Below are 108,468 nucleotides of genomic sequence, written 5' to 3'. Positions count from 1 at the left end.
CAGGCTGGTCTGTCTAGTCTGAGAGATCAGGCTGGTCTGTCTAGTCTGAGAGATCGGGCTGGTCTGTCTAGTCTGAGAGATCGGGCTGGTCTGTCTAGTCTGAGAGATCAGGCTGGTCTGTCTAGTCTGAGAGATCAGGCTGGTCTGTCTAGTCTGAGAGACCAGGCTGGTCTGTCTAGTCTGAGACATCAGGCTGGTCTGTCTAGTCTGAGAGATCGGGCTGGTCTGTCTAGTCTGAGAGATCAGGCTGGTCTGTCTAGTCTGAGAGATCGGGCTGGTCTGTCTAGTCTGAGAGATCAGGCTGGTCTGTCTAGTCTGAGAGATCAGGCTGGTCTGTCTAGTCTGAGAGATCAGGCTGGTCTGTCTAGTCTGAGAGATCAGGCTGGTCTGTCTAGTCTGAGAGATCGGGCTGGTCTGTCTAGTCTGAGAGATCAGGCTGGTCTGTCTAGTCTGAGAGATCGGGCTGGTCTGTCTAGTCTGAGAGATCAGGCTGGTCTGTCTAGTCTGAGAGATCAGGCTGGTCTGTCTAGTCTGAGAGACCAGGCTGGTCTGTCTAGTCTGAGACATCAGGCTGGTCTGTCTAGTCTGAGAGATCGGGCTGGTCTGTTTAGTCTGAGAGATCAGGCTGGTCTGTCTAGTCTGAGAGATCGGGCTGGTCTGTCTAGTCTGAGAGATCAGGCTGGTCTGTCTAGTCTGAGAGATCAGGCTGGTCTGTCTAGTCTGAGAGATCAGGCTGGTCTGTCTAGTCTGAGAGATCAGGCTGGTCTGTCTAGTCTAAGAGACCAGGCTGGTCTGTCTAGTCTGAGAGATCAGGCTGGTCTGTCTAGTCTGGGAGATCAGGCTGGTCTGTCTAGTCTGAGAGATCAGGCTGGTCTGTCTAGTCTGAGAGATCAGGCTGGTCTGTCTAGTCTGAGAGATCAGGCTGGTCTGTCTAGTCTGAGAGACCAGAAAGGTCTGTCTAGTCTATAGACGTTTATAAGCGTGAATATCGACTCATCCACTTGAGCATGCTTTTGTGTCAGAGTCGATGGCGCGCTGGGCTTCCCTTTGAGGGTTCCTTCTGCCCCAAAGTCAAAGCATACGTTGTAAACCAGTTTATAATACCAATAAGGCACCACCGGGGTTTGTGAAATATGGCCAATATACAGTGCCTTGCAAAAGTATTCGGCCCCCTTGAACTTTGTGACCTTTTGCCACATTTCAGGCTTCAAACATAAAGATATAAAACTGTATTTTTTTGTGAAGAATCAACAACAAGTGGGACACAATCATGAAGTGGAACGACATTTATTGGATATTTCAAACTTTTTTAACAAATCAAAAACTGAAAAATTGGGCGTGCAAAATTATTCAGCCCCCTTAAGTTAATACTTTGTAGCGCCACCTTTTGCTGCGATTACAGCTGTAAGTCGCTTGGGGTATGTCTCTATCAGTTTTGCACATCGAGAGCCTGAAATTTTTTCCCATTCCTCCTTGCAAAACAGCTCGAGCTCAGTGAGGTTGGAGGGAGAGCATTTGTTTCTTTCCACAGATTCTCGATTGGATTCAGGTCTGGACTTTGACTTGGCCATTCTAACACCTGGATATGTTTATTTTTGAACCATTCCATTGTAGATTTTGCTTTATGTTTTGGATCATTGTCTTGTTGGAAGACAAATCTCCGTCCCAGTCTCAGGTCTTTTGCAGACTCCATCAGGTTTTCTTCCAGAATGGTCCTGTATTTGGCTCCATCCATCTTCCCATCAATTTTAGCCATCTTCCCTGTCCCTGCTGAAGAAAAGCAGGCCCAAACCATGATGCTGCCACCACCATGTTTGACAGTGGGGATGGTGTGTTCAGCTGTGTTGCTTTTACGCCAAACATAACATTTTGCATTGTTGCCAAAAAGTTCAATTTTGGTTTCATCTGACCAGAGCACCTTCTTCCACATGTTTGGTGTGTCTCCCAGGTGGCTTGTGGCAAACTTTAAACAACACTTTTTATGGATATCTTTAAGAAATGGCTTTCTTCTTGCCACTCTTCCATAAAGGCCAGATTTGTGCAATATACAGGGATTGTTGTCCTATGGACAGAGTCTCCCACCTCAGCTGTAGATCTCTGCAGTTCATCCAGAGTGATCATGGGCCTCTTGGCTGCATCTCTGATCAGTCTTCTCCTTGTATGAGCTGAAAGTTTAGAGGGACGGCCAGGTCTTGGTAGATTTGCAGTGGTCTGATACTCCTTCCATTTCAATATTATCGCTTGCACAGTGCTCCTTGGGATGTTTAAAGCTTGGGAAATCTTTTTGTATCCAAATCCGGCTTTAAACTTCTTCACAACAGTATCTCGGACCTGCCTGGTGTGTTCCTTGTTCTTCATGATGCTCTCTGCGCTTTTAACGGACCTCTGAGACTATCACAGTGCAGGTGCATTTATACGGAGACTTGATTACACACAGGTGGATTGTATTTATCATCATTAGTCATTTAGGTCAACATTGGATCATTCAGAGATCCTCACTGAACTTCTGGAGAGAGTTTGCTGCACTGAAAGTAAAGGGGCTGAATAATTTTGCACGCCCAATTTTTCAGTTTTTGATTTGTTAAAAAAGTTTGAAATATCCAATAAATGTCGTTCCACTTCATGATTGTGTCCCACTTGTTGTTGATTCTTCACAAAAAAATACAGTTTTATATCTTTATGTTTGAAGCCTGAAATGTGGCAAAAGGTCGCAAAGTTCAAGGGGGCCGAATACTTTCGCAAGGCACTGTACCATGGCTAAGGGCTGTATCCAGGCATTCCACATTACGCGAAGGTAGCCGTGTTATATTGGCCTTATACCACACCTCCTTAGGCCTTATTGCTTCATTATAAACCAGGTAGTTTGGATCCTGAATGCTGATTTGTATTTATTATGGATCCCCATTAGTTCCTGCCAAGGCAGAAGCTACTCTTCCTGGGGTTTATTATGGATCCCCATTAGTTCCTGCCAAGGCAGCAGCTACTCTTCCTGGGGTTTATTATGGATCCCCATTAGTTCCTGCCAAGGCAGCAGCTACTCTTCCTGGGGTTTATTATGGATCCCCATTAGTTCCTGCCAAGGCAGCAGCTACTCTTCCTGGGGTTTATTATGGATCCCCATTAGTTCCTGCCAAGGCAGCAGCTACTCTTCCTGGGGTTTATTATGGATCCCCATTAGTTCCTGCCAAGGCAGAAGCTACTCTTCCTAGGGTTTATTATGGATCCCCATTAGTTCCTGCAGCAGCTACTCTTCCTGGGGTTTATTATGGATCCCCATTAGTTCCTGCCAAGGCAGAAGCTACTCTTCCTGGGGTTTATTATGGATCCCCATTAGTTCCTGCCAAAGCAGCAGCTACTCTTCCTGTTTTTTTTTATGGATCCCCATTAGTTCCTGTCAAGGCAGCAGCTACTCTTCCTGGGGTTTATTATGGATCCCCATTAGTTCCTGCCAAGGCAGCAGCTACTCTTCCTGGGGTTTATTATGGATCCCCATTAGTTCCTGCCAAGGCAGCAGCTACTCTTCCTAGGGTTTATTATGGATCCCCATTAGTTCCTGCCAAGGCAGCAGCTACTCTTCCTGGGGTTTATTATGGATCCCCATTAGTTCCTGCCAAGGCAGCAGCTACTCTTCCTGGGGTTTATTATGGATCCCCATTAGTTCCTGCCAAGGCAGCAGCTACTCTTCCTGGGGTTTATTATGGATCCCCATTAGTTCCTGCCAAGGCAGCAACTACTCTTCATGGGGTTTATTATGGATCCTCATTAGTTCCTGCCAAGGCAGCAGCTACTCTTCCTGGGGTTTATTATGGATCCCCATTAGTTCCTGTCAAGGCAGCAGCTACTCTTCCTGGGGTTTGTTATGGATCCCCATTAGTTCCTGCCAAGGCAGCAGCTACTCTTCCTGGGGTTTATTATGGATCCCCATTAGTTCCTGCCAAGGCAGCAGCTACTCTTCCTGGGGTTTATTATTAGTTCCTGTCAAGGCAGCAGCTACTCTTCCTGGGGTTTATTATGGATCCCCATTAGTTCCTGCCAAGGCAGCAGCTACTCTTCCTGGGGTTTATTATGGATCCCCATTAGTTCCTGCCAAGGCAGCAGCTACTCTTCCTGGGGTTTATTATGGATCCCCATTAGTTCCTGCCAAGGCAGCAGCTACTCTTCCTGGGGTTTATTATTAGTTCCAGCCATGGCAGCAGCTACTCTTCCTGGGGTTTGTTATGGATCCCCATTAGTTCCTGTCAAGGAAGCAGCTACTCTTCCTGGGGTTTATTATGAATCCTTCTCCCTGCCTGCTTTCACCTGATGGCGTGATGGGTCTTTACTTCAGCCTCATCGAATCTGCCCATTATAAACCGGGTAGTTTGGCTCCTGGATGCTGATTGGCTGAAAGCCGTGGTATACCACAGGTATGACAAAACATTTATTTTTACTGCTCTAATTACGTTGATAAACTCGGTCTCAACCTTTAAGTCTTTACTGAAGACTCATCTCTTCAGTGGGTCATATGATTGAGTGTAGTCTGGCCCAGGAGTGTGAAGGTGAACGGAAAGGCTCTGGAGCAACGAACCGCCCTTGCTGTCTCTGCCTGGCCGGTTCCCCTCTTTCCACTGGGATTCTCTGCCTCTAACCCTATTACAGGGGCTGAGTCACTGGCTTACTGGTGCTCTTCCATGCCGTCCCTGGGAGGGGTGCGTCACTTGAGTGGGTTGAGTCACTGATGTGATCTTCCTGTCTGGGTTGGCACCCCCCCTTGGGTTGTGCCGTGGCGGAGGTCTTTGTGGGCTATACTCGGCCTTGTCTCAGGATGATAAGTTGGTGGTTGAAGATATCCCTCTAGTGTTGTGGGGGCTGTGGGAACCACACATGCAGAGATCATCCGTTCACCTACTCTACGTCTCACAAAGACAAAGCGGTTGGAACCAAAAATCTCCAACTAGCCTACCTGGTAAAATAAAGGTAAAGTGGGTGGGGTTATATCCTTCCTGTTTGGCCCTGTCCGGGGGTGTCATCGGATGGGGCCACAGTGTCTCCTGACCCCTCCTGTCTCAGCCGCCAGTATTTATGCTGCAGTAGTTTATGTGTCGGGGGGCTAGGGTCAGTTTGTTATATCTGGAGTACTTCTCCTGTCCTATTCGGTGTCCTGTGTGAATTTAAGTATGCTCTCTCTAATTCTCTCTTTCTTTCTCTCTCTCGGAGGACCTGAGCCCTAGGACCATGCCTCAGGACTACCTTGGCATGATGACTCCTTGCTGTCCCCAGTCCACCTGGCCGTGCTGCTGCTCCAGTTTCAACTGTTCTGCCTGTGATTATTATTATTTGACCATGCTGGTCATTTATGAACATTTGAACATCTTGGCCATGTTCTGTTATAATCTCCACCCGGCACAGCCAGAAGAGGACTGGCCACCCCACATAACCTGGTTCCTCTCTAGGTTTCTTCCTAGGTTTTGGGCTTTCTAGGGAGTTTTTCCTAGCCACCGTGCTTCTACACCTGCATTGCTTACTGTTTGGGGTTTTAGGCTGGGTTTCTGTATAGCACTTTGAGATATCAGCTGATGTACGAAGGGCTATATAAATACATTTGATTTGATAAACAGTTTATAAAAGCAATAAGGCACGAGGTGGTGTGATATATGGCCAATATACCACGGCTAAGGCTCTGTGTGCCTAAGGACAACCCTTAGTTGTGGTATATTGGCCATATATCACACCACCTCGTGCCTTATTGCTTAAATATAAGACTGGTCTAGTGAACCATAAGAGCAGTATTACATGGTTGGGGCAATCATGAGCACTCTTAATTTACAGGATTCATTAGCTAGTTGAAATTCAATCCCTGTGTTCTCCCCCATTAATGGAAATGGAATGGGAAAAATCCCTCTGAAATAAAAATAACCGATTTCACTCCTGGAACCCAAAATCCACCTGTTTTCAGCCCTTTGAAATACTACAATCAGCTCTCTGACTCATTCAGAAATACTGACTCAGTTACAATCAGCTCTCTGACTCATTCAGAAATACTGACTCAGTTACAATCAGCTCTCTGACTCATTCAGAAATACTGACTCAGTTACAATCAGCTCTCTGACTCATTCAGAAATACTAACTCAGTTACAATCAGCTCTCTGACTCATTCAGAAATACTGACTCAGTTACAATCAGCTCTCTGACTCATTCAGAAATACTAACTCAGTTACAATCAGCTCTCTGACTCATTCAGAAATACTAACTCAGTTACAATCAGCTCTCTGACTCATTCAGAAATACTAACTCAGTTACAATCACCTCTCTGACTCATTCAGAAATACTGACTCAGTTACAATCAGCTCTCTGACTCATTCAGAAATACTGACTCAGTTACAATCAGCTCTCTGACTCATTCAGAAATACTGACTCAGTTACAATCAGCTCTCTGACTCATTCAGAAATACTAACTGTTACAATCAGCTCTCTGACTCATTCAGAAATACTAACTCAGTTACAATCAGCTCTCTGACTCATTCAGAAATACTGACTCAGTTACAATCAGCTCTCTGACTCATTCAGAAATACTGACTCAGTTACAATCAGCTCTCTGACTCATTCAGAAATACTGACTCAGTTACAATCAGCTCTCTGACTCATTCAGAAATACTAACTGTTACAATCAGCTCTCTGACTCATTCAGAAATACTAACTCAGTTACAATCAGCTCTGACTCATTCAGAAATACTGACTCAGTTACAATCAGCTCTCTGACTCATTCAGAAATACTAACTGTTACAATCAGCTCTCTGACTCATTCAGAAATACTGACTCAGTTACAATCAGCTCTCTGACTCATTCAGAACAACTTCAGTGGCCAGTGTTGTCAGCAGGGTGTGGAGTCCAGTCCAATCAGGAACTAGTAAGAAATAATTCAACTGACTAACAACGTACGTAAACACACACGATTTATTGCTATCCATGCAAACTGAATATTAAATGAATGTGAGGAGAATAAACAGAGTAGAAACATTACATAGTATAGTTATTACAGAAGTTCTTATATTTACAGTCCAATGACAGCTGCTGTCATGACACATCTATAGTCATGTCCTCCTCCTCCTCTTCCTCCTCCTCCTCTTCATCCTCATCGAAGTACTTCTCCTCTGCATCTCTGTTGACGATGTCCAGGTTGTCGTAGTCGGGGTTCCCGTCCACTTCACTACAACACAAACAGCTCGTAAAGTAGTTCAGTCTGTCCACTTCACTACACACAGCTAGTACAATCTGTCCACTACAACACACACAGCTAGTACAGTAGTTCAGTCTGTCCACTACAACACACACAGCTAGTACAGTAGTTCAGTCTGTCCACTACAACACACAGCTAGTACAGTAGTTCAGTCTGTCCACTACACTACACTACACTACAACACACACAGCTAGTACAGTAGTTCAGTCTGTCCACTACAACACACACAGCTAGTACAGTAGTTCAGTCTGTCCACTACACTACACTACACTACAACACACACAGCTAGTACAGTAGTTCAGTCTGTCCACTACACTACAACACACACAGCTAGTACAGTAGTTCAGTCTGTCCACTACACTACAACACACACAGCTAGTACAGTAGTTCAGTCTGTCCACTACACTACACTACACTACAACACACACAGCTAGTACAGTAGTTCAGTCTGTCCACTTAGTTGGTCAGCCCGGTTAGTCTCCCCGGTTAGTCTGCCCAGTTAGTCAGCCCGGTTAGTCTCCCCAGTTGGTCAGCCCGGTTAGTCTCCCCGGTTAGTCTCCCCAGTTAGTCAGCCTGGTTAGTCTCCCCAGTTGGTCAGCCCGGTTAGTCTCCCCAGTTGGTCAGCCCGGTTAGTCTCCCCAGTTGGTCAGCCCGGTTAGTCTCCCCAGTTGGTCAGCTCGGTTAGTCTCCCCAGTTGGCCAGCCCGGTTAGTCTCCCCAGTTGGTCAGCCAGCTACTAACCTGTAGTTAAAGTCTTTGTCGTGTCCGTCCAGGAAGCGTTGGTACATCCGAGTGATGAACTCGTCCCTGAGCAGAGCTTTCTCCTGGGGTGTTGGCTCATAGCCCTCTGCCCCCAACCCTCCACCTGGAGGCACCACACACACAGTACCGTGAGACACACACACACACACACAGTACCGTGAGAAACACACACAGTACCGTGAGACGTTGCTATTCTAACTACATAGCCACATTACATTACGTTGCTATTCTAACTACATGGCCACATTACGTTGCTATTCTAACTACATGGCCACATTACATTACGTTGCTATTCTAACTACATGGCCACATTACGTTGCTATTCTAACTACATAGCCACATTACATTACGTTGCTATTCTAACTACATGGCCACATTACATTACGTTGCTATTCTAACTACATGGCCACATTACGTTGCTATTCTAACTACATGGCCACATTACGTTGCTATTCTAACTACATGGCCACATTACATTACGTTGCTATTCTAACTACATGGCCACATTACATTACGTTGCTATTCTAACTACATGGCCACATTACATTACGGTGCTATTCTAACTACATGGCCACATTACATTACGGTGCTATTCTAACTACATGGCCACATTACGTTGCTATTCTAACTACATGGCCACATTACATTATGTTGCTATTCTAACTACATGGCCACATTACATTACGTTGCTATTCTAACTACATGGCCACATTACATTACGATTCTAACTACACGGCCACATTACATTATGTTGCTATTCTAACTACATGGCCACATTACGTTGCTATTCTAACTACATGGCCACATTACATTACGTTGCTATTCTAACTACATGGCCACATTACATTACGTTGCTATTCTAACTACATGGCCACATTACATTACGTTGCTATTCTAACTACATGGCCACATTACATTACGGTGCTATTCTAACTACATGGCCACATTACGTTGCTATTCTAACTACATGGCCACATTACATTATGTTGCTATTCTAACTACATGGCCACATTACATTACGTTGCTATTCTAACTACATGGCCACATTACATTACGATTCTAACTACACGGCCACATTACATTATGTTGCTATTCTAACTACATGGCCACATTACATTATGTTGCTATTCTAACTACATGGCCACATTACATTACGATTCTAACTACACGGCCACATTACATTATGTTGCTATTCTAACTACATGGCCACATTACATTATGTTGCTATTCTAACTACATGGCCACATTACATTACGATTCTAACTACACGGCCACATTACATTATGTTGCTATTCTAACTACATGGCCACATTACATTATGTTGCTATTCTAACTACATGGCCACATTACATTATGTTGCTATTCTAACTACATGGCCACATTACATTATGTTGCTATTCTAACTACATGGCCACATTACATTATGTTGCTATTCTAACTACATGGCCACATTACATTACGATTCTAACTACACGGCTACATTACATTACGTTGTTATTCTAACTACATGGCCACATTACATTACGTTGCTATTCTAACTACATAGCCACATTACATTACGTTGCTATTCTAACTACATGGCCACATTACATTACGTTGCTATTCTAACTACATGGCCACATTACATTACGTTGCTATTCTAACTACACAGCCACATTATGTTGCTATTCTAACTACATGGCCACATTACATTACGTTGCTATTCTAACTACACGGCCACATTACGTTGCTATTCTAACTACATGGCCACATTACATTGCTATTCTAACTACATGGCCACATTACGTTGCTATTCTAACTACATGGCCACATTACATTACGTTGCTATTCTAACTACACGGCCACATTATGTTGCTATTCTAACTACATGGCCACATTACATTACGTTGCTATTCTAACTACACAGCCACATTATGTTGCTATTCTAACTACATGGCCACATTACATTACGTTGCTATTCTAACTACACGGCCACATTACGTTGCTATTCTAACTACATGGCCACATTACATTGCTATTCTAACTACATGGCCACATTACGTTGCTATTCTAACTACATGGCCACATTACATTACGTTGCTATTCTAACTACACAGCCACATTATGTTGTTATTCTAACTACATGGCCACATTACATTACGTTGCTATTCTAACTACATGGCCACATTACATTATGATTCTAACTACATGGCCACATTACATTATGTTGCTATTCTAACTACACAGCCACATTATGTTGTTATTCTAACTACATGGCCACATTACATTACGTTGCTATTCTAACTACATGGCCACATTACATTACGTTGCTATTCTAACTACACGGCCACATCGTACAGACTACCTTCTCAAACTGTTAGTCAACTGTAGTGAATGTTGGCAAACTATTTCCCTTGTTGAACGCACGTCTGGTGATGCTGTGTCTTACCCTCCTCCCCCTCCTCCTCCTCCAGTGCGTTCTCCTCCCTGTCCTGCTCCTCCTGCAGCCGGCTCTGGATCAGTCTCTCCTGGTAGGAGGTGAGGAGGAGATGGGCCAGCCCCCCCTCTGCTCCCCCCGGCCCCCGCTCCTCCCCTGCTCCTCCCTGCATGGCCTCGAGGGAGCGATGTAGCAGCTCCTCCTCTGTCAGGTATTGGCCGATGTATTGCTCATACAGTAGGGGCTCCCGGCTTCTCATCTGGTCCTCACTGAAGTACTGGCCCTCTGGGGGGGTTAGAGACATGTTGAAGTACTGGCCCTCTGGGGGGGGGAGGGGTTAGAGACATGTTGAAGTACTGGCCCTCTGGGGGGGTTAGAGACATGTTGAAGTACTGGCCCTCTGGGGGGGGGGTTAGAGACATGTTGAAGTACTGGCCCTCTGGGGGGGTTAGAGACATGTTGAAGTACTGGCCCTCTGGGGGGGGGGGGGAGGGGTTAGAGACATGTTGAAGTACTGGCCCTCTGGGGGGGTTAGAGACATGTTGAAGTACTGGCCCTCTGGGGGGGGGGTTAGAGACATGTTGAAGTACTGGCCCTCTGGGGGGGTTAGAGACATGTTGAAGTACTGGCCCTCTGGGGGGGTTAGAGACATGTTGAAGTACTGACCCTCTGGGGGGGAGGGGTTAGAGACATGTTGAAGTACTGGCCCTCTGGGGGGGTTAGAGACATGTTGAAGTACTGGCCCTCTGGGGGGGGGGGGGGTTAGAGACATGTTGAAGTACTGGCCCTCTGGGGGGGTTAGAGACATGTTGAAGTACTGGCCCTCTGGGGGGGGGGGGGGGGTTAGAGACATGTTGAAGTACTGGCCCTCTGGGGGGGTTAGAGACATGTTGAAGTACTGACCCTCTGGGGGGGGGGGGGTTAGAGACATGTTGAAGTACTGGCCCTCTGGGGGGGTTAGAGACATGTTGAAGTACTGACCCTCTGGGGGGGTTAGAGACATGTTGAAGTACTGGCCCTCTGGGGGGGTTAGAGACATGTTGAAGTACTGGCCCTCTGGGGGGGAGGGGTTAGAGACATCCCTGGGGGGGGGGGGGGGGACAGAGAACATCCCTGGTCATCCCTACTGCCTCTGATCTGGAGGACTCACTAAACAGAGAACATCCCTGGTCATCCCTACTGCCTCTGATCTGGAGGACTCACTAAACACACGTTTCGTTTGTAAATGATGTCTGAGTGTTGGCGTGGGCCCCTGGTGCCGTCTGGTTTGTAAATGATGTCTGAGTGTTGGCGTGGGCCCCTGGTGCCGTCTGGTTTGTAAATGATGTCTGAGTGTTGGCGTGGGCCCATGGTGCCGTCTGGTTTGTAAATTATGTCTGAGTGTTGGCGTGGGCCCTTGGTGCCATCTGGTTTGCTTCATAAGGAATTTGAAATTATTTATACTTTAACTTTTTTATACTTAAATATATTTTAGCAATTGCATTTACTTTTGATACTTAAGTCTATTTAAAACCAAACACTTTCAGACTTTTACTCAAGTAGTATTTTACTGTGTGACTTTCACTTGAGTCATTTTCTATTAAGATATCTTTACTTTTACTCAAGTATGAGAATTGGGTACTTTTTCCACCGCTGATTACCAGTAGCTTTGCAACCCTGGACCTGGGTGAGCATCAGTGTTTGAGTACCAGGGTCTGTGATTGGTGCTGAAGACTGAGTACCAGGGTCTGTGATTGGTGCTGAAGACTGAGTACCAGGGTCTCTGATTGCTTGCTAGGCTCACCCCTCTGCAGCTCTCTGAGGGCAGCGTAGCGTTGGTTGCGTACCCGGGTCCTGTTGGTCCGTCCCGCTGCTCTCCGCCTCACCTCCCGGCAGTAGTACTGCGCCCGGGGGTCAGAAGTCAGATGGCAGAATACTGACAGGTGCTGTGGCTTCAGGTGGGCCTGTGGGAGAGGGTTAGAGGTCAGAGGTGATGGGACAGAGGGTTAGAGGTCAGAGGTGATGGGGGAGCAGGGGTTGGTCATATGTCAGTTTCTATATAATACCAAGTTGTACTCAGGCCAGTTTCAGATACAGAGATACTGTATGAATACAGTAAGTGAATGAGATGGCAAAGCATTTGTGTCTCAAAAACAATAAGTGTAAAGAATTTGTCTAAAAATATGGATTTCTAAGCTTTAATTTAATCAGTGGAGCCCAACTGAGACCAGGGTCTCATCTTCAGAGACCCAACTGAGACCAGGGTCTCATCTTCAGAGACCCAACTGAGACCAGGGTCTCATCTTCAGAGACCCAACTGAGACCAGGGTCTCATCTTCAGAGACCCAACTGAGACCAGGGTCTCATCTTCAGAGACCCAATTGAGACCAGGGTCTCATCTTCAGAGACCCAACTGAGACCAGGGTCTCATCTTCAGAGACCCAATTGAGACCAGGGTCTCATCTTCAATGGTGCCCTGAGACCATAAGTAAAAGAAAGACCAGCCCAGTTCTGGTTGTCAGGGTTCGAGAAAAGAGGTACCTGGTATCTCTCCAGGAACACCAGGGGCTTGGTCCGGTACTGTCCCAGCAGCTCCTCTCTCCGCTGGGCTACGGTCAGTTCGCCCTCACCTACCTGCTGGCTCTTCACCTGAATACCACTCACAGCCACCACCTCCACCATAGCACACACACCGATGGGATCCGCCTGGGAAAACACACACACACACACACACACACACACACACACACACACACACGCACTTGTCTTCGCCAATTCCTTGTCATTCGCCGGTTGGTAGCTAGCTAGTTCACACATTAACATCACAGATGAAAGGGGCGTAGTCATCAATATTTTTGGTAACATCTGGTTTCTACGTCACTATCTCCCTCCTTGTTGCTGTTTCTCACCTGGTTGTCCTGCGGCTCGTCCTCCTCGGTGTGGGCGGTTTCAGAGCAGCTAGAAGCTGGTCCGGTTCCCCTGGGGTCGGGCTGTGGTCGCCGGGGGTCGGGCTGTCTGCAGGCCACTGGTTCAACGCTGACAGGCGGACTGGGCTCGGGAACAGGGTCGATCTCCCCCCACATGGCTGTGAGCACAATGACGACACCTCTATGGTCTAACTTAACTTACTAGTAATGTTAGCGCGGACGGAAGGTCCCTCTTTCTTGCGAAACGAGACTAATCTGATAAATATTGGTTGAATGCAATTTTAGAATTCGCACTGCATTTCAAAGTTTATAAACCTTTTGCATTTCTTGCTATTTCGAAAATGTCGCTTCCTGGTCCGTCGTTGTTGTCAGTCCCCTGATTACCAAGGTACATCGCTCAAGGTTCCTACGTACGGTTCATTATTTTTTTCTTATTTTTTTCTTCTTGAACTTTTCCATTTATACAAACATATACGGGAGTTAAATGATTCATTTAAAATGCATATTTAACAAAGAACATAACCAAACACACAGGTTGAAGAATATATATTTGAACAAACGTCAGATCTTATACTGTATACAAAACATTAAATTATACATGTCATATCAGCAATGAGATTCAGGACATGTTTGTTTTTAACAAATGTCTATGTGTAGTGTATGTTAAGGCGTTTGTCATGAACCCTCCATTATGATTTGCACCAGTTCTTCTCCAGAATAAAGACAAGTTGGAACTCAACTTTATTTTCAATTTAGTTTCTTTAATAGAATCTTATTTACACAGTATTTTGTCATTAATGTTTAGTAGCCAGGAAGTTACAATACTCTGCTTCCATCTTTACACAACGAACAACCTCTCCACTGTTACCAACACACTCATACTGCAGTACTGGGAGCCGTGGTCCTGTAGCCCACTGAGCTAAAGGCATCAGGTCTCAGGTCAGAGATCACTCATACTGCAGTACTGGGAGCCGTGGTCCTGTAGCCCACTGAGCTAAAGGCATCAGGTCTCAGGTCAGAGATCACTCATACTGCAGTACTGGGAGCCGTGGTCCTGTAGCCCACTGAGCTAAAGGCATCAGGTCTCAGGTCAGAGATCACTCATACTGCAGTACTGGGAGCCGCGGTCCTGTAGCCCACTGAGCTAAAGGCATCAGGTCTCAGGTCAGAGATCACTCATACTGCAGTACTGGGAGCCGCGGTCCTGTAGCCCACTGAGCTAAAGCCTCAAGGCATCAGGTCTCAGGTCAGAGGTCACTCATCATGCGAGTGCAGTCATCTGTTATGTTCCACCAACGTCCAGTCTTCATCATATTTGACCTTCAACATTTAGTTTGATTTAATTTGTTTCTATGGAGGTTTAACGACGGTTGGGATTCACTCATTCAGGGAGAAAAATAAACAGAAAAGTAACCATAGTAACCAATCCCCAACCTTATATCTGTGTTCAGGAGAGGGGGAGGGAGGGAGATGGTGGGAGGGACACAGATGTAGAGATGTGAAGTTTGGAGAGAGAGAGGGATGGAGGTAGGGAGGGACACAGATGGAGAGAGAGAGGGATGGAGGTAGGGAGGGACACAGAGATGTGGAGAGAGAGAGGGATGGAGGTAGGGAGAGACAGGTGGAGAGAGAGAGGGATGGAGGTAGGGAGGGACACAGAGATGTGGAGAGAGAGGGATGGAGGTAGGGAGAGACAGGTGGAGAGAGAGGGATGGAGGTAGGGAGGGACACAGGTGGAGAGAGAGGGGGATGGAGGTAGGGAGGGACACAGAGATGTGGAGAGAGAGGGATGGAGGTAGGGGAGGGACACAGAGATGGAGAGAGAGAGGGATGGAGGTAGGGAGGGACACAGAGATGTGGAGAGAGGGGGATGGAGGTAGGGGAGGGACACAGAGATGGAGAGAGAGAGGGATGGAGGTAGGGAGGGACACATAGATGTGGAGAGAGGGGGATGGAGGTAGGAAGAGACACAGAGATGTGGAGAGAGGGGGATGGAGGTAGGGAGGGACACAGAGATGTGGAGAGAGGGGGATGGAGGTAGGGAGGGACACAGAGATGTGGAGAGAGAGGGATGGAGGTAGGGGAGGGACACAGAGATGGAGAGAGAGGGATGGAGGTAGGGGAGGGACACAGAGATGGAGAGAGAGGGGGATGGAGGTAGGGGAGGGACACAGAGATGGAGAGAGAGAGGGATGGAGGTAGGGGAGGGACACAGAGATGGAGAGAGAGGGGGATGGAGGTAGGGGAGGGACACAGAGATGGAGAGAGCGGTGAAGTTTGGGGGTTTATTGCATATTTCAGACAGGTGTGGGGATGAGACAGGCTGGGGAGTGAGGCAGGTTAGATTATTGTGGAGCTCACAGCCAGTCTGTTTTTCAGATCCAGATGAACCCTAACAAGGATGAGGGAGGATGAGAGGAGAGAAGGAGAGAGGGTTAACCTAGGGTTAATAAGGGGTCTGAAGAGGAGTGGAGGAGGGATGAGAGGAGAGAGGGATGAGAGGAGGAGAGAGGGAGGGAGGGAGGGATGAGAGAGGGTTAATGGCTGTGAGTGGAGGAGAGGCAGAGAGGGATGAGAGGAGAGAGGGAGGAGAGGACAGAATGAGGGATGAGAGGAGAGAAGGAGGGATGAGAGGACAGAATGAGGGATGTGAGGAGAGGAGAGAAGGAGGAGGAGAGAAGGAGGAGGAGAGAGAAGGAGGAGGAGAGAGAAGGAGGAGGAGAGAGGGAGGAGAGGAGAGAAGGAGGGATGAGAGGAGAGAGGGATGAGAGGGAGGGAGGAGAGGACAGAATGAGGGATGTGAGGAGAGAAGGAGGGATGAGAGGAGAGAAGGAGGGATGAGAGGACAGAATGAGGGATGTGAGGAGAGGAGAGAAGGAGGAGGAGAGAGAAGGAGGAGGAGAGAGAAGGAGGAGAGGAGAGAAGGAGGAGGAGAGAGGGAGGAGAGGAGAGAAGGAGGGAGGAGAGGAGAGAAGGAGGGATGAGAGGAGAGAGAGGGAGGAGAGGAGAGAAGGAGGGATGAGAGGAGAGAGGGAGGAGAGGAGAGAAGGAGGAGGAGAGAGGGAGGAGAGGAGAGAAGGAGGGATGAGAGGAGAGAGGGATGAGAGGAGGGATGAGAGGAGAGAAGGAAAGATGAGAGGAGAGGGAGGAGAAGTGGAGAGATGAGAGGAGGGGGATGAGGAGAGAGGAAGACAAAAGAAGGAGGGATGAGAGGAGGGGTTAGGGGGTCCGTCTCTGTAGAGTAGCAGCAGGTCAGTATCATCATCATCACAGTAAATAAATAAAATAATAATCAGAGAGACATACAGGCTTAATACCATTATACAGAGGACCAGGTGCTATGCACACACACACACACACACACACACACACACACACACACACACACACACACACACACACACACACACACACACACAACAGTGGTTAAACATGAAGCATGAACATTAATCAATCTGCTTTCTGATTGGAGGATTTCAGCTCAGATCGTCTCTGATTGGCTTATTCTGTACAGAGACTGCGTGTGATTGGAGACAGAATCAAAGTCATTGGTTGTTCTGAAGAGTGACATCATAGCTCGATAAAACTGAAGGATAAAAATGTTTCTTCAAAATCTGAAAAACCTCTAAAATACAGGAACCGATGATATCCCCGGATCATGCAACCATGGTAACAAACCCGGCCGTGACCCATGATGACAGTTCCCCTGGAGATCAGTCTGGTCGGGATGGGAGAGGCTAGGTGGTATTGTCCTGTGATTGGTCAATAGTAGTTCTGTAGGGGCGGGGGGTTATTGCAGGGTGACGTGTGTGTGTGTGTTTCACTCCACAGCGAAGCCGCAAGTTTCCTCCACGGCCGTCAGCAGTTTCTCATAAAGTTTCTCGTACGACTCGTAGGGAGGGATATCTATTCTGTTAAAACTAAAGGAGGAGAAGGAGAGAGTGAGATCGGGAAAGGGGGAGGGAGGGAGGGAGGGAGGGAGGAAGAGAGAGATTAATATCCAGACAGTGATGTTCAGTGCCTTCAGAATGTATTCACACCCCTCAACTTTTTCCACATTTTCTGTTACAGCCTGAATTTAAAATGGATCCATTTTAGATGTTGTTTAGGCCAGTGACACACAAATACCCCATAATGTCAAAAGTGGAATTATGTTTTTAGAAATGTGTACAAATCAATAAAAAATGAAAAGCTGAGATGTCTTGAGTCAATAACTATTCAACCCCTTTGGTCAGTCTAAATACGTTCAGGAGTGAAAATCTACTTAACACATTAGTCCCATAGTCAGGTTATACCTGTTAGTGGCGCTAGCGGAGTCCCATAGTCAGGTTATACCTGTTAGTGGCGCTAGCGGAGTCCCATAGTCAGGTTATACCTGTTAGTGGCGCTAGCGGAGTCCCACGGTCAGGTTATACCTGTTAGTGGCGCTAGCGGAGTCCCATAGTCAGGTTATACCTGTTAGTGGCGCTAGCGGAGTCACATAGTCAGGTTATACCTGTTAGTGGCGCTAGCGGAGTCCCATAGTCAGGTTATACCTGTTAGTGGCGCTAGCGGAGTCCCATAGTCAGGTTATACCTGTTAGTGGCGCTAGCGGAGTCCCATGGACTCACTCTGGTTATACCTGTTAGTGGGGCTAGCGGAGTCCCATGGTCAAGTTATACCTGTTAGTGGCGCTAGCGGAGTCCCATAGTCAGGTTATACCTGTTAGTGGCGCTAGCGGAGTCCCATAGTCAGGTTATACCTGTTAGTGGCGCTAGCGGAGTCCCATAGTCAGGTTATACCTGTTAGTGGAGATAGCGGAGTCCCATAGTCAGGTTATACCTGTTGGTGGCGCTAGCGGAGTCCCATGGACTCACTCAGGTTATACCTGTTAGTGACGCTAGCGGAGTCCCATAATCAGGTTATACCTGTTAGTGGCGCTAGCGGAGTCCCATTGTCAGGTTATACCTGTTAGTGGTGCTAGCGGAGTCCCATAGTCAGGTTATACCTGTTAGTGGCGCTAGCGGAGTCACATGGACTCACTCAGGTTATACCTGTTAGTGGCGCTAGCGGAGTCCCATGGACTCAATCAGGTTAAACCTGTTAGTGGCGCTAGCGGAGTCCCATAGTCAGGTTATACCTGTTAGTGGCGCTAGCGGAGTCCCATAGTCAGGTTATATCTGTTAGTGGCGCTAGCGGAGTCCCATGGACTCACTCAGGTTATACCTGTTAGTGGCGCTAGCGGAGTCCCATGGACTCACTCAGGTTAAACCTGTTAGTGGCGCTAGCGGAGTCCCATAGTCAGGTTATACCTGTTAGTGGCGCTAGCGGAGTCCCATAGTCAGGTTATACCTGTTAGTGGAGCTAGCGGAGTCCCATGGACTCACTCAGGTTATACCTGTTAGTGGCGCTAGCGGAGTCCCATGGACTCACTCAGGTTATACCTGTTAGTGGCGCTAGCGGAGTCCCATGGTCAGGTTATACCTGTTAGTGGCGCTAGCGGAGTCCCATGGACTCACTCTGGTTATACCTGTTAGTGGCGCTAGCGGAGTCCCATGGACTCACTCAGGTTATACCTGTTAGTGGCGCTAGCGGAGTCCCATGGACTCACTCAGGTTAAATCTGTTGGTGGCGCTAGCGGAGTCCCATGGACTCACTCAGGTTATACCTGTTAGTGGCGCTAGCGGAGTCCCATAGTCAGGTTATACCTGTTAGTGGAGCTAGCAGAGTCCCATGGACTCACTCAGGTTATACCTGTTAGTGGCGCTAGCGGAGTCCCGTCCCATAGTCAGGTTATACCTGTTAGTGGCGCTTGCGGAGTCCCATAGTCAGGTTATACCTGTTAGTGGAGCTAGCGGAGTCCCATGGACTCACTCAGGATATACCTGTTAGTGGCGCTAGCGGAGTCCCATGGACTCACTCTGGTTATACCTGTTAGTGGCGCTAGCGGAGTCCCATGGACTCACTCAGGTTATACCTGTTAGTGGCGCTAGCGGAGTCCCATAGTCAGGTTATACCTGTTAGTGGCGCTAGCGGAGTCCCATAGTCAGGTTATATCTGTTAGTGGCGCTAGCGGAGTCCCATGGACTCACTCAGGTTATACCTGTTAGTGGCGCTAGCGGAGTCCCATGGACTCACTCAGGTTAAACCTGTTAGTGGCGCTAGCGGAGTCCCATAGTCAGGTTATACATGTTAGTGGCGCTAGCGGAGTCCCATGGACTCACTCAGGTTATACCTGTTAGTGGCGCTAGCGGAGTCCCATAGTCAGGTTATACCTGTTAGTGGCGCTAGCGGAGTCCCATGGACTCACTCAGGTTATACCTGTTAGTGGCGCTAGCGGAGTCCCATAGTCAGGTTATACCTGTTAGTGGCGCTAGCGGAGTCCCATGGACTCACTCTGGTTATACCTGTTAGTGGCGCTAGCGGAGTCCCATGGACTCACTCAGGTTATACCTGTTAGTGGCGCTAGCGGAGTCCCATGGACTCACTCAGGTTATACCTGTTAGTGGCGCTAGCGGAGTCCTATAGTCAGGTTATACCTGTTAGTGGAGCTAGCGGAGTCCCATGGACTCACTCAGGTTATACCTGTTAGTGGCGCTAGCGGAGTCCCATGGTCAGGTTATACCTGTTAGTGGCGCTAGCGGAGTCCCATAGTCAGGTTATACCTGTTAGTGGCGCTAGCGGAGTCCCATGGACTCACTCTGGTTATACCTGTTAGTGGCGCTAGCGGAGTCCCATGGACTCACTCAGGTTATACCTGTTAGTGGCGCTAGCGGAGTCCCATGGACTCACTCAGGTTATGGAGTCCCATAGTCAGGTTATACCTGTTAGTGGAGCTAGCGGAGTCCCATAGTCAGGTTATACCTGTTAGTGGCGCTAGCGGAGTCACATAGTCAGGTTATACATGTTAGTGGCGCTAGCGGAGTCCCATAGTCAGGTTATACCTGTTAGTGGCACTAGCGGAGTCCCATAGTCAGGTTATACCTGTTAGTGGCGCTAGCGGAGTCCCATAGTCAGGTTATACCTGTTAGTGGCGCTAGCGGAGTCCCATAGTCAGGTTATACCTGTTAGTGGTGCTAGCGGAGTCCCATGGACTCACTCTGGTTATACCTGTTAGTGGCGCTAGCGGAGTCCCATGGTCAGGTTATACCTGTTAGTGGCGCTAGCGGAGTCCCATAGTCAGGTTATACCTGTTAGTGGCGCTAGCGGAGTCACATAGTCAGGTTATACATGTTAGTGGCGCTAGCGGAGTCCCATGGTCAGGTTATACCTGTTAGTGGCGCTAGCGGAGTCCCATGGACTCACTCAGGTTATACCTGTTAGTGGTGCTAGCGGAGTCCCATGGACTCACTCAGGTTATACCTGTTAGTGGCGCTAGCGGAGTCCCATGGACTCACTCAGGTTATACCTGTTAGTGGTGCTAGCGGAGTCCCATGGACTCACTCAGGTTATACCTGTTAGTGGAGCTAGCGGAGTCCCATAGTCAGGTTATACCTGTTAGTGGCGCTAGCGGAGTCCCATAGTCAGGTTATACCTGTTAGTGGCGCTAGCGGAGTCCCATGGACTCACTCTGTGTGCAAAAATAATGTATATATATAGTGTTTTACAATGACTACCTCATCTCTGTACCCCACACATACAATTATCTGTAAGGTCCCTCCGGTTGAGCAGTGAATTTCAAACAAAGAATCAAACCTTTGATCATGGTGAAGTTATTAATTACACTTCGGATGGTGTATCAATACACCCAGTCACTACAATGATAATGCTCCTAACTCAGTTGCCAGAGAGGATGGAAACCGCTCAGGGATTTCATTATGAAGCCAATGGTGATTTTAAAACAGTTACAGAGTTTAATTGGCTGTGAGACGAGGGAACTGAGGATCAAATCAAAGTGTATTTGTCACGTGACCCGAATACAACAGGTGTTTACAGTGAAATGTAAACAATAGATAAGTAAAGAAATAAAAAACTGTAAAATAACAGTGAAAATAACAGTAGCTTTATACAGGGGGTACCGGTACAGAGTCAATGTGGAGGCTATATACAGGGGGTACCGGTACAGAGTCAATGTGGAGGCAATATACAGGGGTTACCGGTACAGAGTCAATGTGCAGGCTATATACAGTGGGTACAGAGTCCATGTGGAGGCTATATACAGGGGGTACCAGTACAGAGTCCATGTGGAGGCTATATACAGGGGGTACAGAGTCAATGTGGAGGCTATATACAGGGGGTACAGAGTCAATGTGGAGACTATATACAGGGGGTACCGGTACAGAGTCAATGTGGAGGCTATATACAGGGGGTACCAGTACAGAGTCCATGTGGAGGCTATATACAGGGGGTACCGGTACAGAGTCAATGTGGAGACTATATACAGGGTATTACGGTACAGAGTCAATGTGGAGGCTATATACAGGGGGTACCGGTACAGAGTCAATGTGCAGGCTATATACAGGGGGTACCAGTACAGAGTCAATGTGGAGACTATATACAGGGTATTACGGTACAGAGTCAATGTGCAGGCTAATTGAGGTAATATGTACATCTAGGTAGAGTTAAAGTGACTATGTATTGATGATAATCAGAAAGTAGCAGCAGTATAACAGAGGGGGTAGGATGGATCAACAACATTGTAGTTAGTCCACAATACTAACCCAAATGACAGCGTGAAAAGGAAGCCTGTACAGAACAACATATTCCACAACATGAAGTTCTTATGGCTAGGGGTTCCGCTAGCGCCACTAACAGGTTAATTATGGCTAGGGGTTCCGCTAACAGGTTAAGGCACTAAATTAAAACTTCAAAAATGTGGCAAAGAAATTAACTTTATGTCCTGAATACAAAGTGTTATTTTTGGGGCAAATCCAACACATCACTGAGTACCACTCTTCATAATTTCAAGCATGGTGGTGGCTGCATCATGTAATGGGTATGCTTGTCATCGGCAAGGACTAGGGAGTTTTTTAAGGATAGAAATAAACTGAAGCACAGACAAAATCCCAGAGGAAAACCTGGTTCAGTCTGCTTCCCAACAGATACTGGGAGACAAATTCACCTTTCAGCAGGACAATAACCTACAACTCAAGGCCAAATATACACTGGAGTTGTTTACCAAGACGACATTGAATGTTCCTGAGTGGCCGAGTTACAGTTTGGACTTACATCGGCATGAAAATCTATTGCAACATTTGAAAATGGCTGTCTAGCAATGATCAACAACCAACTTGACAGAACTTGGAGTTTAAAAAATAATACATGTGCAAATATTGTACAATCCAGGTGTGTAAAGCTCTTAGAGACTTACCCAGAAAGCTTACCCAGAATGCTTACCCAGAAAGCTTAGCCAGAAAGACTCACAGCTGTAATCGCTGCCAAAGATGATTCTAACATCTTAGATTCTAACTCAGGGGTGTGAATACTTCTGTAAATGAGATATTTCTGTATTTTATGTTCAATACATTTGAAAGGGGTACTGCGTGTAGATGGGTGATGATAACGTATATTTTAATCCATTTTGAATTCAGGCTGTAACACAACAAAATGTGGAATAAGTCAAGGGGTGTCAATACTTTCTGAAGATACTGTCAGAGTTACATGTTAAAGCAGGGGGGTGTCAATACTTTCTGAAGATACTGTCAGAGTTACATGTTAAAGCAGGGGGGTGTCAATACTTTCTGAAGATACTGTCAGAGTTACATGTTAAAGCAGGGGGGTGTCAATACTTTCTGAAGATACTGTCAGAGTTACATGTTAAAGCAGGGGGGTGTCAATACTTTCTGAAGATACTGTCAGAGTTACATGTTAAAGCAGGGGGGTGTCAATACTTTCTGAAGATACTGTCAGAGTTACATGTTAAAGCAGGGGGGTGTCAATACTTTCTGAAGATACTGTCAGAGTTACATGTTAAAGCAGGGGGGTGTCAATACTTTCTGAAGATAGTGTATATCCATATGTCAGAGTGTGGATGGCTGTTAGCAAGCTGGGAAGAGTAAAGAGACCAGGGTTGGCGTCATGGGTGGACGTTAGGGGGCCTGGTCTGCTCTACCGTACCTCCTTGCCAGTCCAAATAAAATATTTATCATTTATTCGACCGAGACGCACGGCGACAGAAAGATGCATCCATTTCAGATAAAGCATGCGAGGGTTAGGGGTTGGGGTTAGGGGTTAGGGTTAGGGTTAGGGGTTAGGGGTTAGACCATGTATCTGATGCTGTCTCAGTATGTGGAGACCATGTATCTGATGCTGTCTCAGTATGTGGAGACCATGTATCTGATGCTGTCTCAGTATGTGGAGACCATGTATCTGATGCTGTCTCAGTATGTGGAGACCATGTATCTGATGCTGTCTCAGTATGTGGAGACCATGTATCTGATGCTGTCTCAGTATGTGGAGACCATGTATCTGATGCTGTCTCAGTATGTGGAGACCATGTATCTGATGCTGTCTCAGTATGTGGAGACCATGTATCTGATGCTGTCTCAGTATGTGGAGACCATGTATCTGATGCTGTCTCAGTATGTGGAGACCATGTATCTGATGCTGTCTCACTATGTGGAGACCATGTATCTGATGCTGTCTCAGTATGTGGAGACCATGTATCTGATGCTGTCTCAGTATGTGGAGACCATGTATCTGATGCTGTCTGGGCATAAAGAGTATTGCATGTCATACTCTTTCTCTGGTGAGATAGTTTCAGCAAAGAGGAAGAGGAGAAGCCGTGGGCAGTGTGTTTGACACCCCGGTGTTAAAGGCATGGTTCTTTGAAAGTGTGTGTGTTCTTACCATGTGTGTGCCTTGGGTAGGTTGTCTGTGTTGGCCTCTATCAGATGGATGGTGAACAGCCTTGGGCCTGCTGAACCTGTAGAACCTTACACACACACATTCTAGTTATCACTGTTCTAGAACACCAACATTACTGATGTACAACACATTCTAGTTATCACTGTTCTAGAACACATTCTACTTATCACTGTTCTAGAACAAACATTACTGATGCACAACACATTCTAGTTATCACTGTTCTAGAACACATTCTAGTTATCACTGTTCTAGAACACCAACATTACTGATGCAACACATTCTAGTTATCACTGTTCTAAAACACCAACATTACTGATGTACAACACATTCTAGTTATCACTGTTCTAGAACACCAACATTACTGATGTACAACACATTCGAGTTATCACTGTTCTAGAACACCAACATTACTGATGCACAACACATTCTAGTTATCACTGTTCTAGAACACCAACATTACTGATGTACAACACATTCTAGTTATCACTGTTCTAGAACACATTCTACTTATCACTGTTCTAGAACAAACATTACTGATGCACAACACATTCTAGTTATCACTGTTCTAGAACACATTCTAGTTATCACTGTTCTAGAACACCAACATTACTGATGGTGCAGTACAGAGACAAAGTAGAATCTCAATTCAACGGCTCAGACACAAGAGGCATGTGGCAGGGTCTACAGTCAATCACGGACTACAGGAAGAAATCCAGCCCAGTCACGGACCAGGATGTCTTGCTCCCAGGCAGTCTAAATAACTTTTTTGCCCGCTTTGAGGACAATACAGTGCCACTGACACGGCCTGCAACGAAAACATGCGGTCTCTCCTTCACTGCTGCCGAGGTGAGTAAGACATTTAAACGTGTTAACCCTCGCAAGGCTGCAGGCCCAGACGGCATCCCCAGCCGCGCCCTCAGAGCATGCGCAGACCAGCTGGCCGGTGTGTTTACGGACATATTCAATCAATCCCTATACCAGTCTGCTGTTCCCACATGCTTCAAGAGGGCCACCATTGTTCCTGTTCCCAAGAAAGCTAAGGTAACTGAGCTAAACGACTACCGCCCCGTAGCACTCACATCCGTCATCATGAAGTGCTTTGAGAGACTAGTCAAGGACCATATCACCTCCACCCTACCTGACACCCTAGACCCACTCCAATTTGCTTACCGCCCAAATAGGTCCACAGACGATGCAATCTCAACCACACTGCACACTGCCCTAACCCATCTGGACAAGAGGAATACCTATGTGAGAATGCTGTTCATCGACTACAGCTCGGCATTCAACACCATAGTACCCTCCAAGCTCGTCATCAAGCTCGAGACCCTGGGTCTCAACCCCGCCCTGTGCAACTGGGTACTGGACTTCCTGACGGGCCGCCCCCAGGTGGTGAGGGTAGGCAACAACATCTCCTCCCCGCTGATCCTCAACACTGGGGCCCCACAAGGGTGCGTTCTGAGCCCTCTCCTGTACTCCCTGTTCACCCACGACTGCGTGGCCACGCACGCCTCCAACTCAATCATCAAGTTTGCGGACGACACAACAGTGGTAGGCTTGATTACCAACAACGACGAGACGGCCTACAGGGAGGAGGTGAGGGCCCTCGGAGTGTGGTGTCAGGAAAATAACCTCACACTCAACGTCAACAAAACTAAGGAGATGATTGTGGACTTCAGGAAACAGCAGAGGGAACACCCCCCTATCCACATCGATGGAACAGTAGTGGAGAGGGTAGCAAGTTTTAAGTTCCTCGGCATACACATCACAGACAAACTGAATTGGTCCACTCACACAGACAGCATCGTGAAGAAGGCGCAGCAGCGCCTCTTCAACCTCAGGAGGCTGAAGAAATTCGGCTTGTCACCAAAAGCACTCACAAACTTCTACAGATGCACAATCGAGAGCATCCTGGCGGGCTGTATCACCGCCTGGTATGGCAACTGCACCGCCCTCAACCGTAAGGCTCTCCAGAGGGTAGTGAGGTCTGCACAACGCATCACCGGGGGCAAACTACCTGCCCTCCAGGACACCTACACCACCCGATGTCACAGGAAGGCCATAAAGATCATCAAGGACATCAACCACCCGAGCCACTGCCTGTTCACCCCGCTATCATCCAGAAGGCGAGGTCAGTACAGGTGCGTCAAAGCTGGGACCGAGAGACTGAAAAACAGCTTCTATCTCAAGGCCATCAGACTGTTAAACAGCCACCACTAACACTGAGTGGCTGCTGCCAACACACTGACTCAACTCCAGCCACTTTAATAATGGGAATTGATGGGAAATGATGTAAATATATCACTAGCCACTTTAAACAATGCTACCTTATATAAATGTTACTTACCCTACATTATTCATCTCATATGCATACGTATATACTGTACTCTATATCATCGACGGTATCCTTATGTAATACATGTATCACTAGCCACTTTATACTATGCCACTTTGTTTACATACTCATCTCATTTGTACATACTGTACTCGATACCATCTACTGTATCTTGCCTATGCTGCTCTGTACCATCACTCATTCATATATCCTTATGTACATATTCTTTATCCCCTTACACTGTGTACAAGACAGTAGTTTTGGAATTGTTAGTTAGATTACTTGTTATTACTGCATTGTCGGAACTAGAAGCACAAGCATTTCGCTACACTCGCATTAACATCTGCTAACCATGTGTATGTGACAAATACATTGGATTTGATGATTTGATTTGATTTGCAACACATTCTAGTTATCACTGTTCTAAAACACCAACATTACTGATGTACAACACATTCTAGTTATCACTGTTCTAGAACACCAACATTACTGATGTACAACACATTCTAGTTATCACTGTTCTAGAACACACACACATTCTAGTTATCACTGTTCTAGAACACCAACATTACTGATATACAACACATTCTAGTTATCACTGTTCTAGAACACCAACATTACTGATGTACAACACATTCTAGTTATCACTGTTCTAGTACACCAACATTACTGATGCACAACACATTCTAGTTATCACTGTTCTAGAACACACACACATTCTAGTTATCACTGTTCTAGAACGCCAACATTACTGATATACAACACATTCTAGTTATCACTGTTCTAGAACACCAACATTGCTGATGTACAACACATTCTAGTTATCACTGTTCTAGAACACACACACACATTCTAGTTATCACTGTTCTAGAACACCAATCTTACTGATGTTCAACACATTCTAGTTATCACTGTTCTAGAACACCAACATTACTGATGTACAACACATTCTAGTTATCACTGTTCTAGAACCCATTCTAGTTATCACTGTTCTAGAACACCACCATCACTGTTCTAGAACACATTCTAGTTATCACTGTTCTAGAACACCAACATTGCTGATGTACAACACATTCTAGTTATCACTGTTCTAGAACACCAACATTACTGATGTACAACACATTCTAGTTATCACTGTTCTAGAACACCAACATTATTGATGTACAACACATTCTAGTTATCACTGTTCTAGAACACCAACATTACTGATGTACAACACATTCTAGTTATCACTGTTTTGGAACACACACACATTCTAGTTATCACTGTTCTAGAACACCAACATTACTGATGTACAACCCATTCTAGTTATCACTGTTCTAGAACCCATTCTAGTTATCACTGTTCTAGAACACCACCATCACTGTTCTAGAACACATTCTAGTTATCACTGTTCTAGAACACCAACATTGCTGATGTACAACACATTCTAGTTATCATGTGGTCTAGAACAGTGATAACTAGAATGTGTTGTACATCAGTAATGTTTGTTCTAGAACAGTGATAACTAGAATGTGTTCTAGAACAAACATTACTGATGTACAACACATTCTAGTTATCACTGTTCTAGACCACATTCTAGTTATCACTGTTCTTGAACACATTCTAGTTATCACTGTTCTAGAACACGTTCTAGTTATCACTGTTCTAGAACACCAACATCAACTGTTCTAGTTATAGCTGTTCTTTGTTAATAGTGATGTGGGGTGTGCGTGCGACCCACCCTGTAGTGCCTTGAATCCCTGTAGTGGAACTCTGGTAGAACCGGTAACAAACTGCAGTAGTCGTCCTCTCCTCTCCTCAGTGAAGCTCTCTACAGCCTCCCAGAACCAGCAAACCACATTACTGTCTACAGAACAGTGCTTCAAACGGGTGTTAGACTTCCAATCTGCTAGGTCTATCTTCCCCAGGCCTCCGATTATCAACTAGGGAGAGACAGGGAGACAGGCCTCCGATTATACACGAGGGAGGGACAGGGAGACAGGCCTCCGATTATCAACTAGAGAGAGACAGGGAGACAGGCCTCAGATTATACACTAGAGAGACAGGCCTCCGATTATCAACTAGAGAGAGACAGGGAGACAGGCCTACGATTATACACTAGAGAGAGACAGGCCTCGATTATCAACTAGAGAGACAGGGAGACAGGCCTCCGATTATACACTAGAGAGAGACAGGCCTCCGATTATCAACTAGAGAGAGACAGGGAGACAGGCCTCCGATTATACACTAGATAGAGACAGGGAGACATGCCTCCGATTATACACTAGAGAGACAGGGAGACAGGCCTCTGATTATACACTCGAGAGCGACAGGGAGACAGGCCTCCGATTATACACTAGAGAGAGACAGGCCTCCGATTATCAACTAGAGAGAGACAGGGAGACATGCCTCCGATTATACACTAGAGAGACAGGGAGACAGGCCTCCGATTATACACTAGATAGAGACAGGGAGACATGCCTCCGATTATACACTAGAGAGACAGGGAGACAGGCCTCCGATTATACACTCGAGAGCGACAGGGAGACAGGCCTCCGATTATACACTAGGGAGAGACAGGGAGACAGGTCTCAGATTATCAACTAGAGAGAGACAGGGAGACAGGTCTCAGATTATAAACTAGAGAGAGAGACAGGGAGAGAGAGTTAGACAGGCCTCAGATTATCAACTAGAGAGAGACAGGGAGAGAGAGTTAGACAGGCCTCAGATTATCAACTAGAGGGAGAGAGACAGGGAGAGAGAGTTAGACAGGCCTCAGATTATCAACTAGAGAGAAAGAGACAGGGAGAGAGAGTTAGACAGGCCTCAGATTATCAACTAGAGCGAGAGACAGGTACAACAGCCAGCCAGCCAGCCAGAAAGGCAGAAACAGACAGACAGGTATACAGTTGAAGTCAGAAGTTTACATACACTTAGGTTGGATTCATTAAAACGTATTTTTCAACCACTCCACACATTTCTTGTTAACAAAGGTAGACAGCCAGACAGGTATAACAGACAGGTATAACAAACAGACAGGTATAACAGACAGGTATAACAGACAGGTATAACAGACAGACAGACAGGTATAACAGACATGTATAACAGACAGGTATAACAGACAGGTATAACAGACAGGTATAACAGACAGGTATAACAGACAGACAGGTATAACAGACAGACAGGTATAACAGACAGACAGGTATAACAGACAGGTACAACAGACAGGTATAACAGACAGACAGACAGACAGGTATAACAGAGACAGGTATAACAGACAGACAGGTATAACAGACAGGTACAACAGACAGGTATAACAGACAGACAGGTATAACAGACAGGTATAACAGACAGACAGGTATAACAGACAGACAGGTATAACAGACAGACAGGTATAACAGACAGACAGGTATAACAGACAGACAGGTACAACAGACAGGTACAACAGACAGACAGGTATAACAGACAGACAGGTATAACAGACAGACAGGTACAACAGACAGACAGGTACAACAGACAGACAGGTACAACAGACAGACAGGTACAACAGACAGACAGGTACAACAGACAGGTACAACAGACAGACAGGTACAACAGACAGACAGGTACAACAGACAGACAGGTACAACAGACAGGTACAACAGACAGGTACAACAGACAGGTACCTCCAGCTCCTTGTGGTCAAATGGTTTGAGGAGGTGTTGAGGAATCAGTTGGCTGAATCCTTTCTGCAGAGCTAAGAACTGAGCCTCGATCCCCCTCATAAACCTCCAGGTGACATAAAGCTTCACGTACTCCTTCTTGTTGTCCTCGGTTACCGGGAGGTTCTGACCGTTGGGTTTCAGCTCATGTTGAAGGAACTTCCCGAAGGCACTGTGTTCCACGCAGAACGTATGATCTAGAACCGACGAGATGTCATTCTCCCTACACACACACACACACACACACACACACACACACACACACACACACACACACACACACACACACACACACACACACACACACACACACACACACACACACACACACACACACACACACACACACACAGATAACATTGTAATACCCAGAAACGAAGAGACACTGCTGGCACGAAGCTAGTGTAATACTAGTGTGTGGTACTCACAGTATCCAGACCAGACTCGTGTCTAGTCCAGGGTCAGTAAAGCTAGTGTAATTACTAGTGTGTGGTACTCACGGTATCCAGACTTGTGTAGTTCAGGATCAGTAAAGCTAGTGTAATTACTAGTGTGTGGTACTCACGGTATCCAGACCAGACTCTTGTCTAGTCCAGGGTCAGTAAAGCTAGTGTAATTACTAGTGTGTGGTACTCACAGTATCCAGACCAGACTCTTGTGAAGTTCAGGATCAGTGGTCTCCAGGTCTTGTAGCATAATAGGTTTCCCCAGCAGCTGCTTGTAGAAGGGCAGGGTGAAGCCTCCGTTGATATAGTGACTATGGAACACTGCCAGGCCCATCACACGACCCACAAAGTGGAAATACGACAGGTGGTCCTATACACACACCATCATCATCATCAGTACTCACAGGGTTGATCTGTAGTGTGTGTACTCACAGGGTTGATCTGTAATGTGTGTGTACTCACAGGGTTGATCTGTAGTGTGTGTGTACTCACAGGGTTGATCTGTAGTGCGTGTGTGTACTCACAGGGTTGATCTGTAGTGCGTGTGTGTACTCACAGGGTTGATCTGTAGTGCGTGTGTACTCACAGGGTTGATCTGTAGTGTGTGTGTACTCACAGGGTTGATCTGTAGTGCGTGTGTGTACTCACAGGGTTGATCTGTAGTGCGTGTGTGTACTCACAGGGTTGATCTGTAGTGCGTGTGTGTACTCACAGGGTTGATCTGTAGTGCGTGTGTGTACTCACAGGGTTGATCTGTAGTGCGTGTGTCTACTCACAGGGTTGATCTGTAGTGCGTGTGTGTACTCACAGGGTTGATAGAGTCAGGGTTGATCTGTAGTGTGTGTACTCACAGGGTTGATAGAGGAGTCAGAGTTAATCTGTAGTGTGTGTACTCACAGGGTTGATAGAGGAGTCAGAGTTGATCTGTAATGTGTGTACTCACAGGGTTGATCTGTAGTGTGTGTACTCACGGGGTTGATAGAGGAGTCAGAGTTGATCTGTAATGTGTGTGTACTCACAGGGTTGATCTGTAGTGTGTGTCTACTCACATGGTTGATCTGTAATGTGTGTGTGTACTCACAGGGTTGATCTGTAGTGTGTGTACTCACAAGGTTGATCTGTAATGTGTGTGTACTCACAGGGTTGATCTGTAGTGCGTGTGTGTACTCACAGGGTTGATCTGTAGTGCGTGTGTGTACTCACAGGGTTGATCTGTAGTGCGTGTGTGTACTCACAGGGTTGATCTGTAGTGCGTGTGTGTACTCACAGGGTTGATCTGTAGTGCGTGTGTGTACTCACAGGGTTGATCTGTAGTGCGTGTGTGTACTCACAGGGTTGATCTGTAGTGTGTGTGTGTACTCACAGGGTTGATAGAGGAGTCAGAGTTGATCTGTAATGTGTGTACTCACAGGGTTGATAGAGGAGTCAGAGTTGATCTGTAATGTGTGTACTCACAGGGTTGATCTGTAGTGTGTGTACTCACAGGGTTGATAGAGGAGTCAGAGTTGATCTGTAATGTGTGTACTCACAGTGTTGATCTGTAGTGTGTGTACTCACAGGGTTGATAGAGGAGTCAGAGTTGATCTGTAATGTGTGTACTCACAGGGTTGATCTGTAATGTGTGTACTCACAGGGTTGATCTGTAGTGTGTGTACTCACAGGGTTGATCTGTAGTGCGTGTGTGTACTCACAGGGTTGATAGAGGAGTCAGAGTTGATCTGTAATGTGTGTACTCACAGGGTTGATCTGTAATGTGTGTACTCACAGGGTTGATCTGTAGTGTGTGTACTCACAGGGTTGATCTGTAGTGCGTGTGTGTACTCACAGGGTTGATCTGTAGTGCGTGTGTGTACTCACAGGGTTGATCTGTAGTGCGTGTGTGTACTCACAGGGTTCATCTGTAGTGTGTGTGTGTACTCACAGGGTTGATAGAGTCAGGGTTGATCTGTAGTGTGTGTACTCACAGGGTTGATAGAGGAGTCAGAGTTGATCTGTAATGTGTGTACTCACAGGGTTGATCTGTAGTGTGTGTACTCACAGGGTTGATAGAGGAGTCAGAGTTGATCTGTAATGTGTGTACTCACAGGGTTGATCTGTAATGTGTGTACTCACAGGGTTGATCTGTAGTGTGTGTACTCACAGGGTTGATCTGTAGTGTGTGTACTCACAGGGTTGATAGAGGAGTCAGGGTTGATCTGTAATGTGTGTACTCACAGGGTTGATCTGTAGTGTGTGTACTCACAGGGTTTATAGAGGAGTCAGGGTTGATCTGTAGTGTGTGTACTCACAGGGTTGATCTGTAAAAGGTGTACTCACAGGGTTTATAGAGGAGTCAGGGTTGATCTGTAGAGTGTAAATGTTGTCTGTTGAGTACTGGAACAGGCCGTAGTACGGGTTCAACATCTCATGGCACAGCAGGTACAGCCACTCCCTGTAAAACCAAAATACAACATTATTACAACGTTACCACAGCAGGTACAGCCACTCCCTGTATAACCATAATACAATGTTACCACAGCAGGTACAGTCACTCCCTGTATAACCATAATACAATGTTACCACAGCAGGTACAGCCACTCCCTGTATAACCTTAATACAATGTTACCACAGCAGGTACAACCACTCCCTGTATAACCTTAATACAATGTTACCACAGCAGGTACAGCCACTCCCTGTATAACCATAATACAATGTTACTACAGCAGGTACAGCCACTCCCTGTATAACCTTAATACAATGTTATTACAATGTTACCACAGCAAGTACAGCCACTCCCTGTATAACCTTAATACAACATTATTACAATGTTATCTCAGCAGGTACAGCCACTCCCTGTATAACCATAATACAATGTTATTACAACGTTACCACATCAGGTACAGCCACTCCCTGTATAACCATAATACAATGTTACCACAGCAGGTACAGCCACTCCCTGTATAACCATAATACAATGTTACCACAGCAGGTACAGCCACTCCCTGTATAACCATAATACAATGTTACCACAGCAGGTACAGCCACTCCCTGTATAACCATAATACAATGTTACTACAGCAGGTACAGCCACTCCCTGTATAACCATAATACAATGTTACCACAGCAGGTACAGCCACTCCCTGTATAACCATAATACAATTTTACCACAGCAGGTACAGCCACTCCCTGTATAACCATAATACAATGTTACCACAGCAGGTACAGTCACTCCCTGTATAACCTTAATACAACGTTATTACAATGTTACCACAGCAGGTACAGCCACTCCCTGTATAACCACAATACAATGTTATTACAATGTTACCACAGCAGGTACAGCCACTCCCTGTATAACCACAATACAACGTTATTACAATGTTACCACAGCAGGTACAGCCAGCCACTCCCTGTATAACCATAATACAATGTTACCACAGCAGGTACAGCCACTCCCTGTATAACCATAATACAACGTTATTACAACGTTACCACATCAGGTACAGCCACTCCCTGTATAACCATATTACAATGTTAGCACAGCAGGTACAGCCACTCCCTGTATAACCATAATACAATGTTACCACAGCAGGTACAGCCACTCCCTGTATAACCATAATACAATGTTATTACAATGTTACCACAGCAGGTACAGCCACTCCCTGTATAACCATAATGCAATGTTACCACAGCAGGGACAGCCACTCTCTGTATAACCATAATACAATGTTACCACAGCAGGTACAGCCACTCCCTGTATAACCATAATGCAATGTTACCACAGCAGGGACAGCCACTCTCTGTATAACCATAATACAATGTTACCACAGCAGGTACAGCCACTCCCTGTATAACCATAATGCAATGTTACCACAGCAGGGACAGCCACTCTCTGTATAATCATAATACAATGTTACCACAGCAGGTACAGCCACTCCCTGTATAACCTTAATACAATGTTACCACAGCAGGTACAGCCACTCCCTGCATAACCATAATACAATGTTACCACAATGTTACCACAGCAGGTACAGCCACTCCCTGTATAACCATAATACAATGTTACCACAGCAGGTACAGCCACTCCCTGTATAACCATAATACAATGTTACCACAATGTTACCACAGCAGGTACAGCCACTCCCTGTATAACCATAATACAACGTTATTACAATGTTACCACAGCAGGTACAGCCACTCCCTGTATAACCATAATACAATGTTACCACAGCAGGTACAGCCACTCCCTGTTTAACCATAATACATTGTTATTACAATGTTACCACAGCAGGTACAGCCACTCCCTGTATAACCATAATACAATGTTACCACAGCAGGTACAGCCACTCCCTGTATAACCATAATACAATGTTACCACAGCAGGTACAGCCACGCCCTGTATAACCATAATACAATGTTACTACAGCAGGTACAGCCACTCCCTGTATAACCATAATACAATGTTACCACAGCAGGTACAGCCACTCCCTGTATAACCATAATACAATGTTACCACAGCAGGTACAGCCACTCCCTGTATAACCATAATGCAATGTTACCACAGCAGGGACAGCCACTCTCTGTATAATCATAATACAATGTTACCACAGCAGGTACAGCCACTCCCTGTATAACCTTAATACAATGTTACCACAGCAGGTACAGCCACTCCCTGCATAACCATAATACAATGTTACCACAATGTTACCACAGCAGGTACAGCCACTCCCTGTATAACCATAATACAATGTTACCACAGCAGGTACAGCCACTCCCTGTATAACCATAATACAATGTTACCACAGCAGGTACAGCCACTCCCTGTATAACCATAATACAATGTTACCACAGCAGGTACAGCCACTCCCTGTATAACCATAATGCAATGTTACCACAGCAGGGACAGCCACTCTCTGTATAATCATAATACAATGTTACCACAGCAGGTACAGCCACTCCCTGTATAACCTTAATACAATGTTACCACAGCAGGTACAGCCACTCCCTGCATAACCATAATACAATGTTACCACAATGTTACCACAGCAGGTACAGCCACTCCCTGTATAACCATAATACAATGTTACCACAGCAGGTACAGCCACTCCCTGTATAACCATAATACAATGTTACCACAATGTTACCACAGCAGGTACAGCCACTCCCTGTATAACCATAATACAACGTTATTACAATGTTACCACAGCAGGTACAGCCACTCCCTGTATAACCATAATACAATGTTACCACAGCAGGTACAGCCACTCCCTGTTTAACCATAATACATTGTTATTACAATGTTACCACAGCAGGTACAGCCACTCCCTGTATAACCATAATACAATGTTACCATAGCAGGTACAGCCACTCCCTGTATAACCATAATACAATGTTACCACAGCAGGTACAGCCACTCCCTGTATAACCATAATACAATGTTACCACAGCAGGTACAGCCACGCCCTGTATAACCATAATACAATGTTACTACAGCAGGTACAGCCACTCCCTGTATAACCATAATACAATGTTACCACAGCAGGTACAGTCACTCCCTGTATAACCATAATACAACGTTATTACAATGTTATCTCAGCAGGTACAGTCACTCCCTGTATAAACATGTTTGACTAGCTGTGTTTCTGCACCAATCAAGAGACTGGTGTTTCTGCACCTAGCAAGAGACTGGTGTTTCTGCACCTAGCAAGAGACTGGTGTTTCTGCACCTAGCAAGAGACTGGTGTTTCTGCACCAATCAAGAGACTGGCGTTTGACTAGCCGTGTTTCTGCACCAATCAAGAGACTGGTGTTTGACTAGCCGTGTTTCTACACCAATCAAGAGACTGGTGTTTGACTAGTGGTGTTTCTACACCTAGCAAGAGACTGGTGTTTCTGCACCAATCAAGAGACTGGCGTTTGACTAGCCGTGTTTCTACACCAATCAAGAGACGGGTGTTTGACTAGCCGTGTTTCTGCACCAATCAAGAGACTGGTGTTTCTGCACCAATCAAGAGACTGGTGTTTGACTAGCCATGTTTCTGCACCTAGCAAGATACTGGTGTTTGACTAGTGGTGTTTCTGCACCTAGCAAGAGACTGGTGTTTGACTAGTGGTGTTTCTGCACCTAGCAAGAGACTGGTGTTTGACTAGCCGTGTTTCTGCACCTAGCAAGAGACTGGTGTTTGACTAGCCGTGTTTCTGCACCTAGCAAGAGACTGGTGTTTGACTAGCCGTGTTTCTACACCAATCAAGAGACTGGTGTTTGACTAGCCGTGTTTCTGCACCTAGCAAGAGACTGGCTAAACAACGTGGTAGACAGGGATTCCCATGCCCAGCTAAACAACGTGGTAGACAGGGATTCCCATGCCCAGCTAAACAATGTGGTAGACGGGGATTCCCCAGCTAACTGGCTAAACAACGTGGTAGATGGGGATTCCCCAGCTAACTGGCTAAACAATGTGGTAGATGGGGATTCCCATGCCCAGCTAAACAACGTGGCAGACAGGGATTCCCATGCCCAGCTAAACAACGTGGTAGACAGGGATTCCCATGGACAGCTAAACAACGAGGTAGACAGGGAACCCATGCCCAGCTAACTGGCTAAACAATGTGGTAGACAGGGATTCCCATGCCCAGCTAAACAACGTGGTAGACAGGAATTCCCATGCCAGCTAAACAACGTGGTAGACATGGATTCCCATGCCCAGCTAACTGGCTAAACAACGTGGTAGACATGGATTCCCATGCCCAGCTAACTGGCTAAACAACGTGGTAGACAGGGATTCCCATGCCCAGCTAAACAACGTGGTAGACAGGGATTCCCATGCCCAGCTAACTGGCTAAACAACGTGGTAGACGGGAATTCCCATGCCCAGCTAACTGGCTAAACAACGTGGTAGACAGGGATTCTCATGCCCAGCTAAACAACGTGGTAGACAGGGCTTCCCATGCCCAGCTAAACAACGTGGTAGACAGGGACTCCCATGCCCAGCTAACGGGCTAAACAACGTGGTAGACAGGGATTCCCATGCCTAGCTAACTGGCTAAACAACGTGGTAGACAGGGATTCCCATGCCCAGCTAAACAACGTGGTAGACAGGGACTCCCATGCCCAGCTAACTGGCTAAACAACGTGGTCGACAGGGATTCCCATGCCCAGCTAAACAACGTGGTAGACAGGGCCTCCCATGACCAGCTAAACAATGTGGTAGACAGGGATTCCATGCCCAGCTAACTGGCTAAACAATGTGGTAGACAGGGACTCTCATGCCCAGCTAACTGGTTAAACAATGTGGTAAACAGGGATTCCCATGCCCAGCTAACTGGCTAAACAACGTGGTAGACAGGTACTCCCATGCCCAGCTAACTGGTTAAACAACGTGGTAGACAGGGACTCCCATGCCCAGCTAACTGGCTAAACAACGTGGTAGACAGGGATTCCCATGCCCAGCTAAACAACGTGGTAGACAGGGACTTCCATGCCCAGCAAAACAACGTGGTAGACAGGAACTCCCATGCCCAGCTAACTGGCTAAACATATTGGTAGACAGGGATTCTCATGCCCAGCTAAACAACGTGGTAGACAGGGCCTCCCATGACCAGCTAATTGGCTAAACAATGTGGTAGACAGGGATTCCCATGCCCAGCTAACTGGCTAAACAACGTGGTAGACAGGGATTTCCATGACCAGCTAACTGGCTAAACAAGGTGGTAGACAGGGATTCCCATGCCCAGCTAACTGGTTAAACAATGTGGTAGACAGGGACTCTCATGCCCAGCTAACTGGCTAAACAACGTGGTAGACAGGGATTCCCATGCCCAGCTAACTGGCTAAACAACGTGGTAGACAGGGATTCCCATGCCCAGCTAACTGGCTAAACAACGTGGTAGACAGGGATTCCCAGCTAACTGGCTAAACAACGTGGTAGACAGGGATTCCCATGCCCAGCTAAACAACGTGGTCGACAGGGATTCCCATGCCCAGCTAAACAACGTGGTCGACAGGGATTCCCATGCCCAGCTAAACAACGTGGTCGACAGGGATTCCCATGCCCAGCTAAACAATGTGGTCGACATGGATTCCCATGCCCAGCTAACGGGCTAAACAACGTGGTAGACAGGGATTCCCATGCCTAGCTAACTGGCTAAACAACGTGGTAGACAGGTACTCCCATGCCCAGCTAAACAACGTGGTAGACAGGGACTCCCATGCCCAGCTAACTGGCTAAACAACGTGGTCGACAGGGATTCCCATGCCCAGCTAAACAACGTGGTAGACAGGGCCTCCCATGACCAGCTAAACAATGTGGTAGACAGGGATTCCATGCCCAGCTAACTGGCTAAACAACGTGGTAGACAGGGACTCTCATGCCCAGCTAACTGGTTAAACAATGTGGTAAACAGGGATTCCCATGCCCAGCTAACTGGCTAAACAACGTGGTAGACAGGTACTCCCATGCCCAGCTAACTGGTTAAACAACGTGGTAGACAGGGACTCCCATGCCCAGCTAACTGGCTAAACAACGTGGTAGACAGGTACTCCCATGCCCAGCTAAACAACGTGGTAGACAGGGACTTCCATGCCCAGCAAAACAACGTGGTAGACAGGAACTCCCATGCCCAGCTAACTGGCTAAACATATTGGTAGACAGGGATTCCCATGCCCAGCTAAACAACGTGGTAGACAGGGCCTCCCATGACCAGCTAATTGGCTAAACAACGTGGTAGACAGGGACTCCCATGCCCAGCTAACTGGCTAAACAACGTGGTAGACAGGGATTCCCATGCCCAGCTAAACAACGTGGTAGACAGGGACTTCCATGCCCAGCAAAACAACGTGGTAGACAGGAACTCCCATGCCCAGCTAACTGGCTAAACATATTGGTAGACAGGGATTCCCATGCCCAGCTAAACAACGTGGTAGACAGGGCCTCCCATGACCAGCTAATTGGCTAAACAATGTGGTAGACAGGGATTCCCATGCCCAGCTAACTGGCTAAACAACGTGGTAGACAGGGATTCCCATGCCCAGCTAACTGGCTAAACAACGTGGTAGACAGGGATTCCCATGCCCAGCTAAACAATGTGGTAGACAGGGATTCCCATGCCCAGCTAAACAACGTGGTAGACAGGGATTCCCATGCCCAGCTAAACAACGTGGTAGACAGGGATTCCCATGCCCAGCTAAACAACGTGGTAGACAGGGACTTCCATGCCCAGCTAAACAACGTGGTAGACAGGGATTCCCATGCCCAGCTAACTGGTTAAACAACGTGGTAGACAGGGATTCCCTTGCCCAGCTAAACAACGTGGTAGACAGGGACTTCCATGCCCAGCTAAACAACGTGGTAGACAGGGACTTCCATGCCCAGCTAAACAACGTGGTAGACAGGGACTTCCATGCCCAGCTAAACAACGTGGTAGACAGGGACTTCCATGCCCAGCTAAACAACGTGGTAGACAGGGACTTCCATGCCCAGCTAAACAACGTGGTAGACAGGGATTCCCTTGCCCAGCTAAACAACGTGGTAGACAGGGATTCCCATGCCCAGCTAACTGACTAAACAACGTGGTAGACAGGGATTCCCTTGCCCAGCTAAACAACGTGGTAGACAGGGACTTCCATGCCGTGACTTCTTCAGAAAGTTGCAGGAAATACAAATCACTGATTCACCTTTTATATTCTTTAGGGAAACATGTGGCTTTGGATCAAAATGATACAAAATGTTCCCGAATGCCAACGTGGCTGGTGGAAGACATTCTGACCCGCCAATGCCTTCTGGGTGGTGGTTTTAATTTCCCACCCTGCACACAGCAGATATGGCCACCCGCCACGACCAGAAAACAACGTCATCACAATGTAACCACAACGTCATCACAACGTCATCACAACGTAACCACAACGTCATCACAACATAACCACAATCCAACGTTAGTACAACAGACCTTGCCACTCCTCCGTAGTCCAGTCCTTCCTCTCCTCTAAACTTCACCATCAGTCGTTTCTTCAGATCCTTGGGTCTCATCTTCATGATCTGACGATAAGACTCCTACACACACACACACACACACACGCACGGACACACACGCACACACGCGCACGGACACACACACGCACGCACACGGACACACACACACACACACACACACAATTAAAGAAAATATAACCTGAAGAAAAATCCATCTTGTATTGTGGAGGCCTATAAAAGTAAAGGTGGGTGGGTATGTGTGAGTCTCTCTGTGTGTGTGTGTGTGTGAGTCTCTCTGTGTGTGTGTGTGAGAGTCTCTCTGTGTGTGTGTGTGTGAGTCTCTCTGTGTGTGTGTGTGTGTGAGTCTCTCTGTGTGTGTGTGTGTGAGTCTCTGTGTGTGTGTGTGTGTGTGTGTGTGTGAGAGTCTCTCTGTGTGTGTGTGTGTGAGTCTCTCTGTGTGTGTGTGTGTGTGTGAGTCTCTCTGTGTGTGTGTGTGTGTGAGTCTCTCTGTGTGTGTGTGTGAGAGTCTCTCTGTGTGTGTGTGTGTGTGTGAGTCTCTCTGTGTGTGTGTGTGTGTGTGTGTGTGTGTGTGTGTGTGTGTGTGTGTGTGTGTGTGTGTGTGTGAGAGAGTCTCTCTGTGTGTGTGTGAGAGTCTCTGTGTGTGTGTGTGTGTGTGTGAGAGAGAGTCTCTGTGTGTGTGTGTGTGTGAGTCTCTCTGTGTGTGTGTGAGTCTCTCTGTGTGTGTGCGTGTGTGTGTGTGTGTATATATATATATGTATGTACATACCTCAAAGATCTCGTCTCGTGAGACCTCTATGCGACAGTGTCCGGCCTGTGGTTGCTGTAGTGACAGCTCGTGTCGGAGCAGCTTCAGTTTGTGGACCAGGTCTCTCTCATAACGCAGTGTCACTTCCCCTTCTCCTCCCTCCTCCCCCCCCACCTCCATCTCTCTCCCGCCTCCCCCACCCAGCGGCTGAGACGAGTCCTTCACCTGGGAGTGTTGGCTGGAGAAACACAGTGGATTTGTCCCCTTTCTGATTTTTACATATCTTTGATACTGAATGTTATCAGATATTCAACCAAAACCTAATATTAGATAAAGAGAACCTGAGTTTACAAATAACAAAAACATGTATTTATTTATTTAATTAACCAAGTTATGTAACACCAAATTCCTGTTTCAAAAAAGTGTTGCCCCCCTACACCCAATAACTGGATGAGCTAAAAGAATGTTCTATAGACAGATGAGCTAAAATAATGTTCTATAGACAGATGAGCTAAAAGAATGTTCTATAGACAGATGAGTTAAAAGAATGTTCTATAGACAGATGAGCTAAAAGAATGTTCTATAGATAGATGAGTTAAAATAATGTTCTATAGACAGATGAGCTAAAATAATGTTGAGATGTTGGAACTGAGATGTTGGAATGGCCTAGTCAAAATCCAAACCTAATCCCAATGGAGATGTTGGAATGGTCTAGTCAAAGTCCAAACCTAATCCCAACTGAGATGTTGGAATGGCCTAGTCAAAGTCCAAACCTAATCCCAACTGAGATGTTGGAATGGCCTAGTCAAAGTCCAAACCTAATCCCAATGGAGATGTTGGAATGGCCTAGTCAAAGTCCAAACCTAATCCCAACTGAGATTTTATTTTATTTTTATTTCACCTTTATTTAACCAGGTAGACTAGTTGAGAACAAGTTCTCATTTACAACTGCGACCTGGCCAAGATAAAGCATAGCAGTGTGAACAGACAACACAGAGTTACACATGGAGTAAACAATTAACAAGTCAATAACACAGTAGAAAAAAAAGAGGGGAAAAAAAGAGTCTATATACATTGTGTGCAAAAGGCATCAGGAGGTAGGCAAATAATTACAATTTTGCATGTGCAGGTAGAGATACTGGTGTGCAAAAGAGCAGAAAAGTAAATAAATATAAACAGTATGGGGATGAGGTAGGTAAATTGGGTGGGCTATTTACCGATAGACTATGTACAGCTGCAGCGATTGGTTAGCTGCTCAGATAGCAGATGTTTGAAGTTGGTGAGGGAGATAAAAGTCTCCAACTTCAGCGATTTTTGCAATTCGTTCCAGTCACAGGCAGCAGAGAACTGGAAGGAAAGGCGGCCAAATGAGGTGTTGGCTTTAGGAATGATCAGTGAGATACACCTGCTGGAGCACGTGCTACGGGTGGGTGTTGCCATCGTGACCAGTGAACTGAGATAAGGCGGAGCTTTACCTAGCATGGACTTGTAGATGACCTGGAGCCAGTGGGTCTGGCGACAAATATGTAGCGAGGGCCAGCCGACTAGAGCATACAGGTCGCAGTGGTGGGTGGTATAAGGTGCTTTAGTAACTAAACGGATGGCACTGTGATAGACTGCATCCAGTTTGCTGAGTAGAGTATTGGAAGCTATTTTGTAGATGACATCGCCAAAGTCGAGGATCGGTAGGATAGTCAGTTTTACTAGGGTAAGTTTGGCGGCGTGAGTGAAGGAGCCTTTGTTGCGGAATAGAAAGCCGACTCTAGATTTGATTTTAGATTGGAGATGTTTGATATGAGTCTGGAAGGAGAGTTTACAGTCTAGCCAGACACCTAGGTGATGTTGGAATGGCCTAGTCAAAGTCCAAACCTAATCCCAATGGAGATGTTGGAATGGCCTAGTCAAAGTCCAAACCTAATCCCAATGGAGATGTTGGAATGGCCCAGTCAAAGTCCAAACCTAATCCCAACTGAGATGTTGGAATGGCCTAGTCAAAGTACAAACCTAATCCCAATGGAGATGTTGGAATGGCCTAGTCAAAGTCCAAACCTAATCCCAATGGAGATGTTGGAATGGCCTAGTCAAAGTCCAAACCTAATCCCAATGGAGATGTTGGAATGGCCCAGTCAAAGTTCAAACCTAATCCCAACTGAGATGTTGGAATGGCTTAGTCAAAGTACAAACCTAATCATAAATGGAGATGTTGGAATGGCCTAGTCAAAGTCCAAACCTAATCCCAATGGAGATGTTGGAATGGCCTAGTCAAAGTCCAAACCTAATCCCAATGGAGATGTTGGAATGGCCTAGTCAAAGTCCAAACCTAATCCCAACTGAGATGTTGGAATGGCCTAGTCAAAGTCCAAACCTAATCCCAATGGAGATGTTAGAATGGCCTAGTCAAAGTCCAAACCTAATCCCAATGGAGATGTTGTGGGAGGATCTGGGCCAAAATTCCTCCACAGCGACGTGAGAGACAACTACAGGAAGTGTTTGGTTGGAGTCGTTGCAGCTAAAGGTGGACTGATCAACTACAGGAAGTGTTTGGTTGGAGTCATGGCAGCTAAAGGTGGACTGATCAACTACAGGAAGTGTTTGGTTGGAGTCGTTGCAGCTAAAGGTGGACTGATCAACTACAGGAAGTGTTTGGTGGGAGTCATGGCAGCTAAAGGTGGACTGATCAACAACTACAGGAAGTGTTTGGTTGGAGTCGTTGCAGCTAAAGGTGGACTGATCAACTACAGGAAGTGTTTGGTGGGAGTCATGGCAGCTAAAGGTGGACTGATCAACAACTACAGGAAGTGTTTGGTTGGAGTCATGGCAGCTAAAGGTGGACTGATCAACAGCTACAGGAAGTGTTTGGTTGGAGTCATGGCAGATAAAGGGGGACTGATCAACAGCTACAGGAAGTGTTTGGTTGGAGTCGTGGCAGCTAAAGGTGGACTGATCAACAACTACAGGAAGTGTTTGGTTGGAGTCGTTGCAGCTAAAGGTGGACTGATCAACAACTACAGGAAGTGTTTGGTTGGAGTCATTGCAGCTAAAGGTGGACTGATCAACAACTACAGGAAGTGTTTGGTTGGAGTCATGGCAGATAAAGGGGGACTGATCAACAACTACAGGAAGTGTTTGGTTGGATACGTGGCAGCTAAAGGGGGACTGATCAACAACTACAGGAAGTGTTTGGTTGGAGTCGTGGCAGCTAAAGGGGGACTGATCAACAACTACAGGAAGTGTTTGGTTGGAGTCGTGGCAGCTAAAGGGGGACTGATCAACAACTACAGGAAGTGTTTGGTTGGAGTCGTGGCAGCTAAAGGGGGACTGATCAACAACTACAGGAAGTGTTTGGTTGGAGTCGTGGCAGCTAAAGGGGGACTGATCAACTACAGGAAGTGTTTGGTTGGAGTCGTGGCAGCTAAAGGTGGCATAACCAGTTATTGAGTGTAAGGGGGCGATAACTTTTCACACAGGGGCATTGGGTGTTGCATAACCATGTTTATGAAATAAATTAAATAACTGTGTGTGTGTGTGTGTGTGTGTGTGTGTGTGTGTGTGTACAAGTGTACCTGATGATGGTGTGTAGCCGGGGGTCAGTGAACTGCGTTGTTCGGTTGTTGTGATCCACAAAGTAGATCCGTCCCGACACCGTGCTCCTCACCTCCCAACCGGCCGGCAGCGGACCCAACTCCTCACAGCTCACACTGGCCAGGTCCCTGGACCAATCACAACACACCTTACTATCAGGTCCCTGGACCAATCACAACACACCTTACTATCAGGTGCCTGGAACAATCACAATACACCTTTCTGAGCTCTACACCAATCACAACACACCTTACTGAGCTCTACACCAATCAAAACACACCTTACTGAGCTCTACACCAATCCAAACACACCTAACTGAGCTCTAAACCAATCACAACACACCTTACTGAGCTCTAAAACAATCACAACACACCTTACTGAGCTCTAAACCAATCACAACACACCTTACTGAGCTCTAGGCCTTCCAACGGGATGCGTTCCAATTCAGGTAAGGTGGTAAGGGAGGAGGTAGTAAGGGTAGAGGGTAGTATAGTAAGGGTAGAGGGTAAGATAGTAAAGGTAGAGGGTAGGATAGTGAGGGTAGGAGAGTAAGGGTAGAGGGTAGGATAGTGAGGGTAGGATAGTAAGGGTAGAGGGTAGTATAGTAAGGGTAGATGGTAGGATAGTAAGGGTAGAGGGTAGTATAGTAAGGGTAGGGTAGTAAGGGTATAGGGTAGTATAGAAAGGGTAGAGGGTAGGATAGTAAGTGTAGGGTAGAGGGTAGTATAGTAAGGGTAGAGGGTAGAGGGTAGGATAGTAAGGGTAGAAGGTAGGATAGTAAGGGTAGAGGGTAGGATAGTAAGGGTAGAGGGTAGGATAGTAAGGGTAGAGGGTAGTATAGTAAGGGTAGAGGGTAGTATAGTAAGGGTAGAGGGTAGGATAGTAAAGGTAGAGGGTAGGATAGTGAGGGTAGGAGAGTAAGGGTAGAGGGTAGGATAGTGAGGGTAGGATAGTAAGGGTAGAGGGTAGGATAGTAAGGGTAGGAAAGAGGGTAGTATAGTAAGGGTAGAGGGTAGGGTAGTAAGGGTAGAGGGTAGGATAGTAAGGGTAGAGGGTAGGATAGTAAGGGTAGAGGGTAGGATAGTAAGGGTAGAGGGTAGTATAGTAAGGGTAGAGGGTAGGATAGTAAATGTAGAGGGTAGGATAGTGAGGTTAGGAGAGTAAGGGTAGAGGGTAGGATAGTGAGGGTAGGATAGTAAGGGTAGAGGGTAGGATAGTAAGGGTAGAGGGTAGGATAGTAAGGGTAGAGGGTAGTATAGTAAGGATAGAGGGTAGGATAGTAAGGGTAGAGGGTAGGATAGTAAGGGTAGAGGGTAGGATAGTAAGGGTAGAGGGTAGGATAGTGAGGGTAGGATAGTAAGGGTAGAGGGTAGTATAGTAAGGGTAGATGGTAGTATAGTAAGGGTAGATGGTAGGATAGTAAGGGTAGAGGGTAGTATAGTAAGGGTAGGGTAGTAAGGGTATAGGGTAGTATAGAAAGGGTAGAGGGTAGGATAGTAAGGGTAGGGTAGTGAGGGTAGTATAGTAAGGGTAGAGGGTAGGGTAGTAAGGGTAGAGGGTAGGATAGTAAGGGTAGAGGGTAGGATAGTAAGGGTAGAGGGTAGGATAGTAAGGGTAGAGGGTAGTATAGTAAGGGTAGAGGGTAGGATAGTAAAGGTAGAGGGTAGGATAGTGAGGGTAGGAGAGTAAGGGTAGAGGGTAGGATAGTGAGGGTAGGAGAGTAAGGGTAGAGGGTAGGATAGTGAGGGTAGGAGAGTAAGGGTAGAGGGTAGGATAGTGAGGGTAGGATAGTAAGGTTAGAGGGTAGGATAGTAAAGGTAGAGGGTTGGATAGTGAGGGTAGAGGGTTGTATAGTAAGGGTAGAGGGTAGGATAGTAAGAGTAGAGGGTAGGATAGGAAGGGTAGAGGGTAGGATAGGAAGGGTAGAGGGTAGGATAGAAAGGGTAGAGGGTAGGATAGGAAGGGTAGAGGGTAGGTTAGGAAGGGTAGAGGGTAGGATAGAAAGGGTAGAGGGTAGGTAGTAAGGGTAGAGGGTAGTAGGTAGACGGCTGGCTGTATGGTGGGCGTGTATTACCTGGGTATGCGTGGGTCATGCCAGGTGCTGACTCCCGTCTGTGTGTGAAGAAAATACACCTGGCCCTGCACCGTGGTGCGCTGCTCTGTAACACACACACATTATACAGAAAGGTCACACACACACGTTGGACGCAAACACACACTAGGGATAATAGTATCCGGAACACATGTGGTTTTTAACATGAGAAGTGCTGCGTGAGAGAGTCTCTACTGCTGCAGCTGTTGAGATGGGAGCAGAGCGACAGCGATATGTCAACTCAGCTACAGCCAAGACCAGCTAACCTGTAAACAGCCAAGACCAGCTAACCTGTAAACAGCCAAGACCAGCTAACCTGTAAACAGCCAAGACCAGCTAACCTGTAAACAGCCAAAACCAGCTAACCTGTAAACAGCCAAGACCAGCTAACCTGTAAACAGCCAAGACCAGCTAACCTGTAAACAGCCAAGACCAGCTAACCTGTAAACAGCCAAGACCAGCTAACCTGTAAACAGCCAAGACCAGCTAACCTGTAAACAGCCAAGACCAGCTAACCTGTAAACAGCCAAGACCAGCTAACCTGTAGCAGCCAAGACCAGCTAACCTGTAAACAGCCAAGACCAGCTAACCTGTAAACAGCCAAGACCAGCTAACCTGTAGCAGCCAAGACCAGCTAACCTGTAGCAGCCAAGACCAGCTAACCTGTAAACAGCCAAGACCAGCTAACCTGTAAACAGCCAAGACCAGCTAACCTGTAAACAGCCAAGACCAGCTAACCTGTAAACAGCCAAGACCAGCTAACCTGTAAACAGCCAAGACCAGCTAACCTGTAAACAGCCAAGACCAGCTAACCTGTAGCAGCCAAGACCAGCTAACCTGTAGCAGCCAAGACCAGCTAACCTGTAAACAGCCAAGACCAGCTAACCTGTAAACAGCCAAGACCAGCTAACCTGTAAACAGCCAAGACCAGCTAACCTGTAAACAGCCAAGACCAGCTAACCTGTAGCAGCCAAGACCAGCTAACCTGTAAACAGCCAAGACCAGCTAACCTGTAGCAGCCAAGACCAGCTAACCTGTAAACAGCCAAGACCAGCTAACCCGTAGCATCCAAGACCAGCTAACCTGTAGCAGCCAAGACCAGCTAACCTGTAGCAGCCAAGACCAGCTAACCTGTAGCAGCCAAGACCAGCTAACCTGTAGCAGCCAAGACCAGCTAACCTGTAGCAGTCAAGACCAGCTAACCCGTAGCATCCAAGACCAGCTAACCTGTAGCAGCCAAGACCAGCTAACCTGTAAACAGCCAAGACCAGCTAACCCGTAGCATCCAAGACCAGCTAACCCGTAGCAGCCAAGACCAGCTAACCTGTAGCAGCCAAGACCAGCTAACCTGTAGCAGCCAAGACCAGCTAACCTGTAGCAGCCAAGACCAGCTAACCTGTAGCAGTCAAGACCAGCTAACCCGTAGCATCCAAGACCAGCTAACCTGTAGCAGCCAAGACCAGTTAACCCGTAGCATCCAAGACCAGCTAACCTGTAAGCAGCCAATACCAGCCAACCTGTAGCAGCCAATACCAGCTAACCTGTAGCAGCCAAGACCAGCTAACCCGTCGCATCCAAGACCAGCTAACCTGTAGCAGCCAAGACCAGCTAACCTGTAGCAGCCAAGACCAGCTAACCTGTAGCAGCCAAGACCAGCTAACCTGTAGCAGCCAAGACCAGCTAACCTGTAGCAGCCAAGACCAGCTAACCCGTAGCAGCCAAGACCAGCTAACCCGTAGCAGCCAAGACCAGCTAACCTGTAGCAGCCAAGACCAGCTAACCTGTAGCAGCCAAGACCAGCTAACCTGTAAGCAGCCAATACCAGCTAACCTGTAAGCAGCCAATACCAGCTAACCTGTAGCAGCCAATACCAGCTAACCTGTAGCAGCCAAGACCAGCTAACCCGTAGCATCCAAGACCAGCTAACCTGTAGCAGCCAAGACCAGCTAACCTGTAGCAGCCAATACCAGCTAACCTGTAGCAGCCAAGACCAGCTAACCCGTAGCAGCCACAATGTAGTTCACCATCCACATAACAGTATCTGTCTTGACTGGAGCAGCCTAGAGAAGCTAGCCAGGCTAATTGAGGCCACATGTTGTGCTTTCTCCACAACCCCATTCAGATTAAACAGCCTCCCTGTTGGTCAATAACACACACCTGGTAAATAACACACACCTGGTCAATAACACACACCTGGTCAATAACACACACCTGGCCCTGGTCAATAACACACACCTGGTCAATAACACACACCTGGCCCTGGTCAAGAACACACACCTGGTCAATAACACACACCTGCTCAATAACATACACCTGGCCCTGGTCAATAACACACACCTGGTCAATAACACACACCTGCTCAATAACATACACCTGGTCAATAACACACACCTGGTCAATAACACACACCTGGTCAATAACACACACCTGGCCCTGGTCAATAACACACACCTGGCCCTGGTCAATAACACACACCTGGTCAATAACACACACCTGGCCCTGGTCAATAACACACACCTGGTCAATAACACACACCTGGCCCTGGTCAATAACATACACCTGGCCCTGGTCAATAACACACACCTTGGTCAATAACACACACCTGGCCCTGGTCAATAACACACACCTGGTCAATAACACACACTTGGCCCTGGTCAATAACACACACCTGGCCCTGGTCAATAACACACACCTGGTCAATAACACACACCTGGCCCTGGTCAATAACACACACCTGGTCAATAACACACACCTGCTCAATAACATACACCTGGCCCTGGTCAATAACACACACCTGGTCAATAACACACACCTGGTCAATAACACACACCTGGTCAATAACACACACCTGGCCCTGGTCAATAACACACACCTGGTCAATAACAAACACCTGGCCCTGGTCAATAACACACACCTGGTCAATAACACACACCTGGCCCTGGTCAAGAACACACCTGGTCAATAACACACACCTGCTCAATAACACACACCTGGCCCTGGTCAATAACACACACCTGGTCAATAACACACACCTGGCTCTGGTCAATAACACACACCTGCTCAATAACATACACCTGGCCCTGGTCAATAACACACACCTGGTCAATAACACACACCTGGCCCTGGTCAATAACACACACTTGGCCCTGGTCAATAACACACACCTGGCCCTGGTCAATAACACACACCTGGTCAATAACACACACCTGGTCAATAACACACACCTGGTCAATAACACACACCTGGGTTGTACTATTTGTCAATAACACAAACTCTCTCCGTCTCTCTCACCGTATCCCTCAGGCAGATCAGGTGATTGGTTGCCATGCGGTCGGTTCTGAGGGGTGTGGGTGTGTCTTTGGGAATCCTGGCCTCTGATTCGCTGAGCCTGGAGCCGGTTCTCCTGGTTGGGTGAATCCGGTGGACAGGTCCCGCCCCCAGCGGCGCCCGTGGGGTCTGAGTACGGTAGCGGCTCCTCACTGAAACAGTTCTCAAACACAGGCCTACACACACACACACACACACACACACACACGCACGCACACACACGTTACACACACGTTACACACAAACACACCTGTTACACACATAGACACTTGTTACACACACACCTGTTACACACACACACCTGTTACACACACACACCTGTTACACACACACACCTGTTACACACACACACACCTGTTACACACACACACACCTGTTACACACACACACACCTGTTACGTACACACGCACCTGTTACGTACACATGCACCTGTTGCGCACACGCACACACGCGCGCACACACACGCTCTCTCCACTCTCAGTCACACACACACAGTGAGAGAGCCCTCCAACACACACAGTGAGAGAGCCCTCCAACACACACAGTGAGAGAGCCCTCCAACACACACAGTGAGAGCCCTCCAACACACACAGTAAGAGCCCTCCAACACACACAACCACAGAAGGATCCTCACCCGTCATTCTCTAACAGTCCTCTACAGTCGACCACGGGTCCTCCGCTGCCCAAACCATCTCTGGTCTGGAGGCTCACTGGAAAACACAGTTAACACACAGTCTAGTACAGCTAACCGGGTGGGGACACACAATTCAGCCCCAATCAAAATCCTATTTCCTTAACCCGTACACTTACCCTAAACTTAACATAAACCTTAACCCGTACTCTTACCCTAACCTTAACATAAACCCTAACCCGTACTCTTACCCTAACCTTAACATAAACCTTAACCCGTACTCTTACCCTAACCTTAACATAAACCCTAACCTGTACTCTTACCCTAACCCGTACTCTTACCCTAACCCGTACTCTTACCCTAACCTTAACATAAACCCAAACCCGTACTCTTACCCTAACCTTAACATAAACCCAAACCCGTAGTCTTACCCTAACCTTAACATAAACCCTAACCCGTACCCTTACCTTAACATAAACCCTAACCCGTACTCTTACCCTAACCTTAACATAAACCCTAACCCGTACTCTTACCCTAACCTTAACATAAACCCTAACCCGTACTCTTACCCTAAACTTAACATAAACCCAAACCCGTAGTCTTACCCTAAACTTAACATAAACCCTAACCCGTACTCTTACCCTAACCTTAACATAAACCCTAACCCGTACTCTTACCCTAACCTTAACATAAACCCTAACCCGTACCCTTACCCTAACCTTAACATAAACCCTAACCCGTACTCTTACCCTAACCTTAACTTTAACCCTAACCCGTACTCTTACCCTAACCCGTACTCTTACCCTAACCTTAACTTTAACCCTAACCCGTACTCTTACCCTAACCCGTACTCTAACCCTAACCTTAACATAAACCCTAACCCGTACCCTTACCTAAACATAAACCCTAACCCGTACTCTTACCCTAACCTTAACATAAACCCTAACCCGTACTCTTACCCTAACCTTAACATAAGCCCTAACCCGTACTCTTAACCTGTCTTGGTCAGGGGGCGGTATTTTCACCTCCGGATGAAAAGCGTGCCCAAATTAAACTGCCTGCTACTCAGGCCCATAAGCTAGGGTATGCATATAATTAGTAGATTTGGATAGAAAACACTGTAAAGTTTCCAAAACGGTTAAAATAATGTCTGAGTATAACAGAACTGATATGGCAGGCGAAAACCCGAGGAAAATCCAACCAGGAAGTACTATTATTTTGAAAGGCTGTTTTTCCATTGAAAGCCTATCCACCATACAAAGACTTAGGACCCAGTTCACAAGCTCTATGGCTTCCTCAACATGTGACCAGTCTTTAGGCATTGTTTCAGGCTTTTACTCTGAAAAATGAGGGAGATACACCGCTTTCAATCCGATGACAGTGGAAACTTCCAGACATGAACGAAGCACGTGATCAGGAGTGCGCATTTACCTTTTCTATTGACAAAGTTTTTGTCCGGTTTAAATATTATTTATTATTTATGACAAAAACACCCTGAGGATTGATTTTAAACATCGTTTGACACGTTTCTACGATCTTTTATTGTACTTTTTTTTACTTTTCGTCTTGAGAGCTCGCATTGTGCCTTTGGATTTCTGAACAAAACGCACCAACAAAACGAAGGTATTTGGACATAAAGATCAACTTTATCGAACAAAACAAACATTTATTGTCTAACATGGAGACCTGTGAGTGCCACCAGATGAAGATCATCAAAGGTAAGGGATTATTTTTAACGTTATTTCTGACTTTTGTGACACCTCACCTTGGTTGGAAAATGGCTGTATGGGTTTCTGTGTCTAGGCGCTGACCTAACATAATCGCAAAGTGTGCTTTCGCCTTAAAGCCTTTTTGAAATCTGACACAGCGGTTGCATTAAGGAGAAGTTTATCTGTATTCGTATGTTCAACACTTGTATCTTTTATCAATGTTTATGATGAGTATTTCTGTTGTTTGATGTGGCTCTCTGCACTTTCACCGGATGTTTGTTTGAGACAATGCATTTCTGAACATAACACACCCATTTCAAATGAGGTTTTTGGACATAAAGATTAACTTTATCGAACAAAACACACATTTATTGTGTAACATGAAGTCCTGTGAGTGCCATCTGATGAAGATCAAAGGTTAGTGATGAATTTAATTGCTATTTCTGACTTTTTAAATGAAAATGGCGTGTTAAAACAGTTTTGATGGCCATGCTTAAAAAAAGAGCTACTATTTTTATTTTCCAAATGGTAATTGATGAGCGCCTCCCATTCACTATTCAAGTGTACAGGCAACTGTAGGCAGGCTATTACGGAAACGTGTAGGCAATTATTTTATAAAGTCTTCCTAATAGGCCATTGAAACCAGCATTTCTCTCCTGTTTAATTGTTTTTCATTTCAACTTTCTTTCACTGTCCAGAAGCCAATGGCACAATCCTAGTCACTTCTCTTTTCAGTTCGCTGCAGCTAGCGACTGGAACGAGCTGCAACAAACACTCAAACTGGATAGTTTTATCTCCATCTCTTCATTCAAAGACTCAATCATGGACACTCTTACTGGCAGTTGTGGCTGCTTAGCGTGATGTATTGTTGTGATGTATTGTTGTCTCTACCTTGTTGCCCGTTGTGCTGTTGTCTGTGCCCAATAATGTTTGTACTAGGGATGCACGATATATCGGTAAACATATCGGAATCGGTCGATATTAGCTAAAATGTCAACATCGGTATCGACCCGAAGTCTAGTTTAAAGCCGATGTCAAAGCTGACGTGCATACCTATATAACGTAGGTAGATGACCTACATACCTATATAACGTAGGTAGATGACGTGCCATACCTATATAACGTAGGTAGATGACGTGCCATACCTATATAACGTAGGTAGATGACGTGCATACCTATATAACGTACCTACATACCTATATAACGTAGGTAATGACCTACATACCTATATAACGTAGGTAGATGACGTGCCATACCTATATAACGTAGGTAGATGACGTGCCATACCTATATAACGTAGGTAGATGACGTGCATACCTATATAACGTACCTACATACCTATATAACGTAGGTAGATGACCTACATACCTATATAACGTAGGTAGATGACGTGCCATACCTATATAACGTAGGTACACAGCGTAATGACGCCATGTAAAATGTTGCACTACACGTGCAACACAGCGTTCCTAACCTAGCCCACAATGTCTGCTGTGTGGATCGAGCAGTCAACAAGTCAAACAGTCATTTGAAAGAGTAAGAACATTTCAGGTTTCTGTACAGCACTTTGAGATATCAGCTGATGTAAGAAGGGCTTTATAAATAAATTAGATTTGATTTTCAGTGAGACAACTCAAAGGTGAAATCCATAACACCAAGTTAATGGGATTCATTGACAATCAACCGTTCTCTGTCGTGGATGATGTTGACAATCAACCGTTCTCTGTCGTGGAGGATGTTGACAATCAACCATTCTCTGTCGTGGAGGATGTTGACAATCAACCGTTCTCTGTCGTGGATGATGTTGACAATCAACCGTTCTCTGTCGTGGATGATGTTGACAATCAACCGTTCTCTGTCGTGGAGGATGTTGACAATCAACCGTTCTCTGTCGTGGAGGATGTTGACAATCAACCGTTCTCTGTCGTGGATGATGTTGACAATCAACCGTTCTCTGTCGTGGAGGATGTTGACAATCAACCGTTCTCTGTCGTGGAGGATGTTGACAATCAACCTCTCTCTGTCGTGGATGATGTTGACAATCAACCGTTCTCTGTCGTGGAGGATGTTGACAATCAACCGTTCTCTGTCGTGGAGGATGTTGACAATCAACCGCTCTCTGTCGTGGAGGATGTTGACAATCAACCGTTCTCTGTCGTGGAGGATGTTGACAATCAACCGTTCTCTGTCGTGGATGATGTTGACAATCAACCGTTCTCTGTCGTGGAGGATGTTGACAATCAACCGTTCTCTGTCGTGGAGGATGTTGACAATCAACCGTTCTCTGTCGTGGAGGATGTTGACAATCAACCGTTCTCTGTCGTGGAGGATGTTGACAATCAACCATTCTCTGTCGTGGAGGATGTTGACAATCAACCGTTCTCTGTCGTGGAGGATGTTGACAATCAACCGTTCTCTGTCGTGGAGGATGTTGACAATCAACCGTTCTCTGTCGTGGAGGATGTTGACAATCAACCGTTCTCTGTCGTGGATGATGTTGACAATCAACCGTTCTCTGTCGTGGATGATGTTGACTTTGGCGACTGATCGAGCACCGATTCTGGGTTGTGCATCAGTGGTGCATCATGTTCTCGTGTACAGTCGTGGCCAAAAGTTTTGAGAATGACACAAATATTAATTTCCACAAAGTTTGCTGCTTCAGTGTCTTTAGATATTTTTGTCAGATGTTACGATGGAATACTGAAGAATAATTACAAGCATTTCATAAGCGGCAAAGGCTTTTATTGACAATTACATGAAGTTGATGCAAAGAGTCAATATTTGCAGTGTTGACCCTTCTTTTTCAAGCCCTCTGCAATCCGCCCTGACATTTTGTCAATTAACTTCTGGGCCACATCCTGACTGATGGCAGCCCATTCTTCCATAATCAAAGCTTGGAGTTTCTCAGCATTTGTGGGGTTTTGTTTGTCCACCCGCCTCTTGAGGATTGACCACAAGTTCTCAATGGGAGTTGAGTTCCTGGCCATGGGCCCAAAATATGGATGTTTTGTTCCCCGAGCTACTTAGTTATCACTTTTGCCTTATGGCACGGTGCTCCATCATGCTTGGAAAATACATTGTTCGTCACCAAACTGTTCCTGGATGATTGGGAGAAGTTGCCCTCGGAGGATGTGTTGGTACCATTCTTTATTCATGGCTGTGTTCTTAGGCAACATTGTGAGTGAGCCCACTCCCTTGGCTGAGAAGCAACCCCACACATGAATGGTCTCAGGATGCTTTAATGTTGGCATGACACAGGACTGATGGTAGCGCTCACCTTGTCTTCTCCGAACAAGTCTTTTTCCGGATGCTCCAAAAAATCGGAAAGGGGATTCATCAGAGAAAATGACTTTAGCCCAGTCCTCAGCAGTCCAATCCCTGTACCTTTTGTAGAATATCAGTCTGTCCTTGATGTTTTGCTGGACTTTCTTGGGCGCCCTGAAGCCAACAACATAACATTCTGGAGTATATGCAAATTGCCATCATACAAACTGATGCAGCAGACTGTGAAAATTAATATTTGTGTCATTCTCAAAACTTTTGGCCACGATTCTTGTTGGGGATTAATCAGAATTAGTTGGGTAACATAGATAAGATGTTTTATTTTCATTTTATGCTTGTGAGTTACTTCTCATCAGAATGTATCTTGTTGTACTATAGTGTTGGCCATTTTCAGTTATCTGTTCTCTGTCAGGGTTCAGTTACTTGGGCTGCAGAGAGGGGAGAGGTCAAGCTTGTCTTCATGTGTAAACGTATATTTTAAACCATGTGAAGGGATGATTGATGGGGAACCAATTATCTCTTGGCTCCACAATGTCTGTGTGCCAGTCACTCCCTACTTTTCCCATCGGGGAGAGGAGGATGGCAGTGTCTGGAACCATTCTATGTTCCCTCTCTCGTTGCCCTTATCTTGACCTAGAGGCTCACTTTCCTCTTCGTGAGCTTGTCCAGAATTGGTTGTATTTGGGATGGGAGTGTCTAAAATTACAATTGATATATATCATTGGGTGGGGGTAATGTCTTAGTACCATTTTGTACCAAGAACGAGATAAGAGCTTTGTTTAGGAGACCAAACTGAACGATAATTTATAGCCAATGCTATCTGGCTAGGGGATACTTCTCTCTGAAGTAAAGTCTTTTTGTGTAAGTTCCTAAGACCTGTGGTTTGTCATGTCGTCTAGGGGGGGGTGGATCTTTGCTATAAAAGATCCCAGTTGCCATTATGTTGACCACTCTCAACTTTTCATTAGAGATACTGAAATGTTGAAAGTCAAAATGCTATTGCAAAAGCTTAATTATTATTAAAAGGTGAAGATTAAGCATTACTCTGACTGGTGTGTGATTTGCTCTCTCATCATTTGGTAATTAAGGAAATTTCCACGACACTCTACACACTACCAAGTGCGCTATTTTTCAGATGTTGCCCTACCGGAGTTACACAGTAATAGTGTCACTGCTATTAGCTTCACGACATACTATGGATTGCCATTTGGGTCTTTACGTGTCAGAAAAGATACGTCAAATAAACACTATTTTATAATAACACAATTTGCCGCGTTAAATAAGCTTTTAATTTGACACGTCAAATAACACAGTTCTATTATAGAATGTCGTGTGTTCTGAATCTGCACGTTCAAAGCCAAGCAACACCACTACTATCAGCACTGTCAAAGCTGTACAGGAAAAGTCTGCAAACAAGCAAACACTGGCCACGAACGATGTGTTTACAATACCGCGTTGGGTAATAAAGCATTATTTGTTAGAACGCAACTTCTGGGGTAGCTAGCGTTAGCTTGGTACCTATCTAGCACCAATACAACCAGCCTGAAAACAATGACCAGTAGAAACTGCAGTCATTTTCATTATTCTTAGCAATGATTTAGGAATCCTTGAGTAAGTATTAGCTAGGTTGCCACTTGTTGTTCGGCTATTGAAATTGAACTTCAGTTCATGAAAATAAATAGCTAGCCAGCTACTTAACCCTGTTGCCCAAAGCTAACGTTATAAGCAGCCAGCTAGCTTCATCTGGCTAGTGAGGCTCGACCGGACCGGGTTATGTGTTGTGAAGCTAGCCACAATAAGGATTAGGCACAATAGTGGAATTTGCGAATTGCCTTCAAAATAAAAGTACTTATTTGAAAGTGATGCAGAAGGTTACAATTGGTGGAATCCTGCCATATTTAGACTAGATAATGTTAAACAAGGTTGGAATGTGAAGCAATGAAATGGGGTATCAGTCCCCTCGGTGACGCCCGCAGAACACAACCGTGAAAAGTTTACGCAAATATTAACGTTGTAGCTCTTATCGCGGGACTGTGACTGTGTAAAATCACCTCCCCAGTCAGTCTATTGTGTGTTTTGACATTCATATTGCACTCTACCGCTTTACCTAAGGATTGAGAATCAATGATATGATGTAACAGTCTACTCAATCCCCAAGATATTTTTTTCCAACATCCTCCTCAGAGTTTTCAGACTCCAAAACATCCACGCAGTATTGTTTTTCCTCAGGAATAGTGTTCAATACAAACAGGTTGACAATAAATGTGGCTCAATTCACAGTTGTTTCAGAGTCCCGCAATAAGAGCTATGATGCTAATGTTCTCAGGGTGTCACGGAGTAGACTGATACCCCATGTCATTGACCCACAATCCATAGGTAAGGCTGTACAGTGAAATAAGGATGCCCCCAATGCAACTCTAAAGTATAATACATCCAGTGTGATTTCAACAGATTTTTGTCAAATTAACAAATCATTGTCCTTTGTTGATTTCATATAACAACATTCCAACCTCGTTTAGCATGATCTATTCAATTATGGCATAATTATACTATTTGTATTCATTTGCATCACTGTCAATTACATACTTTTATTTTGAAGTCCACTATTGTGGCTAATCCTTATTGTGGTTAGCTTAACATAGATGGGTCCGACCACCATTAATCAATTAATCTCTTTCTTTCTCTCTCTCGGAGGACCTGATGCCCCAGGACTACCTGACATGATGACTCCTTGTTGTCCCCAGTCCACCTGGCCGTGCTGCTGCTCCAGTTTAAACTGTTCTGCCTTATTATTATTCGACCATGCTGGTCATTTATGAACATTTGAACATCTTGGCCATGTTCTGTTATAATCTCCACCCGGCACAGCCAGAAGAGGACTGGCCATCCCACATATGCTCTCTCTAATTCTCTCTTTCTTTCTCTCTCTCGGAGGACCTGAGCCCTAGGACCATGCCCCAGGAATACCTGACACGATGACTCCTTGCTGTCCCCAGTCCACCTGGCCGTGCTGCTGCTCCAGTTTCAACTGTTCTGCCTTATTATTATTCGACCATGCTGGTCATTTATGAACATTTGAACATCTTGGCCATGTTCTGTTATAATCTCCACCCGGCACAGCCAGAAGAGGACTGGCCACCCCACATAGCCTGGTTCCTCTCTAGGTTTCTTCCTAGGTTTTGGCCTTTCTAGGGAGTTTTTCCTAGCCACCGTGCTTCTACACCTGCATTGCTTGCTGTTTGGGGTTTTAGGCTGGGTTTCTGTACAGCACTTTGAGATATCAGCTGATGTACGAAGGGCTATATAAATAAATTTGATTTGATTTGAAATAAGAACTGTCTTATAAATTAGGGTTATTTTAGATGATGACACCTAGCCTTATAGTTAGCTAGCTAACTATAGCTACTGAAACAGATGTTAGCTAGCTAACTACAGCTACTGAAACAGATGTTAGCTAGCTAACTACAGCTACTGAAACAGATGTTAGCTAGCTAACTACAGCTACTGAAACAGATGTTAGCTAGCTAACTACAGCTACTGAAACAGATGTTAGCTAGCTAACTACAGCTACTGAAACAGATGTTAGCTAGCTAACTACAGCTACTGAAACAGATGTTAGCTAGCTAACTACAGCTACTGAAACAGATGTTAGCTAGCTAACTATAGCTACTGAAACAGATGTTAGCTAGCTAACTACAGCTACTGAAACAGATGTTAGCTAGCTAACTACAGCTACTGAAACAGATGTTAGCTAGCTAACTATAGCTACTGAAACAGATGTTAGCTAGCTAACTACAGCTACTGAAACAGATGTTAGCTAGCTAACTACAGCTACTGAAACAGATGTTAGCTAGCTAACTACAGCTACTGAAACAGATGTTAGCTAGCTAACTACAGCTACTGAAACAGATGTTAGCTAGCTAACTACAGCTACTGAAACAGATGTTAGCTAGCTAACTACAGCTACTGAAACAGATGTTAGCTAGCTAACTACAGCTACTGAAACAGATTGTTGTCTTGCTATGTTTTTGGGGAATAACATTGTTTGCATCCATGAGCTAGCTGGCTTTTTTATATGACCAGCACTGTAGGTGCGCGAGATAATTTTACCAGCATCATAGCATACGTATCGATGAATCGCTGTGACATATGAAATAGGAGTGATCGTGTAATCAATGTGTAATAACCACATAAAACAATGTATGAACGTGTTAAATGATTATGTGAAGGGCAGTCATATTCAGGTCCTGATTGGTCAACAAGCTTTTAGTCCACATCAAGTAACTGATGCAGCATTAGAATCAGATTTAAAAACAGGTTAAAGTACACCTTATAGAACAACACTAACTGTGAAGAGACACACAAAAGGTACAGACACACGCACACACATGATAAGACACGCACTCTACACATGTACACTGTAATATTGTTGCATAGTGGTTTTATACATGTTGTATTGTAGATATGTAGTGGTGTAATAATGTTATGCAATGTACTGTTTTATCTTTAGTTTTATATGTAATGTAAGTGCCAAAATGGGTTCCCGAGTGGCGCAGCGGTCTAAGACACTGTATCTCAGTGCAAGAAGCGTCACTACAGTCCCTGGTTCGAATCCAGGCTGTATCACATCCGGCGGCGCACAATTGACCCAGCGTCGTCCAGGTTTAGCCGTCATTGTAATTAAGAATTTGTCCTTAACCGACTTGCCTCGTTTAAATAAAGAATACAAATAAATGTGTTTGGACCCCTAATAAATTAATATGGGCAAATTAAAATCTGTCATGTTGTCCAGCACCACATTTTCCTAACGGAAACCCTGTGTTCAGTCAGTCTTACCTACGATCTGTCCCCGTACTGCATCACTGTCTGATGGATTCAGCTTACACAGATCCAACCGCTGGTCTGGAGAGAGAGAGAGAGCGAGAGAGAGCGCGAGAGAGCGCGAGAGAGAGAGAGAGACAGAGAGACAGAGAGAGAGAGAGACAGAGAGACAGAGAGAGAGAGAGAGACAGAGAGACAGAGAGACATATAGAGAGAGAGAGAGAGAGAGAGAGAGAGAGTGGAGTTTGTAGTGTACCCGTGTGCTACAGATCCATGCCAGAACATGTCAATCTGCTAACATAACTAAAGCCCCCCCGTTGTAACTGCCGTCGGCAGTAAAGGTCTGAACATGTTTTGGACACTTTTGGTACCTAATAAAACTGATATTTGTCAGTCCCCTTCACTTTCCCAAATGTGGTTACATTACAGCCTTATTCTAAAATAAAGTATTTCCCTCATCAAGCTACACACAATACCCCATAATGACATCACAATACCCCATAATGACATCACAATACCCCATAATGACATCACAATACCCCATAATGACATCACAATACCCCATAATGACATCACAATACCCCATAATGACATCACAATACCCCATATTGGCAAAACAAAAAGTTTTTTTAAAACATTTTTGCAAATGTATAAAAAAATTCTGAACAGAAATACCTTATTTACATAAGTATTCAGACCATTTTCTATGAGACTCAAAACTGAGCTCAGGTGCATCCTGTTTATTATGGATCCCCATTAGTTCCTGCCAAGGCAGCAGCTACTCTTCCTGGGGTTTATTATGGATCCCCATTAGTTCCTGCCAAGGCAGCAGCTACTCTTCCTGGGGTTTATTATGGATCCCCATTAGCTGCAAGGCTACAGCTACTCTTCCTGGGGTTTATTATGGATCCCCATTAGTTCCTGCCAAGGCAGCAGCTACTCTTCCTGGGGTTTATTATGGATCCCCATTAGTTCCTGCCAAGGCAGCAGCTACTCTTCCTGGGGTTTATTATGGATCCCCATTAGCTGCAAGGCTACAGCTACTCTTCCTGGGGTTTATTATGGATCCCCATTAGTTCCTGCCAAAGCAGCAGCTACTCTTCCTGGGGTTTATTATGGATCCCCATTAGTTCCTGCCAAGGCAGCAGCTACTCTTCCTGGGGTCCAGCAAAATTAAGGCAGTTATACAATTTTAGAAGTGAAACCATGCACCTGAACAAAGATAGCGCAGACGTGCGAATGCCTTTTGAATCATAGTTATACAATTGGAAAAACATTACAATACATTTCACAACATATTCAGTGTGTGCCCTCAGGCCACTACTCCACTACCACATATCTACAACACTAAATCCATGTGTGTGTGTTTGTATAGTAGTGAGTATGTTATTGTGTGTGTGTGTCTGTATAGTAGTGAGTATGTTATTGTGTGTGTGTGTGTGTATAGTAGTGAGTATGTTATTGTGTGTGTGTCTGTATAGTAGTGAGTATGTTATTGTGTGTGTGTCTGTATAGTAGTGAGTATGTTATTGTGTGTGTGTGTATATAGTAGTGAGTATGTTATTGTGTGTGTGTCTGTATAGTAGTGAGTATGTTATTGTGTGTGTGTGTATAGTAGTGAGTATGTTATTGTGTGTGTGTGTGTATAGTAGTGAGTATGTTATTGTGTGTGTGTCTGTATAGTAGTGAGTATGTTATTGTGTGTGTGTGTATAGTAGTGTGTATGTTATTGTGTGTGTGTATAGTAGTGAGTATGTTATTGTGTGTGTGTCTGTATAGTAGTGAGTATGTTATTGTGTGTGTGTGTGTCTGTATAGTAGTGTGTATGTTATTGTGTGTGTCTGTATAGTAGTGAGTATGTTATTGTGTGTGTGTGTGTCTGTATAGTAGTGAGTATGTTATTGTGTGTGTGTGTGTCTGTATAGTAGTGAGTATGTTATTGTGTGTGTGTGTGTCTGTATAGTAGTGAGTATGTTATTGTGTGTGTGTGTGTCTGTATAGTAGTGAGTATGTTATTGTGTGTGTGTGTGTCTGTATAGTAGTGAGTATGTTATTGTGTGTGTGTGTGTCTGTATAGTAGTGAGTATGTTATTGTGTGTGTGTGTGTTTGTATAGTAGTGAGTATGTTATTGTGTGTGTGTGTGTCTGTATAGTAGTGAGTATGTTATTGTGTGTGTGTGTGTATAGTAGTGAGTATGTTATTGTGTGTGTGTGTGTGTATAGTAGTGCGTATGTTATTGTGTGTGTGTCTGTATAGTAGTGAGTATGTTATTGTGTGTGTGTCTATATAGTAGTGAGTATGTTATTGTGTGTGTGTGTGTGTATAGTAGTGAGTATGTTATTGTGTGTGTGTCTGTATAGTAGTGAGTATGTTATTGTGTGTGTGTCTATATAGTAGTGAGTATGTTATTGTGTGTGTGTGTGTCTGTATAGTAGTGAGTATGTTATTGTGTGTGTGTCTGTATAGTAGTGTGTATGTTATTGTGTGTGTCTGTATAGTAGTGAGTATGTTATTGTGTGTGTGTGTGTCTGTATAGTAGTGAGTATGTTATTGTGTGTGTGTGTGTCTGTATAGTAGTGAGTATGTTATTGTGTGTGTGTGTGTCTGTATAGTAGTGAGTATGTTATTGTGTGTGTGTCTGTATAGTAGTGAGTATGTTATTGTGTGTGTGTCTGTATAGTAGTGAGTATGTTATTGTGTGTGTGTCTGTATAGTAGTGAGTATGTTATTGTGTGTGTGTGTGTCTGTATAGTAGTGAGTATGTTATTGTGTGTGTGTCTGTATAGTAGTGAGTATGTTATTGTGTGTGTGTGTGTCTGTATAGTAGTGAGTATGTTATTGTGTGTGTGTGTGTCTGTATAGTAGTGCGTATGTTATTGTGTGTGTGTGTGTCTGTATAGTAGTGAGTATGTTATTGTGTGTGTGTGTGTCTGTATAGTAGTGCGTATGTTATTGTGTGTATAGTAGTGAGTATGTTATTGTGTGTGTGTGTATAGTAGTGAGTATGTTATTGTGTGTGTCTGTATAGTAGTGAGTATGTTATTGTGTGTGTGTCTGTATAGTAGTGAGTATGTTATTGTGTGTGTGTGTATAGTAGTGAGTATGTTATTGTGTGTGTGTGTATAGTAGTGAGTATGTTATTGTGTGTGTCTGTATAGTAGTGAGTATGTTATTGTGTGTGTGTGTGTCTGTATAGTAGTGAGTATGTTATTGTGTGTGTGTGTGTCTGTATAGTAGTGAGTATGTTATTGTGTGTGTGTGTGTCTGTATAGTAGTGAGTATGTTATTGTGTGTGTGTATAGTAGTGAGTATGTTATTGTGTGTGTATATAGTAGTGAGTATGTTATTGTGTGTGTGTGTGTCTGTATAGTAGTGAGTATGTTATTGTCTGTGTGTGTGTCTGTATAGTAGTGAGTATGTTATTGTGTGTGTGTCTGTATAGTAGTGTGTATGTTATTGTGTGTGTGTCTGTATAGTAGTGAGTATGTTATTGTGTGTGTGTGTGTCTGTATAGTAGTGTGTATGTTATTGTGTGTGTGTGTGTCTGTATAGTAGTGAGTATGTTATTGTGTGTGTGTGTGTCTGTATAGTAGTGAGTATGTTATTGTGTGTGTGTCTGTATAGTAGTGAGTATGTTATTGTGTGTGTGTCTGTATAGTAGTGTGTATGTTATTGTGTGTGTGTCTGTATAGCAGTGAGTATGTTATTGTGTGTGTGTCTGTATAGTAGTGTGTATGTTATTGTGTGTGTGTCTGTATAGTAGTGAGTATGTTATTGTGTGTGTGTCTGTATAGTAGTGAGTATGTTATTGTGTGTGTGTCTGTATAGTAGTGAGTATGTTATTGTGTGTGTGTCTGTATAGTAGTGAGTATGTTATTGTGTGTGTGTGTGTCTGTATAGTAGTGAGTATGTTATTGTGTGTGTGTATAGTAGTGAGTATGTTATTGTGTGTGTATATAGTAGTGAGTATGTTATTGTGTGTGTGTGTGTCTGTATAGTAGTGAGTATGTTATTGTGTGTGTGTGTGTCTGTATAGTAGTGAGTATGTTATTGTGTGTGTGTGTGTGTCTGTATAGTAGTGAGTATTGTAACGGTTTTGACTTGAGGTTATTTTTTTATAGGGGTGCCAGGTAGGTTGTGCCTACCAGAGAAAACATTGGTTTCTCCTTTTGTTGTTTGGGAGGGAATGAGTCCCATCTGGTCCGTCAAGTCTACACCATACAAAGGACTTATGTAAACGTCAGAAGGGAAATCAACTTTTCATAAACCCTTAAAACATTGAAAGAACTTCAAAAACAACTATTCTTTTGCGTGGGTTGTATTAGCAACATCAATGGATTACACACACATAATAATATAACACAATGAGTTCTGGTTCCTCCAGAAATGTCCTGTACCTCGGGCCTAAAAAGAGTCCCGCCCGGTAAGGAGTTCAGTGAACTCAAGTGACTTGTCACGCAATGTTGGTCCGTTCATTCCGTGTAGCGTAAACCCAGTATTAAATCATACAATCAATATAACCATTTTACCACAGAACTTTAAAGCGTATCTGCTCTTACTAATTCCTCAACTACATCTAACTACATAAATCATCACCGTATACATCATATCAAAACAAATGAAATACCGTATACAAAAAAGGTGGTAGTCAGTCGGTCAGTCAGACAATCCAATCCGCCACCAGATCTCCAGCGGAGAAAGGCCACGAAGAATAGAGAGGAGTAGTCCACGGACGCAAAGAGTGGATCCGATCCTGGGTAAACTCTCAGGCTACAAAACACACGTTTAACAGCAACAAAACAACCGGAATAGAGAAGCTTCAGGAACACATCCTCAGTCACGTCTCCATCACAAAACGCCACTTTTGCGCAGCTGATGCTGGCTATTTAATTGGGAATTAAAGGGAAAGCACCCTATTGGAAGGAGAAGCCCTGAGACGGCTCAAAATAATTCAGGGCCGTCACACACCCCCTCCCCTGGAAAAAGCCGACCATTGCCCTGGAAGGCACATCTTGGTCGGGGTAACCGAGAAAGGTCTCCTCATCACTTTCCTCTACAAAAATTCTCATGACTTTTTGGAGCTCACGCTCCTCAGCTGAGGGGTCACAGGCCTTAAGGTGTGAGACTTCTGGGTCTGGGAATCCGAGAAAAGTCTCCTCACTTTCCTCTTCAAAGATATCCAAGATCTTGCGGCGCTCAATCGCCTCCAATTCCTCAGCCGAGGGGTAACAGGCCTTAAGGCGTGAGACATGGACAACGCGCATATCTTCACCTGTGTCCTCTTTCACCACTCGGTAGTTCAAAGGGCCCATCTGCTCCACAATCCTATATGGTCCTTGCCATTTAGGAGCGAGCTTGGCAGAGAAGAATTGTTCAGCTTTCGAGTAAGGATGAGAGCAAAGCCACACCCGATCACGAAGCTGAAACTGCATGTCTCGTCTGTTCTTATCATAATTTCTCTTCTGCTTGAGTCGAGCCTGGGTCATGTTCTTTGAGACAAGAGCTCTCAAGTCATGGAGATGGACTACCTGGTCATAGCAAGCAGCGTCTGGAGTAATCTGCTGGGGCTGTAGCACCATATCCAAGGGTCCTCGGAGGGGACGACTTAGGTTCAGCTCTGCAGGTGTGACTCCAGTGGACTCTTGCACAGCAGAATTCAGGGCAAATCGAAACTCGTGAAGGTGCTTGTCCCAGTGTTTGTGCTGGATCCCTACATAGGAAGCAATCATTGTCTTCAAGGTTCGATTTACTCTCTCAGTGAGATTGGTCTGTGGGTGATAGGCCGTGGTCAACTTCTGTCTCAGGTTCCATCTTTGGCAGGTCTCCTCAAAGAGATCAGAGACAAATTGGGAACCTCGATCAGACAGGATGTAATCAGGCACTCCCCAGCGAGTCAGGATCTCTTTCGTAAGGATGTTAGAGACGGTCCTTGCTGTGGCCTGACGCAGGGAAAAGAGTTCCACCCACTTTGAATAATAATCAACAAACACAAGCATGTACACATTCTGATTGGAGCTTCTAGGAAATGGACCCATCAAATCCACTCCTAGCATTTCCCAAGGTCGGGTAACCACCGTTTGCTGCAACTTGCCAGCAGGCTTTCTACCTTCTGGTTTGTACATTTGACAAACCTGACAGTTTCGGATGTGTGACTTCACATCCCTGCTCAGATGTGGCCAGTACAGTAACGCTTGCAACCGCTTGTAGGTTTTGAACCTGCCCAAATGACCAGCTAATGGGTCTTCATGGAAATGTTGAAGCAGTTGTAGGCGTAGAGTTTCAGGTATGTACAATTGGTAGAGGGTTCTGTGAGGTAGTTGTACAACACGGTAGACTTTGTCTTCTATGATGGTCAGCTTTGTGGTAGGATTGACCATCTTTTCTCCATCTTCCAGGATAGTCTGGTACAAAGCCTGTACTTCTGGATCATCCTGTTGGGCTTTCCATATGGTCTCATCAGAGATGGGAAAGTCTGTTTTGGGCGAGTCTCGACTGCTTGACAGGACAGTAGCACATGTAAAATGAGGGCCACAGTTATCACAAGCAGGAGCCCTGGATAAGGCATCTGGAACAGTGTTGTATTTTCCTTTCCTGTATTCTACAGCAAAGGTGAACTCTTGCAACCGTAGAGCCCATCTTATGAGTCTGGTGCTTGGTTTGTTGGTCTTGAACACCCACACAAGGGAGGAATGGTCAGTGACCACAGTGAAGTGTCTTCCCTCCAGGTAGTACCTCCACTTTTCCAAAGCCCAGACAACTGCAAGGCACTCTTGCTCGGTTGTGGAGTAGTTCCGTTCTGCTCCATTCAATGTCCGACTGGCGAACGCTAGCACTTCTTCAGTGCCAAGTCCAGTCTGTTGGACTAGGACAGCACCAAGTCCAACATCACTTGCATCAGTGTAAACAACAAAAGGGGAATCAAAGTTGGGATGACCTAAAATGGGAGGTGTGACGAGGTGTCGTTTCAGGGTTTCAAAGGATGTCTGGCACTCTGCCGTCCATAGGAATTTCACTCCTTTTCGCTTCAACGCGTTGAGGGGTTCTGCCACCTGGGAGAAGTTCGACACAAACCGATGGTACCATCCAGCCATCCCAAGGAACCGTTGAAGGGCCTTGAGTGTGGTTGGCACAGGAAAATCTTGTACCGCCTTGGTCTTTTCAGGATCCACATGAATGCCGTCGAAAGACACAATATGGCCAAGGAACTTCAGGGAAGTTTGGCAGAAGTTGCTCTTCTTCATATTCACGGTCAGACCAGCTTCTCTTAGCTTGTCCAACACTGCTTGAAGATCTTGAAAGTGTTGTTCTCTGTTCTGGGAGTAGATAATTATATCGTCCAGGTAGACGAAACAGATCTTCCCTTTGAGCTCCCCTAACGCAATCTCCATCAGTCTTTGGAAAGTGGCAGGTGCATTCTTTAATCCAAAAGGCATCACCTTAAAGGAAAACAAGCCCTCAGCACAGACAAAAGCAGTCTTGTCCTTGCTTTCCTGGTCCATCTCAACTTGCCAATAACCACTATTGAGGTCAAGGGTAGTGAACACAACAGCGCCAGACAATGACTCCAGGATCTCGTGGATGGTAGGAAAAGGATAGGCATCAGTCTGGGAAACATTGTTGGTCTTCCTATAGTCCACACAAAATCTAAGACCACCAGTCTTTTTTGGGATGAGGACAACAGGAGCAGCCCAAGGAGAGGAGGAACGTTCTATTATATCTTGTGTTAACATATCATTAATGAGTCCCTTTTGGATGATTAGCTTCGCTGGGGACAAACGATATGGCTTTTGCTTGATCGGCATTTCCTGTGTAAGGAATATTTTGTGCTTCAGGAGCCCGGTGCGTCCTAGCCTTGAAGTACATACATCAGCATTATTCTGCAGCTGTTCCAACAGCCTTAACTCCTCTGGATGTTCCAGCTGAGCTCTTCTTACAGCCTGTAAAAGGAGATCGTCAGAAGGATTATCAAGGGTTAGTGGTAACGGAGCAACGGCAGAGAAGACTGCCACATTTGAACCCCAATCATGTAACTTCGTAGCTTCTGATTGGAAGAAATGCTTCTTGCTCGGATTGTATGGAAACCAGTAGCAATTGTGTGCGATATCAATCTGGACACCACTGAAGTACATGAAATCAATTCCCAACACGACAGGAAAAGCAAGGTTCTTGGTTTGTAGGATCACCGAAGGAATCATATAGGAGCGGTTACACAGGCGGAACTCTACCTCACTCCATCCAAGGGGTCGTTTAGCCTCACCATCCGCCAGATAGAGTGGACCTTCTGTCCACGGCTTCAAGTTGTATTGCGGACCTTTAACCTCCTTCCACAGTTTCTCATTGAGCAGTGTGTAGGATGACCCGGTGTCCAGGATGGCTCTTCCTGTCCATGGGCCTATGGACAGGGGTAACACCAGTTGGTGCGGTATGAACTGAAAGGAAGGGGATGTCGATGGGGGGGCGTAGGCAGTGACTCTTGGGATTTCAGCTCTGGTTAAAGCACCCAGAGAAGGATGGTCATTCCTGCGAAGAGAGTTAGGTGTGTTGGCCTGTTGTGATTTGTGGTTTCTGGAAGGGTTTTCTTGATACGGTCTTGGACATGTAGCTGAAGAATGTCCCTTTTGGCTACATCTCCAACAGAACATGAGAGGGGTCATGGCTTGAGACTCTGGCTGTTGTTGATGGTCTGTCTTGGGTAACGGTTTGGGTGTCTGTTTCTTTCTTTGGTCATATTGCTGTTGGCATTCTCTGTCCTTCTCAAACTGCTGTCCCAAGCGAACCAGTCCATCGACAGTGGTGACTCGTTCTCGGAGTTGACTGGCTAGTAGTGGGTTGATGTTCTTCAAAATCAATTTAATTACCTCTTCCTCCTCAATGCCAGGTTTCCACCTTCTGCACAGGGAGTGGTAACCGTATGCAAAGTCACGGATACTCTCTTTCTCTCTTTGTACTCGATTCCTGACTCTGTCTGCCAACTCATCTGTGTAGTCCTCAGACAGAAATGCAGAGGAAAACTTGGCCTCAAAGTCAGCCCAGGAGGTAGTGGTGAGACGTGCCACATCCCACCAGTCTCGAGCTGTCCCATGCAACACATTCCTCAATGTGGCAAGGAGTTCTTCGTCAGCCAGGGGATTGAGGGCAAGAAAGTCACGACATCTTTCTAGGTACATTAGCGGATCAGGACTGTCATCTTTTTTCCCAAAGGTGGGAAATTGCAATTTAATGGGCATCGCCCCCACATGACGTCTACTCAAATCACCATGAACAAACGAGCTAGGAGGGATTGAGGAAGTAGAGGGGGAGGGCGTTATCGGACAATGAAAATGAACACCAGGATGCATGGTGGATTGCATCCTGCAAGGGGTGGCTGTAGCATGGCCTTGTCTTGGCTCTTCAGAGGTGCCAGCTTGGCCCTCAGTGGTCTGAACAGAAGTGGACACCAGAGAAACTCTGTGTAAGGAGTTGTGCCTAATGGAGGCCATGTCCACAGACACGTCATCCAACATTTTAACACAATTAGAGAGCTCTGTTTGCAAGTGGTCTACAGTGTTAACCATGGGAGAAAAAACTGAATTAACGTCCTTGAGGACCTCAGTGTGATGATGTTGCAGGCGCCATTGGAGAGTGGCAGTGAGTTGGTTTCGTTGGTAGTCAAACTGCCTGTCCATGGCACCAGTAATTTCCCGTCTTCCACTCTCACTGAGCTCTGTCAGTGTGTGGGTTAGAGTGCTCAGTGAGTTTCTGAATTCCATGGCACTCTGTTGTTGCTCTTCCCTCAGACATTTAAATTTATCGTGGATAAGAGTTTGGAGATGTTGTTGAGTCCGACGAATATCAAGGATGTCACCTTGAAGTTGTAAGACTCCCACCTCTGGAGATAAACCAGACAATGGAAGAAGGTTGGGTGTCAGAGGGAGGGCTAGCTCAGTACTTCCACACAGATCCATGTCAATAAGTGAGTAACTGGTTAGACCTCCTGTGGCCTGTAGTTCAGACCGAGCATTCAGATTCCCAGGGCTCTGGCCCAAATCTAGGGCTCTGGCCCATTATCTCCATTCACATTATGATTTGTATTGTCAGCTTGATGGTCAGAATGGCCCTGTATATTCCCATTGACAGGTATGACATGGATGAGCACATTATCTTGGGGTGAATCCATTGTTTTAATTCCACACAAAAGATTTGCTTTGGTTAGTTCTCAATGTTGTGCTGTCCCATCTGGGGTGCCATTTTTTATGTAACGGTTTTGACTTGAGGTTATTTTTTTATAGGGGTGCCAGGTAGGTTGTGCCTACCAGAGAAAACATTGGTTTCTCCTTTTGTTGTTTGGGAGGGAATGAGTCCCATCTGGTCCGTCAAGTCTACACCATACAAAGGACTTATGTAAACGTCAGAAGGGAAATCAACTTTTCATAAACCCTTAAAACATTGAAAGAACTTCAAAAACAACTATTCTTTTGCGTGGGTTGTATTAGCAACATCAATGGATTACACACACATAATAATATAACACAATGAGTTCTGGTTCCTCCAGAAATGTCCTGTACCTCGGGCCTAAAAAGAGTCCCGCCCGGTAAGGAGTTCAGTGAACTCAAGTGACTTGTCACGCAATGTTGGTCCGTTCATTCCGTGTAGCGTAAACCCAGTATTAAATCATACAATCAATATAACCATTTTACCACAGAACTTTAAAGCGTATCTGCTCTTACTAATTCCTCAACTACATCTAACTACATAAATCATCACCGTATACATCATATCAAAACAAATGAAATACCGTATACAAAAAAGGTGGTAGTCAGTCGGTCAGTCAGACAATCCAATCCGCCACCAGATCTCCAGCGGAGAAAGGCCACGAAGAATAGAGAGGAGTAGTCCACGGACGCAAAGAGTGGATCCGATCCTGGGTAAACTCTCAGGCTACAAAACACACGTTTAACAGCAACAAAACAACCGGAATAGAGAAGCTTCGGGAACACATCCTCAGTCACATCTCCATCACAAAACGCCACTTTTGCGCAGCTGATGCTGGCTATTTAATTGGGAATTAAAGGGAAAGCACCCTATTGGAAGGAGAAGCCCTGAGACGGCTCAAAATAATTCAGGGCCGTCACAGTATGTTATTGTGTGTGTGTGTGTCTGTATAGTAGTGAGTATGTTATTGTGTGTGTGTGTGTCTGTATAGTAGTGAGTATGTTATTGTGTGTGTGTCTGTATAGTAGTGCGTATGTTATTGTGTGTGTGTCTGTATAGTAGTGTGTATGTTATTGTGTGTGTGTCTGTATAGTAGTGAGTATGTTATTGTGTGTGTGTCTGTATAGTAGTGCGTATGTTATTGTGTGTGTGTCTGTATAGTAGTGAGTATGTTATTGTGTGTGTATATAGTAGTGAGTATGTTATTGTGTGTGTGTGTGTCTGTATAGTAGTGAGTATGTTATTGTGTGTGTGTGTGTCTGTATAGTAGTGAGTATGTTATTGTGTGTGTGTGTGTGTCTGTATAGTAGTGAGTATGTTATTGTGTGTGTGTGTGTCTGTATAGTAGTGAGTATGTTATTGTGTGTGTGTGTGTCTGTATAGTAGTGAGTATGTTATTGTGTGTGTGTGTGTCTGTATAGTAGTGAGTATGTTATTGTGTGTGTGTCTGTATAGTAGTGCGTATGTTATTGTGTGTGTGTCTGTATAGTAGTGAGTATGTTATTGTGTGTGTGTCTGTATAGTAGTGAGTATGTTATTGTGTGTGTGTCTGTATAGTAGTGAGTATGTTATTGTGTGTGTGTGTGTCTGTATAGTAGTGAGTATGTTATTGTGTGTGTGTCTGTATAGTAGTGTGTATGTTATTGTGTGTGTGTCTGTATAGTAGTGTGTATGTTATTGTGTGTGTGTCTGTATAGTAGTGTGTATGTTATTGTGTGTGTGTCTGTATAGTAGTGAGTATGTTATTGTGTGTGTGTCTGTATAGTAGTGAGTATGTTATTGTGTGTGTGTGTATAGTAGTGAGTATGTTATTGTGTGTGTGTATATAGTAGTGTGTATGTTATTGTGTGTGTGTGTATAGTAGTGAGTATGTTATTGTGTGTGTGTGTGTATAGTAGTGAGTATGTTATTGTGTGTGTGTGTATATAGTAGTGAGTATGTTATTGTGTGTGTGTCTGTATAGTAGTGAGTATGTTATTGTGTGTGTGTCTGTATAGTAGTGAGTATGTTATTGTGTGTGTGTGTGTGTATAGTAGTGAGTATGTTATTGTGTGTGTGTCTGTATAGTAGTGTGTATGTTATTGTGTGTGTGTCTGTATAGTAGTGAGTATGTTATTGTGTGTGTGTCTGTATAGTAGTGTGTATGTTATTGTGTGTGTGTCTGTATAGTAGTGTGTATGTTATTGTGTGTGTGTCTGTATAGTAGTGTGTATGTTATTGTGTGTGTGTGTATAGTAGTGAGTATGTTATTGTGTGTGTATCTGTATAGTAGTGAGTATGTTATTGTGTGTGTGTGTATATAGTAGTGAGTATGTTATTGTGTGTGTCTGTATAGTAGTGTGTATGTTATTGTGTGTGTCTGTATAGTAGTGTGTATGTTATTGTGTGTGTGTGTGTCTGTATAGTAGTGTGTATGTTATTGTGTGTGTGTGTGTCTGTATAGTAGTGTGTATGTTATTGTGTGTGTGTGTGTGTGTGTGTATAGTAGTGTGTATGTTATTGTGTGTGTGTGTGTCTGTATAGTAGTGTGTATGTTATTGTGTGTGTGTGTGTCTGTATAGTAGTGTGTATGTTATTGTGTGTGTGTGTGTCTGTATAGTAGTGTGTATGTTATTGTGTGTGTGTGTGTCTGTATAGTAGTGTGTATGTTATGCGTTTGTCTCTTCACAGTCCCTGCTGCTCCATAAGGTGTATTTTTATCTGTTTTTTTAAATCTGATTCTCATGTAGTCATGGCTCTGTGTAGTACTGTGGAATAGAGTTCCATGTAGTCACGGCTCTATGTAGTACTGTGGAATAGAGTTCCATGTAGTCATGGCTCTATGTAGTACTGTGGAATAGAGGTCCATGTAGTCACGGCTCTATGTAGTACTGTGGAATAGAGTTCCATGTAGTCATGGCTCTATGTAGTTCTGTGGAATAGAGTTCCATGTAGTCTTGGCTCTATGTAGTACTGTGGAATAGAGTTCCATGTAGTCACGGCTCTATGTAGTACTGTGGAATAGAGTTCCATGTAGTCACGGCTCTATGTAGTACTGTGGAATAGAGTTCCATGTAGTCATGGCTCTATGTAGTTCTGTGGAATAGAGTTCCATGTAGTCATGGCTCTATGTAGTACTGTGGAATAGAGGTCCATGTAGTCATGGCTCTATGTAGTACTGTGGAATAGAGTTCCATGTAGTCATGGCTCTATGTAGTACTGTGGAATAGAGTTCCATGTAGTCATGGCTCTATGTAGTACTGTGGAATAGAGTTCCATGTAGTCATGGCTCTATGTAGTACTGTGGAATAGAGTTCCATGTAGTCATGGCTCTATGTAGTTCTGTGGAATAGAGTTCCATGTAGTCATGGCTCTATGTAGTACTGTGGAATAGAGTTCCATGTAGTCATGGCTCTATGTAGCACTGTGGAATAGAGTTCCATGTAGTCATGGCTCTATGTAGTTCTGTGGAATAGAGTTCCATGTAGTCATGGCTCTATGTAGTACTGTGGAATAGAGGTCCATGTAGTCATGGCTCTGTGTAGTACTGTGGAATAGAGGTCCATGTAGTCATGGCTCTATGTAGTACTGTGGAATAGAGTTCCATGTAGTCATGGCTCTATGTAGTACTGTGGAATAGAGTTCCATGTAGTCATGGCTCTATGTAGTACTGTGGAATAGAGTTCCATGTAGTACTGTGGAATAGAGGTCCATGTAGTCATGGCTCTATGTAGTACTGTGGAATAGAGTTCCATGTAGTCATGGCTCTATGTAGTACTGTGGAATAGAGTTCCATGTAGTCATGGCTCTATGTAGTACTGTGGAATAGAGGTCCATGTAGTCATGGCTCTATGTAGTACTGTGGACCTGTACATTTGTACATTTGCTGAAGAATTATGACAACTCAGCGACACAATGGTAGGGATTAACTGAGCTGGGCTTGGGTCATTGTCATAACGCAGAACTATAATGCTGTGAAAGGATCCAGGAACCCAAATGATTTGGGTGGATCCCATCCTCCTTATAAAACAAGCTTTGTTTCCAGAAGGTATCAAAATTGTCAATAAATGTTCCACCCACAGAACTGCAATAGTCTCGTAGCCAGTTATGGAAGTCTGCTGAACCGTTCAATTCCATGATTTAGGGAGGGCAGAGGGACAGATATTATGTGGCGTTTGTTGGTGTCAAGCAGAGACCCAATCAGTTCTTTAAAATCCATCTTCAGCTGTTCTGAGCTGCCGTTCATAATGACATTGAATTCCAGATGAACTATGATAGACTCCATTTCCGGATGCTGGTTTAAAATGTTTGGGAGCAGCTTGGTGACGTACCCGCGCTCCTGGAAAGCACAAAGCGGCATCCAGCCATATGAGTTGAGCGTAATAACAGCTTCTACATCGCTGGAAAAGTATGTTGGCTATTCCAGGCAAAGCGGGTTCCATTGCAACCTAGCTAGCTAGCTGGCTAGTTGGTAGCAGGTTCCATTTCAACCTAGCTAGCTAGCTGGCTAGTTGGTAGCAGGTTCCATTGCAACCTAGCTAGCTAGCTGGCTAGTTGGTAGCAGGTTCCATTGCAACCTAGCTAGCTAGCTGGCTAGTTGGTAGCAGGTTCCATTGCAACCTAGCTAGCTAGCTGGCTAGTTGGTAGCAGGTTCCATTGCAACCTAGCTAGCTAGCTGGCTAGTTGGTAGCAGGTTCCATTGCAACCTAGCTAGCTAGCTGGCTAGTTGGTAGCAGGTTCCATTGCAACCTAGCTAGCTAGCTGGCTAGTTGGTAGCAGGTTCCATTGCAACCTAGCTAGCTAGCTGGCTAGTTTGTAGCAGGTTCCATTGCAACCTAGCTAGCTAGCTGGCTAGTTGGTAGCAGGTTCCATTGCAACCTAGCTAACTAGCTGGCTAGTTGGTAGCAGGTTTTGACACGGGTATCCAAGTTCCTGAGTCGGTGTTAAGTCGGTGTCCCTCGATAGCAGCCTCATTCTTTTGAAATATGAGTGGAAAGACAGCACCTTCTAGTAGGAAAGGAGTCCACCTGTGGTACATTAAATTGATTGGGCATGATTTAGAAAGGCACACACCTGTCGATATAAGGTCCCACAGTTGATAGTGCACGTCAGAGCAAAAACCAAGCCGTGAGGTCGAAGGAATTGTCCGTAGAGCTCCAAGACAGGATTGTGTCAAGGCACGGATCTGGGGGGTACAAAAACATTTCTGCAGCATTGAAAGTCCCAAACAACACAGTCGCCTCCATCATTCTTAAATGGAAGAAGTTTGGAACCACCAAGACTCTTCCTAGAGCTGGCCGCTCGGCCAAACTAAGCTATCAGGGGAGAACGGCCTTGGTCAGGGAGGTGATCAAGAACCCGATGGTCACTCTATAAGAGCTTCAGAGTTCCTCAGTAGAGATGGGAGAAACTTCCAGAAGGACAACCATCTCTGCACCACTCCACCAATCAGGGCTTTATGGTAGATTGGCCAGACGGAAGCGACTCCTCAGTAAAAGGCACATGACAGCCCGCTTGGAGTTTGTCAAAAGGCACCTAAGGGACTCTCAGACCATGAGAAACAAGATTCTCTGGTCTGATGAAATCCAGATTGAACTCTTTGGCCTGAACGCCAAGCGTCACGTCTGGATGAGAGAAACTCCCCAAATACAGGTGTGCCAAGCTTGTAATGTCATACCCAAGAAGACTCAAGACTGTAATCGCTGCCAAAGGTCCTTCAGCAAAGTACTGAGTAAAAGGTCTGAATACTTATGTAAATGTGATATTTTTCCGTTTTTTTTTTTTGAAAACATGTATAAAATCTGTTTTTGCTTTGTCATTATGGGGTATTGTGATGTCATTATGGGGTATTGTGATGTCATTATTGGGTATTGTGTGCAGAAAAAAAACTATTGAATCAATTTTAGAATAGAGCTGTAACAAAATGTGGAAAAAGGGTCTAAATACGTTGACTGTCGGCTGCCAGTACAGAGCCTCTAGTACCAGGGCAAAGAGCTAGCAAGCTCCTGCTCTGGTTCAGCTGGTATGTACAGTACAGAGCCTCTAGTACCAGGGCAAAGAGCTAGCAAGCTCCTGCTCTGGTTCAGCTGGTATGTACAGTACAGAGCCTCTAGTACCAGGGCAAAGAGCTAGCAAGCTCCTGCTCTGGTTCAGCTGGTATGTACAGTACAGAGCCTCTAGTACCAGGGCAAAGAGCTAGCAAGCTCCTGCTCTGGTTCAGCTGGTATGTACAGTACAGAGCCTCTAGTACCAGGGCAAAGAGCTAGCAAGCTCCTGCTCTGGTTCAGCTGGTATGTACAGTACAGAGCCTCTAGTACCAGGGCAAAGAGCTAGCAAGCTCCTGCTCTGGTTCAGCTGGTATGTACAGTACAGAGCCTCTAGTACCAGGGCAAAGAGCTAGCAAGCTCCTGCTCTGTTTCAGCTGGTATGTACAGTACAGAGCCTCTAGTACCAGGGCAAAGAGCTAGCAAGCTCCTGCTCTGGTTCAGCTGTTATGTACAGTACAGAGCCTCTAGTACCAGGGCAAAGAGCTAGCAAGCTCCTGCTCTGGTTCAGCTGGTATGTACAGTACAGAGCCTCTAGTACCAGGGCAAAGAGCTAGCAAGCTCCTGCTCTGTTTCAGCTGGTATGTACAGTACAGAGCCTCTAGTACCAGGGCAAAGAGCTAGCAAGCTCCTGCTCTGGTTCAGCTGTTATGTACAGTACAGAGCCTCTAGTACCAGGGCAAAGAGCTAGCAAGCTCCTGCTCTGGTTCAGCTGTTATGTACAGTACAGAGCCTCTAGTACCAGGGCAAAGAGCTAGCAAGCTCCTGCTCTGGTTCAGCTGTTATGTACAGTACAGAGCCTCTAGTACCAGGGCAAAGAGCTAACAAGCTCCTGCTCTGGTTCAGCTGTTATGTACAGTACAGAGCCTCTAGTACCAGGGCAAAGAGCTAACAAGCTCCTGCTCTGTTTCAGCTGTTATGTACAGTACAGAGCCTCTAGTACCAGGGCAAAGAGCTAGCAAGCTCCTGCTCTGTTTCAGCTGGTATGGTCAGTCTAGCTGTATGGAGGAGAAGGTACTGCTCTGTTTCAGCTGTTATGGTCAGTCTAGCTGTATGGAGGAGAAGGTACTGCTCTGTTTCAGCTGGTATGGTCAGTCTAGCTGTATGGAGAAGGTACTGCTCTGTTTCAGCTGGTATGGTCAGTCTAGCTGTATGGAGGAGGTACTGCTCTGTTTCAGCTGGTATGGTCAGTCTAGCTGTATGGAGGAGAAGGTACTGCTCTGTTTCAGCTGTTATGATCAGTGTGTGTGTGTGTGTCTCTTACAGCCCGTGTCTTTCAGTCTGCAGATGGAGTTAGCCAGCAGCCGTATACAGCCTGTGTGTGTGTGTGTGTGTGTCTTACAGCCCGTGTCTTTCAGTCTGCTGATGGAGTTAGCCAGCAGTCGTATACAGCCTGTGTGTGTGTGTGTGTGTGTGTGTGTCTTACAGCCAGTGTCTTTCAGTCTGCTGATGGAGTTAGCCAGCAGTCATATACAGCCTGTGTGTGTGTGTGTGTGTCTCTTACAGCCAGTGTCTTTCAGTCTGCTGATGGAGTTAGCCAGCAGTCGTATACAGCCCAGGAACCCGGCGCCCTGCCGCTTGTGGATCTTCTTATGGTTCCACACACTGATGGTGATGGAGTCTGTCTTCCCTATGTACCTACACGCACACGCACACACACGCACACACACACACACAGGTCAGGATTAGAGGTCGACAGATTAATTAGGGCCGATTTCAAGTTTTCATAACAATCGTTAAATCGTCCGATTACATTTCTCCACGAGGAGACTGAGTGGCAGGATGACCACCTTGTGGCTGATTACATTTCTCCACGAGGAGACTGAGTGGCAGGACGACCACCTTGTGGCTGATTACATTTCTCCACGAGGAGACTGAGTGGCAGGACGACCACCTTGTGGCTGATTACATTTCTCCACGAGGAGACTGAGTGGCAGGACGACCACCTTGTGGCTGATTACATTTCTCCACGAGGAGACTGAGTGGCAGGACGACCACCTTGTGGCTGATTACATTTCTCCACGAGGAGACTGAGTGGCAGGACGACCACCTTGTGGCTGATTACATTTCTCCACGAGGAGACTGAGTGGCAGGACGACCACCTTGTGGCTGATTACATTTCTCCACGAGGAGACTGAGTGGCAGGACGACCACCTTGTGGCTGATTACATTTCTCCACGAGGAGACTGAGTGGCAGGATGACCACCTGGTACACAGGTGCAGCGTCAAAATGACCTTGTGGCTGCAAGGAGCCAAGTTAAGTTGCTGCTGTGGTTGATACAATGTAACAGCAATATTCAGGCTGAGGGATGCCACCCGTTAGATAAAATACAGAACGGTCTTTCACTGAAAGAATAAACATTTTGTTTTCGAAATGATAGTTTCTGGATTTGACCATATTAATGACCCGAGGCTCGTATTTCTGTGTGTTATTATATTATAATTAAATCTATGATTTGATATTTTATAGAGCAGTCTGACTGAGCGGTGGTAGGCAGCAGCAGGCTCGTAAGCATTCATTCAAACTTTACTGTGTTTGCGAGCAGCTCTTAGCAATGCTTGAAGCACAGCTCTGTTTACGACTTCAAGCGTACCAACTCCCGAGATTAGGCTGGCAAAACTATAGTACCAACTCCCGAGATTAGGCTGCAATACTATAGTACCAACTCCCGAGATGAGGCTGGCAATACTATAGTACCAACTCCCGAGATTAGGCTGGCAATACTATAGTACCAACTCCCGAGATGAGGCTGGCAAAACTATAGTACCAACTCCCGAGATTAGGCTGCAATACTATAGTACCAACTCCCGAGATGAGGCTGGCAATACTATAGTACCAACTCCCGAGATGAGGCTGGCAATACTATAGTACCAACTCCCGAGATGAGGCTGGCAATACTATAGTACCAACTCCCGAGATGAGGCTGGCAATACTATAGTACCAACTCCCGAGATTAGGCTGGCAATACTATAGTACCAACTCCCGAGATGAGGCTGGCAATACTATAGTACCAACTCCCGAGATGAGGCTGGCAATACTATAGTACCAACTCCCGAGATGAGGCTGGCAATACTATAGTACCAACTCCCGAGATGAGGCTGGCAATACTATAGTACCAACTCCCGAGATTAGGCTGCAATACTATAGTACCAACTCCCGAGATGAGGCTGGCAATACTATAGTACCCACTCCCGAGATTAGGCTGCAATACTATAGTACCAACTCCCGAGATTAGGCTGGCAATACTATAGTACCAACTCCCGAGATTAGGCTGGCAATACTATAGTACCAACTCCCGAGATTAGGCTGGCAATACTATAGTACCAACTCCCGAGATGAGGCTGGCAATACTATAGTACCAACTCCCGAGATGAGGCTGGCAATACTATAGTACCAACTCCCGAGATGAGGCTGGCAATACTATAGTACCAACTCCCGAGATTAGCCTGGCAATACTATAGTACCAACTCCCGAGATTAGGCTGGCAATACTATAGTACCAACTCCCGAGATGAGGCTGGCAATACTATAGTACCAACTCCCGAGATGAGGCTGGCAATACTATAGTACCAACTCCCGAGATTAGCCTGGCAATACTATAGTACCAACTCCCGAGATTAGGCTGGCAATACTATAGTACCAACTCCCGAGATTAGACTGGCAATACTATAGTACCAACTCCCGAGATGAGGCTGGCAATACTATAGTACCAACTCCCGAGATTAGGCTGGCAATACGATAGTACCAACCCCCGAGATTAGGCTGGCAATACTATAGTACCAACTCCCGAGATTAGGCTGGCAATACTATAGTACCAATTAGAACATCCAATAGTCAAAAGGTATATGAAATACAAATGGTAGAGAGAGAAATAGTCCTATAATTCCTAGAATAACTTCAACCTAAAACTTCTTACCTGGGAGTATTGAAGACTCATGTTAAAAGGAACCACCAGCTTTCATATGTTCTCATGTTCGGAGCAAGGAATTTAAACGTTAGCTTTCTTACATGGCACATGTTGCACTTTTACTTTCTTCTCCAATACAGGGTACCAGTACTGAGTAATGATAACTAGGTTATATACACAGGGTACCAGTACTGAGTAATGATAACTAGGTTATATACACAGGGTACCAGTACTGAGTCGATGTGCAGTGGCTGAGGTGACTGAGGTAGATATGCATGTATAGGTAGGGACATCACTGCATCACGCTAGCTCCCCGCTCGTCACGTTAGCTCCCCACAATGTCCCTACAGGCTAGAAGACTTTCCAGAAGGCCGTCTACTGCCTCGGTGAACCGACCGTCTACTGCCTCGGTGAACAGACCGTCTACTGCCTCGGTGAACAGACCGTCTACTGCCTCGGTGAACAGACCGTCTACTGCCTCGGTGAACAGACCGTCTACTGCCTCGGTGAACAGACCGTCTACTGCCTCGGTGAACAGACCGTCTACTGCCTCGGTGAACAGACCGTCTACTGCCTCGGTGAACAGACCGTCTACTGCCTCAGTGAACAGACCATCTACTGCCTCAGTGAACAGACCGTGTGTGTAGGGCTCCGGCGTCTCCTGCCTCGGTGAACAGACAGTCTACTGCCTCGGTGAACAGACCATGTGTGTAGGGCACCGACGTCCTCCTGCCTCAGTGAACAGACCATCTACCGCCTCGGTGAACAGGCTGTCTACCGCCTCGGTGAACAGACCGTCTACCGCCTCGGTGAACAGACCGTGTGTGTAGGGCACCGACGTCCTCCTGCCTCAGTGAACAGACCATCTACTGCCTCAGTGAACAGACCGTGTGTGTAGGGCACCGACGTCCTCCTGCCTCAGTGAACAGACCATCTACTGCCTCAGTGAACAGACCATCTACTGCCTCAGTGAACAGACCGTGTGTGTAGGGCACCGACGTCCTCCTGCCTCAGTGAACAGACCATCTACTGCCTCAGTGAACAGACCATCTACTGCCTCAGTGAACAGACCGTGTGTGTAGGGCACCGACGTCCTCCTGCCTCAGTGAACAGACCATCTACTGCCTCAGTGAACAGACCGTGTGTGTAGGGCACCGACGTCCTCTTGCCTCAGTGAACAGACCATCTACTGCCTCGGTGAACAGACCGTCTACTGCCTCGGTGAACAGACCGTGTGTGTAGGGCACCGACGTCCTCTTGCCTCAGTGAACAGACCATCTACTGCCTCGGTGAACAGACCGTCTACTGCCTCGGTGAACAGACCGTGTGTGTAGGGCACCGACGTCCTCTTGCCTCAGTGAACAGACCATCTACTGCCTCGGTGAACAGACCGTCTACTGCCTCGGTGAACAGACCGTGTGTATTGGGCACCGACGTCCTCCTGCCTCAATGAACAGACCATCTACTGCCTCAGTGAACAGACCGTGTGTGTTGGGCACCGACGTCCTCCTGCCTCAGTGAACAGACCCATTTACTGCCTCGGTGAACAACAAATGCTAGCAACACAACAACAACATGGTAGCATCACAGCATGCTAGCAACACAACAACAACATGGTAGCAACACAGCATGCTAGCAACAAAACAACAACATGGTAGCAACACGGCATGGTAGCAACACAGCATGCTAGCAACACACCATGACAACAACATGGAGGCAACACAACATGGTAGCATCACAGCATGCTAGCAACACAAGATGACAACACAGCATGCTAGCAACACAAGATGACAACACAGCATGCTAGCAACACAAGATGACAACACAGCATGGTAGCAACACATGACAACACAGCATGGTAGCAACACAAGATGACAACAACACATGACAACAGCATGGTAGCAACACAACATGACAACAACATGGCAGCAACTAATGACAACACAGCACGGTAGCAACACAACAACATAGCATGGCAGCAACTAATGACAACACAGCACGGTAGCAACACAACAACATGGCAGCAACTAATGACAACACAGCACGGTAGCAACACAACATGACAACACAGCACGGTAGCAACACAACATGACAACACAGCACGGTAGCAACACAACATGACAACACAGCACGGTAGCAACACAACAACATGGCAGCAACTAATGACAACACAGCACGGTATAGACAACGGACACAGACAACGGACAAGAAGAGAGAGCAGTAAAATAAAAACAAGTCATCAATGGAAGGGAAACAGACTGTAGCCCCATGAAATCAGCCCCTCTTGCTCAATAACTCAACGGCCACTGTGACGGCCCTGAATTCTCTGACCCGTCTCAGTGCTTAAAAAGGAACGGAACGATATCAACCGGTTCGAACCGGATCAGAACTTTATTTTGCTGTTCAGTGGGTGTGTGGGTTTCAGCGGGTTTACTCACAGGTCATAGTGTTGGTTCCATTTGGGGTCCAGAGTGCTCTTCACTGTGTCTGTAGAATGACACTGTCCTGATCCATCCACCACTACCTTTGCAAATGGGTCTGGCAACCCTACACACACACACACACACACACACACACACACACACACACACACACACACACACACATTATAAAGTAGAATGTGAAAGAGGGAGAAAGACAGAAAGAGAGATGGAGACAGAGAGAGAGGAGGGATCAGAGATACTTACAGAAGGAGACAGACAGAGAAGAGGGATCAGAGATACTTACAGAAGGAGACAGACAGAGAGGAGGGATCAAAGATACTTACAGAAGGAGACAGACAGAGAAGAGGGATCAGAGATACTTACAGAAGGAGACAGACAGAGAGGAGGGATCAGAGATACTTACAGAAGGAGACAGACAGAGAAGAGGGATCAGAGATACTTACAGAAGGAGACAGACAGAGAGGAGGGATCAGAGATACTTACAGAAGGAGACAGACAGAGAGGAGGGATCAGAGATACTTACAGAAGGAGACAGGCAGAGAAGAGGGATCAGAGATACTTACGGAAGAAGTCTTTCTTTGCAAGGTTCTTGGCACATAATACTAAAAACACAGAACAGACAACTGTCAGTCAACCAAACAGATGTCGCTAGAGACAGCCTGACAGCCAATCAGATCAGTGACTGGCTGCTGTAAGCCAATCAACAGATGTCTCTTCACCTCCCCACAGCTTCTCTCTTCATCTCCCTCCCTTTCTCTCCCACAGCTTCTCTCTCTCCTCCTCTTCCCACAGCTTCTCTCTCCTCCTCCTCCCCACAGCTTCTCTCTCATCCTCCTCCCCACAGCTTCTCTCTCTCTCCTCCTCCCCACAGCTTCTCTCTCATCCTCCTCCCCACAGCTTCTCTCTCATCCTCCTCCCCACAGCTTCTCTCTCATCCTCCTCCCCACAGCTTCTCTCTCTCCTCCTCCTCCCCACAGCTTCTCTCTCATCCTCCTCCCTACAGCGTCTCTCTCATCCTCCTCCCCACAGCTTCTCTCTCTCCTCCTCACCCCCACAGCTTCTCTCTCATCCTCCTCACCCCCACAGCTTCTCTCTCATCCTCCTCCCTACAGCTTCTCTCTCATCCTCCTCCCTACAGCTTCTCTCTCATCCTCCTCCCTACAGCTTCTCTCTCATCCTCCTCCCTACAGCTTCTCTCTCATCCTCTTCCCTACAGCTTCTCTCTCATCCTCTTCCCCACAGCTTCTCTCTCATCCTCCTCCCCACGGCTTCTCTCTCCTCCTCCCCACAGCTTCTCTCTCATCCTCCTCCCTACAGCTTCTCTCTCATCATCCTCCCCACAGCTTCTCTCTCATCATCCTCCCCACAGCTTCTCTCTCATCCTCCTCCCCACAGCTTCTCTCTCCTCCTCCTCCTCCTCCTCCCCACAGCTTCTCTCTCATCATCCTCCCCACAGCTTATCTCATCCTCCTCCCCACAGCTTCTCTCCTCCTCCCCACAGCTTCTCTCTCCTCCTCCCCACAGCTTCTCTCTCTCTCCTCCCCGCAGCTTCTCTCTCTCATCCTCCTCCCCACAGCTTCTCTCTCTCTCCTCCCCACAGCTTCTCTCTCTCCTCCTCCTCCCCACAGCTTCTCTCTCCTCCTTCTCCTCCCCCCCACAGCTTCTCTCAGCATCTATCCTGTGTATGTGTGTGTAGTGTATTTCAGTGTGTGTCTGTGGTGACCTGGTCTCATTGAGAGTATTAAATGGTCTCTTGCTCTCTCACCATGTTATCCTTTTACACGTTGTGTATTTTATTCCTTGTGTTATTATTTTTTCCATTTCTCTCTCTCTGCATTGTTGGTAAGGGCCCTGAAGTAAGCGTTTCACTGTTAGCCTACACCCGTTGTCTCTCTCTGACCCTAACCCACCTGTTGTCTCTCTCTGACCCTAACCCACCTGTTGTCTCTCTCTGACCCTAACCCACCTGTTGTCTCTCTCTGACCCTAACCCACCTGTTGTCTCTCTCTGACCCTAACCCACCTGTTGTCTCTCTCTGACCCTAACCCACCTGTTGTCTCTCTCTGACCCTAACCCACCTGTTGTCTCTCTCTGACCCTAACCCACCTGTTGTCTCTCTCTGACCCTAACCCACCTGTTGTTTGTGACAGATACAGGTCTCATTTGGATACACAGCTGGAACAATGTCTGTTACTGTAGTAGTTAATGGAAGCCGTGCAGACTGGCTGGGTCTCTATTCACATGGAGATGATGTCTTTCTGCAGTCTGGACTGAGCTTCGTCCACTGGTTCACACAGCAACACTGTGTGTGGTCTGCTATCTAATAGACGTGTGCCAACACTCTGGGTGTGACATGCTTACTAAACACACTCAGCAGATGAATTGTCTGGCTAACTAACGTTATCGGCTAACTACTAATGAGCCAACTATAAAAAATAAAATAAAAAATATCTAGGTGCTAGTCAACGTTACTGAGCGGCTTAATTTGCTCTAGAAACCCTACCAACTAGCTGCTTTGAGATCAGTTAGCTAGCTAACTGGTTAGCCAGGTTAGATATCTTGGTAATGTAGAGAGCAGGTCAGTTATAGGGGAAGTAGTTCGCTAGAATAGCTCTTGAATAGTCTAGGAAGGGCACTGGTTAGGTCTAGTTAGGACGCTGGTTAGGACTAGTTAGGCCACCGTGGCAGGAGGACACTGGTTAGGTCTAGTTAAGACACTGGTTAGGTCTAGTTAAACCACTGTGGCAGAAGGACACTGGTTAGGTCTAGTTAGGACACTGGTTAGGTCTAGATAGGACACTGGTTAGGTCTGGTTAGGCCACCGTGGCAGGAGGACACTGGTTAGGTCTCGTTAGGACACTGGTTAGGTCTAGTTAGGACACTGGTTAGGTCTAGTTGGGACACTGGTTAGGTCTAGTTGGGACACTGGTTAGGTCTAGTTAGGCCACCGTGGCAGGAGGACACTGGTTAGGTCTCGTTAGGACACTGGTTAGGTCTAGTTAGGACACTGGTCAACTAAACAGAGTAGTATTCAGCTCATGACTAACCTACTAACTAACTGTTCCCGTTAGTTAACTAGCCAAACACCTTGGACGAGGCTGTTACAATGGCATTTGGCAGAGACAAACCTGCCTGTTAAATCAGGCGAATATTAGACGCCTTTCAATCTAAATAGCTAGTTAATAACGTTAATGAAGTAGCTATCCTCATCCGTTTGTTGAGTTATTTGAACTAACTAATAAGAGTTAAGGCCTAGTTAACGTTACCTATTGTACGTAACGTTAGATGTCAGTAAATAGAGAAACCCCCGGATGTGAACCCTGTCCAGTGTCGCTGGCGCCATGACAGGCTCGGAAATGGAGCTCTGTCCACCCCCCTGTTACAGGCTTTTAAATCCCGAATAATACAAATGAAACCGTAAGCGCTTTCACGGTGTTTTAGTTAGTTTACCTGTCAGGCGGATTTTGATGCTGGACCCGGTCCTCCGAGACCCAGGACCCGACATCACAGCGGAAGAACTGTTACTGTAAACTCCCGTTTTTTGTTGGTGTCGCTCCAACACACCAACTCGACACTCCTTCCTGGGGGATAGTACTCTAGGTTGTCAGAATATGTGGCTTGTGTCTGTCTTCTTCAGGGGTTAAATGTGTATTATTTCCTGGCGAAATCCCCCGTCCCGATCGAGCCGCAACACAGACGGACATTTTCGGTGGCTCTGGACCATAGAATTAGAATACTAGAAGACCATAGAATTAGAATACTAGAAGGGACATGAACCGTCTTATGATTGTCTAAAGGGCGGCCATGTTGGTCAGGGAGTCGACCAACCATGGTTTCCCAGAGCTGTAAGATAAGATATTGTGAAAAATAATGAATGTAAATCATTTATCTGCACTGTATGTGTGTTAGCTAGCTGGCCAGCCAGTTTTAGAGGAATGATTTCCATTATTTTAATTAAATGCCAACATTCAAACAATGCAGTCAATCCACCACAGCCAACAAACAAAACATTTATGGTCTGTAAACATATATTTTAGTATAAAAAAATAGTATAAAACCCATAAATTGTATTTATAATTATGTAAGGTATAATGAATGAGTGGCTATGCATTCTATGGAAAACAATGAACAGTGTCAAACTGTATTTTCCATGGGATGCTAGTGGAACTAACCTTCCACGGAGTTGATTGGCCCTTTCATATCAGTGGAACTAACCTTCCACGGAGTTGATTGGCCCTTTCATATCAGTGGAACTAACCTTCCACGGAGTTGATTGGCCCTTTCATATCATGGCTATAATGTAGCACATTTGCTGCTAGAAATGTTTAGTTTTTTTTGTCTTTAGAAATGTGTTCAACATCCACTGAGTATCTAGCAAGTTTTCTACAGTAGTAGTTCTAGTTCTACAGTAATCTACAGTAGGTGCCTTGGTAACCAAACAAACCCGACGCAACGCTGAGAGCTTGGATACAGCCCTTGGCCGTGGTTTATTGGCCATATACCACAACCCCCTGAAGTGCCTTATTGCTATTATAACCTGGTTATCAATGTAATCAGAACAGTAAAAATAAATGTTTTGTCATGCCCGTGGAAACCACGGCTGTCAGCCAATCAGCATTCAGGGCTCGAACCACCCAGTTTATAAAGGGAAATAATACACGTTCTAGTATGCCATTCAAGCCACTCAGAAATTAGCATTCAACAATGGCATGGTATAAATTACAATATTTTAGGTTGACAATAATTATATTACATCATTTCTGATATCACATGCCTTTTATTTTAATGCATAAGAAAAATCTGGATTCCAATTTGAATGGTTTGGATTTCTCCCTGACCAATATGGCTGCCATTTTCACCCCATTCTGGAATTTGACGGTTTATGACATTTCCCCTCTAGTAATTTGATAGGATCTCTATGTTCTGGACTGGCTCAAACAGGCATGTCCTGAAGTTACATGGCAAATACTTCCTCGGGTCTGGAAACATAGGCGTGCTCGGGAATCGGACTGTTTAGGATAAATGTTTTTTTTAAGTGTGAACGGCAAGGAGAGAGAAGGAGGCGGGAAGGAGGAAAGAGTAAGGAGAGACACAGAGAAGGAAAGGAAGGAAGGAGAGGGTAAAGAAGAGAGAGAGAAGGAAAGGAAGAAAGGAGAGAGCGAGGAAGGAATGGGAGGAGAGGGTAAAGGAGAGAGAGAAAGTAAGGAAAATAGGGTAAAGGAGATAGAGAGAGAAAGGAGGGAAGAGAGGGTAAAGGAGAGAGAGAGAGAAAGGAGGGAGGGAACAGAGGGTAAAGGAGAGAGAGAGAAAGGAGGAAAGAGAGGGTAAAGGAGAGAGAGAGAGGGGAGAGGGTAAAGGAGAGAGAGAGAAAGGAGGAAAGAGAGGGTAAAGGAGAGAGAGAGAGGGAATAGGGTAAAGGAGAGAGAGAGAGAGGGAAGAGGGTAAAGGAGAGAGAGAGAGGGAAGAGAGGGTAAAGGAGGGAGAGAGAGAAAGGAGGGAAGAGAGGGGGAGAGAGAGAGAAAGGAGGGAGGGAACAGAGGGTAAATGAGAGAGAGAGAGAAAGGAGGAAAGAGAGTGTAAAGGAGAGAGAGAGAGAGAGGGAAGAGAGAGTAAAGGAGAGAGAGAGAGAGGGAAGAGAGGGTAAAGGAGAGAGAGAGAGAAAGGAGGGAGGGAACAGAGGGTAAAGGAGAGAGAGAGAGGGAAGAGAGGGTAAAGGAGAGAGAAAGAGGGAAGAGAGGGTAAAGGAGAGAGAAAGAGGGAAGAGAGGGTAAAGGAGAGAGAGAGAGAGGGTAAAGGAGAGAGAGAGAGAGAGGGAGAGGGGGAAGAGGAGAGAGAGAGAGGGGAGAGGGTAAAGGAGAGAGAGAGAGGGAAGAGAGGGTAAAGGAGAGAGAGAGAGGGAAGAGAGGGTAAAGGAGAGAGAGAGAGGGGAGAGAGAGAGAGAGAGAGAGAGGGTAAAGGAGAGAGAGAGAGAGGGTAAAGGAGAGAGAGAGAGGGGAGAGAGGGTAAAGGAGAGAGAGGGGGTAAAGGAGAGAACATGTTAGGTTGCATGGATTATTTTAGTAGTTTTAGCTGCTTTGTTTTAGTTGCAGTGTTCATTAGTGTGATTAGCTGTGGAACAAAGGAGTCTCTCATAATGCTGCTTACTGCAAAAACTAAATGAACACACACAAGCCCTTTAGCATTAGGCTGTGTTTGGTATAGATAGGGTATAGGGGGAGTGAATGCATTAGGTATAGATAGGGTATAGGGGGAGTGAATGCATTAGGTATAGATAGGGTATAGGGGGAGTGAATGCATTAGGTTGTGTTTGGTATAGGTAGGGTATAGGGGGAGTGAATGCATTAGGTATAGATAGGGTATAGGGGGAGTGAATGCATTAGGTATAGGTAGGGTATAGGGGAGTGAATGCATTAGGTTGTGTTAGGTATAGGTAGGGTATAGGGGGAGTGAATGCATTAGGTATAGATAGGGTATAGGGGGAGTGAATGCATTAGGTATAGGTAGGGTATAGGGGAGTGAATGCATTAGGTTGTGTTTGGTATAGGTAGGGTATAGGGGGAGTGAATGCATTAGGTTGTGTTAGGTATAGGTAGGGTATAGGGGGAGTGAATGCATTAGGTATAGATAGGGTATAGGGGGAGTGAATGCATTAGGTATAGATAGGGTTTAGGGGGAGTGAATGCATTAGGTATAGATAGGGTATAGGGGGAGTGAATGCATTAGGTATAGATAGGGTATAGGGGGAGTGAATGCATTAGGTTGTGTTTGGTATAGGTAGGGTATAGGGGGAGTGAATGCATTAGGTATAGATAGGGTATAGGGGGAGTGAATGCATTAGGTATAGGTAGGGTATAGGGGAGTGAATGCATTAGGTTGTGTTAGGTATAGGTAGGGTATAGGGGGAGTGAATGCATTAGGTATAGATAGGGTATAGGGGGAGTGAATGCATTAGGTATAGGTAGGGTATAGGGGAGTGAATGCATTAGGTTGTGTTTGGTATAGGTAGGGTATAGGGGGAGTGAATGCATTAGGTTGTGTTAGGTATAGGTAGGGTATAGGGGGAGTGAATGCATTAGGTTGTGTTAGGTATAGGTAGGGTATAGGGGGAGTGAATGCATTAGGTATAGATAGGGTATAGGGGGAGTGAATGCATTAGGTATAGGTAGGGTATAGGGGAGTGAATGCATTAGGTTGTGTTTGGTATAGGTAGGGTATAGGGGGAGTGAATGCATTAGGTATAGATAGGGTATAGGGGGAGTGAATGCATTAGGTATAGGTAGGGTATAGGGGGAGTGAATGCATTAGGTATAGATAGGGTATAGGGGGAGTGAATGCATTAGGTATAGGTAGGGTATAGGGGGAGTGAATGCATTAGGTATAGGTAGGGTATAGGGGAGTGAATGCATTAGGTTGTGTTTGGTATAGGTAGGGTATAGGGGGAGTGAATGCATTAGGTTGTGTTAGGTATAGGTAGGGTATAGGGGGAGTGAATGCATTAGGTATAGATAGGGTATAGGGGGAGTGAATGCATTAGGTATAGATAGGGTATAGGGGGAGTGAATGCATTAGGTATAGATAGGGTATAGGGGGAGTGAATGCATTAGGTATAGATAGGGTATAGGGGGAGTGAATGCATTAGGTATAGATAGGGTTTAGGGGGAGTGAATGCATTAGGTATAGATAGGGTATAGGGGGAGTGAATGCATTAGGTATAGATAGGGTATAGGGGGAGTGAATGCTTAAGGTACAGGTAGGGTATAGGGGTGTGAATGCATTAGGTTGTGTTAGGTATAGGTAGGGTATAGGGGGAGTGAATGCATTAGGTATAGGTAGGGTATAGGGGAGTGAATGCATTAGGTTGTGTTTGGTATAGGTAGGGTATAGGGGAAGTGAATGCATTAGGTATAGATAGGGTTTAGGGGGAGTGAATGCATTAGGTTGTGTTTGGTATAGATAGGGTATAGGGGGAGTGAATGCATTAGGTATAGATAGGGTATAGGGGGAGTGAATGCATTAGGTATAGATAGGGTATAGGGGGAGTGAATGCATTAGGTATAGATAGGGTATAGGGGGAGTGAATGCATTAGGTATAGATAGGGTTTAGGGGGAGTGAATGCATTAGGTATAGATAGGGTATAGGGGGAGTGAATGCATTGGGTATAGATAGGGTATAGGGGGAGTGAATGCATTAGGTATAGATAGGGTATAGGGGGAGTGAATGCATTAGGTTGTGTTTGGTATAGATAGGGTATAGGGGGAGTGAATGCATTAGGTATAGATAGGGTATAGGGGGAGTGAATGCATTAGGTATAGATAGGGTATAGGGGGAGTGAATGCATTATGTATAGATAGGGTTTAGGGGGAGTGAATGCATTAGGTATAGATAGGGTATAGGGGGAGTGAATGCATTGGGTATAGATAGGGTATAGGGGGAGTGAATGCATTAGGTATAGATAGGGTATAGGGGGAGTGAATGCATTAGATTGTGTTTGGTATAGATAGGGTATGGGGGGAGTGAATGCATTAGGTTGTGTTAGGTATAGGTAGGGTATATGGGGAGTGAATGCATTAGGTATAGATAGGGTATAGGGGGGGGTGAATGCATTAGGTTGTGTTAGGTATAGGTAGGGTATAGGGGGAGTGAATGCATTAGGTATAGATAGGGTATAGGGGGAGTGAATGCATTAGGTTGTGTTAGGTATAGATAGGGTATAGGGGGAGTGAATGCATTAGGTTGTGTTAGGTATAGATAGGGTATAGGGGGAGTGAATGCATTAGGTATAGATAGGGTATAGGGGGAGTGAATGCATTAGGTATAGATAGGGTATAGGGGGAGTTAAAGCATTAGGTTGTGTTAGGTATAGATAGGGTATAGGGGGAGTGAATGCATTAGGTATAGATAGGGTATAGGGGGAGTGAATGCATTAGGTATAGGTAGGGTATAGGGGGAGTGAATGCATTAGGTTGTGTTTGGTATAGATAGGGTATAGGGGGAGTGAATGCATTAGGTATAGATAGGGTATAGGGGGAGTGAATGCATTAGGTATAGATAGGGTTTAGGGGGAGTGAATGCATTAGGTTGTGTTAGGTATAGATAGGGTATAGGGGGAGTGAATGCATTAGGTATAGATAGGGTATATGGGGAGTGAATGCATTAGGTATAGATAGGGTATAGGGGGAGTGAATGCATTAGGTATAGATAGGGTATAGGGGGAGTGAATGCATTAGGTATAGATAGGGTATAGGGGGAGTGAATGCATTAGGTATAGATAGGGTATAGGGGGAGTGAATGCATTAGGTATAGATAGGGTATAGGGGGAGTGAATGCATTAGGTATAGATAGGTTATAGGGGGAGTGAATGCATTAGGTATAGATAGGGTATAGGGGGAGAGAATGCATTAGGTATAGATAGGGTATAGGGGGAGTGAATGCATTAGGTTGTGTTAGGTATAGATAGGGCCCTCAAACCATCACAGTCACCTAATAATCCCCCATTTACAATTGGCTCATTCATCCCTCTCCTCCTCTCCCCTGTAACTATTCCCCAGGTCGTTGCTGCAAATGAGAACGTGTTCTCAGTCATTTTACCTGGTAAAATAACGGATAAATAAAATTGTAAAAATTCAGAAGCCCGGTTGGCGGTAGATGCACTTGATTCAGAAGCCCTGTTGGAGGTAGGTGCACTTGATTCAGAAGCCCTGTTGGCGGTAGGTGCACTTGATTCAGAAACCCTGTTGGTGGTACGTGCACTTGATTCAGAAGCCCTGTTGGCGGTAGATGCACTTGATTCAGAAGCCCTGTTGGCGGTAGGTGCACTTGATTCAGAAACCCTGTTGGTGGTAGGTGCACTTGATTCAGAAGCCCTGTTGGCGGTAGGTGCACTTGATTCAGAAGCCCTGTTGGTGGTAGGTGCACTTAATTCAGAAGCCCTGTTGGTGGTAGAAGGACTTGATTCAGAAGCCCTGTTGGTGGTAGGTGCACTTGATTCAGAAGCCCTGTTGGCGGTAGGTGCACTTGATTCAGAAGCCCTGTTGGCGGTAGGTGCACTTGATTCAGAAGCCCTGTTGGAGGTAGGTGCACTTGATTCAGAAGCCCTGTTGGCGGTAGGTGCACTTGATTCAGAAGCCCTGTTGGCGGTAGGTGCACTTGATTCAGAAGCCCTGTTGGAGGTAGGTGCACTTGATTCAGAAGCCCTGTTGGTGGTAGGTGCACTTGATTCAGAAGCCCTGTTGGAGGTAGGTGCACTTGATTCAGAAGCCCTGTTGGAGGTAGGTGCACTTGATTCAGAAGCCCTGTTGGTGGTAGGTGCACTTGATTCAGAAGCCCTGTTGGTGGTAGGTGCACTTGATTCAGAAGCCCTGTTCCCATTATCGGCCATTTCTGTTACGGTGAGTGAATGAGGACCCAAAAGCGAACTAACTTAAACAGAGCTTCTTTAATAACTAAACATAGGTAGGCTCAGATAGACCGGCAGATTCCGACAGGACAGGACAAGGTTACAGCAAACATGACGATAGTCTGGCTCAGGCATGAAACACAACAAACAAGAATCCGACAAGGACAGGAACAAAAACAGAGAGAGATATAGGGGACTAATCAGAGGGAAAAGGGGAACAGGTGGGAGAAGGGGTGACGAGGTAGTCAAGAGGAGACAAGGAACAGCTGGGGGAAAGCGGGGGAGAAAAGGTAACCTAATACGACCAGCAGAGGGAGACAGGGTGAAAGGAAAGGACAGAAAGACACAACATGACAATACATGACAGTACCCCCCCACTCACCGAGCGCCTCCTGGCGCACTCGAGGAGGAAACCTGGCGGCAACGGAGGAAATCCTCGATCAGCGCACGGTCCAGCACGTCCCGAGAGGGAACCCAACTCCTCTCCTCAGGACCGTACCCCTCCCAGTCAACGAGGTACTGGTGACCACGGCCCCGAGGACGCATGTCCAAAATCCTGCGGACCCTGTAGATGGGTGCGCCCTCGACAAGGATGGGGGGGGGGGGGGGGAAGACGAGCGGGGGCGCGAAGAACGGGCTTAATACAGGAGACATGGAAGACCGGGTGGACGCGACGAAGGTATCGCGGAAGAAGAAGTCGAACTGCGACAGGATTAATGACCCGAGAAATACGGAACGGACCAATGAACCGCGGGGTCAACTTGCGAGAAGCCGTCTTAAGGGGAAGGTTCTGAGTGGAGAGCCAAACTCTCTGACCGCGACAATATCTAGGACTCTTAGTTCTACGCTTATTAGCAGCCCTCACAGTCTGCGTCCTATAACGGCAAAGTGCAGACCTGACCCTCTTCCAGGTGCGCTCGCAACGTTGGACAAAAGCCTGAGCGGAGGGGACGCTGGACTCGGCGAACTGAGATGAGAACAGCGGAGGCTGGTACCCGAGGCTACTCTGAAAAGGAGATAGCCCGGTCGCAGACGAAGGAAGCGAGTTGTGGGCGTATTCTGCCCAGGGGAGCTGTTCTGACCAAGACGCAGGGTTGCGAAAAGAAAGACTGCGTAAGATGCGACCAATAGTCTGATTGGCCCGTTCTGCTTGACCGTTAGACTGGGGGTGAAAGCCGGAAGAGAGACTGACGGAAGCCCCAATCAAACGGCAAAACTCCCTCCAAAATTGAGACGTGAATTGCGGACCTCTGTCCGAAACGACGTCTGACGGAAGGCCATGAATTCTGAAAACATTCTCGATGATGATTTGTGCCGTCTCTTTAGCAGAAGGAAGCTTAGCAAGGGGAATGAAATGAGCCGCCTTAGAGAACCTATCGACAACCGTAAGAATAACAGTCTTCCCCGCTGACGAAGGCAGTCCGGTGACAAAATCTAAGGCGATGTGAGACCACGGTCGAGAGGGAATGGGAAGCGGCCTGAGACGGCCGGCAGGAGGGGAGTTACCGGACTTAGTCTGCGCGCAGACCGAACAAGCAGCCACGAAACGACGCGTGTCATGCTCCCGGGTGGGCCACCAAAAACGCTGGCGAATGGAAGCAAGCGTACCCCGAACGCCAGGGTGGCCGGCTAACTTGGCAGAGTGAGCCCACTGAAGAACGGCCAGACGAGTAGGAACGGGAACGAAAAGAAGGTTCCTAGGACAAGCGCGCGGCGACGGAGTGTGAGTGAGCGCTTGCTTTACCTGCCTCTCAATTCCCCAGACAGTCAACCCGACAACACGCCCCTCAGGGAGAATCCCCTCGGGGTCAGTGGAGGCTACTGAAGAACTGAAGAGACGAGATAAAGCATCAGGCTTGGTGTTCTTAGAGCCCGGACGATAAGAAATCACGAACTCGAAACGAGCGAAAAACAGCGCCCAACGCGCCTGACGCGCATTAAGTCGTTTGGCAGAACGGATGTACTCAAGGTTCCTATGGTCAGTCCAAACGACAAAAGGAACGGTCGCCCCCTCCAACCACTGTCGCCATTCGCCTAGGGCTAACCGGATGGCGAGCAGTTCGCGGTTTCCCACATCATAGTTACGTTCCGACGGCGACAGGCGATGAGAAAAATACGCGCATGGGTGGACCTTGTCGTCAGAGAGGGAGCGCTGAGAAAGAATGGCTCCCACGCCCACCTCTGACGCGTCAACCTCGACAACGAACTGTCTAGAGACGTCAGGTGTAACAAGGATAGGAGCGGATGTAAAACGATTCTTGAGGAGATCAAAAGCTCCCTGGGCGGAAACGGACCACTTAAAGCACGTCTTGACAGAAGTAAGGGCTGTGAGAGGAGCTGCCACCTGACCGAAATTACGGATGAAACGACGATAGAAGTTCGCGAAGCCGAGAAAGCGCTGCAGCTCGACGCGTGACTTAGGGGCGGGCCAATCAATGACAGCTTGGACCTTAGCGGGATCCATCTTAATGCCTTCAGCGGAAATAACAGAACCGAGAAATGTGACGGAGGAGGCATGAAAAGTGCACTTCTCAGCCTTCACAAAAAGACAATTCTCTAAAAGGCGCTGGAGGACACGTCGAACGTGCTGAAGATGAATCTGGAGTGACGGTGAAAAAATCAGGATATCGTCAAGGTAAACGAAAACAAAGATGTTCAGCATGTCTCTCAGGACATCATTGACTAATGCCTGAAAGACAGCTGGAGCGTTAGCGAGGCCGAAAGGAAGAACCCGGTATTCAAAGTGCCCTAACGGAGTGTTAAACGCCGTCTTCCACTCGTCCCCCTCCCTGATGCGCACGAGATGGTAAGCGTTACGAAGGTCCAACTTAGTGAAAAACCTGGCTCCCTGCAGGATCTCGAAGGCTGAAGACATAAGAGGAAGCGGATAACGATTCTTAACTGTTATGTCATTCAGCCCTCGATAATCTATGCAGGGGCGCAGAGACCCGTCCTTCTTCTTGACAAAAAAAACCCCCGCTCCGGCGGGAGAGGAGGAGGGGACTATGGTACCGGCGTCAAGAGCTACAGACAAATAATCCTCGAGAGCCTTACGTTCGGGAGCCGACAGAGAGTATAGTCTACCCCGGGGGGGAGTGGTTCCCGGAAGGAGATCAATACTACAATCATACGACCGGTGTGGAGGAAGAGAGGTGGCCCTGGACCGACTGAACACCGTGCGCAGATCGTGATATTCCTCCGGCACCCCTGTCAAATCACCAGGCTCCTCCTGTGAAGAAGAGACAGAGGAAACAGGAGGGATAGCAGACATTAAACATTTCACATGACAAGAGACGTTCCAGGAGAGGATAGAATTACTAGACCAATTAATGGAAGGATTATGACAAACTAGCCAGGGATGGCCCAAAACAACAGGTGTAAAAGGTGAACGAAAAATAAAAAAATAAATGGTTTCGCTATGATTACCAGAAACAGTGAGGGTTAAAGGTAGCGTCTCACGCTGAATCCTGGGGAGGGGACTACCATCCAGGGCGAACAAGGCCGTGGACTCCCTTAACTGTCTGAGAGGAATGTCATGTTCCCGAGCCCAGGTCTCGTCCATAAAACAGCCCTCCGCCCCAGAGTCTATTAAGGCACTGCAGGAAGCTGACGAACCGGTCCAGCGTAGATGGACCGACAAGGTAGTGCAGGATCTTGAAGGAGAGACAGGAGTAGTAGCGCTCACCAGTAGCCCTCCGCTTACTGATGAGCTCTGGCTTTTACTGGACATGAAGTGACAAAATGACCAGCAGAACCGCAATAGAGACAGAGGCGGTTGGTGATTCTCCGTTCCCTCTCCTTAGTCGAGATGCGGATACCTCCCAGCTGCATAGGCTCAGCTCCCGAGCCGGCAGAGGAAGATGGTAGTGATGCGGAGAGGGGGGCAACGGAGAACGCGAGCTCCTTTCCACGAGCTTGGTGACGAAGATCAACCCGTCGCTCAATGCGAATAGCGAGTTCAATCAGGGAATCCACGCTGGAAGGGACCTCCCGGGAGAGAATCTCATCCTTTACCTCTGCGCGGAGACCCTCCAGAAAACGAGCGAGCAAAGCCGGCTCGTTCCAGCCACTGGAGGCAGCAAGAGTGCGAAACTCAATAGAGTAGTCTGTTATGGATCGATTACCTTGACATAGGGAAGACAGGGCCCTGGAAGCCTCCTCCCCAAAAACAGATCGATCAAAAACCCGTATCATCTCCTCCTTAAAGTCCTGATACTGGTTAGTACACTCAGCCCTTGCCTCCCAGATTGCCGTGCCCCACTCACGAGCCCGTCCAATAAGGAGAGATATGACGTAGGCGACACGAGCAGTGCTCCTGGAGTAAGTGTTGGGCTGGAGAGAAAACACAATATCACACTGGGTGAGGAACGAGCGGCATTCAGTGGGCTCCCCAGAGTAACACGGCGGGTTATTGATTCTGGGCTCCGGAGATTCGAAAGCCCTGGAAGTGGCCGGTGGATCGAGGCGGAGATGGTGAACCTGTTCTGTGAGGTTGGAGACTTGGGTGGCCAGGGTCTCAACGGCATGTCGAGCAGCAGACAATTCCTGCTCGTGTCTGCCTAGCATCGCTCCCTGGATCTCGACGGCTGAGTGGAGAGGATCCGAAGTCGCTGGGTCCATTCTTGGTCGGATTCTTCTGTTACGGTGAGTGAATGAGGACCCAAAAGCGAACTAACTTAAACAGAGCTTCTTTAATAACTAAACATAGGTAGGCTCAGATAGACCGGCAGATTCCGACAGGACAGGACAAGGTTACAGCAAACATGACGATAGTCTGGCTCAGGCATGAAACACAACAAACAAGAATCCGACAAGGACAGGAACAAAAACAGAGAGAGATATAGGGGACTAATCAGAGGGAAAAGGGGAACAGGTGGGAGAAGGGGTGACGAGGTAGTCAAGAGGAGACAAGGAACAGCTGGGGGAAAGCGGGGGAGAAAAGGTAACCTAATACGACCAGCAGAGGGAGACAGGGTGAAAGGAAAGGACAGAAAGACACAACATGACAATACATGACAATTTCAATTGTCTGGAAATACAAACTCCACCTGTCTGGCGGACCAGCAAATCTGTGGCTTTAATGGAGTGCGCCTACTACGCTGGCCAATCGATAGCTCAAATCACTGTGCCTACCTACAGCTTCTACGAGCCCGGCCACAGCAAAGTTTGATACTAGCTATTTCACAGTAAACAAATTAACAATAGATTTTCAGAACGCTTATGGAGAAGGGCATTCAACACTTACACAAATGACTGATGATTGATTGAGAGAAATCGATAATAAAAAGCTGCTTTGTTAGACTTCGGTGAAGCTTTTGACACGATAGAGCATCATCTGCTGCTGGAAAACGTCTGTGTTTTGGCCTTACATCCCCTGCTATACTGTGGATCAAGAGTTACCTGTCTAACAGAAAACAGAGGGTGTTTTCTAATGGAAGCCTCTCCCAACATAAGCCAGGTAGAATTAGGAAATCCCCAGGGCAGCTGTCTAGGCCCCTTACTGGTAGAAATAGGAATTCCCCAGGGCAGCTGTCTAGGCCCTTACTTTTTTCAATCTTTACTAATGACATGCCACTGGTTTTGAGTAAAGCCAGTGTGTCTATGTATGTGGATTACTCAACACTATACACGTCAGCTACCTCAGCAACTGAAATGACTGCAACCCTTAAAGAGCTGCAGTCAGTTTCAGAATGGGTGGCAAGACATAAGTTAGTCCTAAATGCTTCCAAAACTAAAAGCATTGTATTTGGGACAAATCAATTACTAAACCCTAAACCTCAACTAAACTAACTCTTGTATGAATAATGTGGAAATAGAGCAAGTGGAGTTGACTAAACTGCTTGGAGTAACCCTGGATTGTAAACTGTCATGGTCAAAACATGTTGATACAACAGTAGCTAAGATGGGGAGACGTCTGTCCATAATAAAGCGCTACTCTGACATCTTAACAGCACTATCAACAAGGCAGGTCCTACAGGCCCTAGTTTTGTCACCCCTGGACTACTGTTCAGTCGTGTGGTCAGGTGCCACAAAGAGGGGCTTAGGAAAATTCCTATTTTTTTTTCCAATTCCAAAATTCCAACATCAAGCTTGTGACTCTACAAAACTCCTTGGATGCATTTGTAGTTTGTTTTGAGTCCTCTTATAGAGAGAGAAAGGACATCAACATGGAGGACACAGAAACATGTCTGTTACAGAAACATGAAGGACACAGAAACATGTCTGTTATCAACATGAAGGACACAGAAACATGTCTGTTATCAACATGAAGGACACAGAAACATGTCTGTTATCAACATGAAGGACACAGAAACATGTCTGTTATCAACATGAAGGACACAGAAACATGTCTGTTACATCAACATGAAGGACACAGAAACATGTCTGTTATCAACATGAAGGACACAGAAACATGTCTGTTATCAACATGAAGGACACAGAAACATGTCTGTTACATCAACATGAAGGACACAGAAACATGTTTGTTATCAACATGAAGGACACAGAAACATGTCTGTTATCAACATGAAGGACACAGAAACATGTCTGTTATCAACATGAAGGACACAGAAACATGTCTGTTATCAACATGAAGGACACAGAAACATGTCTGTTATCAACATGAAGGACACAGAAACATGTCTGTTACATCAACATGAAGGACACGGGGAATGAAAATGGCGCCGTAGAGAGAACACAGTGTTTCAGCGAGCTCTCGTGGCATTCGTAAATTTATATTTTTTACATTAATCTCCTAGCTTGAAAAAGTGGTAGAATTGGCTAAACAAGTTACCATATAATGAGTCTTGACGACTTTTTCGCAAAAATCTCCGACAACATGCCCAACAGAACTACTAAGAAGTCGACCAAAACCCCCACCCCTGTGGATGTGCATGAGGAGCTAGCTAACGTTAGCGAGGCTAGCACCATTGCGGATACAGGCACAATGGACCTGGTGATTCAAAAGAGGACTGATAACATTACTAAAGTGATCGATGCTAAGATAAGAACGGTCTTGGAAGCAATAGCAGGCCATTCAGCTGAACTACAGAGGGTTGTGGAACGTGTTGTTGAGGCGGAAGGAAGAATTGATGCAGTGGAAACTTCAACTACATCTATGGACGCTAAGCTAAAAGCACTTGAGAAACAGGTGCGCGAAATGGCGGAGCACATTGACGACTTGGATAATCGAGGACGCAGATGCAATATTCGTGTTGTGGGACTCCCGGAAAATTCTGAAGGGACACGTTCAGTAAAATTCTTTGAGGAATGGATCCCTGGCTACCTACAAATGGACACTAAGGCTGGCCGTGTGAAGCTGGACAGAGCCCATCGCTCTCAAGCACCGATACCCGGTCCCAATCAGAGCCCACGGCCGGTGGTTATAAAGTTCCACAACTTCAACGACAAGCAGCGCGTCATGGATGCGGCTAGAAACATCGGCTCTGATGGTAGTCAACGTAAAAGTCCTAAGGTTTTATTCTTCAATGATTATTCCACGGCGGTTGTACGAAGACGCAAAGCGTATGATGAGGCTCGACTCAGGAGAATAAAGATGGACTACGCACTGTTGTACCCGGCCACATTGAAGATTATGGTCAACGGATCACCTAAAAAGCTCTACACACCTGAAGAGGCTGCTGCGTTTATTGACTCTCTCGGGTAAATAACTTTTAAGCTGCACCTCAGCAGCATTGGATAACTTTGTTTATTTTTGGTTGAATCTGATCATGAAACAGTGGTGGGAGTCCTCACGTACTCCGGCTCAGTGATATTCGTATCTTTATTATTTTTCTTGCTAAAGTAATAGCCGCTATAGCTCAGGCTGAGATATGTGTGAATCCATATTGGTGCCCAGGCTTGGTTTTAGGTGGAAGAGCCTCAATATTCTCCTATTGATTTTCTTTTCCATACATATAAAGGATGAGGCTATGGAGCGGCGATGCAGACTTAAGAGTCTACATTGGAGAGTTGAAATCCCCTGCATGTTAGCTAGTGGGAAAACCCCCTTTTGGATCTTTACATGTTTAATTTTTGGGTTTAGTATAGTTCGAGTTCAGGGTTCATATCGTTTGTTTATGCTCAGTGAGATGGAGGAGAGTTCAACACATGGAAAAAGGTACCACCCCACTTTTACAGTGGGATTCAGTCTGGATATTGAATGGTCAAGATACAATGGCAGGTAATGGACTGCGTGTATGTACATGGAACATTAGAGGGAGCCATAACCCCATTAAGAGGAAGAAGGTACTATCTTTTTTTTTAAAATAAAATATTGATATTGCCCTGTTGCAAGAAACTCATTTGGAGGATAAGGAGCACCTGAAATTACAACAGGGGGGGTTTGGTCAAGTGTTTTTCTCATCATTTACATCCAGAAGTAGAGGGGTAGCAATTCTGGTGAAAAAGAACTTACCACTTAAGGTCTTGAATTGTGTGAAAGATACATTTGGTCGCTTTGTTATAATTAATGGTACTTTACAAGGGCAGAACATTTCTATAATGAATATTTACTTCCCCCCTGCTCACCCCCCTGATGATTTCCTCACTAAGGTATTTCTAGACTTTTCAGAATTAAACTCGGACACTGCAGTGGTTGGAGGAGATTTTAACTGCTTGTTGAACCCCCTTATTGATAGGTTCCCCAGCGGTTTAGCTTCACTCTCTCCTCAAGCTAAGTCACTTAAAGCTATTTGTGATTATCTGGGGTATGCGGATGTCTGGAGAGCTTTTCATCCCTCCAACAGAGAGTTCACTTTTTTCTCTGCACCTCATGGATGTCAGACTAGAATAGATTATTTTTTTGTGCCCAGGACGTCTCTGCAGTCTGTTCTATCCGCTAGGATAGGAAGCATAGTCATATCTGATCATGCTGAGGTAATCCTGGACATAAAACTCAACGGGGCATTCAAACGGTCAAGACATTGGAGGTTGAACACAACCATTCTTAAAGACCATACATTCACATCATATTTGATTACAGAGTTTAAAGCATTTTTCTCTATTAATTCTCAATCAACAGATAACCCCTCGCTCCTTTGGGAGACCTGTAAAGCGTATGCCACGGGTCTGATTATGTCATACACAGCTACTAAGAGACGGAAAAAGCGTGAAAAGCAAAAAATGTTAGAGGGTGAATTAGGAACTAAAGAGAAGGACTACATTAAAACGCCCACTCCTGCCCTATTAAAGGAAATATCAGTCATTAGATCAACGTTAGACTCTCTCCTAACACAGGACGCTGAAAAGAAAATGAGATTTGTGAGGCAAAAGCTATATGAACATGGCGATTAGCCAGGAAAGTACTTGGCATACCTAGCTAAAAAGAGAGCTGACTCTCAGTCAATTGCTACAATTACTGACTCTGATGGTAATCACTTATATGAAAATAAATTGATAAGTGACTCATTTAAGAAATTTTATACAAATCTTTACGCCTCAGAACTGCCAAATGATGCTCCCAAATGAATGGAGAACTTATTTTGTAAGATTGAGCTCCCTACTATCTCCGAAGAGCAGCGGTCCCTCCTTAATGCCCCTATTACCAAGGAAGAGATAATGTTCGCAATTAAGAATCTGCAAAATGGTAAGGCCCCAGGACCAGACGGGTTTTGTAGTGAGTTCTATAAAGAGTTCCATGGCCTGATCCTTGAGCCATTGCGGGATATGTTTAATCACTCATTTTCAAATGACCAACTCCCTCAAACGCTGAGAGAAGCCAACATTTCACTTATTCTCAAAAAGGGAAAATGTCCAGAGTCTTGTTCCTCGTACAGACCAATTTCCCTTCTGAATGTGGATAGAAAATTGCTTTCTAAAATTCTAGCCACAAGATTAGAGGACTCACTGCCATTAATTGTGAAAGGAGACCAAACTGGCTTCATTAAGGGCCGTAAGTCATGCAACAATGTCAGGCGGCTTCTTAATGTAATTCAAGCTTACCAACAAAGTGCTGTAGATGCTGAGAAAGCATTTGATCGTGTGGAGTGGTCTTACCTATTATTTGCTCTAAATAAATTTGGTCTGGGTGACAACTTTATAAAATGGGTGAAAGTTTTATATGATGATCCTCAGGCGGCTGTCCTTACTAATGGGCTAAGGTCAAATAACTTCTCTATACACAGAGGTACCAGACAGTGCTGTCCTTTATCCCCCCTCCTCTTTGCACTCGTTATGGAACCACTGGCTGAGGCCATCAGGGTAACGCCTGCTATACAGGGGCTGCTCATTGGTGATGTTCACCATAAAATAAGCTTGTATGCTGATGATGTCCTGATATTCATCTCTAGTCCCGAGACTTCAATTACAGCTCTTATTAATATTATTGAATTATTCAGCGAATTCTCAGGCTACAAGATTAACCTAACTAAGTCAGAGGCTATGCCACTTGGTAGCCTGCACTCTGTACCTAATACTTCTCCCCCCTTCCCTTTTAAATGGTCTCCCTCAGGTTTCATGTATCTGGGTATATTTGTAACTCCTAAATTCCAGCAAATGTACAAAGCCAATTTTGTTCCCTTGTTTGATACAATAAGACAGGATCTGGAGCGCTGGAACTCTCTCCCGATTTCTTGGTTGGGTAGAATATCCCTCTTGAAAATGAACATTTTACCTAGACTACTTTACCCAATCCAAATGATCCCAGTATTACTCTCCAATAAGGTAATAAAGGATGTAAATGGATGGCTAAGTTCCTTTATATGGAGTAAACGCAAACCAAGACTTAAGATGGCAATATTGCAGCTGCCAAGTTCTATGGGCGGCTTGGACCTGCCCAATATCAGGTTCTATCAATGGTGTGCCCACCTTTGTTATATTTCTGACTGGATCACAAATGATGACTCCTCTATTTGGTTAGACATTGAGACTTCTCTTTCAAAATACCCCTTACAGGATCTTTTATTTTTCAGAAGTTTTAAGTCTGTAGAAGATCACTGCAATAATCCCGTTACACTTAACACACTCAAAGTATGGAGGTCAGTTCAACGCTTCCTGGGAAGGTCCAAACTAACCGCTGCTCTTACCCCAATTCTTAACAATCCAGATTTCAGTCCAGGATTGCTGGATGCCGGCTTTAACTCTTGGCTTAATAAGGGCATACGCAGGCTAAATTACTTATTTGTTGATAAGATTTTGTTGTCATTTGAGCAGATGGTCGAGAAATATCGACTCCCAAAGCAGGACTTTTTCCGCTTCCTACAAGTAAGACATTATATCCTGAAGGGCACCACCTTAATTGGTAACCTTGATGTGTCTGTCATTGAAAGAATGCTTTTTTTCCCACAAAGGAAAATGTCTGTAAGTCTGTTTTATGATACTTTAAGGTCCCTTTCTGCTGTCAACACACAGAGGGTGAAACAAGTGTGGGAGAAAGAATTGTCTGTTACTATTGACGAAGAGATGTGGGAGGACATTTGGAGATATGCAAAAACAATATCTATATGTAATCGTACTAGAGCAATCCAATTAAGAATAATACACAGATTGCATATATCCCCAAATCGCAGACATGCTTTTAGCCCCACCTCCTCTTCCCCTCAGTGTCTTAAATGCAAAACTGATACAGGCACCCTAACACATTGTTTATGGTCATGTACCCAAATACAAAGATACTGGTCTGGTGTTCTGCAAGAAATTGAAAAGATCCTAGGGGTTGATCTAGAGTTGGACCCAGTTTCTTTACTGTTAGGTCTCCCTAGTAGGCAGGTTACTTCTGTGGGTAAAAGGAGGCTTTACAACATCCTTACCTTCGCAGCGAGGAAAAACATCCTTTTACAGTGGATTAGTGATAAGGTTCCTTCTATTAAAGATTGGCACAAGATACTATTTGAATGGGTGCCTCTGGAATATCTGACATGTACATTGCATTCTAAAACAGACCAGTTCTACAAAGTATGGGAACCTTATCTAAATTACCTAGAACCTGAGGTATCAGCTATTATGCTGCAAGGATTCTCGTAGAATGACGGGGATGTATGTATTTCAGAACTACACTGTACGTTCCATGTGTGGAACCTAACCTCTTGGTTTAAACTGAGCTTTTTTGTTTAATTTCTGTTTGTAAGTTTGTTTAAAATGTATGTATTGAGGGACGCAATGATGGTGATGGGGTGAGAGAAGCTTTCTGTGTGCTTTGTCTCTGTTGTTGTATCTCTTAATATGGGTGAAAATTGTAAAATTCCAATAAAAATACTGTTTATAAAAAAAAAAGAAAAAACATGAAGGACACAGAAACATGTCTGTTACATCAACATGTCTGTTATCAACATGAAGGACACAGAAACATGTCTGTTATCAACATGAAGGACACAGAAACATGTCTGTTATCAACATGAAGGACACAGAAACATGTCTGTTACATCAACATGAAGGACACAGAAACATGTCTGTTATCAACATGAAGGACACAGAAACATGTCTGTTATCAACATGAAGGACACAGAAACATGTCTGTTATCAACATGAAGGACACAGAAACATGTCTGTTATCAACATGAAGGACACAGAAACATGTCTGTTACATCAACATGAAGGACACAGAAACATGTCTGTTATCAACATGAAGGACACAGAAACATGAAGGACACAGAAACATGTCTGTTACATCAACATGAAGGACACAGAAACATGTCTGTTACATCAACATGAAGGACACAGAAACATGTCTGTTATCAACATGGAGGACACAGAAACATGTCTGTTACATCAACATGAAGGACACAGAAACATGTCTGTTACATCAACATGAAGGACACAGAAACATGTCTGTTATCAACATGAAGGACACAGAAACATGTCTGTTATCAACATGAAGGACACAGAAACATGTCTGTTACATCAACATGAAGGACACAGAAACATGTCTGTTATCAACATGAAGGACACAGAAACATGTCTGTTATCAACATGGAGGACACAGAAACATGTCTGTTACATCAACATGAAGGACACAGAAACATGTCTGTTATCAACATGGAGGACACAGAAACATGTCTGTTATCAACATGAAGGACACAGAAACATGTCTGTTACATCAACATGAAGGACACAGAAACATGTCTGTTACATCAACATGAAGGACACAGAAACATGTCTGTTATCAACATGAAGGACACAGAAACATGTCTGTTATCAACATGAAGGACACAGAAACATGTCTGTTACATCAACATGAAGGACACAGAAACATGTCTGTTACATCAACATGAAGGACACAGAAACATGAAGGACACAGAAACATGTCTGTTATCAACATGGAGGACACAGAAACATGTCTGTTATCAACATGAAGGACACAGAAACATGTCTGTTATCAACATGAAGGACACAGAAACATGTCTGTTACATCAACATGAAGGACACAGAAACATGTCTGTTATCAACATGAAGGACACAGAAACATGAAGGACACAGAAACATGTCTGTTACATCAACATGAAGGACACAGAAACATGTCTGTTATCAACATGAAGGACACAGAAACATGTCTGTTACATCAACATGAAGGACACAGAAACATGAAGGACACAGAAACATGAAGGACACAGAAACATGAAGGACACAGAAACATGTCTGTTACATCAACATGAAGGACACAGAAACATGAAGGACACAGAAACATGAAGGACACAGAAACATGAAGGACACAGAAACATGAAGGACACAGAAACATGTCTGTTACATCAACATGAAGGACACAGAAACATGTCTGTTATCAACATGAAGGACACAGAAACATGTCTGTTACATCAACATGAAGGACACAGAAACATGTCTGTTACATCAACATGAAGGACACAGAAACATGTCTGTTATCAACATGAAGGACACAGAAACATGTCTGTTACATCAATATGAAGGACACAGAAACATGAAGGACACAGAAACATGTCTGTTACATCAACATGAAGGACACAGAAACATGTCTGTTACATCAATATGAACATCAACATGAAGGACACAGAAACATGTCTCTTACATCAACATGAACATCAACATGAAGGACACAGAAACATGTCTCTTACATCAACATGAAGGACACAGAAACATGTTTGTTACATCAACATGAAGGACACAGAAACATGTCTGTTATCAACATGAAGGACACAGAAACATGTCTGTTATCAACATGAAGGACACAGAAACATGTCTGTTATCAACATGAAGGACACAGAAACATGAAGGACACAGAAACATGTCTGTTACATCAATATGAAGGACACAGAAACATGTCTGTTATCAACATGAACATCAACATGAAGGACACAGAAACATGTCTGTTACATCAACATGAAGGACACAGAAACATGTCTGTTATCAACATGAAGGACACAGAAACATGTCTGTTATCAACATGGAGGACACAGAAACATGTCTGTTACATCAACATGAAGGACACATCAACATGAAGGACACAGAAACATGTCTGTTATCAACATGAAGGACACAGAAACATGTCTGTTATCAACATGGAGGACACAGAAACATGTCTGTTACATCAACATGAAGGACACAGAAACATGTCTGTTATCAACATGGAGGACACAGAAACATGTCTGTTATCAACATGAAGGACACAGAAACATGTCTGTTATCAACATGAAGGACACAGAGACATGTCTGTTACATCAACATGAAGGACACAGAAACATGTCTGTTACATCAATATGAAGGACACAGAAACATGAAGGACACAGAAACATGAAGGACACAGAAACATGAAGGACACAGAAACATGTCTGTTACATCAACATGGAGGACACAGAAACATGAAGGACACAGAAACATGAAGGACACAGAAAC

At 45.5% G+C, this 108,468-nt stretch overlaps 2 protein-coding genes and 1 long non-coding RNA gene across 4 annotated transcripts; 1 reads left to right on the top strand and 2 right to left on the bottom strand.

The window, feature by feature from the left end:
- Positions 1-6,915: 6,915 nt before the first annotated feature.
- Positions 6,916-13,834, bottom strand: LOC139421705 (coiled-coil domain-containing protein 97-like). The gene is made up of 6 exons (XM_071172820.1): positions 13,282-13,834; positions 12,914-13,078; positions 12,177-12,336; positions 10,406-10,678; positions 7,957-8,080; positions 6,916-7,186 (listed from the first exon to the last, which is right to left on the bottom strand). The coding sequence occupies exons 1-6, from the start codon at positions 13,453-13,455 to the stop codon at positions 7,054-7,056; spliced, it is 1,029 nt and encodes a 342-aa protein (XP_071028921.1). The 5' UTR covers positions 13,456-13,834; the 3' UTR covers positions 6,916-7,053.
- Positions 13,835-15,009: 1,175 nt separating this feature from the next.
- On the top strand, positions 15,010-15,643 carry LOC139421709 (uncharacterized). The gene is made up of 3 exons (XR_011635668.1): positions 15,010-15,032; positions 15,474-15,497; positions 15,539-15,643. It is a non-coding gene; the product is annotated as an uncharacterized lncRNA (long non-coding RNA).
- A 684-nt stretch (positions 15,644-16,327) lies between these two features.
- On the bottom strand, positions 16,328-86,972 carry LOC139421702 (E3 ubiquitin-protein ligase SMURF1-like). Of its 2 annotated transcripts, none has more exons than XM_071172810.1 (17): positions 86,720-86,972; positions 83,833-83,871; positions 83,264-83,372; positions 78,423-78,556; positions 60,719-60,784; positions 50,895-50,970; positions 50,224-50,435; positions 46,915-46,999; positions 44,822-44,968; positions 41,280-41,496; positions 40,470-40,573; positions 32,865-32,979; positions 30,740-30,918; positions 30,067-30,325; positions 28,143-28,344; positions 24,067-24,151; positions 16,328-17,219 (listed from the first exon to the last, which is right to left on the bottom strand). In XM_071172810.1, the coding sequence occupies exons 1-17, from the start codon at positions 86,772-86,774 to the stop codon at positions 17,120-17,122; spliced, it is 2,184 nt and encodes a 727-aa protein (XP_071028911.1). In that variant the 5' UTR covers positions 86,775-86,972; the 3' UTR covers positions 16,328-17,119. The 2 variants fall into 2 exon arrangements, with proteins under 2 accessions (XP_071028911.1, XP_071028912.1); XM_071172811.1 differs by having other exon boundaries at positions 24,067-24,142.
- Between the last annotated feature and the right edge of the window lie 21,496 nt (positions 86,973-108,468).

This window comes from Oncorhynchus clarkii, chromosome 12 (assembly GCF_045791955.1).
Source record: "Oncorhynchus clarkii lewisi isolate Uvic-CL-2024 chromosome 12, UVic_Ocla_1.0, whole genome shotgun sequence".
Classification (NCBI taxonomy): domain Eukaryota; kingdom Metazoa; phylum Chordata; class Actinopteri; order Salmoniformes; family Salmonidae; genus Oncorhynchus; species Oncorhynchus clarkii.
Note: the sequence above shows the minus strand (reverse complement) of the source record. Positions and strands in the feature narration are given on the sequence as shown.

Bases quoted from the DNA above. Each gene is read 5' to 3' on its own strand.
- LOC139421702 (XM_071172810.1), bottom strand. From the start codon at position 86,774: ATGTCGGGTCCTGGGTCTCGGAGGACCGGGTCCAGCATCAAAATCCGC. The intron at 47,000-50,223 runs GTGAGAGAGACG...TGTGTGTTACAG, and splicing joins TGATCTGCCTGAGGGATACG to AGCAGCGCACCACGGTGCAG. The intron at 24,152-28,142 runs GTGGGTCGCACG...TGTGTGTGTAAG, and splicing joins GGGATTCAAGGCACTACAGG to GTTCTACAGGTTCAGCAGGC.
- LOC139421705 (XM_071172820.1), bottom strand. From the start codon at position 13,455: ATGTGGGGGGAGATCGACCCTGTTCCCGAGCCCAGTCCGCCTGTCAGC. The intron at 13,079-13,281 runs GTGAGAAACAGC...GTGTTTTCCCAG, and splicing joins ACGAGCCGCAGGACAACCAG to GCGGATCCCATCGGTGTGTG. The intron at 10,679-12,176 runs GTGAGCCTAGCA...TAACCCCCCCAG, and splicing joins CCTCAGAGAGCTGCAGAGGG to AGGGCCAGTACTTCAGTGAG.